This window comes from Marmota monax, unplaced genomic scaffold (genome assembly GCF_021218885.2).
Source record: "Marmota monax isolate L192 unplaced genomic scaffold, Marmota_monax_Labrador192_F-V1.1 WCK01_AAM20220418_F8-fsc00039, whole genome shotgun sequence".
Lineage (NCBI taxonomy): Eukaryota > Metazoa > Chordata > Mammalia > Rodentia > Sciuridae > Marmota > Marmota monax.
In genome coordinates this window covers 5,993,874-6,138,052 of record NW_026693602.1, presented here as the reverse complement: position 1 = coordinate 6,138,052, position 144,179 = coordinate 5,993,874, and the positions used below count along the sequence as shown (strand labels likewise).

Sequence of the window (144,179 nt, the reverse complement as noted above, 5' to 3'; positions counted from 1 at the left end):
CCGAGTCCCCTGTGTGAGTGAGTGTGTGCGTGCGTGTGTGCGTGTGTGTGCATATTTAGAAGAAAATGCACTTAAAAAGTCAAGGCCACTTACTGCTAAATTAGAGATGGGCATATGGATATAAAAATGCTCTAAATAAGATGGAGATTAATTACAAATTCAAATGCATTAATATTATGAGAATGCTCAATTAAATAACTAATTATGTTGAAAAATTAATTGCCTGCTTAAGTGGATGACCACACCCGACACAAGCCCTCCTCAGCCCACACAGGTGTTCCATGTCTCCTAGACTTCTCAGTTGATTTCAGACTAACAGCTGAAGTAGCCAGGAATAATTTTTAACGTTACATTATCTATTCATCCTACAAGCATAGAACAGTTGTGTGCCAACAACTATGTTAGTATTTAAGAACACAGTAAGGAAAGATGGTTCCTGACCTAAAGAATCCATTCTCTCTCTCTCTCTCTTTCTCTCTTTCTTTTCTCTCTCTCTTACATATTTATAGCTCATTCTAAACTCTGCACATTGATCTTGAAAACATTTGTTGAATGGTTTTACCTAGAGTTGCTCCGGGGATGGTGTGAAGAGGGGTTGTTGAAATTAAGGAAACAAATTTATTTGGCATAACTAAACATCACCAACTTTGGATGCCACCTGGCATCTTAGGAAATTTTCCCTAGGATTTGGGAAATGGAGGTTCAGGGTGGATCTTGGTTATTGTGAGGATAAATCCCAGCACCATGTTGGGGGCCTGAGACTGAAGGAAATACATTGTGAATGAATGAATTCAGGAAAGTCAGACCTAAAATGAGGAATGTCAGAATAACATGTGATGTCCCTGTGTAGTGGTTTCTGTACTGTAACGAATATTCCTTGTCTCTAAAGCTTCCCTGGCCCACACAACCGCCTCATTATTAACGATTATTCTGGAAAAAGGAGCAGTGTCCACACTTGTGGTCAAGGCCTGAGAACCAGGCAGCAAGGGCAGGAGTGATGACTCCCGCCCCAGAATGGAGCCTGGAGAGAAAGAGGCAGGCAGGCAGCCCCAGGAGGCTGCAGGCAGCCCCAGGCAGGAATCTCAGACTTTGGGGCTGCACACCACGCTCCTCCCAGTGCGAGGGCTCGGGTCTGGAGCAGTGGTGGTAGGACATAAAGGAGCCCTGGAGCCTACTTATTTAAATGACATCATAAGAAGCAATATAGCAATGACGGAAGGCTAAATATACTAGCTTTGTCTGGTAGGGTGTCTCCAGTCGTGGACATTTTCTCCCCTGCTAGAACTGGGGAAGGGAGGGAGGTGTCAGTGTTGGGGAAAAGACATTCTGATGGAATTTCTCTACAGCAAAACCCAGGCTTGGAAAATAAATGTTTTGGAGGAGGAGATTATATTTGCATTTTGGGTAAAGATAAAATAGATATTTCTAATGCCAATCCAATTTATTCTGTGTAGGATAGAGACCAGAAACTTCTAAACATGGAAGTACAATAAAATCACTAAAGGCAGATGTCTACGTTTATTAAAAACATCTGCTCAGGTTAAACCTCTGAAGACGCTGACATTCTTGGCTCAAGTGGAAGTCTGAAATCTATATTTTTATTGTACTTCCCACAACACATTAAACATCCAAGAGGAAAGTTTCTACTCCTATTGGTCTTTTTCACCTCAGGTCTGATGTGTTTACTGAATTAATTAGTAATGTGTTCACCAAGCAATATCTCTCTCTTGCCTTCACAAGTTAGAAATTAATCAATGAAAATGTTTTAATCTAATCTAATTCTCACTTTATTTTGCTTTAAATGAATCCTCATAATAGCAATATCATATAATATCATATATGCCTGACATATTCCTCATCCCTCCCAGTAAGGAAGAATTTCAGTAGCCAGTTGTTACATTGCTGGTCATTTGACGTTGTCCATAGTAGGAGTATGTACAATGTAGAGAGCCAGAGATACTACAAGTCTCCATGTTCTTCCACAGATGGAATTTATCTTCTTGACATATATATATAAATGTATAATAGTAGAATTCTGCGTTCTAGAAAGAGGTGATAATAACTCCTTTATTGAACAACACTTACTTTGGGGCTCCAAACATACCTCCATTTGAAGAAATTGTCTTAAAAACATGCTATGGTTTGCATGAGGTTGGAATGTGTCCCCAAAAGGTTCACGTGTGGGAAGCTTGGTTCCCAGTGGTGGTATTGAGGTGGGACCCCTGAGATGCTGGGCCCAAAGGAAGGGATTGTGTCACTAGGGGTATATTTTATTATAGCTGCACAAAACAGACAGATACACAAACTAAGCAACTCTATTATGAGACAGAACTAAATCATCTTTAAAAGCCATATTTTAGATCACGAAACAGCTTGACTTAATTTTGACCTAACCCCATCAACCCTATATCAGTTAAAAGTACTTGCTTGTCAATATTTCCAAAGGCAAATATAGTATTCCTGCCATAAACGGAACAACCTAAATCTAAAACTAAATTATAAATACCTCTCTCTGTCTTTCTCTCTCACTCTCTCATACACACACACACACACACACACACACACACACACTGAAGAGGACCATATTGCTCCAATTCAGATACAGTGGTTATTTTCCACAAGAGAACACTCATTGAGGTGTGTGAAACCCACGGGAAGACAGCCCAGTTCCCAGAGGCTGTAACCATCTGGAGACAGGTCCTTCTAGAAGCTGCAGGTACAGTTCTCTCCCCTCACTCTTGATGTCCGACAAGCGATGCCTCTGTGAGCCTCCAAATGGTGATAAAGGATAAAATGTTGGACTTTAAAGTTCTTTTAGTTTTTGTATGTGAACGTTTTCAAGTAAAAATTTAAACATTAGAAAAAACCCAAATGTTGTAAAGCATTGAAATTTGTCCAAATACGGAACTAAATGGGTCACAAATATCATGTTCTTATTTCATGCATGATTTTAATAAGGATTGGAGGATACATTCCTTAGAAGCATCCTAGAACTCAGGAAATTGTTTCTCACATTAAAATTCAGCTCCATCTCAGTTAACCTGGTTATGGCGTGGTAAGCTGTGTACTGTGCCGGGAGCCACAGCCACAATAAAACACCAATCGAGTGCTGCTGAGCTACATGCTCTACAGGAAAGAAAATGCCTTTATAAAGCCTGAGACTCTTGAACCCAATCTGACTAACATCTTTATTGCGAAGCAAAAGCAATAAAATGGAGGTCACCAGGAACTCAAATATTTCATTCACTTATTTTGTTAGGATAGAGGTATGTTGACAAAAATAAATAAAGGCCTTGAAGATTAAAGTAATTGTGGAGGACTTCCTTCTAGCTCACTCTCGTTTTAACTGTGCTTCTTTTAAAACAATGAGTATGTTCAATTTAACTTAATACTGAATGCTGAATATTCACATCAAAGTTCTGCTCTAATGTCTATTAGTTTTTTAAGTGTTTGGATTAGATTTTTCTCCCACCTCAGGGCCTTTGCATCTCTCATTTCCTCTTCTGAAATGTGTTCTCTCAGATGCCAGTTGACTTATTTCTTCACTTATCTCAGGCTTTTCTTAAAAATCACCCTATCAAGGAGTCCTTCCAATAGGAGAGCAAAGCACATCTGCTTCCTCCATCCAGCATTTTCTCTCTCATTATTTCTCCACAGCATTTTTCAAATAACCTAATACAGAGTATACATGCTTTTTATTTATCTGTCTATCTATTTATTATTTACTATTTGTTATCACAAGAGCTGGGTTATTACCTGTTTTATTCACTGCTAAATCCGGAGGGTCTAAAGAAATGCTCACATGTAGTGATAGCTTAATTAATAAATCTCAGCATCAGAAGGGCCTCAGATGTTCTCTGACAGTTTAGCATTAATTCAGGACAAAACTATAACCAGAATTAGTGCAAAAAAAACTTTGTGCCTAAATATGGTAAACGCTACCTCTGCACCAATTTGCAGTCCCACCAGCAATGTATGAGTATCACTTTTCCCCCACATTCTCACAAACTTTTATTGTTACTTGTAGTCTTGATAATTGCCATTCTGACTGGAGTGAGATATCTCAGTATAGTTTTAATTTGCCTTCTTCTAATTACTAGAGATGTTGAACATTTTTTCATATATTTTTTGACCATTTGTATTTCTTCTTCTGTGAAGTGTCTGTTCAGTTCCTTTGCCCATTTATTCATTGGGCTATTTATATACAATGGAATATTACTCAGCTATAAAGAAGAATGACATTATGGAATTTGCTGGCAAATGTATGGAACTGGAGACTATCATGCTAAGTGAAATAAGCCAGTCCTAAAAAAAAAAACCAAAGGCTAAATGATCTCTCTGATATGTGGATATTAACCCATAACAAGGGAGGGTAGGGAGGAGAAGTATAGAAGTTCATTGATGAGACAAAGAGGAATGAAGGGAAGGGAGGCAATATGTGAATAGGAAAGACAGTAGAATAAGTCAGACATAACTTCCTTATGCTCATATATGAATACACAACCAGGGAATTCCACATCATGTTCAACTTCAAGAATAGGATCAAAATTAGAGTAGGTTTCATTCCATTTATGTATAATATATCAAAATACACCCTATTGTCAGGTAAAAAGAACAAATAATAATAATAATAAAGAAATAGCAAAAAAAACAAGCTGTTTACAATTTTATTCCCTCTCTCATGCAAACTATAGGGGAAAAAAGCACTATAGTAGCAAACTTGACACAGGTGGGAAAATTAAATAGAAAAATGAACAAAATCTTACAAATATTAAATTTATCTTAACATTAGCCAAAAAAAATTACAAATGGAAATTGTGTACCAATGTATAGCTTGATTTTCAGTAATGTAAAAGGCAGATCATCTGATTTACTTACATAACCACAGTGATAATTGAGAATGTCTGTTTCTCAGAGAGTTAAACTGCCAAAGTAGAAAATAAGCATCTCTAGAAGAAAAGAAAACCCAGTAATGTTGGAGCACTCTATATGTTCCAAGAACAGTGCTTTCATGAGGCATATTCCACAACAATTCTGGAAGGGAGACACTGCTTTCCCATTTTTATAGATTAAAATAAAACACACACACACAAAAAAAAATGAATAGAGATACTACAATTTTTTGCGTCAGATTAATGTTGAAGTTATCATAAAACATTTGTGTTTCTTCTGACCCTATAGTTACATTAATTCATTTAATATTTATTAATTTATTGAGTTATCACACATGTAGGTATTGCTTACAATCTGATCAGTGAGTAAAACAGATCATGATCCTGATACAAATAAATAATTGAATAAATAAATATTTGGAGCAGGGACAAATGTTCCTTATAGAATTAGGAATAATTTATGTAAATAGCCCCCTCAAGGATGCAAAGATGAACACCATCCCTTGACTATAGCTGAGCTTACTGGCTTACTGATTTGCTTCCAAGAAGTAGAGTATGGGAAGGGGAAAGAGGAGGAAAAATGACCTTCCGGTGGAGAAATCTAACAACCCAAACTCAGCCAGGTGACCAAAGTCAACACCTTTAGTGACAGGTCATGAGCATGTGGGACTTGATAGGATATAAGTAAAATGCACTTCACTGTGATCCTCCTCCCAAAACACATGCAAGTCTAATCATGAGGGGAAAATCTTAGATAAATCCAAATTGAAGGGCAGTAAACCAAATACCTGACCAGTATTTCTCAAAACTGTCAAGGTCTTCACAACTTAGAAAGTCAGAGAAACAGTCACATAGGAGGATAAAAAGACATGACAACTAAATGAAATGTAGCATCCTAGGTGGGATCTTGGAACAGAAAAGGAACATTAGAAAATACAGAAATCTGGATCAAGTGCATAGTTAACAATGATGTGCTGATGTTGGCCCCTTAGTGGAGACAAATGCACCATAGTAATATAAAATGTTAGCTATAGGGGACCCTGGGAAGGGATGGGCACAGAGTTTCTGTATTATCTTGAAATTTTTCTGTAACTCCAAAACCATTCTAAAACATTTTTAAGAGAACACACACACACACACACACACACACACTTAACCTCTGGGGGGAAAAAATCCAAAATGAACATACTCCCATTCCTGACCAAGCAAATTTATTGCTCCCCACCAAATTATGCAAAATGGATGCCCCAGATATTCGAACTGGAATCACCATGAAGGATAGGGCTTTACGTCGGGTGAGGGGAGATGACTCCATCAGCTAGGCAGAAGAAAAACTAGAGAGTCTAATTACCTGGATGAAAGATTTTTGGCTTTTCTAATTTCAGGGATGGATAGGAGCTTCAAAATCTCAGCTGAGCTTTGGAGCAACAGGGAAGCTTTCCTTCTTACACATGAGAAAAGGCTCATTAAGAATTTCTGTTATTGAGGTGAAACCCAGGAGGGGTTACTTTGGAGACGGTGGGAGTAGACTCTAAAGTAGGGGCGCTCGGGAGTAGTAAACCGCAGGAAAGCAATTGCAAGAGACCCCTGGGGTGCAGAGGCAGAGGAGCTCATCGCTCAGTGAGATGTGATTGAGTGAACCCAGGTAGTGATTCCTGCTTGGGGGAGAAGAGGGCACCGAAGGCACTGTGATCTCCAAACTGCCATATGGGCAACATAGACCTCAGGTTTCTGGAGTTTGTTGTTGTTAATTAAATCTCTCTCTCAAGCCCACATTACAAATGTTTACTAGTTAGGATATACATTTTTCTCCTCTGGGACAAAAACGGTGAATTTTTATACTCTGATAATGTAAACTTGCAACCTATGTTGGTGAAATCTTGAATGTGAGGATTCAAGTATGATTCTCAGCTTGAGAGAAGCACAAAGAAGAAAATGAGGGCTGTAGGAAACAGCACTAGGAGTTGATTCAGTTTTTGCCTTGATTATTTTTTTGTCTCTTGCCATATCTATGCTGATCCAAAGAAGAAATAAATTTCTTTTCTTTTTGCTTTGAAAATGAGATCTGTCTGTTTGAAAAAGAACCAAAAGAGACACACACTTCAGGCAAAATAAAAATATATACCTTTCTTCTGGGCTCTGACCATTTACTGCTCTTACATATGACTGCTTTCCTCTGGTGAAATAATTTATTGCCTGTTGCTTCACTATATTGCAGGCTCACTTTTCTCTTTGGGTGACTCCATTAGTGGTAATGAACTATGTCATGGGTAATCACACCATCAAGACTCATCTACCCCAAAACTTGAAACCTCCCCAGCTCTTAGTCTTGCAAAGATAAAAACAGCAATGACCTGCAAAAATAGAGACCTGAGAACCTCTGGAGATATTAAGTTTAAGCTTAATAGTGAGTCATTAATAAATAAGATGCAGTATAATTATCGATATGAAGCACAATTTAATAATTAATACCTTGCAAACAAAAGAGAAATGAAATACCAAGTGGAATTAGACAGAGGTTATACTCAGTTCTCCTTGAGGATCTTGCCTTGAAGGGGAATTCACAAACTGTTTAAAATTATGAAAGAGCCATTTCCCCAAAGCTCAAGTGGTGAGCCATTTAGCAGATAGAAGTCTTAATACTCATCTCTCTGTGGTCTTACAAGCTTTACCCATGCTGGATTGTAAAAGTACAGCTCCCATTTAATTACAACTTTTTTACCTTTCAATGAAGTACCAAAAGGTTTGGGTGCATGGGATTAATAAAAAGGAATGTAGTTGAAATACAGCTTCTTTTATCTGTCATTCTTATTATCTGGGATTTTCCAGCTAGTATTCATTAGCAGTAACTTCCACTTTCTACTGACAAGCCCACTTTTCAATGAGCTATAGTTTATTGGGTATGATGAGGGAGTTAATATTTACTGAGCATTTACCAAGGTAGATGGATTATTGCACTGGTTATTTCACGGAATTCTCTTAACAAGCCTGTGCAATCAGGTTTATTAATCCAAGTTAATAGACCAGAAATTTCATCCTGAAAGAGGCTAAGTCACTCACTCAAGACCAGAAGTAGTGGATTAGAAATTTCATTCATGATCTTTTTGATACCTAAGTCTGTCATTGTTCCGTTCTGACTCCTAAATATGTCTGCTAATATGTATGAAGTCCTTCGTGTTGGTTTGCAAATGATTATATCAAAAGTTACTTTATATATTATGTATTCCCTGTAATATTTAGCAGTTAGTTTGTCAATCATTGGGAAACCAAAGGACAATAGCCCTTTCCAAGTCACTGTTTCAGAAGAGAACCCAGCCTGGGCCCAGCATTTCTGCTCAGTCAAATCTGTGAGGAAGGGAGAGAAGGAAGCTTTAACCATCACTCATGAACTCAGCCTTCCCTGAGTCCAACTCCACTGCACCAGCCGCTCAGCTCTGCACAGGGGTTGGAAAACAGAGCTGCCTTTTCTTTCCATCACTTTCCTAAATTGCTCATCACTACCATGAGCAATTCCAGTCTTCTTCATGAAATATGTTCACTTTAGGCTAGAATAAAACCAGAGAGGTATTGCAGGATGTGTTGGAAGCGTCCCAACTTTAATATGTGTATGTTTTAATCCCTGTCTTCTTCTAGAAGATCAACCACTGAACCAGGACCTGAGATTCTTTTTAGGAATGGAAAGTTCACTTAGTGATGGGCCCACCCCTTTACCATCTGTGTTTTCAGAGATCCCCATCTCATTATCTCCCACCAAGCATCTCCCTGTATGCTGTGAGTGAAATAGATGTTCCATGCTTTTAATTCAAATTCATGGGTTTATATCTGTATTTCAGATTCTATTAAAAAAATCATCAATTCCATTCACATCGTGCAAATTGTGCAGTCAAATTTTACTAAAAATACATTTTAATAATGCACTTAAAAGTATTTTGCAATAATTAAACATTCAAATCTCAAGGCTCAGGATTTGAATAGAACCTGCCTTGTGAAAAACTCTTAATAGTCTTGGAGACTAGAAACAAGATAGTTTGTGACACATATACTTCCCAAACACTAGAAAAGATTTTTACTGAAAAGTAGTATATCCTATGGTATATGTTTCTCAAGGGGCCAAATGCAATTTTTAAATGAATAAATAAATAATATTAGAGTAAAAACTCTATCTTAAGTTATATTATTTTATAAGTTTTAATACTTAAGTGAGTATTAGAAAAGGACACAATGTTTCTTATCATCAATGATTTCCCTTGGGTTGAGTTGATCAATAACAGGAAGCCTTAGATTTCAGAAATTCCCATGCTGCAAGGGTTGAACGGGCAGTTGGCATCATTTTCTATTACCACAAAGAAAATTAAAGAGAAAAAAATCACTATAGGAATATGAACTTGGCATGAAGTTGTCCAAAACAGAATTAAGCTGGGATTAAGCAGAATTAAACTGGGATCCCCTACAGATGTAGTCCCTCAAAAGAATAGCCACATAAGAGCTGATTTCTGGAAATGGCCTCCTTGCTCTGTGGTGTGTATTTGAATTCTAGCCATCTTTCAAAGTTCCGAAACCATTGATTCCTACTGTCCTTTTCTCCATTTCCTAAGTTCTGTTGAATGTAGGGTTATGCTACACGAGCATATCACAGAAGCTTACACTACATCATAAGATATTACAAGTAGTCCATGCAGTGCTCTCATCTCTTGCACAAGAAAATGAGCCTTTTGAATGCAGAAATTTCAACTTCCCATATTTCTCCACCACCAACAGCAATTGGTGTTGCACATATTACTCTCAATAAATGCTCAGAGGCTGACTGCTAGGTGAAAACTAAATGATTAGCTGGTTTCACATGCACATGATTTTGGTATGTTTCAGCATTATTGTTTTTTTGGAAGTGTTTTATTTTCTTCAACTTGTCTTCTAATTTTCCTGGTTCCAATATGCAAATGTCCTCCCTTTCTTCCTGATCACCCCAAATGCTGTATTACATGAAAATCCATCCTTTACTCCTGCCTTTCCCAGGAAGTCCCTTGGATACCCCTATGTGTAGCCATGTCTCCTTCAGCAGTTACAGTTTCAATGACACTCTCCTGTTCTTGCCTGTAATTGCCTTACACTATTCTTAAGTGTTTTCTATCATCCATCCTATTTCCCCAAGATAACAGGTTTCCTTCAGGGCAGGGAAAGTGCTTCCCACTTTCTTTGGATCCTGAACATCAACAAGCAAATTAAGTCTCAGAAAATATGGATTGATTTGATTTTGATTGATATTCTTTGCCACTTGTTGTGATCTCTTTGGTTCTCAATTAACTGATCTATCATAGGCTTTATTTTCCCCAAAGGGTGATTTTTATTTTTTTACTTTACAACCCAACCATATAAGGATTTTACTTAATAGCTCCACCTTCTTAATATATGTCAGCCATTTCTCTTGGATACTCACTGTACATCCCTGCAGATTCTGAGCATCTTGTCTAAGAAGCAGCCCTTTTACCAAACTGTGGCATCATATGCAGAACCATCATTTAGATGTGATCATATTTTCTCCCACTTTACAAATCTGAAGCTGTGTTATTGCCATCATATGGTTTTATTTATTTTAATTTACAGTGCACTTATAGAGAAAACCATACACAAATTTAACATCCTAAAATTATTAAAAATTGAGATTGTAACTAACTGGCTTGTTTTATTAAAGACAGCCCTAAAAAGATATTAGCCAAAATATTTAATATTCATGTTTAAAGCAAAGGGAGAAAAGAGAATGTGCTTGAATATTAGAGGATGTGTGTTTTATGGGGATGTTTTTATATTTACACCATCATCTGGCATAGAAACATTGACACTTGAAATTTCAAGATTTTCAAAAAGAAGTGGTGTGTGTGTATAACTGTCATGCACTTAACCTAGACAAATATTTAATTTTTTATTAAGATCTGAGGTTAGATACCTCTTTGCTTTTTTGGTCAAAATGAAACATTCTTTTCTTATCAATATCAGTGAATTATAAATTTAGAAGCTTCTCTCTATTATAACAGTACTTTGTAAAATATTATATGAATAACATATGCTTTCCTCAAAGTAATTGTACCTTTAAAAGAGAAAAACTGCGAAGTTATTTTTTAAAGCATGAAGAAGCAGCATAGAATTTTGAATAGAAGGTAATAATGAGAATAATAATATTGAGAATTAAAATCTATATTTCATAACTAACTATACAACATATGACTCCAGACTTCTTTGAGTGCCTTTTTTTAATTTAAATAATGGAGTCACTGAGATGCATTCAGCCTCTGCCCACCTTTCAGCTGCCTGCCCAGGTTCCTTCCTTTACAACAGTGGCCTCTCCCCTTCCATGTCAGTTCTCTTAAGCCTCATCCTCTACTCCTTATTTCTTTGTTTTCAATGATCAATTAATTTTTAGAAAATAGAAACCCAAGGATGTGCTTTATTTATTATTTTCTGACCAGGGATGCAAATGAAATGAAAAGACAAACACATTAGAATTTAATTGAACAGTTTACTGTTCACCTCTTCTGACCCTAAGCAGGGGGACACCTGGGCACAGTAACCTAGGGTCTGAATCCTGATGGTGTGTCTGTGACTCACATGAAGCTGCTTCTTACTGCGCTGCCTGGCTCTTCTTCACTGGCACCCTTACCATACCTCGTAGGCCTGTGGTGCTTCATGTTTCCATACACTGGAAAAGTAAGTGGTTTTTTTCCACAAAGCTTTATGGGTAATCTAACGCAAGAGTCTCATTTCCCTGTCTTAAGTATATAGGTTTGTTTCTGCTCCTTCCCTTTCTACTATTTTTCCATCATAACTCACGGGAGACATATCCTTCTTCAAAAGACTTTGCTGACCCTCCCAGACCAGACTAGATCCCCTGTTTCTCTGCCCCTCTGCTCCTGTGCATTCTTTTATGGTCCTCACTACTACTCTGTAATTACCTATAGATCTGTCTGTCTTTCAAACAATTCTGTCCTGCTGAATGAGACCTCCCTCCAAATGGGACCCACGTCTTTAGCCTCTTGTCTCTGCTAGATCTTACCATGGTACCCTATTATAAATTCAAATAAGTGCATGGCGGTATTCTTGAGCCTCTTTCTAGAGGGATCTCCTAGGCTTGCTAACCTAGTCCCAGATTTCCTCCCTTTTCCCCTTCCATCTTCATCTCCTATAACTTTGTCAGGTTGTCGGGCCACTCATAGGGTCCAGACATCCAGGACTCATCCTCTGTTACACAGGCTGTGCAGTTTCATAGGTCTGCGAGGGTCATTCCAATTGAAATACTTACTGTTTTGCATGCAGTGAAAAATCAAGGTCAGATTTAAATGATGCTACCTCTATGCTCCCTGAGCACTTTAGTCATCACACTATAAAACATGAACCACACCATATCATAGCTGATGATCGATCCATCTTTCCCACCACACTGAACTCTTTAATGAGGAGCCCTTTAGTTTGTCTTAGTACCTTCGGAAAGGTTCAGTGATTTGCTTAAGATCAAAAACTGAGAAAAACTCAGGTGTTCTGCCTCCATGGCCAGTATTTCAAAAACCTTTCTCTGAACTTACCTTTCTCTTTTCACAAAGCTCAGGAACTTTGTTATGTTGCCAATGTTAATGCCAATAGCAAACACACACACACACACACACACACACACGCACACACATTTTTCTTTATATCTTCTTGTGAAACATGTAACTCAAAAAACTCTGGAAACTGTGAGTGTAGATAGTTAATGTGGAGGCCCCTGTTGAGAAAAAAATCTCAATGAAAAGTCATGTAAACTTCTGTAATATTATCCACCACTATTATGCATTTCCTTTTGCTGACATGTCCTATACCTACATAGAGTTCTGGTGCATCAGATGAAGAATAATGAAGGTTGAAAAAATTGCTTTAATATCTCTACATGAAAAGAAAAAGCCTTTTGAAATATTCCTATATGAAAACTAATTTTGGAGGGACAACTGTCTGTTAAACTATAATGAAGCCCAACTGCAACCAGCCAATGTCTGGTCTATTTTCTGAGCTGTCTCTAGACTTCCTTCACATTTGCTGACAGCAGTTCAAATACTCCACAGAGGGCTCTGGAGGCAGGAGTGAGGGAGGGAGAGCTTACTTTAAGTAGGACAAGTCCACTTGAAGTATGCAGTCGGATCATAGGTCTTGGAATCTGAAGCTTTTTGAACTGTAATCCGAGATCAGACACTGATCCCTCCTGCAACCTAGGATAAATGACTCGACCTTTTTGCCTTGGTATCCAGATCCTCTAAATAGGGATAATAATCCTGACCTCAGAAGGCTAGTATATGAATTAAACATCTGCAAGGCCTGGTCTTAAAGTCAGGCAGAAGGAAGCATCTCCCTGCTTGCAGATTCAGTAGTTCTGTTAACTCAAGTTAACCAGAGTTGAAAGTCTGTGTGGTTATTTCTGCTCCTGGAGCAAATGATGGCTGACTCTAGTATCTGAATTGCTGGAAGGTGTTGATGTGACCTCCAAAGGAAGTCAAATTCATAAGTGAAAGAAACATGAGGCTGAAAAACAAAACCAAACAAGTCATTAAAAGTACTGGCTTCACCCCAAGCCACCACACCCCGTTATTTCTTCTTGTATCTGTGATGAGGTGCTTGAGTCTGGCTCTTCCAGAGCACTTTGGTTGACTTTCTGGAGCCTAGCACCCCATACTGAGTCTTATCAGTGTGTTTTGTGGTTTATTTCAAGAGTTTCCAGGTATATTTATTTGGAGAAAGATTCAATTTATAATCACCAACAGTTCGGGGATGAGAGTTTTGTGTATCTGGAAGTTCTTCCCAAAGTGCCATTTGGGGTTATACAGAACAATAAGACTCTGCTATATCAATACAGTTAAAATAGAATCAAGTCACTTTCAGAGTAAGGGAGGGAAATGTTCTAAAATATCACATGTAATTCCACATTCACTCAAGTGAAGGTTCATGTTCTCATAGAAAGAAAAGTGAGGAAATGCACTCTTGAAAGGGCTAACTCCAAAGCCAGTATAATGTATTTTTAACTTCATGCCACTCTTTCTTTTCTCAGGATTATCTCTCTACCACATCATTAGAGTCTGCTCCCCTCCATTAAAAACAAACACAACAAGGTGGGCATTTGTCCTTGAATTGGTTTGTCTATTGTTGTGCAACCAATTACCCCCAAAGGTAGTGACTTAAAACATTATTTCTTATTCCATGATTTCTATTGGTCAAAAATCTGAGCATGGCTTAACTGGGTCCTCTGAATTATGGTTTCTCACTATCATGAGACAGTCAAGGGCCAAGAGGAACTGTAATCATTTGAAGCTCAACCGAGGAAGGATTGGCTTCCAAGCATATGTGGAACACGGGTGTTGGAAGGATCCAATTTCTTCCCAGGCTGCTGGTGGAGAACCTCATTTCCTCACTAGCTATTGGCCAGAGGTCATGCTCAGTTCCATGCCACATGGGTATCTCCACTGGGAAGCTCATAACTTGGCAACGTGCTTCATCAAAACATGTAAACAAGAAGAGCTGAAGAGAGAGAATCAAGAAGCCTGGAGTCAATATTCTGTAACTTAAATCAGAAGTGGCATCCCATCCCTTTTGCCATCTTCTGTCCATTAGAAGTGTGTTGCTAGGTCCAGCTCACACTCAAAGGGTGGCAATTACACAAGGCTGTGAATACCAGAACGTGGGGATCATTGGAAGCCATCTGAGAAGGACACCTACCATAGTCTTCTTCATACTGCGTATTACATTTGATTTCCTTTCTAACATAATTTATATTCTAGAGTGTTTTTAGTATTAGCATAAGATTTCCTACTTAGCAAATAATTTCATGACATTGTTATAAGATACAAAATAGCTCTTGAAGTGTCACAGTGGATAGTAATAGCATAAGAGCCACTCAAAGTCACCCAGGGAACCATAGAGTGTGAGTAGCAGGAGACAGGCAAGGATGGCAGGGGTCTGCATAAAGGATAAGGAGGCATTATCCTGGGACAATAGCATCAACTCATTTCATAATTCATTCAGTGGCTTTCAAATAATTGCTCTCAAGTAATACAATTCTTGAAAATTGGAATTTGCGTTAGTTTGTGTGCATAAGTGAGACTTTACTAATGTGCCAAGTCACAGGATTTCAACTTGCATAGAAGATGACCATACTCTATGTCTTGAGTGATGATATGTGAATGTGTTGGTGAAGACAAGGCCTGTATTCCATATGTCTCTATATGAAATGTTGTTGAAATCTGATCTGTGAGTTCCTTTGGACCACAATGTTAACACATATGCTTGATACTTGTGTAAGTTACTTAGTTTTGCAAGACAAAAAAAATGTTGCTAAAAATAGTATCCTATTCTAGGCTAGTAATGTATGTATTTATGTAACATACATATCTGTGAATGTACAAAGAATGTATATAGCTTAGGGGGAAAATCATCACTACCTTCATGAAAACAATTCAAGTTACATTACCTAAAAAAGAGAGGGTCAACATCATGATTTATATTCCTTCTCTAGAGTAATCATTTAGCTGGAAAGATAATCCTGACCTAAGAAACTCATTCAACTCTCACTCTGATATTGTTGAATATATATTTAATAAGAAGTGCTACTTTTAATATGTTGACCAAAAGAGTCCCATTATAGTTGTGTCCAGATTCTTTTTTTTTAATAGTTTTTTTAGTTGTAGGTGGACACAATACCTTTTTATTTTTATTTTTGTGGTGCTGAGGATCGAACCTAGGACCTCATACATGCAAGACGAGTGCTCTAGTGCTGAGCCACAACCCCAGCCCCATGACCAGATTCTTTTGCTCACTAGAAGAGCCTTAAAAAAGTCCTCCCTTTATTCTAAAATATTTTGTACTTGGTGTTTAAAAACATATGGCTATTTAAATTGTCTTCAGTTTAGTGATCTGAGACAGATAGATTACAAAAGACGTATTTCCATTTCTGTGTCATCTGAGAGAGGATGGAGAAAAATAGGAAATTCACTTTTTCTTGTCCTCCAAACTTTGAATCGATGATGAATTATCTGCTGACTTTGTGGAGAAAGAGTACCTTCTGTGAGGTTGCAAAGCATCCTTTGTGATTTTGAAAAGCAGAAGCTCATTCTAGATCAATGGTTTCAGCTCCTCCTACAACACACTGTGACTTTTAATGTATTAATTGAGGAACAGAAACTAGAAAAGTTAAATAAAAAAACCCCAACCACTCCTCTCTTCTGTCTGCTTGTCAGACTGTATCTTTTCAGTTTTGACATCGAACTTCAAGTGGGGCTTTTTTTTTCCTGTGGTGCTGGGGATCAAACCCAGGGCCTTGTGCAAGTGAGGCAAGCACTCTACCAACTGAGCTACATCCCCCCTCAAGTGGGATTGTAGTACATTGGAATGCCTTGGTCCAGAATCCACAGGGACAAGAAAGTGCTGTAAAAGATAGTTGAAGAATGCATGGATGTTGGAATAGTTTGCTAGGGCTGCCATCACAAAGAGCCATCACAGATACAGTGACTTCAACAGCAGAACTTACTGTCTCTCAGTTCTGGAGGCTGGGTATCTAGACTCAAGGCAGGGTTGGTTCCTTCTGAGAACCCAGAGGAGGGGTGTGTTCCAGGCCTCTCTCCTAAGTGTGGAAATGGTGTTCTGCCCATATTTTCACATTACCCTCCCCCAATGCAAGTGTGTGTCCAAGTTTCCCATTTGATAAGGATACCAGTCATTTGGATTAAGTTCCATCCTGATGACCTGACTGTAAGTTGGTTACCAAATAAGGTGGCATTCTGAGGTACTAAAGTTAGGACTTCAACTCATGAATTTAGGGTAAAATGTTTCACTCCCTCACATCATTTCAACCTTAACCCATTCAGTCTGTTGGAACAGGGTAACCAAGACTGGTGTCTTATAAACAACAGAAGTTTATTTCTCACAACTGTAGAGTCCAGGAAGTCCAGGGATTCCAGGTAGGTCAGTGTCTGGTGACCGCCCTGTTTATAGATACTGTCTTTCTCTTGGTCTTCACATGGCAGAAGAGACAAGGTGTATCCCTGGTCCTATTAGAGGCACTAATCCCATCCACATAAGAAAGTACTAGAGGCTATGTGACAACTGTTTTTAAATCTCTGAAGAATCAGGGTGAAAAAGATAGATGAGATTTTTCTGAGATGATCTAAAGCCAAAGCTAAAATAAACATATGAAGTTAGGGAAACAAAAACTTCCATTAAATACAAGGAAATATAATCTTGAAGAACCTGTACAATGTCCTATAAGAAAGGCTGTGGATTTTGTAGTTATGAAGACAATAATATAAAATATCACCACTGGTAGTAACTGCTAGATGTAGACTTTTTTTTTTTTTGATGTTGTTGTTTTGTTTTTCTTATTTATTTATTTTACTTTCTCTCTTCCTTGGCTATTACTCTTTAGTAAAATGGAGGAAATAACATGTGGTTCCTGTGAGAGCAAAGTGAGATGACTTATATTTGACATCCAGAGCTGTGCTCCATACAGCTTAGAACCTCAGAAAAGTGGCGTTAGAGAAGATAATGCTAAGTGAAGTTAGCCAGTTCAAAAAAAAAAAATGCTGAATGTTTTCTCTGATATAAGGAGGCTGACTCATAGTGGGGTAGGGAGGGAGAGATGGGAGGAATAGACAAACTCTAGATAGGGAAGAGGGGTGCGAGGGGAAGGGAGGGGGCAGGGGATTATCAAGGGCGGTAGAATGCGATGGACATCATTATCTATCCAAAGTATATGTATGAAGACTTGAGATGGGTGTCAACATACTTCATATATAAACAGAGATATGAAAAATTGTGGTATATATGTGTAATAAGAATTGTAATGCAAAAAAACAAAGTGCATGTATAAAGGCATGAATTGGTGTGAACATACTCTCTATATAAAGATATGAAAAATTGTACTCTATATGTGTAATAAGAACTGTAATGCATTTCACTGTCATGTATTTAAAAAAATCAATAAAACTAGAAAAAAACCTTGGAAAAGGTTGTTATTAATTCTGTTGTTATGATTTGGGGTTTTCTAATTATTGTAAGGTGGTGAGATATTCATTTCACAGATATTACAGGAACTCTCACACTGGACATTGGATAGGGGATTTTTAGGGTAACTTGTAAGTTACTATTTTATGATTCCAGAGGTGGATTCAGTAACTCAGGTTTTCTGTCTTTTCCCCCTGAACAAAATTAGATTTGCTCTTGCTCACTTTGTACCACTCCTCAAACACTTAATTTCATAAGTTGTAGCAATGTTTTCCCTTGTCGTGTGTTAGATTAATGTTGAAAAATACCTGTGTAAACACCAACATCAATATTAATGTAATCAAAATGTCAAATATTGTCACAAAAAGCAGCGCTGGCTGTTCTACTCAAACAGCTCCTGGGCACTGAGTGCAGCCTCTATGTGTTAGCCATTGTGGGGTTATTGCAATGAGTACAAATTAATCTCTTCCTTAAACAAAGAAATACAAGAGAATACATCATCCATCCATTCATTAGTTCCCAAACCATAAAAATATCCTTCAGGTTCTCTGTATGGTTATGCCCTGGGAATCTGTAATACAGCTCAGAGGCTCAAAAAGCTTAGGAAAGATTTCAGTTGTTGGAATCACATGGAAAACAGAGTTCGGAGTCTGAGTATTTGACAAGTTAGAAGAGTTGAGAAACACTTTGAACTTCCCACTGAAACAGCAGACAGAGCAAAATACATGTTCCCCTGCATTCAGGAGGATTTCAGTTTCATGGTAAGAACAAACAGGTGTACATTCATTTAGTAAAACGCTGGTCCCATGCTAGGTAGAGTGCAGTTATTGAAGGAATAGGCAGGATGGGCCCTTCAGCAGAGGAAGCTTAGACCTTGAGGGTTAAGCAGGTAAAAAGGAGGGAGGAAGAAGGTTCTAGAAGAGAAAACTATGTGTGTCATACTCAGAGATGAGAAAATTTGTACATCAAAGGAGAAACACCAGAATTTACCTGGGGTTAGAAGGAACATAGTGTGGTGGAAACATTTCATGAGCCAGATGTCAGAAAACCTGCCCTGACCATTAAGTAGCAGTGCCCCCTAACACCTGCCCATGAATGCAGGATGCAATGTATACCATTAGACATGTCGGACAGCTTCCAAGTCCATACACTATTTAAGATCTTTCATGCAAAAAATAAATAAATTCAAAAAGACCACAGTGCACGCTTATGAGCTGTGGAAAGAAGGTTGTGAATTTCCAGAGGCTGCACTTCTAAAACCCAATCCCCCCCACCCCGCACCCCCTCATCTTTGCTGTGGTTCACGATGTCCAGCACTGTGAAAATGTGCAGAATTGAATTGAGAGGTACTTCTCTCTCAATAAAGAACTTAAGATGGAGTCATTCAATTGGGACTATTTTTTTCCAATGGAGGAGTGAATAGGGGCGGACTTGCCTTCTTCAGAGGAAAAACGAGTACTCTGTGGTGTCCTGGAGAACATCCCAGACTCAAGTGTGGGAATCTGACAGACACTCAAATCTCGCTGGCAGAACCCAGTCTCTGTCCCTCACATTGGTGTTTCCTGTGTTTTGGAGTCTGTGTCCTGCTCCCTCCTTCACCCCGAGGGAAGCCGTCCAAGCACACCAGTTGTTTCATGCCACCATATCTTAGTTGTCACCCTCCCCCTCTGTCCCATGCTTACCCTTCGCATGTAACACCCTGTTTCCAAGGTAACTGCTCTCACACACACAAGAGGCATCTTTTCAATTTCTCCCGTGCCTTACTTGTTTAGATCTGAACCCACTTTCCTCGGTATCCTTACTTTAACCCCCACATTTCTGCACTTACTTTGTAAAACATTTCTTCCTCCCCTGTTTACAATACGTGGTACAACCGGTGCTCAATGGATGTTGGCTAAATAAATGAATGATTTGAGTATATGAATGAATGAGTGCTTTCTGCATTTCTGCGGCTCAAGTGCTTGGTTTCAAATCCTTTCTCTTGCCACTTACCAGGTGGACGAATTTGGCAAAATAACTTCAAGTTGCTGTCTCCGTTTCTCAATTATAAAATGGAAATGATAATAATACTGTCTGCCTCATTGAGTTGTTATGATGTTTTCAATGAGTTAGTATTTTAAGGCTCTAGAAGAAGTTTCTGGAACATAGTGCTAACAGTGTAAAATGCATCAGCATCCTGGGGCAGAGGTGAAAACTGCCTGAGGTTGGTTAGGTCTGTGGAGACTGGGAGCAGAGACAGATTCACAAGCTGTGAGGAGAGAAAGCTGTTGGGCTTGATGACCAAGGGAGAAAAAGAAGTTGGGACCAAGTCTTGGGATTCTGTTACGAGTCACTGCAAGGGGAAGACAGGCCTCCTCCATGAGTTCATTACTTCTAAGCATTTGTTCACCTCAAAAAGCAAAGAGGGTCTGAACTTGAAGGATAAACACAATCAACTTCTCTGGGAAAGAGGGAGTCTGGTGTTTTAAAGACAACAACGATGTGCTCTAAATAGTAGAGAAACAGATTGGCCTTTATTCCGTTCCAGGATCCCATCCAAGACACCACATTACATTTCGTTGCCAAATCTCCTGAGAGTCCTCTTGGCTGTGATAGTTTCTCAGACTTTTCTTAGTTTTGATGACTGCATATAATTTGTATTGCCACAAACTTAAGGGCTAACACAATACAAATTTTTCTTCTAGTTTTGTGTAATGGTGCTGGCTCATATGAATGTGTCTCACTGATTAAAGAAAAATTAAGAGATATTCTCTATAAGGATGACGAAGTTGAAACTACTGTTCACCCCTGTCTAACTATGACATTTACCTATAGACCGACCTTTCCCCCAGCCTCTGATAACCACCATTCCAACCTCTACTTCTTGGAGATCAACTTTTTTAGATTCACATATGAGTGATATTTATTGCATGCACAGTAGGCTGACTATAATTATCTATAATGCTTTACGTATTTCCAAATAGCTAGAAGAGAGAATTTTGAATGTTCTCACCATAAAGAAATTATAAATGTTGCCAGGTATGGAGGTGCACACCTGAAATCCCAGCTACTCAAGAGGCTGAGGCAGGGCAATTCAGAAAGAACTTGTCTCAAAATAAAATAAAATAAAAAGGATGGGGGGTATAACTCAGTGGATAGCACTTGACTTGCATGTGTGAGGACCTGAGTTCTACCCCCAGTACTATAAACGAAAACGAAGGAGGAGGAGGAGGAACAGAGAAATATCCCAAACACCCTGATTTGACCATTGCACAATGCATACATATATCAAAACATCATCTTGTACCCTGTAAATATATACAATTATTGTCTGTCAATCAAAAATAAAAATAAAACAAGAAAAATTCAGAATAAAAATGCATGCTTAATATACATATAGATACTGGCAACCCTCACTTTTCATATTCATATATGTGTGTACGTATACATACGTGCGTATATTTCAATTATCATGGTTTAGTTAAATAACACTAGTACCTCAATAATCTGGCTCAAATTTCATTTGTATATTAACTGCAATTATGCTTCCTTGTACAAACTTACCAAGAGTAGGGCGAATGGTACTTCTTACCATATCACTAACAGTATGGGTAAGTATCTTTGTTATGCCTGGGACAACTGACATACTCCTTTCTAAGTCTGATGGGCTTCTAACACTTTATTCTCTGTGCTTTCAACACCTTGAAATATTTCCAAGAACTTTTAAAAAAAATTTTATGTGAATTTTTTTTAGCTAGCATCACTTCCTCTTGGATGTCTTCATCCTGTTCCTCACGACTACATTTTTATGTTCAGTTCTCTTTCAGTAAGTTCCCAGGGCTCACGTCTAGAGCCTCTCAAATGACAGCAGTGTCAGCATACCCATGGTCAGCTGTCTTCTTTCACATCTCATTTCATATCTGGCCATATTACTTTTCATTTCTCCACCGCACTTTCATCTGTTACACAATTCGCTCTTTCAATCATCAGTTTTGTAAACTGGCACGAGTTAATCACAGGGAGACATGGAGGCAACCCAATTTCATGCTTTGCTGTCCGTGAGTTAACTAAATAACAGATGTACAGTAACCACAGTGAGGTGATTGGTACATCTCTTATTTGCACAGTGATTTCTGAAGTGAGGTGTTAGCAGAGAAGTTTATTCCTCCTTATCTCAAGGTGTTATGTTCCCAGCACACACTATAGTTATTCCTGAGAATTGTGAGACCAGGCTGAGAACTGGGTTGTTCAAGGCCACCCAGAGCACTTTCCTCCACTTGTCCTTTCCCTCCCCCTTTCCATTCCCTTTCTCTTTACCCCTTCCCCCTTCCTGTTCCTCCATTTTCTTTCTTTTCTTTCCCCCATTTAAATCTATGAGTCTTTTTTGCAGAACCCCGTTCCATCCTGGTAGAGTCTGAATCTGTTGAGACCACAGAGATTGTCTTTTCTGAAAACCTTCCATCTTGAAATGGTGGTAGTGGATCCATAGATCAGTGACCTTCTGAGGATCTCCTTCCTCATCCTTCAGAGGTAGGATGTCTACAAGAAGACAAATATCTCCCTCCTGATAATATTAATCATCTTTCATGACAACTGGAAATGCATTTCTCTCAAATTCTCCTTCCACTATGAGGGAGAACAGGAAAAAATAACAAGGATGTTAAACGATAGGCACTTTGGGATAAGGCTGGCGAATCTAGGAAATACTGAAAATTAAGGATTGGGATGTTATGGAAACCCTTTACTTTTCTGGATGCTGTTTGACTTACCTGTCAACCACAAACTTTCCAGTAAATACGGCTGAAGAAGAGGACAGAGATCATCTGGGCCCAGGTTCTATAACAGATAGCCAACATGCTTCTGTTGAAAAAATCCACATTTAAGCAGATTCCTGGTCCCACTTTTTACCTACCATGTTAGAAGTAACAACAGGGATGGGATGGAGGGGAGGTGGCCCTGAGAATCGGCATCTTTAATAAGTTATCCAGGTGATTCTTCTGAAGTCTGAAGCTTGGGAATCACTACTGGCCACTCTTCTTTCAGTACAAAGAAGGTGAAAAAAAGGGTCTGGGGCTGTGGCTCACCAGTAGCACACTTTCCTGACATGTGTAAGGCACTGGGTTTGATTCTCAGCATCGCATATAAATAAACAAAGATCTGTCAACAACAAGGGTGGGGGAACAGCCTGCTCTCCAAAGTATTGTTTCACTCCTACAATCCTTCAAAACAGACAAAGGGTGATGAAGTGGGCATTTTATGTACCAAGTATTCGTTTTCATTCCCTTTCCTAAAAGAGGACCATGTGTCCTGTCTTTGGCCATGAGAATTTTGAAGAGTTTGACATCACACCAGGTCACATGCCTTATGACCAAAGCGACGTAAAATTGATGTGAGTGACATCTGGGCAGATGCTACAGGAGCCATCCTGTGCCTCTGCCAATGCTCTATCTTTCTGCCATAGACTTGGATAAAGCCTTTTCCTTTAGTCTGGATCCCCAGATGAAGAAACTATGTGATATAGACTAACATTTACATTGATAGGAGAGGAAACAAACTTTTATTGCAAACACTTAGATCCTGGATTTGTTTTGTTTTGTTTTGCTTTGTTTGTTTGTTGGGGTACTGGGGATTGAACTCAGAGGTACTCCCCCAGCCCTTTTTTGTATTGTATTTGGAGATAGGGTGTCAATGAATTGCTTAGCACCTTGCTTTTGCTGAAGCTAGTTTTGAACTCGTCATCCTCCTGCCTCAGCCTCCCAAGCCGCTGGGGCTGAATTTGTTTTTCAATGGAGCACAACATAAAGATTTTTAATCTGAGGAGATAATTTTTTAAAACTTCCTTTCCTAAAAAAAGAATAGTAGATACGAACATGCAAAAGTAAAAAGTGACTTTTGCTATCTCTAAGGTAATGCCACTGCACCTGCCAATCCCCAGTGATAGGATGACCCAGGTGTGTAGCCCTCCACCCTGCACTGTCTCACAGACAACAGGACAGCTCTGATTCACCTCAAAACAATGGAGACAGGAACTATCTGCCCTGCTTCCCTGCTATGGACACATACAGTTGATTATAAAATAGCACCAGGAAAATTGTCTTCAAATCTATCTGAGTTTTTCAAAGCTTCTCCTGTTTGGTTTTCAAAAATCACCTTCTCTTCTTTCATGACAACAGTACAAGACAAAGTGTCTGTTTTAATATTCAAGACCTGTTATTCCCAGACAGTATAGTGCTGTTCAGCAGTAAAGTCCTATTGACATATTAAAAAATTCCTCTAACTCTTCCCTTCTAATGTGTTTTGAATGTGTCCCCCTCCCCCCAAAAAATATGTGTCAGAAATTTAACCTCCAGTACAAGAGTATTGGGAGGTTTTTAGGTCAAGATGTCTCCACCCCACAAATGGAATAATGCTGATTTTGAAAGGGTTCCAGGCCGTGGGTCTGCTATGCTCATCTCTCTCACCCTCTCATGTTCTCTTTGCCCTTGCTAGATGCACTAGCCTTTTGATCTTGGACTTCCCAGCCTGCAGAACTGTGAGCTGATAAATTTCTGTTCCTTATAAATTACCCTGTCTGTGGTATGCTATTATAGCAGCACAAGACAAGACACATTCTCATCACATGTGAATCACAGACACCCTGATTGATACCTTTGTAGGTTCCCAATTTCATCTTCCCAAGAGCATAGATTACAAACACAAATCAGAATGGAAGAGCAAAGTGTGTGGCTAAATCATCTACACATTTCCTACTGAGTAAAAAAAAAAAAAAAACAATGGCAAGACTCTGAAATATATAGAGATACTATTGGGATCTGTTTTCTTGTACATGGAAAAGAACACCCAGAAACTGCCTTTCTTCAATTGGTAATCTTCTAAGTAAATAAAAATATTATGCAAATGTTAAAAGAATTGGTCTAAATGATACTGGAAGCATGTTTACTTAATATGCTAAAAGTATGTGCAGGTCTAGTCTATACCTGGGTGGCATGTAATTTTATTAAAGCAATTATCACACAGAATTTTATTAAAGCAATTATCACATGCCATTTTTGCTTCTTGATTAGTCTGACATCCCTAAATAGTACAAGAACAAATGTCTCTGTTTCAAAATAAAAAGCCAGTAATCCCTCTAAGGTGTGATTAGAACCATGTCGTTTGGCACACTGTGATTTAAAATGGTATCAATTTCTTCCCCATCACACTTCCAAAATATATGACCATAATAAGAATGCCATCTAGACTGGTTAGGACATTTGTTCATTAAAAAGCCAACTCTCAGCTACCTTTAAAGCCCAAAGATTTATCAAATATAATTTTTCAAGCATGCTTCAAGAAGCAACCTTAAGCCAAACACCTTAATTTCCAATATGTTGTTTCAAATGCAGAGAAAAGATGCTTCCATGTAAGAAAGAGCTGTCAATAAGCCAAAAAAAAAAAAAACTAAGGAGAATTGAATGTCCCTTTATATCATGACCCAAGCCAACTGAGTCAGAAGTCAAGATAGTTGAAGTCTCTCTTTCTCCCTGACTTAGGAACCTATGATGCTGGGGAACTATCTTTAACTCTTACAAGGATCCCAGTATCATCCAGGAGTTTCTGAGACTGTCCAGTCAGGACTGAGGAAAAGAGGATGTTCTAAATTCCATCAGTAATGTTTTGAACAACCAACAATAAAAAATTAAAAAAAAAAAAAGAGGAAAAAAAAATAAATTCCATCAAGATTTACCTATGGAGGGACCATCTCAGGCCAAGATAACCACTAGAAGCCTGACAAGTAGGTTTTTTTCCCTTCCTTCTCTAACTGCAAGAATTCAAGATATGTTAAAAGGTCTAGAAGTTTTTCACCTGGTCGAACACTTCCCAGAATACCTCAGAAGGCTCTGGCCTTGTTTCATAACCCCAGAGAATGTCCAGATTTCTGTAACTGACGTGAGAACTTGTACAGGCACACATGTGGGTACGTACATACACGTGCACACCCATACTAATTATGGGCTGGCCCACTCACACAGACTTATATCTGAACAAAGACTCAGATACACCCATTCTCCTCAAGGTTTAAGGGTACAAAATATCATGCTTTCTTTATCAACTGGAAATCACTGCCAGAGGCACCTCCATTCCACTAAATTTATCATCACGGTGATGGGACAGAGATGCCCTCCATCTCTCAGGGATTCTTTTACTTCTCATGCACCTTCTTATATCAATTTCTTCCCCATCACACTTCCAAAATATATGACCATAATAAGAATGCCATCTAGACTGGTTAGGGCATTTGTTCATTAAAAAGCCAACTCTCAGCTAAATGAAGAGCCAAAGATCATTAGAGGTGACAGAGCATGGAATTTTTGAAATGAGTGCCTCCCATAAGGCCTCAAATATCACCTTGGCCGTTTATGACTCTCTTGGTGTGTATTTTATACACCATTTATTTAAAACAGCTTTGAGAGAAGGTCATTCAGGTATTTGGATGTGGGTTAACATCTAAAATGAGCCATGGTTTATTATTCTTCTTATTGTCCACTTACTAAGGAGAGTAGAGTAGATGGCTGAAGTCTATGGCCTCATTTGAGAAAGTGCAAAAACAGCACTTTTCTTCTATTCTTATTAGAATGAATACCTTGATATTTAAGGCTCTAACCCTGCAGAAGTGAGTGGTGATTTTGTGCATATAGTACATCTCTCCTCATCCTTCCAACTCCTGACCATAATATTCTAACTCAGGCAGGGAAGAGCTTCGGTGAAAGGCCATTAGTGTCTGCAGCAATGTTCAGTGTAAATGAATTGGATCTATAAGACAATCTTATCAAGCTTGTTTTAGCATAAGTGGCAGCTTTATGTTGTAGCACGAGAGGAGGCAGTGAAGGATACTGAGATGCTCCATAAACCTGCAGGAATTTTACAAGCCAAGATAGATGTTGAGATAATGAGAACAGATTTACTTGTCAGAAGCTCTGATGACCAAATGAGAGTTTTCCATGATTTCCAAAAAGAACATTTTTAATATATTCATGACACCATAACACTCCACAGCAATTGATGATCCACAGAAATGTATGTAAATTCGTATCGAAAAGATCTACCTCTGCTTGTCAGGAACACCAGTGGGCAATATGAGAGTCACTTCGGCACGGTGGTATTTTTGAAAATTCACTTTTGCAAACTCATCTCCAGTTTGCTGTCATTATTCTGGAACTAATTGAAGGGCTCCACACAGGAAGACTAAAAGCAATTCATTTAAGACGCTGAGCAGGATTTTTATGAAAGTTCCCTGTGAGTGGGAACTAGGGGGAAATAGTAACCATAGGGCCAAAGATGAAGCTCTGTGGTTTAGAACATCTTTGAGAGAAACAGGAGAATTAAATGGTTAAGGCTCAGAACATAAAGAGGCTAATGGTGGAAGGCCCCCAGAGGACAGTTTAAAACTGTTAATGTTAGATGAATTTATTAACCTAGAAAAAGAATGAGTTGTGAATTTAACAGTGTGCTAATGTTACAGAAGTGTTAAGAGAATTCAGAAATGAGAGGACTGTGAGAGCCACCAGGGCCATCTGATTCCTTTCCATGATGCCCTCTGGGCAAAGCAAAGAACCCAGCATGATGTAGAACCCTGCATTAAAAGACCATGATGGAATTTCCTAAGCCAGGACCCAAGAAAGGGAACAGAACACCATAGTCCTTCCTGGTATACAAGAAAATGTAAGTTCAACAATCTGTTGCTTAGTGATAAACATATTATTGAGCATGGAGGAAAGACTCTATTTAATGAGAATTAGGAATCAGAAAGAATATGGGAGGTTCAAGCAGGATTAAGAAATAAAAATTGAAGCAGAAATGGGATTAGTTTATGCCAATGTATAAGCCAGTGATGGAACTCTATGGTGAACACCATTTTTGTTTGTTTGATAAGCAAATTTAGACTTTCAAAAGGGAAAGGGTTTCAAACACGAAGTCCTATTATTTCCCTCAAGACCAGTACCCACAGCTGCTCCAAATGGAGCAGCAAAGTGAAATTAACCAGTTCCCTTGGAAGGCTGCAGTGGTTCAGCTTCAGGGGCTTGTTAATTCTCCTTCTCCAGGGGCTCCAAGTGAGGCCTGAGAGCAGAGCAGGGAGGCAGAGTGAAGAGAAGAATTAACAAGCTTCCTAAAGCATTGTACCCCTGCTCCTTCCAAGGGAATTGGTTAATTTCACTTTGTAACTCCATTCAGATCAGCTCAAGTTTGAAAAAAGCTCCAATTAAACAGAGGCAGGAGGGAGACAAAGGCAATTGGGTACGAAAGGGAAGGAATGGGTAGAATTTAAATCAGTGACCTCAATCCAAAGCATGCCCCCCTCCCCCGCTAAATACTCAAGCATAAGTATTTGTTTTCTAAAAAATCTAGCCAAGACGTAAAAAAAAAAAGTTATTTTAAAAAATTTTATTCTTCCTTTGAATCTCAGGAGAGATTCTGAGATATCACTTCTTCTTTAGCTGACTCACAGGACTAACTGCTATTTATGCCCGATCCATGTTAAACCCACTCACCCTTTAGCTCTGGATGCCATGAAAGCCTGCACCCATTTCCAACATGAAATGACTTTATCCAATGTTTTAAAGTTAAAAAAGAGAAATGAGCACTTACGGGAGGCTTATAAGCACTGCCTTGAATTACAGAAAGGGGGAGAGAAATAAAGGAATGGAAGAAACTAATAGAAAAAATAAAGGATGATAAATAAAGGTCAGAAGGGAAAAGATTGTGAAAATCATAAGTGCATAAAAGTTAACTAAAGCATGAGGAACCATATTTAAATTGTACTGTGAAGGGCATAAGTCTATATATATATATATATATATATATATATATATATATATATATATACACACACACACATGTAAATTTGTCCATAAACCTAGGGACAAATTCCAGGTGGATTCCACACATAGCCTTAGGAAAATTTCTGAGCTTTTCAAAGAAAGAAATGTCAGCGTCCTTTCAGAAAATGAGTATAGAAATAAGATCCACTGTTGAAGACCATTGTACCAGAGGATATGTATGTAAGGTACCTGAAATAGCACATATTCAGCATCCAATAAATGGCAATTATTATTATTATTTTTATTAAAACTTAAAAATAGATAAAACCGGGGCTCAAAATAATTTAAGATATCATCTTATTAGTAGATTCCCCAATTAATTTTGCATTAATCTAACCTATATGGAGCTTTATAAAACTAGAGCTTTGAAGGCCCAACCTCAAATTTATTAACTCCAAATTTCTGTAACTATTGTCCAGAAATCTATTTCCAATCCACCAGATAATTTTGACTAATGATTCTTGGATGAGCTAGGCCACTTGCTGATATCTCACAGTACCATCAGATAACCAAGAACCCTAGGTGTCCTGTGTCTCTGTGAGATCTTGTCTCTCATTCCACTTTATCTCTATGGTCAATCACAGTGTTGTATTTGAAATTTGGTTATATTTGAAATTTGGTGTTGTATATAAAATCTGGTTATTGTTATTTTCAACATTATTATTACTGACCATTTGGTGTTCTGATTCTGTGCACTTAATGAATCCCACCATTTTGTCACAAACTCTGGGGCCTTCCTGGAAGATAACAGCCAGGCTCATATTGTACCCGTATGGTAGCGTGGAGAAAAACACCATTCTCTTCTCAAGTCTGCTAATCCACACCCAACCACAGGTAATCATTCCAATACTCATATCCTGGCACACTCCCAGTTTGCATGGGATCAAGGGAAGGTTTTGTGGTTTTCCTGCCAAGCTAAGATCATTGAGAAATCTTCTTCAAGTATCCATCCAGTCCTGGGACATTATTATGTCCTGCCTATGGCAATATAACTCCAGACTTTGTTCTTGATTCACACTGACCACCGTCAGAGGAGGAAGGTGGAAAAATGATGGTCTTCTTCCCTGTTTAACCCTCTTTTTGCTTCAATATCTCTTCCATCAGCTTGCTTCTGAGGAGCTCTTACCTCTCCTAATCAGGATCTAAGCAGAGGAGGTAGAATGAAAAAAAGATAAGAAAGTTTTACCTAGGTGTGGAGATGGCTGCATTGGTGTGTAAGCAGACCCCTGTCCTTGCAGGACCTTTGTGGGATCTTGGAAATCTGCATCAGAGGAAACCTTTAGCTAGCAATCCCCACGGCAGGAACTCCCTACCTGACTGCCTGGACTCTTCTCCAAGCCCTTGGTATTTGGCCATATACTTCCATTATCTTTCTGCCTAGTTTTCCTCGTCCTTTCAAGCAGCCTGTTAGAATAGGATCTAAAATGACCCTCCACAGCTCCCTCTCATACAGCTCACAATCTGTTTACGGTAAACAGCCCAAATTTGTACCATTCAGAGTGTAGCTCCATTCTGTAATAGTTTCCCAAAACTGTCCTAACAAAGTACCACAAACCTAGTGGCTTAAAAACAACTGAAATATATGGTTTGAACATTCTGGAGGCTTGAAGTCCAAGAATCCATGGGATGGCAGGGCCATGCTTCCTCTGAACCATGCAGGGTGAGTCACTCGGTGCCTCCTCCAGCTTTTGGTGGTTGCAGTAATCTTTGACATTCTTTGACCAGTGAATGCGTCATTCCATTCTGGGCCTCTGTCACCACATGTCCATTTTCTCCCATGTCTCTGTCCCTTAACTTCTGATAAGATATGAGTCTTATCGGATTAGGGTTCACCCTAATGCACTATAACCTCATCTTAACTTGAATTACACCCACAAAGACTCTTCCAAATAAGTTTATTCTTGACTGGAGGTTGGGACTTTACAAAAAAACATATATGTTTTGGAAATGGGCACAGGTCAGCCATAACACATGCCAATATATAACTTCTTTTGAGCACATAATGTAATTGCACATGTTCAAATAGACCATAGAGTCAAAAAGCTACTTTGTACCTTAAAAAAAATCTGCATGCATACATACATGTACTCCTCCCCAACCTCAGCCCCTCCAGTTACACACTCTTGACTTAAATGGATTCCCTAATGTATGCTTTATCTAATTTTTCATTTCACATTTCCTGCTTAATAGTTATGTGCAAGTCAGGTCAGCATCAGGGACTTCCTGTAAAACACACATGGTTGGAATTACGCAGTTCTTGGGGAAACCCCTGTGCCATTCTCCACTTCCTCAGTTCACAACACTCCAACCTCTGGCTCTTTGAGACTCTTTATTCTCCATAGAATCTTCTACCAACAGGCTCTGTTTAGTTCCATTTTATGGATGAAAGTTGTCAAACTAATTTCAGCTTCAACTTCATTATTCCAAACTTCATGTGGCTTTGAACAAACTTTCAAACCACATGCAGTTTTTGAGAAACAAAACTCCCAGCAACTGGAGGTTCAGTTGTGTACAACCAAACGAACAAGCATAGCACATTTGTCAAGTAAATACAGTCCTGCCTATCTGCATCCACCTTTTCTGAACACTGTTTTCTTCCTCTCTTGTCAGCTCTGACCTGCTATCAAGAAACCTTCTGTTCTCCAGTTTTCTGAAATTGACATGACAGCCAATGTGAACTGACCTGAGAAATTTATTTGAGAGAGAAAAAAAAAAACATATCTAATAAGTTGCACCTTAGGAATATTCACATGTCTAAGTAATATTACACAAAGAAACTCTCTTAAGGGGGAGTCAGTTCAAAAATCACTGAATTATAGAACTAGACAGGGCCTGCATCCACCTGTCTGGGGTCTTACTACACTGGACTAATTCAATTGTTAAACAGAGTTTGTGTGTGTGGTTCTGGGGACCCCAGACCTCACATATGCTGAGAACATGCTCTGCTACTAAGGTTCCTTCCCACCCACCTGACAAATATTTTGAAAGCCAATATGGACCTTCATTGTGTTGTATTCTAGTTTATACCAGTTTGTTCTGGGATAAACCATGTTAGTTGGACATTTGTCTAGCTTCCTTTAGGAGCAATCATCACTTATTACATGATAATATAGTACCTTATATAGAGTACTCAATTAAATATTTATGGAATTGAATTCAGTCCCATCAGCTTCTAATTTTACGGTTAAGGAAAAACAATATACTGGAATACAAGGGACTTTCCTAAAGTTGTTTCTGGTCAGTGGAAAACACCAAATGAATCACTAGCATTTAAGGCACCAGAGTAGTAAAATACATTCTGCCTAATTCTAACCTTTAAATCTTACCATATTGGCCCCTACCTAACCATTCCACCTACATGAAAGAATGGCCTTATTTTTAAAATATATCTGGCTCAAATTTTAACCTTTAGCACTAATTTATTGGAAAAATCACCAATTTACACATTCAATATGTGCTTTCTCATAAGTGTTCAGATAATTATTCTTGGTCCCGATGTATAATAGTTTTATGATAACCATGGAGTGTGGTAGAGCAGGAGTAGTGACTGAATCAGCCTCACTATATGCAGAGAGCATTTGCAAGACATCCTGTTTGAAAGAGGAATGGTGTAAACCTTGAAGGAAGTAGGAAGAGGGTGACTGGACTGGTAATGAATGAAAATGGTCACATGAAAAATGGCTAGAGAATTAGAAGATTTGGGGCCTTGAATAAAAAGGATATCAGAGAGCCCATAGGTGTTATTTTCAAATATTTGAAGGCATTGGATGTGGTAAATGAGTAAATTATCTCCATGTGTCTGCAGAGCCACAAATAAAACCAAAGTTGAAGCAAGAGGAAATCAATTACCATCAATTTAGGTATTATTTTGCCCTCTGACCAGTCACATAATTATAAGGTATTCCTCTTTTCCCATCCTTGGTGGCATCTAGGACAAGACTCTCTGCCCCATTTATTTAGAAGAATATCATATTTCAATAATAATAATAATAATAATATACTAGGGTTTTAATCTTGGGTACTGTACCACTGAGCCACATCCCCAGCCCATTTTTTTGTTTTGCTTTTTATTTTTTTATAGGGTCTCACTATATTTCCCAGGCTGGCCTCAAACTTGTAATTTTCCTGCTTCAGTCTCTCAAATTACTGGGATTACAGATTGTGCCAAATAATTTCAAAAGCCCCATCCAATAACATAAAAATGTTGAACCTTATCCTATTGAAATGTCTCCTTCCCCTGCATCTGGCTGCAATCTGAACCACCTGAGGGATTGTACCCCTCTGTCCTCCCTCCACCTCTGTGCTCCATTTGATGGCTCCAGGGACAAACCCAGTACAGAGGGAGGACTCAGCAGAAATGGCTCAGTCGTATGGGGTGGGTGGAGCCCTACCAAGGCTCTCCCAGGGATGGTTTCTCTCACTGATGTTTTGACAAACTTCCTGAGGATTTGCCAAATGTAGGTCAACTTGAGCAAGATCACATCTCCAGCTGGCTGCTTGTGACTACTCTGAGCTTCCTGTGGCCCACCTGGTGGGATCTTACTGCCCTTTATGCAGTCCTTTTGGACTGGACCCTTTCAAGCTGCCCTCTCTGCAGTTTCCCCCAATGAGATTCAGGTCTAGGCACTGGCAAGGACATGTATCTGTCTACAGTTGGAACAAGTGCAGCTCATTCCCAGAGTTTTTCTTCCCACTGCCACCAGCAAGGGCAGCTCCACCCACAGCCTGTCACCAGCAAACTGTTTAAGAGTAACTCAAGTGTCCTGTTTCCAAATGTCCAGAGCTTGACCAATACATATCAGGTACCATTTTTATTAATTAAACTTATCTTAACTGAAATATAATATATGTATATGTTATCTACATAAATGATACACAGTAATGGGGTACATGTGTTGTTACAATATATATATGCACATTGTATAATGTTTAAATCAGGTTAAACACATTTATCTCAAGCATTTATCTTTTCTTTATGGTAAAATTTTCAAAAATTTTCTAGCATTTTGAAATATACAGTACATTATTGTTATCAGTACTTACTCTGTTGTGCCAGGGCACACCAGAATCTCTTATACATTTCTAACGGTAACTTTGTACTCTTTGATCAGCCCATCTCCACCCCATCTTTCCCTGCCCTTCCAGTCTCTAGTCATTAACATTCAATCTTTCTATGAGATCAACTTTTTAAGACCCCCACCTGTACGTGAGAACGTGCAACACTCGTCTTTCTGTCCCTGGCTTATTTCACTTAACATGATGTTCTCTAGCTCCATCCATATTGTTACGCATGAAAGAATTTCATTCCTTTTTTATAGCTTGTATTATTCCATTGTATATATATATATACACACCACACTTTCTTCATCTGTTTATCAGTTGATGGATGCTTACGTTGTTTCCATTTTGGGCTATTGTTTTATTTGTTTGTTTGTTTATTTATTTATTTTGGTGATGCTGGGGATTGAACCAGGGCCTTGTGTACACTAGGCAAGTACGCGAGCAACTGACCTATACCAGTCCTGATTTTATTTCCTTTGGAGATATAAACCCAGTAGTGGAATTTTGAATCATATAGTATTTTTTTTAAGTTTTTTGAGAAGACTATGCTTTCTCCATAATGGCTATACTAATTTATATTCCTATTAAGAGTGTGAAAGTCTTCCATTTTCTCTACATTATCATCTGCACTTGTTATATTTAGTCTTTGATAATAGCCATTTTGCTGGGGTGAGGTGATAGCCCATTGTAGTTTTGATTTGCATTTCCCTGATGCTGAGTATTTCCATGATGCTGAGTATTTTTTCAAACACTTATTGGCCACTTGCATCTCTTCTTTAGAGAAATGTCTGCTTAGGTCCATCTTTAAATCAGGTGATTTGTGGAATTTTTTTCATTTGCATTTTTGCATTCCCTTTACGTTCTGTGCATTGATATCTTGTCAGATGTACATGTTGCAAATGTTTTCCCCAATTCTGTAGGTTGTCTCTTCATCCTAATTGTTTCTTTTGCTGTTCTTTTTAGCTTCCTATAACCCATTTGTCTAATTTTTTGTTTCCTGTGCTTTCAGGGTTTTATCCATAAAACCTTGCCTATCCAATATTCTAAAGCATTTTAACTGTTTTTTTCTAGTAGTTTCATAGATTCAGGTCTTACATTTAAATTGTTAATCTATTTTGAGTTGATTTTTGTGAGTGGTGAGAGATAGAGGCCTACATTCTTCCTTCTGCATGTGACTATTAAATTTTCTCAGCACTATTTATTGAAATTACTGTCCTTTTTCCAATGAATGTTCTTAAAACCTTTGTTAAAAATCAGTTGGCTGTCAATGTGTGAGTCTATATCTAGACTGTCTATTCTGTTCCATGTGTCGTGCTATTTTAATGACTATTGCTTTTTAGTATATATTGAAGTTCAGTAACGTCAGGGATTTTTATGGTTTCATACAAATTTTAGGATTTTTTTCTAGTTCTGTGAAAAATTTCATTGAAACTTTGATAGGGATTGCATTTTCTCTGTGGATCACTTTGGGTGATATGGGCATTTAAAAAATACTGTCACTTTCAATCCATGAGCACATGATGTCTTTCCATTTTTTAAAATCTCCTCTTCAATTAGTTCCATCAATGTTTTATAGTTTTCATTGTAGAGATCTTTCACCTCTTTGGTTAAATTGAGTTCTAGTTGTTTTTATTGTTGTAGTTATTGAAAATAGAATTGTTTTCTGGATTTCCATTTCACAAAATTTGCTCTTGACATAAAGAAATACTACTGATTTTTTGCATGTTCATTTTGTATCCTGTAACTTTGCTAAATTTATTAGTTCTGATAGTTTTTTGGTGAAACCTTTGGATTACATGTCAGGTTTTGTGAATAGTTTGAATTTTAAGTTTCTTCCAAAGGTTCATGTGGTGAAAGATTGTTCACCAGGGTGGTGCTGTTGGAGGTGGTATATCATTAAGAGGTAGGAGGCATTTAGGTTATTGGGGGTGTACCTTTGAAGGGAATGGTGAGATCTCTGTCTCTTCCTCTCTTTTTCACTTCTAGTCATGAGATGAGCAGTTTTATTCCAACATACATTCTTGACATGATGTGCCACCACCAGTCCCAAGCAACAGCTCCAACCAATTATCAACTGAAACTTCCATTGCTGTGAGTCAAAATAAACCTTTCCTCTATATGTTGTTTGTCTCAGGTATTTGTTATAGCAATGGAAAACTGACTAACATGAAGTTTTAGCCGGATCCTCCTTTGTACTTAGCGTAGGGAGGTAAAGATGGACTCTCACACTATGGCACACAGAAAATATTCCCCAAAGTTATATCTTCCCTGAAGTCACTCAACCTTGCTATGCCTGAAGTGAGCGATAGCTAGTTCAGGCAGACCCAGTTTAAGATCACCTCATTTGCAAGTCTAGCTCCTTCTTAATTTAGAATGTTTTGTTTTCCAACTCGTGGGCATCTGTAGACAACAGCAAAAAATTCCACTGAACATCCTGTAGCTTAAATAAAATGCTTCCATAATTTGGAACAGTTCAGAAAATGATGTAGCTGTCAGCCTCATAAACTTAAGAGTTCAGGCAGAGGCTAGATTTTGATTCTAGATTATCCGAATACAGGTAACATAGATTGGAAGGCTGTGATCTCTAAGGTCCTTTATTTCTTAAGACGCAATGATCCACAGGCTGTCTCTGTACTGGATGACCTGAAAGATTACCCTCATCTTCAAGGACAAACAGGGCGAAGAACATCAACAGAAAACAAGAATATGATGCAACTCAATAAACATCTCCACATATCCTAGTTGGCTATTATTTATTTGATCTCTTCTCATTTTGTTTGAATTGGCATATCTTGATAGTACCAAGCTTGTTATTTCAACTCCAACATAAAAACCCTGCAGGGATAAAATGAGAATTCTGAGTTCAGATACATCAAGTATTCAGATAATCAAAAAAAAAAAAAAAAAGCTTAGAAAATAAAATAGCAATAACATTGGAACAGTTAAGCCATGTGAAAATACTCAATATCATTCTATTTAAAATAATTACTAATAATTACAATAAAAGCAATTAACATAATTCCATTCTCTCCTCCCTTTTCCTTTAGGCATTTTCATTTTAATTGCACTTGTATATTTTCTTTCTCAGGCCAGATATCATCCAATATAGTCGGGGTTCTCCATTCCCCCTCAATTTGCTTTAGTTTGAATTTTTCTTGGAAACTAAAAAAAGTATGTTTTAAATTCTAGGTTAGTGTTTCCCAAATCCTCTTGCTCCAAGTTCATCAGCACATACTTTTTGCTCTTTTGAGAAAATCTAGATGCAGAACCCATTTGGTTTCTGAGTGGTCCCAAGGAACTCATAACCACACCATAAGTGAGCAAGGTAGATTTTCTAACATTTGCCTACACAAGATGGAGAAGCCAGCCAGCGTCTGGCACCCCTCCACAAACCACCTGAGTAGATCTTCTTGCCTCTAGCCACGTTTCAGCTAAACCTCCTTGGAAGTTTTCTTTCCTCTTTTGACGTTTTTCTTCCTCGCTGTATACCTTCACTCTAGGGCCTTGGCTACTATTTCCCAGATTTTCCTCAGAAATTTCTCTTTATTTCTTCAGTATGTGGGGTAAATCAGATTTTCTTTTGGATGTCCTCTCAGTACCATTAGTTGACGTTACATGGATGATTTGAGGTATTATTTTCCTCAGTAGCCACAGTAGTCACACTCAATCTGGGGCCACAAATATGGGACAAAGCGGGTGTGGAAAGTGAGCTGGACGGTGCTACCCTGTTCCTGTGAAGTTCATGAGTCCACAAGCCCCAAGACATGGTCAGCAGGATTCTGTTCCTTTCCAGGGTCCACATTTTTCATGGCTCTCAAGACTGCATTCCAAAGACTTTTTATCTCCAACTCCACATCTACAGACTTGTTGAGATGGGAATAAGGACCACAATGATCCAGATGATTATACCTTAAATTTATAGGGCACTTGTCTAAGGAACTCAGACTTCAGCTGAGGATCCAAGACTTCCCATCACCTCCCCTCCCTAAATATCATAATCCCCAAAGTAGTGATTATGCCTACACATGAAGATATGTCAAGAGCTTAAATACTTTTTAAAGAGTTAGCCCTGGGTACAGTATTCTGGCACGCCCCACCCATACCCCAGTCCAGGGGTGATGAAATCAGAAGCATCAGTGAGTTTTGGCACCTATGGTTATTGTAAGGTAGTTTACTCTCTGCCTGAATAAAGCACCAAGACACGCATCAGGGATTGTCAGGGAAGGTGTGCATCAACTGTCAGCCCCTGATAGTCACAGACCACAGATTCTTCTAAGACATGCTCCCCACTTCCCACCTAGGACCAACTGCCTTCTTTACTCCACCTGTTCTGTCATCTCTGCAGGAAAAGGATAAGAGAGAGAGAGGCCTGCAGCTTACCTGAGGTTAATGATTACCCTGTGGCTTTTCTCTGCCGTGTACACATGCTAATGTTTTTTATTATCACCTGGAAACTTTTACAGGGAAAGAAAGGAGTGCACCACAAGCACAGGTTACCCATAGCCTTCCTCACTGTGGAGTGTGTGTGTGTGTGTATGTGTGTGTTTAGTCAACAGCATATTATAAAAGGAAGAACCTAAGGCCAAGAAATGACTCCAATCAAAACGACCTCTTCCAAAGTGTGTTGTTGAACTGTGAAAGGAATGCTCCTGTATGATTTCCAAGTGACGTTCGTGAGGGCAATCTGCATACTGCATGGGACAGGTATTACCGCCCCATTGATTTAAATTAATGTTTTGCACCATCAGCACACCCAAAACACACATAGAGAACCTTCATTTACATGCCTTAAATACTGCCTTTACTAGGAAAGTGCATGTCTTCATGTGGTTAAGAGACTATAATTTTGGCCCAGCAAAGCTGCTTTTTGGTTGATAAAATGAAAGCCTTTGGAGATTAATAGGTTCTGTGTGCCCTCATTCATTTTTCACAGGTACAACCATGCTGATTCCTGCACCATAGCAATTTAAGCCTCACCTGAGAGGTAGGAATCATGGTGCAGTCTTCCCCAGATGGCCCCTGTTTGTCCAGTCTCCCACAATCCTCTAGTTCCTAAGTCAATACCTTCTCCTCCATAGACTTCTGAGAGTTAAAGCTAAACTTCACAGCAAATATGAAGCTATTTGAAGGGGTCAAACATCTTGCCCAGTAAAGATTACTACAGTAGAGCTCACTGAAATGACCTTTGGGGTCTTTGGAATATTTCTTCCCTAGACAAGTGTGGTACACACAAAAAGTTATATTTCCCCCAAAACATATTTGTCTCAAGGTTTAAACCCATCCACAAGAAAAACATAGCTCCCTTCCATGGTGTCCCCACCTGGGTCCCTATCAAGGCTATGCTAATCTCTCTTATAAGTGGCTCAATTTTTTACTACATTTGGGGCTTACTGCTGTGTGGCTTTTAGGTTGGGATTCTTTTTTTAAAGCTTTGTCTAAAGGCTATCCATTTGATCAGTGAGTAACATCCTGAACACATCTTTTATCATTTCCCAGTCAGACCCTGGCTGCAGGTGGAATCCTGCAGCTATTTTGTTTAACATTAAAAATGATTTCATTTTGCTGTCAAAAGCTGGTCTTGCTGATCATGTTGCTCCTCAGAAGCCTAGAGAACTAGGGCTTTACCTATGTTTCAGTAGTGAGAGATGGCAGACAATCCTAATTAAGAAAGAAACACAGACAGGGAGAAAGACTACAACATAGAACAAGAAGAACAGCAACTCTACTGTGGTCGCTATTTCCATAATCCAAAGGAGGCCGGGAAATTGTCAAGGCAGCAGGAGCTGCTTTCAAGAGCAGTCTCCACTCCAAGACAAAAGCAGAGAAGCCGCTGAACCTGCTCAGATCCCACTCCTTCCTTCGGATCAGTGAGGATTTCAATTTAATCCAGTGTTGCAAACCCACCAGCTCAGTCGAAAACATTGCAAATTCTGAAGGGCAATTCATTGAACTATTGCATTCACTATTTGGATTCAGAGAGTCTGAAGCTGTTTGCCCCAGGCATTATTTCTTCTTCTCCTGATTTCAGATCATCAGTTCAGATCTCCTGCTTGAGGACTTAGAGTTGATATAGGTCATGTCGACATCCGCAGTACCATAACTTGCTATAGATGACACTCCGTCTGTTGACTCTGGTATCTAATCCTGCTACTGAACAATTGAACCTATATTATTTATAGTCCTGAATAATGGCGGTGACCATCACCCAGAGTAGCAGAACATGAAGACTAACTCTGAATGCAGCACAGGGGAAATCCAACATTCTCAACCCAATCAGAACCTGTTTGTGCATATGGCTCCCATAATAGCTTCTTTGTGTTCTACATACAAGCATTAGAAAAAAGGAAAGGAATCTATCTCTAGAATTAGAAAAGGCCTGGCTTTGGCTTCAGACTCTGATGCCTGATTCTGCCGATTCACGTGCAGAGAAGAAGTGCCTGCTAGGTACTTCCTGATGTTCCCATCTTGAATACTTCCAACTGACGGAGCCAGCTTAATGACCCACAGATAGAAACAACTGTGGAAAAATTCTGGCTCAGGGAACATTAAAGACCACATATCTCTTATTCAGCCCTGCAAATTTACTGAAATATTCTTCAAAATTCAGAGGATAAAAGACCATTTTAGTCCAACAAACTTACCCAAAACAGAGTCAACGATCCTGCAAATGAAGAGAGAGATAAATGTGGGTTCTTTTATGGTCAGAAAGGGATGAAGAAATCACTTCACTTGAGTGATTACTTTCTCTCAGACATTCTATATGTACCTCATTTATTTCTCACTACAGCAGAGATTATTATTATTTTTAAAATTTTGATGTATATTTTATTTTTTATTTCATTGGGTTTTTTTTAGTCATACATTACAGTAGAATTCATTTTGATATAATTATACAAGTATGAAATATATGAAAAAAATGTTCAACATCTCTAGCAATTAGAGAAATGCAAATTAAAGCTACACTGAGGCTTCATCTCACTCTAGCCAGAATGGCAATTATCGAGAATACAAGTAACAATAAATATTGGCAAGGATGTGAAGGAAAAGGTACACTCATACATTGCTGGAGGGACTGCAGATTTGTGCAACCACTCTGGAAATCATATTATCATTAACTTCATCTTTTTGAAAAATCAATTGAGACTAAAACAATGGTAATAACATCTACAATGATTGTTTGGGAAAACAATATGTCAGTTTCTGTACTAAGTGCTTTAAATGAATTATCTCATAGAAAACTACCCATAAAGAAATCAGGGTATGTGGAGTTGGAGTAATTTGCCCAAGATCACACAGCTGTGGTCAAGATTAAAACCCCAGTCACCTTTACTAGGCCACAACCACTACGGGAGCCAGATAGGATATACTTTACCTGTAATCAATCCTAGCACTTAGTTGCTGGTTATGTGAAATGCAGTAGGCCTCTCTCAATTACCACTAACTGACTGAAAGCTTATCGTGTTCACTAGAAAATGAAGGCATCCCTTAGACATAGAATCCAGATCAGTGTCTGGAGTCTCATCAATGTGTACTTGGAGGGACTATTACAGCTATTAGTGTCTAAAGCAGTTTAACTTATATGAAGCTTTGTGCAGGCTACTTCCCTGAATTGCTTACCAAGAAATCTCATGGTGATAAAAACATTATTTTGAGTACCCATAAATACATTATTAACTATTTTCTCCATAATTTAAATTGTATTTGTTTAAAACTATAATCAATTACTGTATTTATTGAAAGTTGCTTTCAATTTTGGAAATGGAGTCCCTTTGAAGATTTTGTCAGACAAGGTCACATGTTTTGTGTGTGTGTGTGTTTTGCTGTTTATTACCATCCCAGCAAATTTGTGATTTATCTTAACACCTACACAATGATAAAATGAAAGTCCTATGAAGAAGTTTGGAAATATCCTCATATTGTCTGAGGACACCTATAGGGTTTTCAAACTGATTTGGCTAAACATGTATCTAAGGTAAGTTTTGAAGTTTCTGGGGTTTTCTACTTATCGACTGTGGAAGGGGCCCAGAACTAGATGAATTTGCCCATATCCGTGTGCAACTCTCTGTTTGCCAACATCCCCTGCCCTAGGTGGCCCTAAGATTGAGATCAGACAGCAGGAGTAATACACACCTCTTTCAAGCCAAGCCCCATAAAACATCCCAAGCCCTTTTCCAAGCCCATTCTCCCCAATCTGTGTACCAAGAAGTAAAAGGCTCAGAAATGGTGAAGTCACATAATGGAAAGATACCAGATCCCTCAGTGGCCACTTGGAGCAAAGCCACTCCATAAGGAGCCTCTATAAGTATTTATGGGAGATAATCTTGGTTGGGTTAAACCACACAGAGAATTGTTTTCATAGCAGCCAGCCTTATTTTATAGTGACATTGGATCTAGAAAACTAAGATATTACTATCTACCTCATCAAGTCTCTATGGAAATAAGATAATGAACATATGTACATAGCAACTATTCCTCTTAATTTACACAAATTTGAGTCTTTAGCCCCTAAATGGTTTCTTTCACCTGTTAGCTAAAGAATGTAGAAAGTTAAATATGTGTTTCATGATGTATGCCTGTATAAATGAACACACATGCTTTTATTAATGTGTGCCATGTAAACACACACCTATGGAATGGGGCCAGTCTCTAGGATGGCCACTTGCTGGTTAGATGTGAAAAGAAAGGCAATAAATCATGGATTTTAGGGCAATCATTTTATGCTCCTGCCAGATTCCCCACCAGCATTCTCCTCCCTAGAGCAATGGAACACAAGGTTCAGTCATGTAGAATTACAGAATGGCAATCCCACGGTGTGAACTCAATGTAGCTCTTTATCTTGAAATCCTAGAGCTTCAGAATTCAAGCTTGTGTCCCAACAGGATGGCCTCTTCACATTATCATTAAGCAAGCAGGAGACTGTCCCAAGATAGACAGCTATTGTGACTGATTTCTGGGACTTTCAAAAGCTCCCCCAAACTAAACTGAACTATAACCAAAGAACTTTTTCTAACAATGCTGGTTTCTGCATCAGACAATAATAAATGAAGATCATAATTTTAGAAAATATCCCAGAACTTTTTCACAAGAAATTGGAGGGAACATTAGGATGACTAGCATGTTTGAAATCAGTTATACCTACAGAAAAATATAACAGTTCAAGGCCAACACATTAAATGCTCAAGGTGTACAACCAGATATCTGGTCAGATTGGTTCAAGAGAGAGATATAAATTCACAGCCAAGATCTGTCCTAGCACTAAACTTCTTTATAGATACAAAGGAACTGGGCTAGGATCCCAGGTCTGGGTAGAATTTAAATTCCTGATGCTACCACTGCTCATCTCTCTGATACAAATATCTTTCTGTGATCCTGTTGTCCAGATTAGGCTTATTCAAGACTCCATCATCTTCTATTTTATTATTTTGCCTTTTTCGTTGCTTGACTAGTTAATTTGGCTCTTCTGAGGTCTAAAAATCTAACTTCTAAGGAGTGCACACAAGTTGAGAATCTATCAGTGACTCTGTGCTCTTGATACACCGCATTCTGAAACTATAGTTTCTCCCATCTGATAGGTACTACCTGAGGAATTAAAGAACTGGAAGCAGGTATCCTGGGTCAACACCAGATCACTGTGTGAGACGAAGAAATGCTGGAGACCACATAGGAAAACAGCACAGGTTCTCATGACAATAATGAGAGCCTATCCCGAAAGACCCTAAAGCTGAAGAAGCAAGATCAGAAAGCAAATACTCCCAAGCTTGAGTATGGAGCTGTGGGCTCTGGCAACAAATTCTGCCAAGTAAGAACTTCTTTAATAGGATTTGAATTTGTCCTCCTCGAGTTGCAGGACCTCTTTCTCCAATGGATGTTCAACACTTTTTTCAATTGGTAAAATGGCTATAGGTCAGAGATCCTGGATGAAGCTTTGTCTCTGGGGGGAAAAAACTTCCAACAAATATAAGACATTTTACAGCAGTTTAGCCCAGCCCAGCCCAGTCTGGGAAAATCCAATCTAGCTCCCAGCCTGGCAATGGGAGGTCTTTGGGCCCCATCCTCTGTTACTTTCAGGCGGCTGCCATGGACCCCTCCATTGCTATTGGTAGCTCCGGTTCTACCAAGAGCTACTATGGCTTCTACCTGTTGGAGACCACACAGCCACATTCTTCTCATTATTCCCAGTAACAGAGCAATCTGTAGTATTATCATTTTGCCACAAATTTTCTAAGACTTAACTTATCTTAAGGCAATCTGGGGAGCTGGGCATTGGATAGACACAAAATATGTGAGCAATATAGGTTACCCTACCACAAAAACCTTACTTTCAATTTTTTCCACCTCTCTCTACAAACAAGAGGGGGGGGAGAGAGAGAGAGAGAGAGAGAACGTTTTTCTCATTGCAACATTCACTCAATGCCACCAACTACCCTGTTTCCATATGTAATAAATACTAATGGTTGGGTTGAATGTAGAAATGCATTACATATAACAACAGGTTACAATTATACAAAGTAAATAGTTCCATTGCATTTCTTAAAAATTTATTCTATTTTAAAAATTCATCATTGTAATATATATACTAATATTTTGGCAAAATTACTTGGCTGTATCAGGAATACAGTGTGCTAGGGATACATAACAAAATGCCTCAGATCAGGTGCATCTAGAAGTGTATCCTCTCATGGTGGTTAAATTCAGAAAGCTGAGATCTGGTAGAGGCAAGGTTTTTCCTTCTGAGGCCTCTCTCCTTGGTTTGCAGATGTCCTGACACAGATTTCTCTGTGTGTAGATGTATATTCCTCGTGTCTCTCTGTATGCCCAAATATTTATTTTTATTATGAGGACACTAGTCATGTTGAATTGGAGTCTATCTAAAGGCCTCATTTTAACTTTATCTTTTTAAGGCCTCTTCTTCGTACATAGTACAGTCTTAGGAACTTGAGGTTAGGGCTCGAATTTTGAAGGTACACAATTCAACCCATAATACCAAGTCATGAATTACATTATACAAGAGAATATAACAGCATAATTATGGACCTTAGGGGTCATTGTATTGAGAATTGATCACTCCTAGACTGATCCAGGAGTGAATGCATCCAGTGCATTTTAACCTAGTAAGAATCTTTGCCATTAACTCATTTAAAAATATACTGGTCTTCTTCATACCAGGTACTGTTGGTGCTATACATAAACATATTAGCAATGGTCCCTGTCTTTAAGAAGCTCAGGATCCAGTGAACACCCAGGGTTAGAATATAAAGCATATTAGAAACCACAATGAGTTGTGAAATAAGTCATCAACTGTGTTAGAATTCTCCAGAAAAACAGAATAAGTAGGATATGTGTACATACATGTGTTGGAGTCTACAGGTCCAAGATCCAGGAAGAGCTGATGTTGAAGTTTGAGTCTAAATGCAAGATAAAGCTAATCTCCTGGCTTGGAAGGCAGCCAGACAGGTGGAATTCTTTTTCATTTGGGAAAGGCTCAGGATTTTGGCTCTATTCAATCTTCAATTGATTAGATAGAACCTACCTATATTAGGAAGATGAATGTGCTTTACTAAATCTATCAATTTAAATGTTAATTCCAACCCAAAACACTGTAAAAAAAATGTTTGACTAAATAACTGGGCACCTTTGACCCAATCAAGTTAACACATAAAATTAACCATCACAGCAAGTATAAGAATATTTATCAGAGACTCTTCCACCTCTCACCCATGTGAAGAGTACAAAAGAGTTGAGGAGAGAATATATACAAAAGAGTTTTAGAGAGAATTTGTGGGGACTCTGGAGGCTCATGGGTTATTCTTCTATGAGAAATACCTGCCCCAAAGGAAAGGATTTGTTCACCCCTCACCTCAACCAGGATGCAAGGGCTTCAGTGGAGAGGTTGAGAGGTGTCCTGCTGCTGGAGAAATGCAGTGAATTGGAGCTTGACTTTCCACTTGAAAAAATCCAAGAGCAGAGTGGGCTCCCTCCTATGCAGGAAGGAGAGGCAGCAAATGTCAGTGGCCTGCCTCCCAAATTTGGTAGACACAAAGCACTCAAGAGTGCTTGCCATGATTACATGTGGGCCACATGAGGACCATTTTATTATTGTTTGTCACCCACAGGAACAAACAGATCTCAGCACTGACATGCTTAAAATACTACAGCATTCCTAGAGTCAGAGATTCTATCACCGGCATCAAGGGAAATGCAGATGAGAACCCTCAGTGCTGAGAGTTCTAAGAGGACTTATAGTTTCACCCTCCAAGAAGAAGAAAGCCTTTAACTTCAGTCAGGCCATGAGAATATGAAATAAACTTCTGAATGTAATAGTCAAAGAAGGTATTTCCAGCCCACATGCCTCTTTCTCCATTGTAGACGAGCAGATTAGAAAACACAGAAATGAAGGTGAGAGATGAAGAGCTGGTGCAGAATGAAAAGGCTGACCACATACACTTCACCAAATTGCAATCTACCAGTCGGATTTAGCTACAAAAAAATGGGAAAGGCCATTGGAATACTCTAGAATGCATATGGAAGTTGGAAATTTTGTCTGTAACATGGAACTAGTCTAATCCCAGAGATGTATAAGACAAAATAACAGATGGATTTTGATAAATATGTTTTGTGTAAGGCTGAGGAAGAGACAGTGCTGAATACTATGCACAGGTTTCTATTTGGGTTAATATTTCTAACTATATGCAATGAATCTATGACTCTGTATAACCTAAGATTAATTAGAGAAGTCAATGGACTGCCAGAGTTTTCTTCTAAATTTTATCTAGGTCTATGGAACTAAGTGATAAGGTCTATGGGGAACAAAATGATTATTCTGTATGCCATGGTTGTGGTTATTTGGTTATTTTTAGAAGGCAGGTCAATGAGAGGGAAAGGATATGATAACTAAAGTAGCATTTTTACACTTGGAGCAAGTGATTGGAAATCTGTATACTTCAAAATGCCTGTAAAAAAAGTTTCTGATTCTTTTAACAGATGAGGAGTCCTGTTATAAAACATGGGTAACCATTAAATGATTATCAAAGGTATTGAATAGCATGAATAGATTTGAGTTTAGAAAGCCCACCAGGACTCTGGGTAGAATGACAATAATTAAAAGTACAAACACCAATAAATGCTGATAAAGATGTAGGGAAAAGGTACATTCTTGTGTTGTTGGTGGGACTGCAGGTTAGCAAAACCACTTTGGAAAAGAGTATGGAGATTCCTCAGAAGACTAGGAATGGAACCACCATATAACCTGGCTGTCCCACTCCTTGGCATTTGTCTAAAGGAACTGAAATCAGCATGCTCTAGTGAAACAGGCACATCAATGTTTATAGCAACACAATTTATAATAGCCAAATTATGGAACCAGCCCAGGTGGCCATCAGTAGACGAATGGATAAAGGAAATGTGGTATATATACACAAAGGAGTTTTCCTCAACCATGAAAAACAAAATGGCATTTGCTGGAAAATGGATGGAAGTGGAGAACATCATACTCAGTAAACAAGCCAGACTCAGAAAGTCAAAAGTCAAATATTCTCTCTCAAATGAGGAAGTTTGAGAGGAAGAAGGAAATTTTAAAATGTGAGTGGGTGTGAATGCCATGAACATACAAGGGATATCAGTGGAGTAGAGGAGGGGGATTGAGAGTAGAAGAAGGAGGGATGAGAAAAGGGAGCGACTATAGAATGAAATTGACCAAATTATTCTGTGAACATATATGAATATTTCACAGTGAATTCTACCCTTATGTATACCTATAGAGAATCAATTTAAAAACAGTACATAAAAAGAAGGAGGAACAGTAGAGAAGGGTAACAGCAGGAGGGATGAGGGGAGGGAAAGAAAAAACACCGGGGATTGTAATGGGCCAAATCATATTCCATGCATGTGTGAATATGTGAAAATGAGCTCCACTATGATGTCTTACTACAGTAAACTAATACAAACATTAATAAAAGAAATCTCTCCCAAATATTTCTATGCGAATAGAGATGAACTGATTCAAAGACTATAAAATTAAACAGGTGTTGGGAGATGAATGCACTTGTCCTGGTGAAAGGTGATGGAACCTGGACTAAGATGAAGTCAAGGTTGCAACAAAAGGAAACTTTTAGGAGACACAGAACAGATGAAATCAACCAAACCTCATTACAAAATCAGCTATCAGTGTTGGGCAAGCGAGGTTTTGAGGATGATGCTCAGGTTTCTGAATAATCTTCTCCAGCACATGATGCTAGAAACCCCAGAGCTGAGAGCTGAGGCTTGGACGAAGGTGTCCCTATGGTTGTCAAGAGCGAGCCAGGCCCTACTCAGCTGGGCATGCATTCTGCTATTTCCTGTTCCTGTTTCAGATCACCCCTCTGTGGCCGGTGGCATCAAGTCCCCCCAAGACGGCCATGCTGTAATCCTGGAAACTGAATGCTAGGTCATGTGGGAAATGGAATTAAGGTTGCAGGTGGAATTAAGTAGCTCACCCGTTGACCTGCAAACAGGGATAATGTCTTGGATTATCCTGAGAGGCCTGATGTCATCACAAGGTCTTTAAATGTGAAACAGGGAGTCAGAAGAGTCAGCATCAGAGTGATGCAATGTGACAGAGACTTGAATCGTCACTGCTGACTTCCAAGGTGGAAGGGAGCCAGGCACAAGGAAGTCAGGCAGCGCTAAAAGCTGGAAAAGATAAAACAAACAAACAAAAAACCCTTGCAGCCTGACAGTTCCTTGCTTTTATCCTAGTGAGACCCATTTCATACTTCTAACTTCCAGAATGGTAAGAAGTTAAATTTGTGCTGTTTTAAGCCACTAAATCTGTGAGAATGTGTTATAGCAGACAGTGGGTGTGGAACACACTTGCCATTTATCCTCTCTTAGCAAATCCCTGGTCCCAGATTCATCTACAACCCTAATTTGTTTACATCTCACCAGCACCTCATGGTTGTCTCCACTTGTTATCTGCAGTTTATTTAGATAGTATTTACAATATGCCTGCTGCTGGGTGACTACCACTATAGTGAGTTAAACCACCAGGTATATTCCCCAGGAACAGTTAGGCCCATGAAATTATCTCAGTACAAACATGAACAAAAAGAATTTTCTCTCTCTCTCTCTCTCTCTCTCTCTCTCTCTCTCTCTCTCTTTCTCTCTTTCTCCTGCTTATCTAATCATCATTCAACTAAAACATTTCTCAAGCAATAAATAATTTAGTTATAAAATTTAGGCAGCTTTCTGTCACAAGATATAATATTTATTTTGCTGTGGAATTAATTAATGTTTAGGAAATGCCATGTAAATGTTAGCTCTGATTCTTTTCTTATTTATAGTAAGCACATAACCTTAAATTTAATTTCATGCAATAGAAAATGCCATGAAATATAAGTGGTAAGGATGGATGAACATTATATGCCCTCTGACTTTTTGTCAGTAACCTACATATAATATTCAGAGCTTGGGATGATGAAGACAATATCTCTCAGGCCAAACTTGGCCCACCATTCGTGAAACATAGATGTAAATGACTTTGGTTGGCAGGCTTAAAAATGAAATGAAGCCACTACAACTTTCCTATAATTTTTAAATGGGAGTAAGAATAAGACAGCAAGAGGCAAGACTGTCCAAACTGTGTCTTTAGGGCAATGAGAATATTCTATGTATTTATTTAGGTCCAAAACATATTTCCAAATAGAGATAAAACAATGCTTATTTTTAAGGTCACAAATATTCTTAACATTGGCTTCCTAGGTTTATACTGTGGATCTCTCTCTTGGAAGATTGGGTCACAACTGAAAGAGTGCTTTAGAATCACTGTGCCACTGCAGGATGCTCTTAGAGGTTAAGGGGAAAGAACAATGGTGTTTCCAAGACCACACCATGTTCCTGGTGGGAGCAGGAATCATGTGAACAGGAGGTTCTTAGATAAAGTGGCCACCATCCATCCACCCAAACCAACACAGCCTCTGATCTCTGGGTTGTCCTTAGTTTTAACATTACCACCTACAGGGACAAAAATGTTAAAGTGGGTCAGAAAGAAATGCATGGGTCATATAAGTAAAGGAAATTTAGACTTCTCTCCATGCACAAAACAAGGCAGAAAGAGACTCTACCACAGAACCCAAGAACTTTCACTCCAATCTGTGCCTTGGAATAAAAGGCACAAAGAAACTGATGTATGAAAATGACACTAGAAACAGCAGTTTGATTAAGGTTGAGATAGCATGGTTATAAACTGCAGACAAAATCACAAATATTTTAAACATTTGAAAATTGGGGTTTTTTTTAAAGAGTTAAGCCATATGCCATAAATCTCAAAACACAGGGTAATTGCAGTCTGTGTGGCAAGTCTGTTTGTACAGCAAACCTATATGTGAGCCTCTCAGGAGGACTGAGGTGTCATCTGCCACAGCTGTGTAACTGAAGATCTGATGCACAGAACTATACAAGTTATTTGCAACTCACAGAGCTCAGGAGGTTTTTCTTTCAGAATGAAACCGTAGAGTTCTGGGTTATAATTGTATTTCTACCACACAAATGTTTATGTTGTGAAAGAAGCAGGTCCTAAAACAGACAGTCCAAATGTATGGAATTTCACCTTTTCTCAATAATGCAATTTTTAATCAGTTACTAAGTACCAGAAGTAAAATGCACCTGAGCCCAGGCACTCAGCGAATCCTGGGTGGCAACGTTCATTCCCATGTGTTTTGCACAAAGTGAAGGTCCTGAAATACATCCTCATCCTTTTTCTCATTATCTGCCCCCTCTTAAATATTGAGGCAGAAGCATTTCATGAATATCTTCGTGCCTATGTGAGCATGGTTGTTCCATGCACACAGAATCAGGTATTGCTCCACGCAGACTCTGGTGCAATACTAGACACTTGGGAACTCCTGTGACCTGTGCCCCATGGAAGCATACTCCCTTTTCCTCTGCACTAACTTGAGAAGAGTTGGTTGGTTTGTCCCTGAGGTTTTCTGGGTGAATTTCCACAAAGTGTCATCAAGAGGGTCTGATCGCTGGTTCTTGCCTTGATGAATAAAAGGTGCAGTTCAAATAACTGACTGTGGGCCACCCAGGTGTGCCTCTGAGGTAAGCTTGGCACAACTTCAGTCCATAGATAGGACCCAAATCCTTCTCTGGCCTATGAGAAAATAGAGAGGAAGCCAAATGACCACCAAGGACTACAAAGAAGTTCTATAAGAAGTTCTAGCTTTCTGTTCATTTTATTTATTATTTTTTAGTTATTATTAATAGTATTGTTGTTGTTGTTTGCAGTTGTGGGGATGAACTCAGGAGAGCTCACCCACTGAGTAATTCCCAACCCTTTTTGTTTCAAGACAGTGTCTTGCTAAGTTGCTTAGGCTGCCCTCCAGCTTGTGATACTCCTGCCTCAGCCTCCAGTGGAGCTGTGATAACAGGTGTGTGCCACCACACCCAGTTTCTGCTGGTCATTTTAAAGACACCATATCATCTGCAGGACTCAGAACAAAGAGAACCCTATGTTTCTCACGAACAGACCTTGAGTTGCTTTTAGAGTCAGAAGCTGGGAATGCAGTTCTTCATGAAGTCCTCACTTGAAGGATTTATCTAGAAGGGCAGCCTTTCTAAGAACTTGGCTTGGAAGGAATGCCATGAGGAAGTGAGAGAAGAGAGCTGATAAGAAAGCCCCACATCAGCCAAAATTAGGGTCAGAAAGATGGCAGTGTCAAAGGCAAGAAGACTGCTCTTGGTTCCTTTTGTATCCCACTATTTAAATTTTCCTCCATTTATGAATTTAAATTTTCCTCATAATTTATTTAATTTTGCCACAATTATTCTCTAACTCTGCATACAACATAATAAATAAATAATAAAACACTATTATGACTATATTAGAGTCAGTTCATACAAAGCCATCCTTTGTTGAGCTGTTTTGGCAGATAGTGAACTGTTTAAGCAGGGACATATTCATTTTTGTATGTCTAGAATTAAGTGTGTATTTGGCAGTGAATGCAGAGAAGAGTTTATTCATTTGAGTTGGTTTTACTGGGGACAGAACCCAAGGTCTCACACATGCTAGGCAGTGCTCTATCACTGTATATCCCTAGCCCTTAATTTGAGGTTTTTTTTTTTAAAAAAAGTCCCACAAATATCTAGCATCTATATCTTCCTTAGCATGGGTATGTCCTAGTCCTTAGAAACTTTGAATAATGAAGTATAAAATAAATATTTATCATAAGGAAAGACGTGTTAGGATTCAGACAGATTAAAGAATGTGAAAATTCCCATTAGCCTGAGACAGCTTGCCATAGTGTGGGGACAACATGGATCCAGGAAAATTTCATTACTTTCATTCAAGGATATGTTCAGAGAGGATATTGTGCACAAATTTTAAGCGATTGACAGCTTATGGAATAATGGTGGTTTGACCCTCAACGGAAAGGAAAGCCGAATTAATGCTGAAAGGAAGTGTCTGACCAACACAGGGAAAGTAGCTGCAGTATTAAGTTCTGCATAGTTGCAGTTGCGCCCCAGATCCCACTTCTTCAGCTCCACCCCACAAATCCAGAAGCAGAGCAAATGTGTAAAAGATTCAGTGAAGTCCTCATTTGAAGGATGCGGTTCTCAGAGCCATGGTTTTCTTGTTCTTCCTTTCCTTCAGACCTAGGAAAAGTAAAGAATAACAAGGCTGTAAGATCCCACCTTGCCTGCAGGGGTGCCCAGTTTCTCCTCTCCTGGCACACAGAGGCAGCTTCAGATGTCCATCACTCCATAGCCAGCTAGGTGGAGCTGGCGCACATGTGGGAGGAGATGGACGAGGAGAAGAGGGACCACCATCCTCCAGCCTCACCCAGGCCACAGACTGCCATGGCTCAAGAGTCCACAGTGAAACCATCCTGACCCAAAGCTCAAGAATCACCATTTGCAGAACATTTTCCAGCATTAGCAGAAAATGTGATTTTTTTTTTTTAAGGAGACGACTGGCTACAGGACTGGGGTCTACCATTAGGCTCTGAAAATCCTCTCTCCCTGAGGTATGCAGCTCTCTCTTCTTTTTGTAGTCATGGCACCTCCTATGCTATCAGTCAAGGCAAAAACTAGACAGATGAGCAAACAGGCTTCTTATAGACCTGAGCCTCCATGAAACCTTGCAACTGTTCAGATGAGGTCCTTGCAGCCTAGAGCAAGGGAGCATCCTGAAGCTCAAGGACAAGAGGAGGGATGAGGCAGCATAGAAATAAGGCAGTTCTCACCACTTCATAGACAACTTGCACCTGTGGACACTTGATTTCTTCCCAAATTTCCATGATGTCAGACAACCAAGCAGAGCTTGGGATTACCTTCCTTTAACACACATGGTAGTATAAAGCACACTCAGTGATCAAAGAGGAAACTGCCCCCCAAAAACCTCGTATGCAGTGAAGCCCTGCAATATTTTCAGGTCTTGATTATGAATTTAAGTAGGACAGTAGGTCAGTGTTCACTGAGGTTCTATGGTAGGTTAGTGGTCAGGCCATGGCTTTGGAGTCATGCTGCTGGCTTGGAATCCTGGCTCAGCTATTCTATAGTTAAGTGACTTGATGGCAATTATTGAACCTCTCAGGGAATCAGTTGTCTCACCTGCAAAGTGGGGATGGTGATAGTGTACCTAGCTCACAAATATTTAATAAAAGAGATGTGTACACAACAAGGGCTTCCTAAGCCTCAGTTATGCCTAAACTGGCATTTCAACATTTTATGAAAAGGAAATGTTGGGAAAATAGTGAATGGATTCTATGGTCTTGTTAGAGGATGAGAAAGTACTTGGAAATAATTTTTAAAAAGAAGGAAACAAAAATCCTTGGAAGCCAAAGAGGGAATAAGACCTAGGGCTGTTTAGTAACAGATTATACTCAAGAAGAGGAAAGTCCCTATACTATGCAGTGAAGTAAAATGTGTTTTTCATGAACATTTAAAATTTTCTATGATTGAATCAGCCAACCATTAAGTTTTAAATTAAGAAAAGCCCTATAGAGAAGATAGACAGCCATCTAGGACACAAAAATAGAGATTAAAAAAAAAACTTTAATTTGATTTTCACATAATCTCTTTATAAGATTAATACAAATGTCTACAAAGCAGAATAGCCTATGTAAACCAAAAGTTTTTTTACAAAAAATTGAGCTTAGATGAGATATCCCTAATAAATCCAAGCAAGTGGTTCATATATTGTTACTTTCATATGTAGCACATCTAAATAGCTATTTCAAAAGAAAAAGCAAAAAATGTAGGCTTACTTTTTAAATTCACAATAACAGAGCAATATTGTTAATAGTTCCATTTGGGATTTATTTACATATTCATTATATGAATGTTATAAAAAGGTTAATTTCCCCTTCACTACATTAAGATTTATACAGAGTAGTATAGAATTGTAGAGGCATTTTAAATAATTGACCACCACCCTTACTTTTTCATTTTTGGAGGAGAGGGGAGAAAATGGGGATGGAACTCAGGGGCACTTGACCACTGAGCCACATCCCCAGCCCTATTTTGTATTTATATTTAGAGACAAGGTCTCACTGAGTTGCTTAGAGCCTCGCTTTTGCTGAAGTTGGCTTTGAACTCACGATCCTCCTGCCTCAACCTCCTGAGCTGCTGGGATCACAGGTGTGTGCCACCACACCTGGCTTAATTTTCAATTTTTAAAACTGAAGCCTATAGAAGAGAATCAACTTGCCCAAAATTATAACTAAAATAATTCACAGGATTATGTCACATGGGAATGTGTCCTAATTCAGAGGGGACCACACAACATTGCATATGCAGTGGATCAGATTCCTTGAACCACTAGAACAAATTACCACAACCTGAGTGGCTTAAAACAAGAGAGATGTATTCTTTAGGGGTCCTGAAAGCCATTAAGTCCAGAACCAGGGTGTAGGCAGTGCAGCGTTCCCTCCAAGGATGCAGGAATGCGTCTGTTTCTTGCATCTTCCAGCTGCTGCTGGCTCTTGGCCTTCCTTCGTCTTTTATTAAAGTCTTTGAGTTCCTTCTTTACATCACCCTCTCTCATGGGTCCAACTTCAAACTTCCTCGTTTAGAACTCACTTAGGACAATCCAGGATAAACTCTTTCCTCAAGATACTTTAGTTCATCACTTTTTTTGCCATACAAGGCAATAACCCCCCAACCCACCCCCATATAAACCAATAATCACAGTTTCTGGTGACTCAGAGGTAGCCATATCTGAGGGTGGGAGGAAGAGGGGCTGGAGGAGCCACATTCAGCCCACTGAAGCCCAGGAGTACTAATGAGCCTACAATCACTGCCCTTTACTCTTTGACCTATAACTCGCCCTTGTTAATTAACTGAGAGGTGATTCTAGAACTATGGAATTCCATTAACTCAGCAAACCATTTTTATCTAGATCTCAGGCTTCCATTCCCCTGGGCAGGTGAGTTCCGGTTAAACATGACAGGTTGGATGTATCCCATTACCTCTGCTCATTCCTCAAATTCCACTAAAAAAGCAGTTAAGGAATACAACAGGGAAAGATCTGTATGTTCAAACATTATGGTAGAAGAGACAAAGACAGAGAGATATGTAAGGCAGAGTTTGCAAGATGGAAAGCCTGTGGACAAGCAGTGACAGACTTCATGTCACAGGAGGAGACAATGCTAAGCTGGCCAAGGGAGAGGTCAGTAAGACACATGTGGATTCCTACTGGAGACTTCCAGGGAATCTGGGGGATCAGAAGCATTGTCATCTTCAAGGCCAGAGAGAGAGATAAAGGTTCAGTAACCCTTTTCTTGCAACTCCAAAAGATAGTATTTAGGAGTTGAAATGTAAAGGGGTTTTGTTGTTGTTGTTGTTGTTGTTTTAAAAAAACTCCTTTGGCAGCAAAATTTGCTATTGCCCAAACTAATTCACTATCAATTTATGACCTAAAATATGTAAAGCTAATTTTAGTCTTTATTCATGCCCTCTTAGTGAGAATGAGAATATCCATGTTCCACTGCAAAAGATTCAATGTGTTTGATTAAGGAGGCTGCTGCAGATTCCTCTAGGTAATATATCTATTTTTGCACCTTATTACTTTCTAAAATTTTAAAAAGAATTTGAATTATCAAACACATCTGGCCAGAAGGGGTTTTGATAAGAGATTCTGGAACTGTGCAATGAACAATTTCTAGTCCCAAATTCCTCCCGTATCTTTCTCTATTCCTACAGGAAGTGAAGTTTATTCTCTGGGAAAACCGAATCTGAAAAGTCCGAGTCTCTGTGAGATCTTGCACATGAAGGCTAAATATGGCTCTATCCTAAAATGGGAAGATTAAGTTGAAACATACTGTTAGAGTCTGTAAACAAGTCAGGATGGCGCCTGGCATTTTGCCAGAGAAATGTTAGAGTCTGTAAACAAGTCTGGATGGTGCCCGGCAAAATGCCAGAGGGAGTGGTTTGTGAAGTAACGCCAGCGAGCCATTAAGTGTGGAGATTCCTGATTGGTTGACTGCTGTATCTAGTTTATGTTAATTAGGTAAGCTGTGTGGAATGTATAAATACCGCTCCTGTCCTGCAATAAACGGCTCCCACTCCTGCTGTATCAATCTACACAAGTTCTTCGTCACCCCCCGGTTAGTTTGCTGCAGCCGGACTGCGGCAACATACAAAGAGTGAAGAATTCCAATTCCCCTGCATGCTCACAGAAAAGAACACCTGGGTTTGTATTGATCAACTTTCCATTAGGTGACAAAATACCCGAGACAATAAACTTAAAAGGCAGAAAGGTTTATTTTGGATTGCAGTCTGTCTGAAAGCCTTCCGTTCTGGTCACTTGGGTTTGTGGAAACATAGGACATTAGGTGGCAGAGGAAGCCTGTTCACCATCTGGCAGCAGGAAGTGAAAAAAAAAAGAGAGAGAGAGAAGGGGTTCAGAGTCCCAATACCCTCTTCAAGGACATTCTCCCAATGATATAACTTCCTCCACTAGGTTTCTCTTCAGTTCCACTGCCTCCCAATAGCACCATGGGCTGGGGACCAACCCTTGAACATCGTGAGCCTTTGGGGGACATTCAAAATTCAAACTAAAGCAGTACTCCTGGGGAGAATATCAGAGATTGGAAGATTTTTCCCCTGAGTGGCTTAAAATAAAAGACCTCTACATTTGACATTTGGGGGTTCCTCTGAAAACAGTGGGAACTCCATTCCATCTGTTCACCCTACAGAGATGTCTCACCCAGGGGTACAGGACTTTAAATTAGACTGAATGGCAGTTAAGGATCACTAGACCTTTGAGAACATGAAAGGCTAAATAAAACCAATGGGAAAACCAACTCAGTTATAAAGTTTCCCCAAAGCTATAATTAATATTCTTAGAAAGGTAACAGATTATATCTATAAAATGAGACTAGGAGTTTTACCTTTTAAAAAATTTGCTATTGCCCAAACTAATTCACTATCAATTTATGACCTAAAATATGTAAAGCTATTTCAGAAAATAAACAGTGTAAGCAGATGAAGGGTATAAAATATTTTGTATTCTGTGGAAGTGCTGGAAATTCAAACGGGGAAGAAACTATTGCCAGAAAAGAGAACAGAAAGAGAAGTACACGGAAAATGAAGAAGAAGTGTACACAGAGGTTACTGAACATCATGGAATTTTAAGAAGATCCTGAAATCTCCCAGGGATAACAGACATGTTGAGAATAAGGGATCATAAATCAAAAAGGCACTGACACTAGAAGATAACTGACCAGTCTTCAAAGTTCTGAGGAAAATTAACATCTAACTAGACTTGTACATCTAACGTGTTAATTTCAACAACAGCATTTATCACCTTCCAGATAGCACAGTAAGTGACTTGGAGGAGTTATTTCCAGAAACCTGAAGAAACATGGAATCAAAGAAACAGGTGAGTCTAGATTTTGAAAGGAAGTTGGAATTTCACAGACAATATGTCTCCTACGTGATGTTTTGTTGGAAGCAATGATGATATAGTGACTGAGAAGACGGACGTAAAACCAATCCTCAAAGCACTTAAATTCTACGTACATCCTGCTAAAACCTTCTTTTTCTACATCTTTGTTCTCATGCTTTTGGCTTCTCAGTCTTCTTCTTGTCTTCAAGTAGGTTATAAATGAGCCCTGGTTATTTTTAGAACAGAATTTAAAATGCTGCATTCTTCACAAGGTGCCCAAGTGAAAGTTCATTTTTTCATATCCAAAATGTCCTTTGAACTTCAGCCACATGGCTTTAAAAACTTACTGCTTTCTCAGTAAATTACAGCAACTCACAAACATGTTGCCTTCCCAATTAGAATCTGAATTCCTTAAGGGACCTTGACAGCAGATTCAATCTCATATTCCCTATGTAACCCCTGCACATAGTAGACGCTCAATAATTAGCTGAGAATCTAAGGATACTCTCACCTGCAAACATTGAAACAACCATATGAATAGTGGTTTATATCCTAGGAGACTCGTTTTTTATTTTGATTTTTGTTGAATGTTTTATTGTTGGTATAACTTCAGTTTACAGGAAAAAAAAACATAAATAAGGAGCCCCCATGTACCTCGCATCTAACTTTTCCTATCACTAATGTAGCCATTACTATGGTACATCTGCCAGGGGATTAAAGAACTTATATTGATACATTATAAACAACTAAAGTCCATAGCTCTTTTAGATGTTCTTAGTTTTTATAATCTTCTATTTTCTGTTCCAGGATCTCATCCCAGATACTTCATTAATTTAGTGGTTAAGACTCCTTTGGGCTGTGATGGTTTCTTAGATTATTTTTCTTTTTGAAACAGTATTAGTTTTCTTTTGCTACAGTAAAATATTGTTGCAAAAAATCGTGGCTTAAAATAACATAAATTTATGACCTTCCAATTCTTTGGGTCATAAGTCAGCTCAGGACTAAATGGCATTGAACCAAGGGAGCAGGACTTTTTTGCTTGTTTGTTTCCCTTCTTCTTTCTGCTGGCTCTAGAGAACAATCTGCCTTTGTCACTTCAAGCTTCTGTGGGCCACCCACATTCCTATCACAATGACCCTTGATACTTTTGAGTAGCATTGCTTAGGTATTTTGTAGAATATTCTGCAACAGAGCTCTATCTTGTATTTTTCTTATGATTAGACTGGAGTTATGAGTTTGGGGAGGAAGGCCACAGGGGTAAAGTCACACTCTCATTCCACCTCAAGTGTGCATGATACACCGACATGACTTTCCACTCACTGTGAGCTCCATTACCTGTGTGAGGTAGTGTCTGCTAGAAGTGGTGGAGAGAATCTTCAGTTCCACCCTCTCAAATATTGGCAATGTCTCTGGAACCTGTGGATACGTCAGGTTACATGACAGAGGAAATTTAAGATTGCAGATGGAATTAAATTTTCATGTTCAGGAGGAAGGTTACCCTTAAATTACCAGTGTGGGCCCAAGATGATCAAAGGCAGAGGAAAGTGTCTTAAGAAAGACAAGGGCGCAGTTCTCATGTGGTGTGATGTGAGAACTGGGCTGTTGCTGATAGCTTGGAAGGTGGAGGAGGGGCCACCAGCCAAGGAGTGTGGATGGCTTCCAGAAGCTGGAAGAGGCAAGTCTACACTCTCCCCTTCAGCTTCCAAAAGGGCATGAAGCCCTGTCCATGTCCTTCCAACACTTTGATTTTAGCCCAATGTTAGAGTACTAACCCCAAAATTGTAAGATAGTTGTTTTACAGTTTTACAGAAGTATGTTGGTGACCATTTGTTGCAGCATCTGTAGAAAACAAATACCTCGGGGCTTTCTACTATAAAATTACTTTTTTCAACTTCTTTTTCTACTCTTCAAAAGGAAACCACTACGCACAATCCATATTTAAGGACCAGGAGTTCCGTTCCACTTCCTTGGGGGTATCTACACAAACTATCTAGAATTCTTCTACAAGGGAAATTTGTCTATACTTCTCCATTTATTTATTCATTGAATGATTTATTTGTATGAACATGGATTCACAGTTATTTATTTTATATTTAGGATTATAACCCAATGCTACTTCATTTATTTTGTTGCTCTTATTTTCCAATGTCAGCCATTCACAAATCTTTCATTTGGCTCCATTGTCCCTTTGACATGTCTTTATCATGGGGGGGGGGAGTTGTTTTGAGCATTTCCTCATTTTCTGGCACTATAATATAACTCATATTTTTCAAGTCTGCAGTTAAGTACAGCAGGTTCAGTAGCTCGACGGTATCCATGGGACACAACTCTTTCTTTCTGCTCTGCCATCTACAAAGTGCCAACAATGCATGCATATGTGACTGTATATCAGCTGCAGAGCTTTAAGCATCACAGAAACATTCCACAGTGTTCTTAAGAAGGGAGAGGGCTGGAGCAAAACGGCTTTATTCTTTGGTGCCTCTTTTTTATAAAGGCAGTAAATCATCTGAAAAGCTTCCATTAATATCCATATTTACCCCCTTGGCTAAAACTGAATCATATGACCAGCCCTGTACCAAATACTAGCAAAAAAATCTTCATGTTTGGTTTTGACTGATCTTATCTGCCAGGGCTGGGCACAATGCCTGTCCACCCCCACCACCATCAAAAAAATAAAATAAAATAAAATAAAATAAAGACCAACAGGAGTTTATTTGCAAGGATGAGGAAAGGAGTAGTTTGCTCTTCAATGAGTACTTAACACAGCATATTAATAACAGATAGTTGGGTTTTGTTTTGCCTTATTTTTAACATGAAATGAGTTTGAAAGACATATGCAGAGACATGGGCTAATTTATCATTACATTTGGAAATGAATTTCTTATGCTCCTGAAATAGGCAGGCAGCTGAAAAGACAAAAACATAATTTTCATACTGACACAAAACGTAATTGTTTTCAACGTGAAAATACCTAAATGGAAAGTTATATATTTCAGGGGATTGCTATACATATTCCAACAAAGATTCTCAAAACTCACATTTGTAAGGTGAACTTTGTTTTGGATCTGTCAATTTAGCTAGACTACAACCCCCAGTCATTCAATCGAGCACTATTCTAAATGTTCCTTTCAAGCGAACCTTGCAAATGTAATTAAAGCCCCTAATCAGTGGACTTGAAGTGAACTAAATTATTCTGTATAATCTGAAAGGGCTTGTTCAATCAGCTGGAAAAAAATTTAAAAGCAAGTCTGAATTTCCACCAGGTGAGAATCTCCTCTTTGGACGGCAGCTCCTGCCCATGCCCAGGTGCTGGAACTCGCCCATGAGCTTCCCCTCCTTATTGCCTGTCCGGTGGAGTCCAGAAGTCTGAAATCCCACAGTTAGGTAAGCCAATTCTTTGTAATAAATCTGTCTTCCTCCATCTCTCCCTCCAACACCGTTCTAGCTACCTTGCTTTCTATCATCTACCTCTCTCTCTCTCTCTCTCTCTCTCTCTCTCTCTCTCTCTGTCATCTATCTGCCCATCCCACTGGTCCTGCTTCTCTGGAATGGATCATCTTCTGGCTTAGGATCATAATAATATTTTTCTTCACCCTGATATTTCCATGATGTCTTTTCTCTTAAATTGTATTAACTCTTGACAGATAAAGAGTAAATGAGTTTCAGTGCCCGATGCACTCTACATGAGCCACTTTCTCCAAAAGGAAATTTCTTCTGAGCTTGGCTACATTAGGAGGGAAAACTTGAGGAAGGATTGAGATGGAGGGAGAGTGGGGCAGAGTGCAGAAGGTGGGGCCACGGAATCACAAGATGAAAAATAACTCAAGTTGACATTTTGACAAAATAAATACATCTCAAACATCTGCTGGTCTTGGGGTGTTTTGAATACTCCATGAGCCTGTTGACACATGCTAGAAGTAAAGAAGAATCTAAAGCTGACTCCGATGCTTGCCTTTCAACAGGGGCCAAGTAATAGTGCTTTCATTTCTTCAAAAAATAAACTTCTTTAATTTCCTTAGTTAGGATCGTCCATCCTTTGTTTTCTAGGACATTTCTTCAGTCTTGATTGTTTGCCTGAAAAAATAATTAATGAACCACAGAAAGTATTCTTTCCTGTGAATCCATGTCAGCCAATATCTACCTCCTTCTCTCTTTATTTTGTGTCTTCTTACATTCTCTCTCTCTCTCTCTCTCTCTCTCTCTCTCTCTATATATATATATATATATATATATATATATATATATATATATATACACACACACACACACACACATATACATAATACATATGTGTGTGTGTGTGTGTATTTGTGGTGCTGGGATTGAACCGTGGGTTTTGTGCATGCGTTCGAGGCAAACACTCTACCAACTGAGCTATACCCCCAGCCCTCATTCAGTATGATTTGCATATTAACTTCATTGGTTTTCCATCTCCCATACTGGAACATAAGCTCTAGCAGGCTAGGATTTTTGCCTGTGTTCTGGTATGTAGTAAATGCCTGATACACAGCAGATGCTACTGAACAGCAAGCTTCACTCTTACTGAATCTGTCATAATAACATAATAAGAGTACTTAACTCATTAGTTTACTACGAGTGGGAAATGATAGTGCTGGAATATCCCCAGTCAATCAGAACTTGAACTTTCCATGAGAATTCCAATGTTTGCTTCCTTCCAAAAAGAGTTTATGGAGATGGAATAATAAGGGGCAGAAATAAAGCATTCATCAGCTTTACTCGTTTTCAGAATTTACTATTCTGTTGTCTATAATTACTTCATTCTCCAGCTATGACACTATCTTGGGTGCTAGGTTGTTGGTTAGTCTGTTCTAACCTAGCGCAGCACTAATTAGGGATTTAGGAATAACATTCTGCTACCTGTCACTTAAGTCTGCCAGACAGCCAACAAATAGGATAACTGTTGCCTGGCGTTATGCTGAAAGTGGTGAAGTATCAAAGATCAATGAGGCATTTTCAGTAACTAATAACAATATCAAGAAAGTGTTCTTCAGACTTAACCTGAATAGCTTAGATTATATTTGGCAGTCAGTCCATTCCTCTCATTCTTTCTTTACTGGAAAGGAAGAAAAGACAAGTATTCCTTCTGCAATAAAACACTGAATAGAGCTTGCAAATAAATGCATTTGAATATTCAGACCAAAGAACAAAGATTTTCAAAGCTTCATTCTCTAACACTTTGCAGTTGAGAATGAATGATCCCATGTTAAATAAAAGATACTCGTGTATAAACTCCACAGAGACACTCTCAGGAATGTTAACATGGGTTGTCTCTGGGTCACAAGGGTTGTTTGTTGTGGTTAATATCTCCATTTTTTTTTTCTGTTGTGAGGATGCATTATTCATATACCAATAAGAAGAAATAAAAGCATCTTTTTTCTTTGAAATGGCATTTTAGATCTTAAGGGTAATAGAAATTTTGCAACTGTCTGCAAAGTCTTATTACCATTAACTAAGTAGAATGGAAGAAAAGATAAAAAGCAACAGGAGTTTAAAACATAAAAATAGGTACACACAGGGTCATAGACGAAATACATAGTCAAAACATCAGTGAGTAAACTCTTCAGTTAACTCAAAGCATTTATAAGAAACTTCTCATGGCCCTTCTGATATTTTCTCATAAACACTAGGAAATCAACCCATTTGGGGACTACGGGCTATTGGCAGGGGACAAAACACAAAGCACATTTCTTACTAATAATATTTTACTTTAAAACACTGTTGATCTTAAGTTACCTCCACAATTGCAAATTGGGGGCTTTTCAAATAATTTATAGGGAAAAACTGTGAAGTTTATCTTTGAAATGAAATGAAATAATACCTGCACTTCCTACTTTGGGGAAATTTTATGTTAAATCACCCCGACAGGCAGAGATGACAAAACATTGAGCAATATTTAAAGATTTCATTTCTCTTCCTGATAACGACAAGGTTCATTTTGCGCCCTCAGAGGGGAAATCAAATCTGATTTACCGTCAGCTGCCTCCGTGCCACAATCCACATTTCACATTCCTTGAACACACTCAGCATGGCAATGACATTAGGGTCCTTTCTCAATGGGGCTGATCACCTGCCACATGCCTGACAAATCCTCACATGCATCCATTTAAAGCTACCTGTTTATCATGATAAAGCAGAATGCACAGCTTGTGGTCAACTGTCAGAATCTCATTGGCAGAAGGAAGCTGGATTGACACCACCTTTCTTTGAAAAGGGCAAACAGAATCAGCCAAAGGGACAGTCCACAGCCATTCTTCTCACCTTCCTTCCTCCTCGATTTGCTTCACCCACACAGCAGAATGTCTCGCTGCCTTCCTTGGCCCTGTCTAGAAAAGCTCAAGTAAGATTTTTTAAGAAAGCCCTGGGGAATGCCTGAAAAGCAACCCTGAGCAGCCTGACTCTCATAATCCACAAATTACTATTCTGATCCCGAGTCCCAAGCACACGGGCAGTAAGCTGAGGGGAAGCGTCGGTGAACAGGTTGTGAATTTCAACGTCCAACAGAGAAAGAATTAAAATGTTTAATCATCTACCAATCTCACAGGTGTAGCAAAGCAAATGCTAGCTGCCCAGATGGAATTATTGTGGGGAGCAAAGAGAAAGTGCATCCTTTTGAATGCATGCCTGGGTTATATTCCGTTGTTTTCAGTTTTGCCTCAAGCTGGATCCAAGTTAGTCAAAACTGTGGCGCGGGGTATAACTCCCAGGGGCATGTCCCCACGCCTGTGCCTGTCATCACTACAGACCATTCCTTGGAGGCAACTGCCACATTCCCAATGATAAGATTTGGAAGTGGAATGGGGAAGGCAAGACATAATCTGCTGTGTTGTTGAAGAGATACTAAAGGATATAACATTTATTCATAATAACTCCATTCATCAACATTCTCCTCTTGGATAACAGAGGGCAGGAAGTCAGAAAAAATGTTTGTAGGGGGAGGGCCCAGGTGAGTGACACAGGGAGATTGCATTCGTCACTGAGAGGAAGCAAAGCAAAACAGCATGATAAATGCTCATTTTAATACAAGGTTTAATTAATTGTCTGTATTTTCCTTTCCAAAGCCTGAAAATGTTTGCAAGAGTCATATTCAACTTGCTTTGTCTGGACTCAAAAGCATTTCTTCTGTTAAGAATCCCGTATTTCCTCTCATGGCATGGATTCTTAAGCCATCCCGTGCAGACCTACCTAAGTTACCCATTTGTATCTGAAGCAGTTAATTTTTGCTGTTGGGCCACCTTTTAATTTTAAAACTTTGGAAGGTCAATGACCTTCCATCTCAGAATTGCTAGGAAATGTACAACTAGGATTCTCTGCTCATATTACCAATCCCTGTTCCGCAAAGAAAAAGTAACACTGATGTTTCTGCATTCAGGCAAAAGAAATTCACAGCATGTGGCTGAGGGTTTTTCTTATGTTTATTAGTCATTCATTCGTATTCTATTTAGTGATTATTACTTTGCCTACTCATCTGTTGCATTTTTTGCCTTGTTCTTATTTATAATCTATATTTACTATGTCAAAAATTAAAACAATTCTTTGCCAGTAAAAAAAGGAAAAGAAGAAGAAAAAAAGAAGAAGAAAAGAAAGAAAGAAATTCTTGGCAAAGCTTAGTGTACAAGTTAGGGACTGCCAGTTTTCCGTTGGCTGAAAGTATAAATAGCAGACTTTTTTTTTAATGGGATCATTTACATTTTTTGAATATGCAAATGAGCTTCCAACAGATTTGAGAAGTTGACAATAGATTCTCTTAAGCCCCTGGACACTTGGTTTCTGGGTTCTCCAGCCTCTGGGTTTTCCTTCAGCCGCTCAAGTTACCAGACATGGGCTCCTGTAATGCCTCTTCCTCCAGTACTGAATTTTTCTGCACTGAGGCTCCACTCTTATAGATGGAAACACCATGCACATGTGGCTAACATGTTCATTTGCACAAAAGATATTTATTATTCATGATCCCCCTGTCCTTCTCACTCCCATCATCCTTTGGCAGGTAGCTTCCAAGATAGATCTTTATTTGGCTGAAATAACTGAATGGAGGCCCTAGGAGTGACCATGGGTAATTTGTTGTGGAAGATGGGGTGGGGACAAGGTCAGGTGGAGATAGGCTTGTGGAAGGAGAGGTGGGAACTGAGGCAGCTCCCACTGAGAAGAGCCTTGGTGAAAGGGTAAAACACTGAAAAGGCACAAGGTGAGACATTTGGGTATGTGACTTCCAACCTTGCTTGCCCTCACAAACCCTTGTGGAGTCACACTGTGCACAGTGTTTCTGAAGCCACATTTGTGTACAGGAAATTTTTATGTTTTCTTGGTCTGTGTGTTTGGGGCATGCAAAGACATGCTCAGCCGATCCCCACTATGGAAACTAGAACAGAGGTGGCCAGCCTCACTTCCCTGTCCCCTGGGGCTCTCTGTGCAATCCACAGCACCTTCCTCTCACATCCACCGCAGGCAACTGGACCGTCAACCTCACTTGCTTCTCTTCTGCCATTTCCCTTTCAGGAAATGACAGAGCCATCCCCCCACTTGTCCTTGAAGGACAACTCTACTAGAAAACTGCCACCACGTTTGACCTCCATGTCTGTCTCAACTCTGTCCTCTTTTCTCCATCATAGTTTTGGCTCAAATACCATCATCTCTCTCTCTAGAAGAATTATTAATGCTTCCTAACTGGTCTCCTGTTTCCACTCTTCCTGCTTTCCAATCCGAGTGATCTTTGAAACATATCACATCATAAAAGCAGAGCCTCTCGCTATTCTTAAAATCCAAAGTCCTTATTTTTACTGACAAGAACTTTCATGATATGACCGACATTTCCACCCAATCTTACAATCCTTCTTTTCTTTCTTGCCAGATTCAAGGCTCCTGATCCCCGTGTCATTTCTCTGAAGACCTAAGTGATTTCCTGCTTCTAAATATGTGGTTTTCTTTGCTTGAGAGCCCCATCCCCATTAGAAACCCACCTGTCCTTACCTCACTAACTCCTTTCTTCTGCTCACACTTCCCCAGTCAGCCGGGATGTCACTTCCTCAGAGAACCTTTTGCTCCTCTCCCATGCCCTCACCCTCCCAGACTTATCAGTTCCCCCTGTTATGCACCCTCCTAGCGCAATACACAGCTGCTCCAGGGCATTTATTTCATCCATAATAAATAACCTCTTCTAAAATCATTAATGTCCACCTCCACTACCTGACCCATGATGCTGATGTTGTAGCCTTGTGTTGGTGACTGCTGATCTTTTAATATCACATAGGCACTCATATCCAGGCTCAGGATTTCTGCGATAGATTCTTTTAAGGCTAAAATATTAAAAATTGAAAGATCTCTGTATAAATTATAATTCTATTTGCTATTTCTATTTCTCTATTGATGCTAGAAGAAGATGCTACCTGAGACACTCAGTAACTATAGGAAAGTAAGATTGAGATGTGGTGAGACTAAAATAAAAATACTGGGAACTGCAAGGCAGGGGCGTTCTTCTTCCAAGGATGCGTCAGTCACTAACAAGGACACGATCTCCCACGACCCAGGCAGCCGTGCACTTCCTGAGGTAAAGGAGCAGTGTCCATTCCACTCGAGTCTCACCCTCATTGCTGAGGGAGCTCAGGAAGGAGTCCATTAGTGCCACCTGGGCGACAGATTTATGGTTTCATCATCATGCCCACTAATAAATGAACTGGCGATATGAATCAAATTCACTAGAATCTCTGTTCATCTTGAATACATTGTAAAAAATCAAAGTCAAAATGATGTGCTCCGTACTATTTCAGATGTAATAAAGCCTAAAGCCCTCTCTGCCAAATGAGAATTATGTGCACTGAGCTATTGTATCTAACCCAAAATATTTGGGGGCCTAATAGCCCATGGCGCACAGCTCATCAAAAGGGACCAGGAGAAAAGACAAGCTTTACATCAGCAGGTGACTCCATTGCTACACCCCCCGCCCCTTTCCACCTCCAAGAGAATCAGCATAGGCACTTGGACCTGCAGTGGTGTCTCCAGTGTCTTTCCCTAAGAAACCACTTCAGCCCTCTCCTCCATTTACCAGCCAGTGTGTACGATTTTTGATTCCCTCATTTGATAGGAATTTCATGTGTATTCAGTAGATGTCCACAGCATGTATTGCTTCAGGTTCTGTGGAAAATTGAAATATAAAAAGAAAGAAAACCGCAGCTCTAAAACTAGTTAATATTTTCACATTCATAACTTTCATATATGCAGGTAAACCAATCCAGGGGACTACTCATTTTAAAAGTGGAGACTCTTTAGCTCATAGATCAAAATGATGGGTTTTAAGTGAATTTCGGAATAAAAGGGAGGTCACTGTGGGATGAGTTAAGTCTAAGAAATATTCTTGGAAGAACACAGAAGGTGAAGGGTTGAGCTGTACTGGTACCTACAGCTTGTTTAAGGGGGACCATTAAGAAAGATTTTAAATCTGAATACATTAATAGGGATAAAGGAGGACTAAACCCTTAATGAGAAAAAAATAATAAAAGTGCTGTTATAAGGAAATTATAGGTTAAAAATTGGATGGGCAAACAGTGGCAAGAAAGTTGTGACTATAAGTCCAAGATGCTGAAGGCCTACCTAGTTGATAGAGAATGAGAATAAATGGAACAATAATTGGGAATGTTGGTGAGAAATGAGAATCTATACATTTCAGTGGCAAGAGAGTTGTTAGAGATTTTAGGAAGGGTGGGAAACTTGGACATTTTTATATTTAGAGTTGTTTAGTTAAAATTGGAGTGGGACATCCATCTGAGAACTGGGTAGGTTTTGTTTTCAGTATTTGGCAATAAGGATGGTGATTCCAATGGACCTGCCAAAATTTGGGATTGAGAGGCCCTTGGTGTCCATGGGGTTCAAGTCCCTTGCAGAGTTCAGGATTCCTTCCTAGATACTTCCACCCAGGTATGAGTACTTTCTGTTTCAGGTCACTACAAGAAATCGTCCCTTATGCAGTATTAGTATTTACTCTCCTGTAACTTGTACCTAAATTCCATTTTGACCTGCTGAAACAGCTCTGAATAAGAATATGTGCTCTTCACATACATGAGAGTCATTGCCTTCTACTCAAGTTGTAGCCTTTTGAGAACACATTCCTCCCTTCAGGTGCAGCTCATTCTCACAACATACAAACAAACTCCTCATTTATTAATAGACATTAGAAAGGCATCACGAGGATCTCCCAGCTACAAGATTTACTGATGCTATTTCCATCTTATGGTTGGTTTATGGTCTTCTCTTGCTAGAAAAGGACAGACAACTTCCTATTTCCTGAGAGGAAAAAAAAAAACCATAAAAACCACATTCTAAAACAAAGCATCTTAAGTTCAGTGAAAACCCAACTCCAGCAAGTCTGAGGAATTTGTGGTGGAGCTTCTAACTTGAATGAAAAAAATAAACAAATTTAAAGAATCAAATTCAATGTTTCAAAGGATTGTGATTTTCTACTTCCGTTCATGCTATAAATTTAGCAGGCTCTAGTGATTTTTAAAAATTTGTCATTATTTTCTGATATTTATAACACTTCATCTGCTTCTAAACCTTGAAGTGAATTCGTGAAAAAGAAAAATCCATTTAGGTATCTATTACCTCTGAATGGGGACTGAGTTTGAAACCTCCACACACTAACAAATATTTGCCTATGCAAATGATTTTTGCACTGGTATTCTGGCCGAGATAATAAATTGTTATTATTCATGCTCATAATAATATATACATTGTAAGTTTCTCAGAAGAATTGAAACGAATTCTTCCTTATTCTACAGCAACTCATATTTATAAAAGTCACAAAATAGTACCTTTGTTGTTCCAAGTGAGAAAATGTTAGAAAGATACACACAGGCCCATCAAAGCCAAAGTTGGTGTCCAATGTGCCAGGAGTCAGAGGATACTCATGAATTAACACTCCTCTGATGTTTAATCTTTCTAATTCAGTACCAGTTACTTTTATAAAACCAAAAGCAAGAAGAATAAAAAAAATACTACATGCACCTACTGTGTGACCAATGTTATATGATATGGAAGACGCAGTCTAACCCCAAATCTAATTGAGAAGGTCAGATTTCAAAATAAAAAAAAAATAACTTGGAGACTCTTGTTAAAGAGAGTATATCTTGACTTGCTTAGGGAAAGCAGTAGCTAAATTACAAGATAAGAAATAAAAAGAGCTCTGTTTTATTTCCTACTCTGCGACCAACCTGATGCTAGTTACTTATCCTACCTGTAAAATGCAATAAAACTGCACACGACAGGCCTATCCCAGAAGGATAAGTGAGGATTCATCTCCTGTAGGTGTCTGGAGTTTCACAAGTGTTGTTGCGATATACAAATTGCAGCTCTTCATTTTGCTTTGATAACACATTCATGGTCCTTGCACACTGGAGGCTACCTTCAGCTGTCCTGATAGTAGATCAACCTCTACTCAACATTCCTTCTCCAGCATCTCCTGAGGATTAGCGAAGACCAAGCTAAAAATATTGCTCAATGATTGCACTTTAAATCATACACGGTTGAGACTTACAAGGTCTCAATTTACTTTAGTAATACAAAATTAACCTTGTAGGTGCAAAATTACAGTATTATTTTATAATTATAGCTATATTCACTATATTTATGGGGTATTTCAAAATACCTGACCTTCCCAATGTAGGTTAACTAATTATTTTGTATCTGGCAAGGAGTAACTTCATTAAACCTGTATCTCAGTAGAAGTGTGGCTAACACTTCTTCATCTGACCAGGTTCTATTACCATTGTGCCTGACACATTAATTAAATTTCACGTCCAAGCATGAACTTAGAATTTTAAAAAAGCTTAGCCCACTGCACCCATGTGACTATTAGTTGTTTATAGTATCAGACTCTCAGTGTAAAAGGCCTATAAATTAATTTATATTTATTGTCTGTGTATATTTTGTTTTTTTTTCTCTCTACTAGACCACAAGCTCTTTGGGGGGCAGGAAATTTTGTTTTTTAAAAAATTCATGTTTGTAATCAGAGTTTCTAGAAAGATACTTTGCACATGGGAAGCAGATAATAAATATGTGTTGCATACTGGAAATGCATTTGGACTGAAATGAAAGATACAGATTTTTCAATGTATTGTGTTGAGTGAGTAGAACACTATCTGAGTGTAGATCAGAGTTTAGTTGGTCATATTCTCATTTATTCAGGTTTTAAACCATTACTAGTCTAAAATGAAAGATAAATGAAGTTATGTTATCTTTTTTTTCCCCTATGGTCATTTCTTAAAGAGGCAAACATAGTGCAGGCTACTAAACAATATTATATACAATGTCATACAACATGAATCAAGAAATTCACTTTCCTTAAACAGAATCAAGTTGAGAAGTCTTTTTTTTGGGGGGGGGAGGGGTAACTGGGGATTGAACTCAGGGGCACTCAACCACTGAGCCACAAAACCCAGCCTTATTTTGTATTTTATTTAGAAACAGGGACTCACTGAGTTGCTTAGTGCTTTTCTATTGCTGAGGTTGGCTTTGAACTAGGGATCCTCCTATCTCAGCCTCCTAAGCTTCTGGGATTACAGGTGTGTACCACCACACCCAGCGAAAGTAATTTTTAATTACAGCAAATTGGAAAAAAAAATAGAAATCTTTTCTTTTCTTTCTTTTTTTTGTGGTACTGGAAACAGAACCCAGGACCTCACATATGTTAGGCAAGCACTTTACTGCTGATGAGAAAATCATCTCTTCTTGTTTTCTAATTTCAAATATGTATTTTGATAAGAAATACTTAAGAAATACTTCAATATTCAAATGTACATAAACCATTTAAGTAAATAAAAATCAAAACTTGAAATTTATTTTGTAAGCACAAAACCCAGGAAATTCTCACTGATTATCACACTATACATCCTTAAATTTTTCTCAACCTGAAGCTTTATGTTTTCTGCATCTTTTTTTCTGTGTAAAAAAAAAAATGAAAGAACAAATTACTTGCTACTTCCTTTGACTGAGAAGAACTGATACAAAATTATCTATTTTTAACATAAAAATTGGAGTTTAAAAATTTTTGTATGAATCATAGAAATCCTTCTGCAAGAACTCAGGAGTTACATATTAAGACACAGCTATGAAATTAAGTGAGCTATTCTGAAAGAACTCTCTTTTTACCATATATGTTCCGTATGCCTTCATAACATTGGTACACAATTGGATATGATTGCTCAAGTAAGCTTTAAAGTTCATTTAAAACTTGTTTTTTCGATTTCCAGTAAGAATATAAAAATATTACATAGTAGTAGAAATGCAAGTGAAATAAGGAAGCTTACTGTTGAAAAGCCTAAAGTAAATTTGTAGACACTAAACATAGACCCAAACCATGACTAAGAATAATTATAAATGACAAGTAAAAATAATTATAAAGTACAAGTCAATGAGCACAAGCCATCCTCTGTTGAACTCTACTCATCAAAAGTGCCTTTTAGAACAAAAGCACTAAAAGTTAATGATGGAAGTGATTTCACAGCTTAGCAATACCCATAGGTAGGTTTAAGAGGTTGCCATAGATCAGGATCTACTCATTTCAACTGAATAAGCAATGGCACTGGCTGCAACGTCCATATTAAGACCATTGGTAAATAAGATCAGGAAAGTGACTAATGACCAAAATGTAAGAGCTGTCCTATGACAACTAGAATACTTATCCAACATAGACTTATATATTAAATCCATGTGTCAGTTTTCCATTACTGTGACAAAATACCTGAGATAATCAATTTAGAAAGAGAAAAGGCTTCTTTTGGCTCATGGATTCAGAGGTTTCAGTCCATGGATGCTCAGTCCTTTTGCTTTAGGTCTGTGGTAGAACACATGGTAGAGGAGGACTCTCACCTATAAGTAAAAGGAAAGCAAAAGAAGCAGAAGAAGAGGTCAGGGTCCCAATTTCTCCTCAGAAGGCTCACTCTGATAACCTAACATGCTCCCACTAGTTCTTACCTCTTAAAAGTTCTACCACCTCCCAATAATCCCATAAGCTAGAGACCAAGCCTCCTAACACACAGGTCTTTGGGGAGGGTACTTATCCAAACCATGGCGACCCTCTCTTGATTTTTCCCTATATATAAATTCACTTTATTTTTAAGTAGATATAAAGCAACACGATATTAAACATCAATAAGTAAATTAATAAATACTAACCCTACTTGAAAGTTCAGAAATTAATACAATTGATTTTCTACTTTTCCTGTCACTAGATAAAAACAGCTTTTTAGAATTATTCATTTCACAGTGAATATCAGAGTGGATTTGCATTGCTATTGTGATCAGAAAATTTAATCAAACAGTAGGAAAAAAAATAAGGAAAACCAAGCAACAGATTTGTTTTCTTTCGGATGCTAAATTGCATGTGAAGAAAGAACTGTGTTTTCTCTTTTTCTATTCCAAATCAGGTTTAGCATTAACTTTATTTATTGATTTTACTTTATGACATTTCAGTCTTTGATGAAGCACCCTTTGGGGGGTTAGATCCTGAAAAACAACAATATAAAAACTACAACTTGGAACCAAAGTTAAATATAAAAGCAAAGAAATTCAAGAGAGCAAGCATTAACTAAAGACACTAAATAGATAAGATTTAGCAATTACCATAACATCTAAAATGCCATTGTGCATTTCTTCTAGAAAGAACTTAAAGGAAAGCTCTCTGTTTCAATTATAAAGTCATTCCATATTTTTTCTTAATGGTGTTTGTATGGTGTCTATTGAGTAAATGTGGCCAGAAATAAGAAAACTTTAAGCCATATTTGTCTGATTGGCTCCATCAGGAAGTAGATACAGACTACGAGGGTGGTTCCCAAGCCTTAGCTGCAGCTGCCCCTGAATCACCTGGAAGACTTAGATTAATAGGTAGACCCCCTCAGTGGTTTGTAATAGGTCTGTGGTATGGAGGGCTACCCAGATTTCATTTTCTAACAAAAAAATTACCCAGGTAATTCTGGTATTTCTGGTCCTAGTACCCACTTTATAAATTGAGAGGAAAGGAGACTGTTAAGAATTGAAATGCATTAATATGTAGGCTCCTCAGAATCCAGTTGGACTGAGAATTCCAATCCAGGAGTTTAACGGCCAATGAAAATATCATCTACAGGGTGTCACTATTTTCAAGTCCTTCTAGAAACTACCTCAGAAATACCAACTATATGTAATGGTTCATGTACGTAAGAACCAACTCTATACCTTGGTCCAAGGCCAAGAGGAATGTTGGAAAGTTGGTGTATATTACACGCCCTCCTGCTCCACTCTTAGACTTACTAAGTACCTCTTTCACCATGTGGGTATACACACAGAGCACACCCAGCCAGTCCATCAGTAAAGCTACAGGGCAGGAATAACAGTACTAACATCACATACCATGGGTATAAATATTTAAAAGTTACAAATACCATTTTAAAAAACCACTAAATAAAATGTCTTGTCCACTTAGCTTGACAAATATATTTTCATAACAACTTGGTAGGTGCAATTCTAATTTAGAAAATGCAGACTTAGAGTTTTGTGCCTGAAAATTGAGAACTAACCCCTAACCTTCAAGATATTCTTCTTCCCTTTCCAATCCCAGCTGTAATTTACACTGTGAGGGGCTGGGAAATTTGACTACATACCATAGAGAGCAGCTACCATCCCCTGGCCATCTCTTGGACCCACTGTTGGATACTATGGCAAGGTCTTAGGAGAGTGGTGCCATGGGAGATGCTTTCCAGACCCTGGGGAACAGGGTCAGGGCCTGGTGAACAAGGAGCTCTTAGACCACTGTTCCCCGAATAGAGTCTAGAAGAGGGGTACAGGTCTAGATGGGAAAGTGTCCTAGCCCCTGTGGAATCCCTACCCCAGGGGGTGAACAAGGCCAGAAGAACATCAAAGAGCAACCTCTAAAACACAGGAGGGGAAACTGTGAAGAAGGAACTACTGTTTTCCTCACCAGAGTCCTAGGATCCTCATATATTATATATTTTTTCACCAAAACTTCAAATACCGTGTTCATCCTAAATCACAAGCAACTGAAGACAGAATAAGGCTCTTAAACACATCTTTTTACTTGTATGAAAATTTCTATTATAAACAGTCTAATGGTATAATAGGAGGACAGGAAAAGTGTGTCAATAGGAAATAGATGTTATTCCCTGATGCTACGAAGCCTCTGCACACACACATGCTGTAAGATAAAATTTAATTGGCATATTTAAAGAACATAGGTGAACTTGAAAATAGGTGGCAAAGGTGGTAGTGGTAGAGATTGGTCCACAATCAAATAACTTTAATTCACATTGAGTTAATTTATTTCCCACAAATGTATATTTTAATCATCTAGGAATAAATCTAGAGTATATACTGTTTCTTAAAGTTATTAGAACAAAGAATACTGTTTCAGAGAGCATCTAACTGAATTGGTGCTTCTCAGAACATGTGTTGGAAACGGCGGATTAGATGATGTGTTAGTTATCTATTGCTTTGTTACAAATTTCCCTGAATTGTGACTTAAAAGATAATGCATATTTATCATCTCTTAGAGTTTCCACAGGTCAGGAATCTGGGAGAGGCTAAGCTTGGAGATTCTGGCTCAGAGTCTCTGATGCAATTGCGGTCTGTCAGCCAGGATCAAGTCAAGTGAAGGCTTGACCAGGACTGGAGGATTACAGGCAGGGTAGCTTACCCCCGCCACTGGAAATGGTGCCAGTTATTGATATAGGCCTTTCTCCTCAGAGGAGCCTCTTCCTAAGAGGCTGGAAGGTCCCCATCCCATGGCATCTCGTGTTTCCTAAAGGGAGAGTCCAAGGCAAAAGCCACTGTGTTTTCCATAACCTTACCTCAGAAGAGACACATTCTCACTTCCACCATATTCTATGGATCACAAAGTCAACCCTAGTTCAACACAGAAGGAGACTGTGTAGGGCCATGACTGCCCAGAAGAAAGGACCATTGAGGGAGTGCTGACTACCACAGATGACTCCTATGGACTCCTCAAGTTCTAAGAATGCATAATTGGTCGAAATTTAGACTTGTTACCAATGATACTGAAAAGCATTCAGTTGAAAATGAACTGTTACGGATGTATAAAATTGATCACTGTAGTAAAAAGAATATTGGCTCCTCAAAGATGCCTGTCTCCTAATCCCTGGAATCTATGAATACATCCCCTAGTGTGGGAAAAAGGGATTTTGTAGATGTGATTAAGTTAAGGACCTTGAAATGGGAAGAGTATCCTGGACTGAGTTGGCCCAATATAATCCCAATAAAATTGCAGGGTCCATCAAATTGAACACATTTTTTGGCTGTGGTCAGAGAGGTGATGATGGGAGAGAAAAAAACAAAGAGAAGGCAGTGGGAGAAAGACTTGGCCCCCAATTTTTCTGGTTTGGAAGATGGAGGAGGAAGGAGATCAAAGAATGTGGCGAGTGTCTAGAAGCTGCAAAAAAGAGAGAACCATCCCTCCTCCCTTGTCTCCTGGAGCTAGCCTTCAGCTGCCTTGATTCTAGCTCAGGGAAGCTCATGTTGGGCTTCTGGTCTACACAACTATAAGAACACACAAACTTGCATTGTTCAAAGCCACTAAGTCTGAGGTAATTTGTTATAAACCAGACGGAAACTATACCATCACCATAGAAACTTACTTTTTTTTTTAACATTTTGTTTTATTCGGGTTTTGAGTCACTGTAACCAAAAGATCTGACAACAGCCACGCAGAAAAGGAAGAGTTTATTTTACTGGGACTCGCAGTTCCAGAGGTCTCAGTTCATAGATGGCCAATCCACAGTTCTGGGTCCAAGGTGAGAGAGAACATTATGGCAGAAACGTGCGGCAAAGGAAAACAGTTCAGGGCATGGCAACCAGGAAGCCCAGAGAGAGCTCCGCTCAGCAGGGATTATAAAAATAAACCCCAAAGGCACATCTCGGCACCCATTTCCTCCATCCACACCTTACCTGGCCACAGTTAGCACCCAGTTAATCCATTTCAGAGGATTAATCCATTGATTAGGTTATGACTCTCATAATCTATTTCACCTCTGAAAATTCTTGCATTGTCTCATACTTGATCTTTTGGGAGACACCACATATCTACTCCATAAAAACTTTATTATATTAAAATCTTGAATTAGTTAGTTATTCAGCACATAGAATATTATCTAATGGAATTTTCAGTTATCATTAGCATTGTATTTTGTTTCCTTACATTAACATTCAAGTTTGCCTTGAGACCAAACTGACAAAAATCAACATCTCCTGAGTCAGAATATGTATTGTAGTGAAATTATTTTGAAGAACATATTTTTCCTCGCAGGAGACAACACAGAATTATATTTTAAACAACAATTCTCCTGGGAACTGCTAAAGATAGATGAGATTTAGGAATTGCACGGATAGGTTTCAAGGGGAATAGAAGGTTGAAAATGCATACATTAAAAATTTTGTATAATAATTTGAGTGCATAAAATATTTTAAACTATTTTATATCACTATTAGTTTTAAATCATGATAGAAATGATATTACTTATCATTTGTAATGTGTTTGAATACATAATAGTAGTACACTACTAAGGCCTGAATTCCATCAATAAGTTTAACATCTAGTCACTAACCTCAGGATGAGCACAACCTAAATGAAAATATAAGACAACATATGAAACATTAAATTACTGTTAGGTTTCAAAATAGAAGAGATGACAGACTAGCAAGTGATTCATTTCCAAATAAATTATTAAAAATTATATAGGACTTCAAAAGAAGGAACAATAATCAGCAGGTGAGACAACAAAAACATCATAATGAAGATGCTATTCTATGTGGACTTTGAAAATTGCAAGACATTGTATGATATAAGGAGGAAAGTAATTCTAAACAGCTAACTTAGAGATAGGAAAATACTTCAATCATTATATGAATCATTCTATATTATGGTTGTTTATTACCTTCTTAGGAACTCTTTAAGGACAAGACTATGTCCCACATTTGTACCTCAGAATTTATGAACATAACCAGCACATAATAAAAAAAATCAACATCTTCTTGTACATATACATAGGGAGTACAAAGTGATATTTTAACACAGAAATACATAGTGAAATGATTAGCTAAGCAAATTAACATGCCCATAATTTCCCACAGTTACTTCTTTGTGTGTGTGTGTGTGTGTGTGTGTTAGAGCACCCAAATCTACTCTATTAGAATTTTTTCAATGTACCATACAGTATTATTGATCATTCTCCTGCAGTACATTAAACCTCTAAATTTATTCATCCTATATAACTGCAGGTTTGTGCCCTTTGACCCACAGTTTCCCATTTCCTTCCCTCCCCACTACTGGTAACCACCATTCCAGTGTTTCTATGTATTTGACTCTTTTAGATTCAACATATAAGTGAGGCCACATAGTATTTTTCTTTCTGGATTTCACTTATTTCACTTAGCATAATGTTCTCCAGGTTCATCTATACTGTCACAAAGAATGGGATCTTTCTTGAGGTTGCAATTTTTCCTCGTAAGTGTGGGTGGGGGAGGCAGGCTGTACCTTGATCCTTTTTTTTGCCAATGGGCATCTTGGCTGCTGTGAACAACACTGCAATAAATATGGTGGCATGGCTCTCCCTATGCAATGTTGAGAACATTTCCTTTGGGTACGTACCAAGCAGTGACATTGCTGGATCATTTAGTAATTCTATTCAACAAATATTTAGAAGGTGAAAAAGACCATTTTTGGAACAGTGAATTATAGTGAAAAAATTATTTCCATGAAATACATTTAAAGGAACTTTGTAAGCTGAATTTGGGTTTAAAGAGAGATTTAGGTGCCTATTAGAAGGTCGTGTTGACTTTCTATGAAGAAGATAGTAAAAACATGAACCAAGGACTAGCAATGAGAAAGGAAGGGACATGTGACGTAGCAATAATAAAGAAATTACAAAACCTGGTGAATCATTAGATCTGAGTCAAAGAAAGAGCCAAGGTGAAGTTTTGAGGCTTGAACCCGAGTGACTGTGGTAATGATGCTGCAGTGAACAAGAATGAGGAAATGAGCACAGGACACCTTATGAGGATGCTGGGCTGGTTTCCAGCATGCCCAGTGAAGTGCAAACACACAAAACAGAAATGCACGGGGACTGTGCTTCCGAAACTCAGGAAGGGAGATTCATTCAAGGGAGAGCTATTGAGCATAAATCATGAGAGAGGATGAGGTTACCAGTTAAGCACTGGAAAAGAAGAGAATAAAAACAGAAGCTTCCACATTTAATGAAATAAAGGAAAGAAGAGACACTGGTAAAGGAGAGAGAATAAGCAGAGATGCCCAAAGGAGGCATGGGCAAGCTGGACATGTCTACACTGGGACCACAGGCTTCAAAGACAGAAGAGGGTCTTCTGATTTTGCAAGTGTTTTTGGTTTTGTGTTAGGTGTCTGTTGTGATCTTCTTTGACAGGAAGATGAAAAAGAGCAATGAATATTGTGTATCTCAAGAATCTTTCTGACTTCTAAAATTTATTAAGTCAGAAGTTGATATCGTGAAACTGAAATAATGGATCTTTCCACGAGAAATACTGAAGAGCCCACCAGACTCTTCAGGAATATGCGCTGGGTGTGTTTCCAGAGCAGCCCAAATCATTGCAGGTTCATGGAGCAGCTAATGGCCAAGCTGCCCACCTGCCTAAGCTCAAGTGTGTGTGTCCTAGACAGCAGGTTGCCCATGCCTTGAATCCAGCAAGACTAAGAATAGGTGGAACCCAGAAAAATCAATTTTATCTGGGTGTGCACAGAGATCTGCAATCCAGGTGGTTCCAAGGCTCCTTTAATAGGAAATTCAAATAAGCATGTTATTTTCCCCCATTCTTTGGGGGCATCTAATAACTGAACCACAAGGGAGGAGAGTAGCCATTCTACCATCCAAATAATTGAGAGGGTGACATTTGCTCATGATATGCAGCATGATAGAACAGAAATGGTTTCTTCTACAATAAGCACTACCTTTACCAAATTTACAATAAGGATTTCTGGTAGGATGAAAACATGTTAAATTAGCAAAACTTTGGGTGCAAAAAGGCGTCTCTTATATGCCAGTAGCTAAAGCACGCTATCTCCACTCACGCTGACACTTTGTCAACACACTCTGCTAATTATTCAGGATAACATTTTTCATAATTGGCAAGGCCATGCCCCCTGCGTGGACTTTCTCAGTGAATGTTGGAAATTGCTAAATACAATTTATGTAATTTATTTTTGTCAATGACCTTATTAGAGCTTCTACTGCCAAACAGTATTTGTGGGTGGATGTGCGAATGAAAATGCAGTCTTGACTTTTTCAAAAAAGAAGTTATATAACTTTACACTTCATAAATTTAACAACCAAAATGTTATCTGTAATAAGTGTTTCGAGGAAGCACTGTTTTACCACTGACTGGTTTGATGGGAGTTGATTAGATAATGGTGTTTCATCTCTGTGTTGTTACTGATATTGGCCCCATTCCAGTTGGCTGCTAAGGTGTCTAAACACTCACAAACAAAAATTACCCATAAAACTTGTGACAGGGTTCTCTGGGTTCATGGATACAGATCACTGCACATCTGGATGGGTTGTTTTGGCTCAGTTTATAATGTCATATTCCTTGTAAACATGATACACCTGTCTCTCCATTTAACAGACAGTTTTGGAAACTAAAGCATTTATTTTCTCCTGGAAATCTACAGTGTCATATTATTTACCAATATTGAACCCAAGAGTCACTTAATCATTCCAGAATTTCCATTAGTTTACCTTCACATACAATAGCCCTTTATTTAAGTAAATTAGAAGGAAAAAAATCTGCTTTATTTTGGCATAATGGAGAAGTTAAAGGGACACAATGAAAACATCAAATAGCTTGTGATTTCCATTCTCTTTCAGAGAATAAAGATTGGGACTTGCAACTATTTTCATGTTTTACATGTTGGAATTACTTTTCCTGTGGATGTTTCAAAGGATCAATCACCAAACTTTTTGTGAGCATTAACCATGTACAAGGCACTGCAGAACAGACTTACAGGTTACGAAAAAGTGTATCACTGTTGTTACACTATTCCACAGGAGCTTACAACCCACTTAGGAGGATAGGATGGATACGCATGAAAAGATACTGAAATGGACAATAAATAGGTGTCAATCATGCACAGGGTGGGAATAAAGCAGGTGATGAATGGCAGGTGCCAGTGTCCGTAGCAAACAAGGATGAGGCTGCCCTTTGATTTAAGACCCGATCTGCTGCCTGCAGAGTCAATCACGGTTGGTACTCTGACTCTCATCTCAAAATCATTGACTTCAAATGAGCCACATTATTAGTGTAGGTCTCGGGATTTATTTCCAGGCAATGCCATGAAATATATATCAGATTTTCTGCTCCTCATCCCCTGCATTCTGCTGCTAAGCCTCAAATACAAACTCTCATCCCCAAGGTGTATACACATTGCACCCTCAGCTTTATGTTTACTGAATATGCCAGCCAAAATCATTACACTGGGAAGGAAACTTAGGGGCCAAAATTCAAATGCTCTGAGGACATTTGCAAGTGGAAATTTAATAGTCTTTAGAACAAAAGCCCTGGAGTTCTATCTTCATAATTGTGGTGCTAAAGAAGTAGTTTAAGATAGCAATGTGAAAGGCAGTTTCTGAAGAAGAAGACACACTCGTGAATTTTCTTGTGACCACAGTACTTAACTGTCCTAAGAAAATGTTGGTAGATTAAATAAATGACCATAGATCTTCTCATAATTCATCGATTCCATTCTATCTACCTTTAAGTGCCTACTATATACCAGGTTCTGTGATAGATGCTGGGAAAACGAAGATGAACCAGCTCGGCATTCAAGAAATTTTCCCTTTGGTGGGGAAGAGACAAGAAAATACACTACAAAAAAAAGTGTATATGTGCTCCTACAGGAGCATGGAATATAAAGGAAGGAAGGAAACCAAGACAGGGGGGATCTCTAAGTTGAGTTTTCAGAAGTTAAAAAGATGGGCAAAGACAGACCTGGAGAAGAAGACAATACCTGTGTTGTAGGTTCATGGGGCCCAAATAGCACCCATTTTCTCCCCCCCAAAATCAATTGAAAGTAATTCACACATGACAGCAGAGGGGAGCTGGTATGGAGAGAACATTTATATCCCCCCGGGTGGGTATGTTAAAATCCCACACCCAGCAATGGTGTTGCTGATGGAGCCATTGGGAAGTGATCAGAAGGTACAGGTGGAGCCATCATGAATGGGATGTCCTTGTGAAAGAGACCTTTAGATTTCCATGGTCTCTTTTTACCATGTGATGATACAGGAAAAAAAGTGACATTCTGTAACCTGGAAGAAGCCCTCACAAACGCCTGGTCATGCTGACCCCTTGACCTCAGATTTCCAGCTGTAGAACTGTGAGAAATCAACGTCTATTGGGTCTGAGCTACCTGGACTGCCGTGGGTTGTTCCAGCAGCTCTGATGAAAACCTCTGTCACCAGAGAAGGCTGCAGTGGAGGACACAGGTCACCCCTGTGGGTGAGAGTTGTCCAGACTCGGGCAGTCACAGATGATGCTGGACCAGCAGGACACAGAGCAGGTGGGGAGGCCAAGAGCAGGCTAGCTCCTAAAAAAAAAGGAGGTCTCTTGGCTGTTTCTCCTTCCAAATCCTTCAGTTAGATAGGTCACACTCCACCTTCTCTGGGGTGAAGGCTGTGAGGACATGAACAGAGGAGTAAAGTCAGGCTTGTCATCCTGGTAGGATTCTCTTCACCTTCATAAGACAGCAGGAATGGGAAAGAGACATTACTCCATTTCACTGTGAGGATGCAGAGACAGGAGAGAAAGGCAAGGCACAGGAACAGGAGAGAAAGGCATGGCACAGGAAGGGCAAACAAATTGATGCAACGAAAACAGATGACCTGGAACCACATCTTAGGGGGAGGCTGATGGGGGCCACCTCACAAAGGGGTATATGATGGACCAAATGCACGTATCTCTCAACGTTCATGTTGAAGCCCGAGGCGATAGTACTAGGTATAACAGACTCACAAGGAAGGGTCTTTGGGAGTTAAATGGGATTACAAGAGCTCAGGAGGTGGAAGCCCTCATGAATGGGGTTAGTGCCCTTGCAAGAGTCCCAAGAAAGCTTTCCTACTCTCTCCACCATGTGAAATCACAAGTCTGGAACCCAGAAGTGTACCCTGACCACAGCCCAACTACGCTGGCACCCTGATCTCCAACTTCCAGCTCCCAGAACTGCGAGGAATCAGTGGCTGTTTTTCATAAGCTACCCAGGCCAAGGTGCTTAGTTATAGCAGCCCAGACCAAGGCTGCTGAAAAAAAGAAACCAGAAGCTCTATATTTTAAGCATTAGTGTCCACCCTGTCCCCGACAAGGAGAACCCACTCCTTACATCAAATCTAGTCACAGTTCAAATATTTTGAGGCCAGTAACCAATGGTGATGGTGACAATCTGTGAGGGACATACAAGTAACAGCAGGGGGATGAAGAGCTCAGTGATGGACACAGTGTGAGCACTACTGACCGGAGGCCACAAACCGTCCCCTCTGCCTGTTTGCTCATTTTCACATCTTCTCAGCCACAGTGCTACTCTGAAGGTTCTGAAGCAATGAACAAAGAAAATGATCACCTGTCCATCTTCAAACAAGCATTCACAAGAACCTATATGGACACAATTTTAAAAGAAATTCATTTAAACTTCATTATTAACCTTGTAAAAGATAATTCTTCCAAGACAATTCCTTCCAATACCCTACAACACTATGATTTCATTCTGACTAGCAGAAGCAACTCTGAAAGAATTAAGTGGTGCTAAAACATTTATTTCTGATGAACTCCACTATGAAGTTTAGGACTCTCAAATATTCTGTCTGAATCTCTCTATGAAAGACAATCTGGCCTGAACCAAAAACATGTATGTGTACATGTGTGTGTGTGTGTGTGTGTGTGCACAATAGACTGAGGTACTTTAAAGTCTTTTCAAGACAACAGAAGAATATGAATATAAATACAAATATAAACACACACACACATAAACCTTATGAAAAACAAAATCAGTCCAGCCATGGTGTTGTGTTGTTTCTCCATCCATTGAATAAAAATTGCATCCGCCTGCAGCTGTCTTCCCTAATGGTGTTCAAGAGTCCCGAACAAAAAACATCAAGTCAGGGTGCCTTTATTTGCATAGTGTCACCTCACCTTAAACTCAGACCTCTCCCTTGCTTCTCTCCACTCTGGCTGGGAAGGCCTTTGATTCCTGCTGCTGGAGTTCCTGTTTGCTCTCCGAATTGTTTGATCACTCAGGGCAGAGCAGAACAGCATGTCGCTGTTGCCTTTTTGGCAGAGGCTTGATATTCAACAGTAGGTGGCTTCTCACCAGTTTGGCTCTTGCTTTAGGACAATGAGTGACAAGATGTTAGTTCACACAGCACGACTTATGTAACTTACAAAAGAAAGAGATCAGACTGGAGGTTTGTTTGGCAAATCAGCAAGATTTTCAAAACAAGAATAAAAGTCTTCTTTCCCTGTATCCCAAGATAAAGAGGACTTGGCCAAGCTACTAAAGGGCAACTCAGTCAAGAAAATGAGTCTATGTGGAGAATGTCACTTTTAGATGAAAACCATTCAAAATTGCCAGAATGGGTTCCCTGAAGATGTCCTTTGTGGGGAGAGGAGAGGTGGAAAACAGAAAATATTATTTATGAGAGTGTTCACTTATTTAAATAGTTGTTGGTCAGCTTTTTGTTGCTATGGCAAAGTACCTGAGAAAATCAGTGTAAAGCAGGAGAGATTTATTTTTGGCTCATGGTCCATGGTCTTTAGTTCATGGTCGATGGGCTCTATTGCTTTTAGGCCAATGGCAAGGCAAAAACATCATGGTGGAAGGGTGTGGCAGAGAGAGGAGAAAGGGCCAAGGACAAGATATCATCCCCAAGGGAATGCCCCCCACCCCAGCACCTTTTCAGCTAGGTCTCACCTCCTACATCTTCTACCACCCCTCTATAGTCCATCCAGCTATGAATCCCTTAACAGATTAATCCAGTTCATGAGATCAGAGCCCTCGTGAACTCGTCATTTTCCAAAACACCACCTCTGAACATCACTGCACTTGGGACCAAGACTTTTACACCAAGAGCTGTTGGGAGCATTTCAGATCTAAAGCATACAACAGCAGTGTCCATGTTAATATAAGAAATCTACACCTAGCAAGAAAATGTCTACCCCAGAGTTTTAAGACACCCAAAATTATATAGCATAATTTTGCTAGATCCTGATAAATTCCTGTAAATGCTTGTCTCCTGTTTAGTGGTGTTCTCAGCTGTACAGAAAGATAGTTGCTCAAAAGCAAACATCCTTTAACATGAAAGCTTTGAAATTGCTGTTTTTTTGAATTTGGGAACTGGTGTTTTGAGACCTCAATTATGATTTATCATCATAGCTGCAAAAAAATCTTCCTGAGAAGTAATACAATAATTGCTGAAACTCGGTATCTAGATTTCTCAACAAACCATGACAATTTGTTCACATTTGACTCTTCCTCTTTGCTGCCTAGGAATAATAGTCACATTGCAAACAAAATTTCCAAGATTGTTCAATGTTTCCATGTATTTCTTTTCTGTATAAATTTTAGAAAGCAGAAACGAACAAAAATATAGTCATTGCTTGCCTCCAGAGTTGCGAATGCTGATGCCAGTATACTTTCCTATAATTAACTGTGAAGGAAATAATTTTCCTCCAAATTCAAGCAGGCAGTTAGTTTTTATTTCAGATAATTTAATGTCCATCCCCTCTACCCACCAGTCACATATATATTCCTTGCTAAGATCACCTCTCAATGCAATAATAGACCTGCAAGATCCATTTACCACTACCTCTGGAGAAGTTAAATTTCCTCATATGTGTTTGAAAATGAAGTAAAACAAAATAATTTCTACAACAATGATACAGTCTCCTTTTATAGAAATACAGCTAAAATAGAAGTCAAATACATTGACAAATCAACCAAACATGTTTCAATAAGCTAAAATCAAATGTACATCTTAAATATTGCATGGTCCTCCTTATTTTTTAAATCTGAAAAAGTATTACAAGTGTTGTTAGTAGCAAGTAAAGCAGAGAGGTGGGTCATGTCACAGAGCGGTGACAGAGGTAGTGACAAAAGAAATGAGTTCAAGCCATCTCATCCACTAACCACTTCATCTCTCCAACCTGACCTCTCTGAGTCTCTGGACAATAGCTGCTCTGTCCATTACTGCACTGGATGGTAGTGAGGTTCAGCTCAAATTGCATATATAAAGGTGCTTGAAAACTATAATGCATCTAGATAACGGTTAGATAAAGATTGTTGTTACCATGCAAATGTAAGGTGTTATGACTTTGTTAAGATGAGGTGAAAGCTGATAATCTTATCTTTCTGTTTCCACTTTATTCCTTATAGAGAAGGATTTTTTTTCTTCTTTCCTTCTATTTCTTTTTTTTTTTTTTTTTTGGTACCAGGAAACCAGGGACACTTAACTCCTGAGCCATGTCTTTTAGTCCTTTTTAAATTTTTTATTTTTAGACAGGATCTCACTCAGTTTCTGAGGCCATCACTAAGTTGCCGAGGCTGGCCTTGAACTTTCAATCCTCCTGCTTCAGTCACCAGGGTCTCTGGGATTACAGGCATTGTACCACCTGGCTAGAGAAGAATACTTTGTAAAAATCAAGCAGAGATTACAGAATCTCTATGAATGAAAGCAGCAAAGTATACAACTTAGTTCTTGAATCTTAACTTCCATCCTGCAACCTAGTTAAATCATATAATTGTGTGTGTGTGTGTGTGTGTGTGTGTGTGAGAGAGAGAGAGAGAGAGAGAGAGAGAGAGAGAGAGAGAGAGAGAGAGAATAATTGGAGACTGAACCCAGGGGCACTTTACCATTGAGCTATGTCTCAGCCCCTTTTACTTTTTTTAAATTTTGAGACAGGGCCTCTCTAAGTTGCTGAGGCTAACCTTGAACTTGCAATCCTCCTGACTCAGCCTCAGAGTCTCTGGGATTACAGTTGTACGCCATTGTGCCTGGCATGTCATATAATCTAATACTTTTAGATATGAAGGGACATTAGTCAACTTGTAGTCCCAAATCATCATTTTGTAGGCAAAACGACTGAAGTGCAGTTATGAGATGGCATGACAAGTTTGTGCCCAGAAGGTCCCCACAAGCATAAGAAGTCAGCAGACAGTGAGGAGCAGGGGTTCCTCCTTAGCTTCTGGCCACCTTTGCCGCTGATGGTAGTTTCACAAAAGAGGAATTAGTATGGGGGTCACTGATGGCTAACGGTGCGGTAAATATCATTTCCCTGAAAGTTAAAAACAACAGATTTGGTCACCTGTATGATTTGTGTTTGGAAAACGTCCGTGTTGACTGAACAAACACACTCAGGCACCGCACATCTGTGCTCCATGGTGTGGCCGAACTTTCATCCCACTAAGCCTGTTCTTTGAGAGAGACGGGCCTCCTGCTGGACTCAGCATGAGAACAACAGGGCAGGACACCAATTAGTGGAGGCATTTGCACCGATTCGACAGGACCACTGGGCAGGGAAGTGCCGCGGAGCCCAAGCGGTACTGGAAGAATGTCCTTTGGCAGTAAATAATTAAACTGAGAGTAAAAACGTTTGCCTTCATAGATGGAGATTTGATTTATGTTCAAGAAAATCTCCTGCCTTGGGAAAATCTGATCAGTTCCCAGTCCCACGAGATCTTGACAAAGCCACAAGGAATTGAACTGTTCTATTGCTGTGAACTAAATTCACCTTTTTGACCTTCAGCAGGACAGGCATGGGAACAGAGGTCATGACTCTGAGTTGGCCCAGCACTGGGTAGAAGCTGTCAAGAACCCAATCCCTACTTCCTCAAAATAGACACCCTCTTTAATTATGGGCCTCTCTGGACCTCTAGTGCCATACTTTGAGAGCTCTTAAGTTTTGACTTAACTGTAATTGTTACATATTGTCTTTTCTACGTTTTTATACCATGAATCATTTTTAGAGTGAAAAATAAAGAAAAATAACCAGCCATGTGTTGGCTGCACTTTTTATAGCACATGTTTTGCTTTTAATCCTTATTTACAGATCTAATTCCCTCTTGGTCAATTTCCATTCAGACGGATCCACTAGAAAACACTAAGAAAAGATCACAAACCGAATCTCCTATGAAAATATCCTCAGAAATTTTCAACAGCTCTAAGAGGTTTGGCCTCAGACCCAAACATTAACATGATCGCTCAATTTTAATGAGGTCAAACAAGCCGCTGGGCATCTGGCAGGTGCTCAAGGTCTTGGCCTGAGTGGGGAGGACCACCTTGTTCTTACGGAGAGTGTAAGAGGTAGTGACAGGTGATAATGTAATGCACAAGGCTGCTGCCCTTGGTCACTTCATCTTTTCACCCCACTGCATTCCCAGTGGCAAAGACATTCTAGCCATATGTCTGCAGATTTACCAATATCTGAGGACCTAAAATTTTTTACAGAGAAAATTTTTAAAAAAATTTTAATAAAGCCCTAACATATGTCACCTTGGGTTCATCAATCTAAGAAAATGAGAAAGAAAACAATCCTGTGAAAGTGCTAGGCAGAGAGATGGAAATTCCTAGCTGCACCGTTAATGTGATGTTTCAAAACACATGTGCATTCTTCATGGTCGAATCAGGTTAAACATAGCTCTCTCCTCCAATGTTTATCATTTGTGGTGAAAACAAACTCCTTCCTTTCAACTCATAGGAATGTACAGAACCATATCAATATCCATAGTCACCCTACTATGCAAAGAGAACACCAGGGCTACTCTTCCTATCCAACTTGGTACCCACTAATTGACTTATGCCATGCACTCAACAACCTAAAACCAGGATCACAAATCTTTGAAAGGTACTTCATGTGTCACCATGAGAGTACATACAGGAGGCCAGGTCACTGTACCCCAGAGGGGCAGAGTCCAAGAGAATATGCTGCAATGTGAGAAATGTTCAGCAATCACACTGTCCAATATGGTAGCCATTTGCCTTGAGTAGCCACTGAGTTCCTGAAATGTGCCTAGGGTGACTGGGGAACTGGGTTGTTACTTTTATTTAATTCTAACTAATTTAAATTAAAATTGCCACATATAGCTAGTGGCTCTCTCATTTGACAGGACAGCTGAATAGAGTATAAACAAATCTTGTGGGCTGTTAATCAATCAGATTCACTGAAAGCGGGCATCTTAAAGAAGAAAGCCTTCTCCTCTGGTGTTTTCCATTACCACCATCATATTGGTGATCTAACATCACCTGAGGATTTCTGAAAATGAGGAATAAAAAGGGTAGAAAATCTTACGAATTAAGTCAGCACTTTTCAGGTGATAGAACATTGATAAGATGGCCACTTACACACGCACCCTGGGTGCAGAGATGGTACCATGTAGTATATTGCTTGACCCTATTCAAATCTCAGGCAAACCAGTCCACCAGCAGCTATAAGTAACAATAGTTACTCAGCTTGGAGAAAGCAGTATAAATTTGTCTTAATCAGAGTCTGTAAGTCAATTGAGGGGTTCTTTTAAGAGTTAACTGTTTTTACCTTCCAGGCAGATAGTCCAAGAATGTTTAAGGACATTAAGGGAAATATAGATGAGATGCAAAGAGCTTCCTCCAGACTTCACTATTGAGCAACAAAATGGGTTTCCAAAATGACACAAAATCATTAATGGGAGACACTGTCATACATGCCATCTGGTTTAGCCTATTGATGTCATCCACTCTGCTATTTCCAGAATTGTGTGTCATATTTCACTAAAATATGTTTAACTCATTAAAGTCTTGCTATATCTTTTCCAGACTTTCAATTCCCACATGGTCTAGTGTGTATGCAAAATTACTTCCATAAGGTTAATAGGACTTTATATATATTGTTAATAAGGTGGTTATTTAGTTGTAAAAGGAACCAATGTGATTGGCACTGTATTGAAGTACACAAGTTCTTAACCTAGGGCATAGTCCAAAACTTAGCCAAATGAAGGGTAAAGAGAGAATTATGCTTCAGTTATTCAAAATCTTTACTGGTAGACTATCTCAAGGGGAAAAAAAGATTTTAGAAGCACTATGGAGTAGAATGAAATCATATAATCATAATTTCAACTTTTAAAAATTAGGGAAAATGGCAAGAAGAAAATATTGACATATTGGGCAAGAATTTAGAGAGAGTAATAAGCTTGGTATGTGTTCATTAGCAGTAGATAATAAGTTTAGCGGATTAATTATTAACTATTGTGTAAAATGAAATGCTGCTACAGGCTGTATTTATGAAGTGTGGTTTTGACAAGTAATAATTATGTGAACACATCATTCCTTTGCAGAGTTCCTTTTTAAACTTTCAGTTTCTACTATTTGCCCCTCCAAATGTTAACACCACAGATGCAAGCATCCGGGGGTCTTCATGCTTGCTTTCCAACCACAGCAGACACTTAACACTGCGCTCTGAGGAACCAGCAGAGACTCTGACACAAGCTCTTCCCTGTGCCACGGTCCACTGCCACCCCAGGCCATAAGCAAAATGGGAGATATAAAGTGAGATGTGATGCAGGATGGTCAGAAAGAGAGCTTTGGGTAGTGAACAAAGAGAAGGTAGATCTGAGGGACCACAGGTGTTGGAAGAATTAAACATCCGAGACAAAGAAAGAGCTACACGGGTCAGAACTCCAGGAGGCCTGCTCTTCTGCCTCCAGGCCTTGATCTGGCTAAAACTGTGTGCAGAAGTGAAAGCAAGGGCTTGTGACAGGTGACTCTCTCAGGCTACTTTCTATAAGAGATCATCTGAACTCCTTCCACCAGCATGACAGAGACTACATGGAGGTCTGTGCTGAAAATCAGATCACCAGCGTCCAACTGCTAAGGCTGCGGCTATTAGCTCTGCCTGAGTCTGTTAGAGAGAGATATATATATCTGCCCAAGTGCAAACTTCATGCCACTGGTAGTCTTGTGACCTTGGGTAAGTGAATTACACTGTTCAGGACTCAGTTCCCTCAACTATGAAGACGGTCGCAGTAATACTGATCCCATTGCATTGTGAGAACTTAAGGGGACTGTGATCAGGGAGTCTTTAAACCAATGGCTGATTTGTTAGGAACACTCAAGAAATGTTACTCATTATTATTATTTGTAGCTTTCCTACTTGGTTGAAATAGTTTAACTGTATTTCCCATAACAAACAAAATTACTGATATTTAACTTAACAGATAGACATGGTGGCTTTAGTGGTTGGTAAATCTCATTAAATAGGTTCCTAATGGCCAACGGGTATTTAATGAGCACATTAGTGGTCTTGTTGCCTTTAAATTAAATCCTGATTTCAGCCATTTAATCTCTGTTTATAACTTATACTTTCATCCTTTAAAAAAGCATATCAGGCCCTTTTAAAAAGACTAATGATGTCCATTGCCTCATTTTCTTCTCTTTTTTATTATCTGCCTAATTCTTAGAAGCATTTGAGCAAAGACACTTGGTGCTGTTTAATCCTTAGAGGCAACAGCACTGGGTCATATGTTGCTGTGAAATTATTTTCTGTCTAACCACAAGTGCAATACACTGGCAAAACTTCCTCTTTCACATTTCGACCATCTGATGGACAGAATCCCAAGAGCAAATACTTATTTTCTCTCCGTTTGGCCACGGGGCTTCTGCCTTTGTGTTCTTTCTTACTCCTTGTCTGTGCCCCTTGCAAATGGCTTCGATCCCATTCTCCCTGTTCCCATCTACTCACAATACCATTTCCTCATTGTGTTGATGTCCTTTCTTTCATCCCATACTTTCTATCAGTACAAACTCTTTCTTTAGATTGATTAACCAACCTCAATTAAGGTCCTTTGTCCTCGTCTCCAATTGATCATCACACATTCATCAGGCACTGGATAAAATTCACAATGTGCCACCAGGTGGTAAGGGATCACTGACCACTAGAAGATATATTTACTAATCATATAGCAAAGATCAAGCTGACCCCTGCTTGAGATCTTGCAGGAAAATGCAGAAAACTCACAAAAGACCGGAGAAAAGTCATCTGTAAACATCTGTCAAGTTGTCAGCTGAGAACACCTGCCAGGATGTAGCTCACCACACAGGGCTCTGAGAACAGCCTTGGCTGCTTTCCTTACCTCCTCCCCTCCCCACCTCCAACCCTTGAAGAGCCTGAAGACTCTCTTGGTGAGCTAGAGAAGAAGGACTAAAAGGTTAGGCAATAAATCTCATCCCTCCCACTTCAACTTCAGGCTCCCTAATCACAGCAGATCCAAGCTGCCAGAGAGGAAGAAATATCAACTTTAAACACAAGGTCAAAGTTTTTGCTAATGTACGCTTTTGACAATTAAATGAGTACACCAAGGCTCCATTTGAAAGGATGGACATGTTAGCTGCTAAGTGAGGCTAACTTAAGACCAGTTTCCAAAGTTGTTCTTTTTTTTTTTTTTTTTTTTTTTTTTTGTATCAGCTAAAATTTTCTGGAGAAACTAAGAACTGGCCAAGATCGCTGAGTTGTTGCAACTCATTCTTTTAATCGACTCAGAGTAAACTTGGTTCATGACAATATTGAACTGAACATGCCCAGAAGTGTTTGTGTTCACCATCTTTTCTTTTCAAAAATGTGCTCTATGACCTTAAACTGAATGGGCTCCAATATGTGCCTGCCTCTACATGTGCTTCCTATTATAGATACATGAGGCTTCTCAATAAAATCCCTATGATTTCTTTGTCCAATGAGGGCATCGCTTTGCAAATAACCCTGGTGCTAGCCTAACTTGCTTCAAGTAATAAATCTTTCTGGCTTCTCTCATCATCTGGTTGTCATCCTTGGCTTTATATTCACCAAGAACCTGTTGCATTCAGCAGTTCAAAGAGACAAAATTTAAGCTGCTTTATAACTAGGTTCCTCAAGTCATCTTTCTTCAATGGGTCGGTTGCTTTTCGAAGAGAAATTGGTGCTATCAGGGGACAAGATGGGTCCCTACGAATGAAGATGTCATGCCCAAGCCAAATTCAAAGAGAGTCCTTGAAACCATGGAAATCATCCCGGGCAGGAAACATTTCACTTGTCATCTCTGAGCAGTAGCAGTCACCATACGTTTCATCTGCCCTTGGGGATATAACAAAGGACCAAACTATAATTCCATTCCTTACCCTGAAGCTGCTGAAAAGGAATCATCTAAAATGCCTCTCTCTGTCTTCCCCAGAAGGTGCTGTGGAGACTGTCATGAAGAATCAGAATGATCTCTTTATGTAATGGTGCACACTTTAATGGGAACACTCTTCTGCATGATAATTTGACCATCCATTAAAGACACAACTTGTGACACACAACCTACCCAGAGAGAGGTTCTAAATCAACAAGAAATAACAAAAGGGTAAAAAGCACATCCCCAGAGACACCGGAAGAAATGTGCATGTTTTGCATTTATTAAAATGCAGGTGTGAGCAAAAGGCATAAAGTGACAAAATTAAGCCAGAAGTTACATTTTGTAGAATAATTTATAAGATGATAATTTTGCTTTCTTTGGGAAAACTAGAGGGGACAGTAATTGCATGAGACTGTTCACTGTTGATTTAAAAACCTTCTAGTACAATACTTGGCGTTTACTTTTTAATGAATGAATGAAAACCAAAAGGAGGATACAATATCATTCAAGAAAAGGTTTTTGCCTGAGACTCTTGAAATAATATTGAAACTGCTCAATTACACGTAAATCCCCTCAAATTGCCCTAGAAGGCACCTTCTCTTAATCAGACTTAGAGGCAAGACCACCTGTTTAGCTCACTGAAACAGGCGATCTCCTTTTTTAATTTGCCCAGTATATGCATGAGTAGGTAGGTGTTTTAATCAGCTTTTTCACTGCTGTGACTAAAGAATCTGACCAGTACAACTGTAGGGGAGAAAAAAATTATTTGAGGGCTCACGGTTTCAGAGGTGTCAATCCATAGACAGCAGACTCCATTCCTCAGGACTAAAGGTGAGGCAGAACATCATGGTGTAAGAGGTGGCAAAGGGAAGCAGCTCACATCATGGTGATCAAGAAGCAGAGAGAGACTCTACTCGCCATATACAAAATATATACCTCATAGCCACACCCCCAATTAACCACTTCTTCTAAACCCCTCCCACCTGCCTCTAGTTAGCACTCAGTTAATCTCACTAGGGATTAATTCACTGATCGGGTTAAGACTCTCACAATCCAATCATTTCTCCTCTGAAACTTCTTGCATTGCCTCACATGTGAGCTTTTGGGGGACACCTCGTATCCAAACCATAACAGTAGTTATTTGCTTTGTTTTATTTTAAATGAGCCACCTCTTAATTGCATTTCTCCTCAGGCCTGAGGAATCACAGCCCTAAGGTAGTACTCTACAAGAAATAGGGCCATCCCAGGGGGCAGGGGCCTCAGTGGGAGCTAAAACTCTTGTTCCACTTTTCTCAAATTGCAAGAAGTTTGCTTTGCCACAGCTTTTTGCATCTTTCAAAAGCTCAGCTAATACTAATCGGATGCCATTCTTAAATTACCAGGAGGACCAACAAGGCAGTGAACACGAAATTGGAGAAGACAAATACTCTAACACAGTGATGTGTGTTTTATTCCTTTTGCAATGTTTCAATGAGAAAATTTCAACTATGTAAGGACAAGGGAAATAAACTAGAAAGCCAGAGAGTATTATTCTAAGAGAAGGACCAAGTGTTTCTGTATACCCTTTTTACCCTAATATGCAGATATAGAGAGAGCTAAAAAGAACAAAGAATAATTTAAAGAAGAAAGAGGCATGTAAGATTGACTCACAAAGCCCTCTGTTAAACTCCAAACCCAACCCCTGAAGCACATCACGATTTTCATAAGCCATGGGGTAACTTATTTAGTTTCTCTTTATAATGAACTACTAAAGAACCTCTTCTGAATTCTTGCTTCCTTTACGCCACCAAAGAAACAGCTGAAAGTTTATATCCAAGTTTTATAACTTTTAATGTCCAAATTTATTCTCCAGATTCCTTATGTTTGGCTTCACTAAAATAAGAAAAAAAAAGTGACATTTTATTTCCTTCATTCCAATTCCAATTCCTTCATTCCATTCCAAAAGCTCACATGTGAGACAATGCAATAGTTTCTTCACTACTATTCCTGGAGACTTTGCTTTAGCCATTTGAGGCAGGAGTAAATTTTCTATCTGCAATTTGATAATTCTTGACTTCTTTAGCAGTAGTTGGCATTTTGTAGAAGTCCCTGCATAAAAACAAAATTTTTTTCTTAATTTTTTAAATTTTATCATCCATGTTTTGGAAACAATAGAGGCACATTGTAAGATATATTAAAAGCATAATTTCAAAACACAGAAAAAATTTTCCAGATTTCATACACAAAATAACAATAGCTAAAACATTAGCATGGCATTATTTAGTCTTTTTAGAATAACTTTTTTGGAGATTGGTTAGTTTGCTGTTGTTCTTTAATATAGGAAAATTCATATTACATATGCATTTGGTTCCCTACTTTTTCACTTAACATCATATGATTAGCATTCATGTGAAAAAATTATTTGGAGCATGAAGTTTAATGCTAGTTTTAGTTTATTATTTGGTTATAATGCCCAAGTTCACAATAATGGAATCGCTTTGTATTGGCCTCTAATAAATGCTAGTTAGTTTGCTGAGGATGTTTGGACCTACTCACAATTAATTTGCTTGTTTTTAAAACATTAGAAATGCTTTTGAAGTGGAGCAAAAACCAATTGAGATATTTATCTATTTTTCTCGTTAACCTGTTAAATTATGAGATATTACCTTCTGTTTCCTCTTTTTATTGCAAAATGTGGGAAATGTGGCCAGAAATATGTCTCCTTTTAGAATGATCTGATTGTCTTTTGGGGAGCTCATTGCTTATAATGCACTCCTAAAGGTGTACGAATGTTTCATGCTTTCCACTTGACAGTACAGAAAAAAAGTGTAAAGATTATTTTCTATAAACATGGAAGGAAAGTTGTAAATCAGCTTTATTTCTATCGTTTGTCTACAGAATCAAACCTGAAACAAGTGAATTCTTGTAGTGTTGGGCCTGGATAGCACGTTGCTATTTCTCTTTCATTAGCAATCACTTACTAAAAAACATTGGTAAACCAAGGTGACCAACCACCTCAGTTTGTGCTAGAATGAGGAGTTTTCCAGGATATGGGACTTTCAGCACCAAAACGAGGACAGTCCCAGGCAAACTAGGAGGTTGATCACCCAAGTCAATTTCCCTTAGTGAAGTCTGTCCTATCTCAAATTTTCAAAAGTTAAATCCAGCCAGGTAAATCAGTTCTTGTTGAAGAGGTTCACAGTTGTAATCCACTTGCTGTGGATAAGGGACACTGTCACAACAGAATCAAAGAAGGGATCATGATCATCTTGAATGGTGTACGTTTAGCTTATTCATCTTGTCTGTGATGTTTTAAAAACATTCATGGTGGGTGCATTTTCCAATTATAATATTTCATGAGAGGTTACCTGGCCCCTCAGCCCTCTTCTCTGTGCCCTGTCTTGCCACTCACTTCTGGTTCACTATACTCCTGTCACTCTGGCTTCTCTCTGTTCCTTGAGCATTTCACTTCACAGCACCCTCTGCCTGTGTACTTACTTTTTCCCCAAGTATCCACCTGGTTTATGCTCTCATTTAAGTCTTGGTACAAATCACAACTTCATTAGAGGTTGAGAAAACCATTTAAACAAAATAGCACTCTCTCCTTTAATCTCCATCCCTTTCCCATTACCCCTCATCTGCAATTTTGATTCCTGGGGTTTCAGTTACCTGAGGTCAATCACAGTCCAAAAATATTAATTGGAAATTTCCAGAAATTAAGCAATTCATATGTCTTAAATTATACAACACTTCAAGTAGCATGATAAAATCTTACTGCTTGTACGTACCCACTGCATCCTTCCAGGATGTGAATCATTTCTCTGTCCAGCACATTCATGCTGAATACAATACCCACCAATTAGTCATTTAGTAGCCACATAGGTTATCAGATCATTGTCATGGTAGCACAATGCTTATGTCCATGTAATCCTGATTTCACTCAATATTGTTCTATTTTTTGTTCTACTAATAATTGTTCTATTTTATTGTTAGTTATTGTGGTTAGTCTCTTACTATTCCTAATTTGTAAATTAAACATTATCATAGGTATATATGTACAGGAAAAAAAATATGGTATTTGAAGCTTGGTATCATTCATAGTTTCATAAATTCACTGGGAATCTTGGAGGATATCCCCTACAGATAAGGGGGACCACTGTATTTCTCTTTGTCACAGTTACGATCACCTAACATGTATTTATGTATTTGTTTTGCATCAGTTTTCTCCATGGTGAATTGTGAGCTCTGAGAGTCAGGCAAGGCACTTAGTAGCTATTTGTGCAATGAATGGATGAGCCAAATGGGGTAGTGGACAACATCTCGGACTGGAGTCAGAATGCCTAAAATCAAAACAGCTTTGCCTAGAATAACTGTGTGACATTGAGCAGGTTACCTAACTGAACTTCTCTGGACCTCAGTTTCCACATAAATAAAATGGGGTAACAGTAGCTCCTATCTCTGAAGATTGGTATAAAGGGCAGACAAGGCAGTACAGGCAAGCCATCTGATGCAGTAGTCACTGTGTGTACCTGGTCATAAGTGTTGACCTGTGTTGCTATTGTTTTGCTCCTTCATTTATATGTATTCAAATATTGCTTTAAATAGAGGCATCAAGCCTGGGGGGTTCATCTTAATATAAATACGTAAATAATCAGGATCACAAAATGGCAGATGCTATATATCACTATTTAATTTTTCAGACTTTATATGCTAAAGTGTTTTGGAAAGTCATATGATCTCAACCTTCCCTCCTCTTTTGCAGAAGTTTTCATTCCATAACCTTGACACTGATGTCAAGCAGACCAGGCTACTGCTTAACACTTTTCAGCTGAGAAATAATTGATCATTTAGGCACATCCAGCCAGTTACCTGGGAATGGCTGGCCTTGGGTTTTACTGAGTACATGTGTATCATGAACAACATTTGGAGTGGGAATTGTTCCTTTCATTTACAGAACCAGTTTCTCTGACTAGGATCATTTTCTGGGCCATAAAGCACACAAATTTGGTTTAGTAGGGGACATCAATGGGAGCCTTTGTCATGGATTCCACCAGCAGGGTATTCTTACAACATGCCATCTAAATTTTTCTGAAATTTTACAGAGTTGAGCAGATGGTTCAGCTCTGATATTGGTCAGAATGGCCTCACAAAGCTTTTTATTTCATTTGCAAAATTTTAATCTTTAAACAATGAATCATGGAGGTGGTTGAGGGGAGAGGCATAGAATAGCCTTTTTAAAAAAATTGTTCAATGACATCTTCCCATGTGCCCTAAGTGGTTAGATATAGATTCTTGTTCTCTTGTCTTCCAACTACTGACTTCAAGATGTTGGGGGGAAAGGGTAGAAGCATGCAGATTCAAAATTCTGGAAATTATAACTTTTGTTACTTACTGAAGGAAGGAATAAGTGAGACCACCAGCCAGAAGCTAGAGGAGTCCAAGAGCTGAGTGTTCCCACATCAATTGCATGGCTCTCTTTGATACAAGGGCAAACCATCACCACACCCCCACTAGGAACTGCTTTGTGGTCCACAGGGGAGGAAAGGCCCATGACATTCAAATGATCCGGGTACTCCCCGGTTAACAAACTTCAAAATGTTTTTTGAAAAGAAACTAATAACGTATATTAAAAAGAGGTCACAGTTCTGTTTGAAGATGTATAAAGGAGTCATGATCTTTGTTCATGGAAGTAAAACATTAAGGAAATTTTTGTTAGTGGAGATCTTAACTGAACAAGTGCTATGAAGTTCTTCTGATTATAGAGGCTGCTTCCAATTCAAAAATGAAATAAATGCTCAGATACGCAAATGATAAAAATATCCTTTGGTATCAAATAATATCTAAAAGCAAACTCTTCAAAATGTCCCAAAACTGTTTGTTTAAGAACATTCTGGGCAAACTTCAAAGTAGAGCCTACAGGCAAATATTTATCCAGATTATTTGAAAAGGGAGTTTTTCATTGATTTCCATGGTCCAGTTTTATTTCATTGATTTCTATCATCCAACTTTATTCTTTTAATGATTTCAGACTCTTACCACAAAGGAGTATTAAGTAAGGTGCCAATAACAATAATAGAGTTGAAAATTTCACATCTACCAACTCTACAACCAACTATAGCGAGCTACCTTTAGTTAAATAGACACGTGACCTATATTTCCCCAGGTACATTAACTGCCATAGCATACTTGACTAATTAAACAGTAGCAACTACCCCCTGGCTGAGCACAGAGTGAAGTAGCTGGAAATTCAAGTTAGGAACACTTCTTTAGGAAACTGATCAGGATCTTTCCCTGGACTTCAACCATGTGATGGTAACCACCATGTTTTCCTGACTTATTTCCTCTGTTGTTTCATCGAGTAGCTCTCTGCCTGGAGTCTTGCATTCTGGTGGCAGCTATTGCTTCTCCTGATGGGCCTCAGCCTGTCTGGACCCAGAGACTCTGGCCTGCAGTGATCCATTCTGTCCTGAGGACAGAGCTGCTCTGGTCAAACTCTGTTACTAGGCAACCATACGGTGTGACCATGGATGCTGGCTTCATGTGGATGTGTCCTCCCTGGCTCACATTCTGTAAAAGCCTCCTCTCCCTGGGATTCTGAGACAGGTCTTTGGAGAGTGGGCCAGAAGTCAGAGTGATTAACAGGCTTATATAAAATTATTAATGATCCTTCACCATTATGGTGCCACTCCACATCCCAATCTCTGTCACAGGAGAACCCCGAATCAAAAGAATTTATTCAAAACTGGGACAAGTCTGTCACAGGGGAAAAAAAGAAGACAGAAAATGGCAATATTAAAACCTAGTGTAGCTTGCTCTTTTGACAAGACACCAGACTCAGGCAGAGCATGAAAAAGCCCATTGTCAACTATTCTCCACCTGAAACTCTTAAGAGGAGGCTGGTGCTCATTCTACGGCAGCCTGTGGTGGTTGAGAGGTCCCTGTCTGAGCATAGAGGCAGCTGAAGCAGGCAGAGGAAAGAAGAATAGATGACCTTGACACTTCAAATGATGAAAGTCTAATTTGGGACAGACCTTGGATTTTACATACCTGACTTTCTACCCCTTGCATTAATTTTCCTTAGATATCTGTGAATCAAAGCTCTTCCAAATATTCATTACTTACTCATAAAACTCATTCGATTTCTTAAACTATAACATTGCATCTTCAAATACTCAGATTTAGAACACTGTTCCTCCTACATTTCACATGCTTTTCTTGTTTTCCTTGCCACATTTTTGTGAGACATAAAATAGTCTACATAGCCATTAGGATTTATATATCATGGGGACCTGTAGAATTAGAAAGCACAGGTTTCATGTTTAATTATTGTTTCTCTATCTTTGTCCACTAGCATTATTAATGCTACCAGCTGAACAAATTGGGTATCATGATAGCTATGGCAGAGCTAGGACCCAGCAGTCTTCCTTGAGAGTAGGGAGTTTAGGAGCCAAATAGAAGCAAAATGGGAACCAACAAGATAATATCTCTGAAAGAATGTAGATATTAACATAAACTTTTCATTCTGGTGTGCATGGACATTAAACTTATCAGATCATCAGAGGTATAGCAAATGAAGAGTGAGTCCAATTCTGTCTGACTGAGCCTCCTAACAATGCTTGAAGCTCCCATTTGAACAGCAGCTCACATGACCTCTAGTCACTACAGGTTAATTAGGTTTTTGATGTCTAGAGTCATTCCTGCAGAAAGTGATGTTGGAATCTTAAACACATGCCAATATTTGAAACCTAAAACATAGGGATGCTTTATGACTATTCAGAAGATCCCAAATAATAACTAGGAGAATTCCCAATAATTGGTCGCTGAAAATTCAGACATATGGGTTAGGGATTCCCCCAAGGATTTCAGGTGCATTTAGGAGATTAAAAGCAGCCACATAAGTCCTCAGTCCGACCCATATGATATCCCATCAATATTTATCAGGCTTTTCCAGATTGAGACAGAAGATTGGGAGCTGAGAGGTCCACCCAAATTCTATCACTAATGAGCTTTGTAGCTTTGAAAGTGTCATTTAGTGTTTCCTTCCTTCTGTTGAAAAACAGGCAAAATAATCTGTGGTCCCATTCAAAGAATTCCTCTGCTCAGTTAACAGGGTCATGGCCATTTACAGGAAAGTTTTATTCTAGAGTCCATGGGAAGCCAAAACATAAAACTTCATAACTTCAAGCTATTTTTCTATTTTAAGCATCATTATGTTTGAGGGAAAATAGTCCCAAATGTTTTTAAACTAATTCTTCTTAGCAACTTCCCAACACTTCCCAAATTTATTCAAATTAGGTAGAAAATTGAGACATTCTACAGCAGATATACATTTAGTTTTAAAATGCCTTTATAGTTTACATATCATTGAATTTCCAAATAATAAAATTAGCAATAGTGCAAAAAAAAAGTAAATTGAATTTAAATTGTGAAGCTACAGGGATAGAAGTTTTTAATCACTAGATGTTCTGTGGCATAACCGAATCAAGTTGTTTATGATAATTTTATTACCTCGGCCCTCTTTTTAACAGAGTTATTATATTTTCTCATGATATATGATATTACACTTTCGAAGCCCTTTCAGTAATTGGAGCTCCACAAACCTGGCTTCTAAGGCTCATTAATATGAAAAATTATCTGAAAAGTTAGGTATGTATAGTCATTTCATTTTGGTTTGTAACTTCCCACTCAGAAAGATATCTTCTGCTTCTCGGATGGTATCTTTGATTAGATATCACCTCTTTTTGCCAACAATATCTTCACGAATTTCATTTTCATTAAACCTATTTGTAACAGGATGGATTTAATATTTAAAACTAAAAATGTAAATGTGTCCATTTTACCCAAATTGCAAAATTTGTTCCAGAAACCCGACAACAGGGGTTCTAACCTTGAGTGCTTTTTAGAATCCCCCAGGGATGTTAGGGAGGCAAAGCACGCCCGTGGGTCCTAGCCATAGAATTAATATTCTAAAACCCTAGAGATAGGGAGCAGGTACTTGTATGTTTTGAAAGAGCCCTAAGGGACTTGCAATCGGCCCTGAACTGCTGGTCTGGAGTAACTTCTTATCTCATTGAACTTTTTTAGGCTCTGTTCATTTTCCTGTTGGCACTCCCAAACCCACACCTGCTCCATCACAAGGTCCCATTCTTATCCTGTCTCTAACAATTTCCAAAATGCTCTTGAAATGGTAGTTGTTTTATTTTCTCTCTTTATAACAATTCTATGGAGTTGGCAGTGCATGTATTATCCTATTTTACAGAAGAGAGAGCCTCGATTTGCCCAAGGGAGCACAAATAATGAGTGATAAAGCAAGAATAAGAACTTGAATGTGCATATGCCAAGTCTAGAGAGCTTCCCACAGCACCACACTACCCATCACGTGTGGAAACCCAACGTCTGCCTTCACCACTCTGCTCTGCACCCAGAATTGTCTCTCAAGCCTAATGAAAGTGCCAAAGAAAACAGAAAAGAGAGATGACTCATATATACAGCTGAGGTCCACTGACCCCCTATATTTAGCATGTGATAATTCCTTAAGGGGTTTTGGCAAGACCTCCAATGTTCTGTTATAGAAATTTTATCTCACCAGAGATAGGTCATTTGAATAAACAATTAATTCACCAGTTTTTAGCCAATTGTCAATTAGTTGAAAAATACCAGCCAGAATTATGTTCTAACCTGTTTTTGTCTGTTACTTTACCTCTTGTTCCCTAACTCCTCTTCCCTAATTAAAAATACTCCCAATACTCTGACCATTTCTTCTATCTGGGCTCCACATCTAGAAAGAAAAACAAAATCTTCCCTTCCTGGTAACATATTTTAAATGTGTATAATTAAAACTTAACATCAAAGAGAAGAATATTGCAAATGTTTTCAAGGCAAGGTACTTTGCCTTCATGATCTGCTAACAAAATTATGTGAATGTGATCAGTGCTTGTGATTTTCATAACTCAGTCTAAAACTCCTCAACAGTAGAGTTATATTCATTTGCTTGAATAGTCTGAATACTTGGTTTGATTTTCATTTCTCTTTATTTCTGTATAATAGTAATCCATGATTAATATCTTAACAGTACAACTAACTAAAGAGATTGCTAGATTTATAAACAAAATATACTTTTTAAATTTATTTTTTGTTGGTTCTTTTTAGTTGTATGTGACAGTAGAATCCATTTTTTAAAAAATTATACAGGGATGGAGCCAGGTGCGGTGGCACACGCCTGTAATCCCAGCAGCTCTGGAGTCTGAGGCAAGAGGATCTTAGCGTTCAAAGCCAATCTCAGCAAAAGTGAGGTGCTAAGCAACTCAGTGAGACCCTGTTTCTAATAAAATACAAAACAGAGGTGGCGATGTGACTCAGTGGTCAAGTGTCCCTGAGTTCATTCCCCAGTACCCCTCCCCCCAAAAATTATACAAGCATGAAATATATCTTATTCTAATTAGGACACCATTCTTATGGGTGTCCACAATGGTGGGATTCACTTAGGTATTTTCACTTACTTACGTAAGAAAACTATATCCAATTCATTCCCATTGTCTTATTTTTAATTAAGAACAATATATGTAGTAAAGAAGTCTTGTAGATCAATTCTGACTTATCAGCCAGTAGAAAGCTATTTTTTAAAAAATGAACATTCCTGGTGAATCCAAACATGCAGAAAGAGAACAAGAATTTCCCAGCAACCATTACAAGAGGTAGATTGGAAAGCAGGAGCTGTGTGTCCAGTTCCAGTGCTTCTCTGTTCTGCCTCAATTTCTTCATCAATGATGAGTATAACAGAAGTTCCCACATCATGGAGGACCATGAGTTTTCAGGGAGTTCATGTGGTGGTGCATGGCACACACAGCAAGGGTCGCCTACCTAAGGGTTAGCCAGCACTGTCATTGTCAGAGCATTTTTATCTCTTCCCTCCTGATTCTTGCTCTCTCCAAGATTGTGTTGCAACCAAAATTTTCATCGCCACATTTAAAACCATTATCAGTATATATACTTCCATTGAGGTGAGGCCGTGGGGACAATACTGGGGCTCACAGAGGCAATCTGTGAGAGCCGGAAACAGATGATGAAATGGAGGGATGAGGCAATCCCATGTAGCCACACTGGATTCATTGGAACAGACGGCACAGAGCACTGAGGAGCCTGAGATGTCCACGAGGATTTTAGAGAACTTTTCACCTTCTTATCCTAAGCACACTGGTGTACACCTACAGACACTCATACACTACACCACACCACAGCATACACACACCAGGAAACACACACACACACCATCACCACCGTAGCACCACTGCCATCACCCACATACTGCCAAACACTCTACTGACCACAACAGGGAATAAGCCACAGCCTGGACACACCAGCCCATGGCAGAATTTTAGCCACATCTCTATGACTTTGGGTTTTAGAATACCTTGACCCTAATAAGGCCTTGTAACCAAAAGGCCCTGGACAGAAACTCTGGACCTTTGAGAGAGTTGATGGTGTCATTATAAAGAAAAAATTGGCAGTAACCATTATTTTTGAGCAGTGTCTTAAGGGCTCTACAGACACTATTGAATTTCATGTTCACAGTTAACCCTTTGGAGGCTACTTAGCAAATGAAGGAAGTTTTGAAAACTCAAGGATTTCAAAACCTTGAGATTTCAAAACCTTGACAATACATAGTCATATTTTTCCCACTTAAAATATTTTGTTTTAGATAGTGAGTCAGTGCAGAAAAGTGAAATAACAGATCTCAAACACTATTTAAGCTATTTAGAATTAACCAACTAGATAGTAGGAACAGAATTTCCCACCTTAGCAGAGAAAAACCTGGTACCTGGTACAAAAATGTATCACTCAATCACATCCCATAATACTCCTTTCTTTCCAAGCAGAATGAAATTATATCATTTGTAGCTCATACCCTCTGTTATTACTTAAAATGAACAAAATAGATTTTTGCATTTTTAGGGATTTAAAACCTGGTGATAGAATTATAGTCTTTATGCCTTTTGACAATGACCCTGATGCTACGTAAATGCCAATAGTGAATGAAAACTAATTACAGTTCTTTTGGGCTAAAAAGCAGCAGCCGAATACCACTAATTATGCGATGAAGCTAACAATACTAGTAAAAACATTGGCAATAAATGAATTCACTGGGAAGACAAAGAATAAATGCAGCAAATCAGCCATTACAGAGAAAATATGGCCAATGCTGAAATCTTCCTTATTATACAATGGGCATTTTTAAATGCTTTAATTACCACACAATGATTACTTTTAGCTCACCACCAAGGCAATTTTCATAGCTGACACATATACCCAAATGGCCCAATGCATCTTCCACACATATTGATGATAGAGAGTTTAGTATTAGTGGAGCCATGCCGAGGCTCAGATGGCAAACAATGAGAGTTAATATTCGCTTATGCCAATAACCATAGACCAGTTTATCTGATCACAGTTATCCAAATGATGAGAAGGGGCAAAAAAAAATAGTCTTGCTTGGATTTAGGGGAAATAATTGCAAGTCAAGTCTGTTAACTTGGCCAAACTATTCTTCCACACAGACTTCTACTCCAGTCAAGTGAGATGTTATATAAAATCCTAAGGATTCAACTGGGGCCATATGCCAATTTCATCCTTAATGTAGTCTAATGCAGGGAGACTTGGTGGAGAGAGAATACTGATAATTCAAATATAAATCTGTTATAGCTGGGTATCGATTTTATTAGTGCCGTAGACACCCCATCATCGTCTTCAGTGTTTGCCCCAGAGTAAGCATGAAATGAGAAAAAAGATTCTGCTCTGAGCCCACTTGGATTCAGCGTTTTGTCTTTCTTATGGAATGAGCATCTCACTTATTATGGATTATTTATGGTATTTTCAAGAGTAATTTGGTAAATTTAACTCCATACAATTTTTGCTTTACATGTTTTCTTTAGAATCTGTTGAAAGGAAACTATTAAAACTAAAGGTGAGTTGCTCTATGATAATATCTATTTTTATGTAAAGAAGCTGGAGATTTTATTATAGTGTTAATAGTTTGAGTGTGGATAAGTAGTAAGTTCTATAGAAAGAAAATTGCATATGTTGTATGATATTTTGGAAAAAGAGTAGCTACAGTGAAAAGAATGGGACTTAACTCTCCTAGGCTCATGTATGAATACACGTCCAGTGTAACACCACATCACATACAGCTTCAGAATGGGATCCTCATTACAATGAATTAGACTCCATGAATGTAGGATATGTCCAAATACACTCTACTATCATGTATATCTAAAAATAACAAATAAAAACAATCTTTTAAAAAAGAATAAAAAGAGTAGCTAGAAATATGGAAACTAATATTAGCATAAGAGCCAGCAAACTAAATTCTAGGCCAGACTCTAAAATCAATTAGATGTGACCTTGAAAAAACACTAAGTTTATTTGTTTGTAAAGTGAGGAAGTGGAGAAGAAATGAGAAACAGGAAAAGTGAAGTCTAAAGAATGTAACACTTTTTTTGTGTCCCTGTTTCTCCTTAGACCAAAACATGAGTAATAAAAAAAGCCCCTTCCATTCTGACTGGAGTAAAATGGTATCTTGGAATAGTTTTGATTTGCATTTCTCTAATTGTTAGAGATAATGAACATTTTTTTAATGTATTTGTTGACTGACTGTATATCCTCTTCTGAGAAGTGTCTGTTCAGGTCCTTGGCCCATTTGTTGATTGGGTTATTTATTTTTTTGGTGCTTAGCTTTTTGAGTCCTTTATATACCCTAGAGATTAGTGCGCTATCTGATATGTGAGGGGTAGAAATTTACTCCCGGAATGTAGGCTCTCTATTCACCTCACAGATTTTTTTTAATATTTATTTTTTAATTGTAGGTGGACACAATATCTTTATTTCAGTTTTATGTGGTGCTGAGGATTGAACCCAGGGCCTCACGTGTGCTAGGCAAGCACTCTACCACTGAGCTACAACCCCAGCACCACAGATTGTTTCTTTTGCTGAGAAGAAACTTTTTAGTTTGATTCCATCCCATTTATTGATTCTTGGTTTTAATTCTTGGGCTATAGGAATCTTATTAAGGAAGTTGGGGCCTAATCCCACATGATGAAGATTAGGGCCTACTTTTTCTTCTATTAGATGCAGAGTCTCTAGTTTAATTCTTAGGTCCTTGAGCCACTTTGAGTTGAGTTTTACTCCAATCAGAATGGCAGCTATTATGAAGACAAACAACAATAAGTGTTGGCAAGGATGTGGGGGAAAAGGTACATTCATACACTGCTGGTAGGTGTATGAATTGATGCACCCAATATGGAAAGCAGTATGGAGATTCCTTGGAAATCTGGGAGTGGAACCACCATTTGACCCAGCTATCCTTCTCCCCAGTCTACACCCAAAGGACTTAAAAACAGCATACTACAGGGACACAGCCACATCAATGGTTATATCAGCACAATTCACAATAGCTAAACTGTGGAGCCAATCTAGATGCCCTTCAGTAGATGAAGGTGGTATGTATACACAATGGAATTTTACTCAGCAATAAAAGAGAATAAAATCATGGCGTTTGCAGGTAAATGGATGACATTGGAGAAGATAATGCTAAGTAAAATTAGCTAATCCCAAAAAAATAAATGCCAAATGTTTTCTCTGATATAAGGAGGCTGATTCATAGTGGGGTAGGGAGGGGGAGCTTGGAAGGAATAGATGAATTCTTGATAGGGAAGAGGGGTGGGCAGGGGATTAGCAAGGATGATGGAATGTGATGGACATCATCATCCAAAGTACATGTATGAAGACACGAATTGGTGTCAACATACTTTTTATACAACCAGAGATATGAAAAATTGTGCTGTATACGTGTAATAAGAATTGTTATGCATTCCAGTGTCATTTATTTAAAAAAAAAAAAAAAAAAAAAACTCCTTCCAAGTGTAGTGCAGGTCCATTGAAGTTTCTTTGTGGACTAGCCCCAAGCAGGGGTGAGTCCACAGACTGGAAAGATTCAAATTTTCCTGGGCCTCATGCAGAGAGAGGCAGAATTCAGAAAAGAGCACAAAATCATGCAAACAAATTTAGGTACAAAAATTAGTTTGTTGCCAGGAGTAGTGGTATACACTTGTAATCTCAGCTGTTTGGGAGGCTGAGACAGGAGGGTGGCAACTTCAAGGCCAGCCTCAGGTATTTAGTAGGTCCTCAGTAACTTAGCAAGAACCTTTCTCAAAATCAAAAATAGAAAGGGACAGGAATGTAGCACAGTGGTTTAATTTCTAGTATCCCCCTAAACAAAAAAAAAAAGAGAGAGAGAAAAGAAAAGAAAGAGATGAGTATGAAGTTTGAATGATACAAGCTATAACAATAATGATAAATTTTAAAACTTCTTAAGAATAAAATAAAGACTAATTTAAAAGGAAAGTTGTTAGGAGTCTTGTGAAACAAGAAATAAATTCATGGAACTAGTACTACCATATGCTCCACAATACTACCACTGGGTATATATATCTAAAAAAAAAAAAAAAAGAAATGAATCTATCAAAGAGACATCTGCCCTCCTACCACTAGGCACCACCACCAAGAGATGGAGACAACCTAAGTGTCCATCAGCTGACGGATAAACTAAAAACAATGTGGGATGCAAACACAGCAGAACAGTATCCCACCATAAAATAGAGCAGAATCCTGTCATTTGCAAAAGTACAGAGGAACTGGAGATCACGAAGCGAAATTAGCAGGCACAGAAAGAGCAGTGCTTCATGCTCTCACTCATGTGGAATCTAAAAGGTAGATTTCCCAGGAAAGGAGAGTGGAATGGTGGCTCCCAGAGGCTGCAGAGAGGGGGAGGGAGGTTGGGGAGAGGCTGAACTCTGGTCCCAGGTTACAGTGAGATAGGAATGAGAAGCTCTGGTTTGTGACTGCAAGGTAGGGTGACTATGGGTGATGAGAATGGAAGGCACATTTCAAAGAGCTAGAAGAAAGGATTTTGAAAGTTTTCCCTAGAATGAATTTACCAATGTTGGAGGAGATAGTTACGCTTCACTTCATTGAAACATTGCATACTGCTTACCGGTAAGGAAACATCACGTGGTACCTTATTAATATCTAAGATCTTTATGTTTTTATTAAACGTTAAACGGAGGGGGAAAAAAAGTAGTCTTTTCTTTGTTGGTGGGATTCCTAAGTGACAAGGTCTCACTGGTTATGGAATGGATTTTAAGGTCCCTAGAGCTGGTCTCTCTTCTGTTTTGTGTTGTGAGTGATCTAGTGGAGTTTTACAAGGTCAAATGTCCCTTTCAGGCTGAGTCACATGGGTGGCACTTCCACATGGTCATGCTTTGGAAATCTTTCCTATAACGTCACGAATATCATAAAACCATTATAAAAGTATTAATTAGAGAATTATGTGTCATACTGTATGTTTTTTAGCCACATATCTCTGGCTGCCTTTCATATGACAATTATTTTGTAACACATATTCTAAAATCAGTATTTTCTCAATTTTATTTTATATTTAAAAACAAATGATATGAATCTGTTGTAAAACCATATAAATATACTAAGTATACTGAATTGTACACTTAAAAATGGTTGAGTTGAGGGCTGGGGATGTGGTTCAGTGGTGGAGCACTTGCCTAGCATGTGTGAGGCACTGGGTTCAATTCTTAGCACCAATATAAATAAATAAAGTCCACTGACAACTAAAAAAAATATTTTTAAAAAAAATGGTTGAGATGAGAAATTTCATGTGTTTCATCGCCATTAAAAATTATTAAAATATTTTTTAAAATATTGGTAATCTGATAATTTAGAAAAGTTTTCCTCAGCTTCACAATTCAGTATCAATCAGGTACATTTTTAAGATGTTTGTCAAATTGGGAAAACTGATATATAGATTAAGATACTTCAATTTTGCAGTAATATGAATAATTTGAAATCTTATAAATGTTGGCTATAACTAGTTTGTTACTGATAGCCTCACTAGTAGTGCATAAATAGTAATTTATCTTCATCTATAGCAATATATATGTCAAAAGACCAAGAAATTTAAATCTTTTTCCAATGTCTTCATATGCTTTATTTCTCTTCATTAATTGGGTTATTGAGAATCTAAGAACTGTTCATTATCTCTCCACAAATATATTTCTTTCAGTAAATCATTTACTACTTTTCTTATGATTTTTAATGGTACACTATAATTTTTCAGTATTCCACTTTTATTAGGGATATCATTTAGCTCTTTTGATAAGGATATCAAAAGAAGGATTTTTGAAACACTATAAAACATTTTTTTTCTAAAATGCTGTTCCAATTGAGCATTTGAGCCTTATTAATTATTTTGAATAAAGTTTTGACAACCTGCTTATAATTGGGGTTTCTTTTTCGAGTGTCCTTGATGTCGTTAAAACAACATTTCAAGGCCTGAACCACCTTCAAGTTCAAACCACCCAAAGGTTTCCAAAGATAACTCGAGTTTCCATGTGTGTTTAAAACCTCTATCCAAGAGCTGAACAAGAAAATAAAAAAGGGTAAAACTGTGTTCCGGGAAGGTGTCTGTAACCTGGAGGACTGTGGAGGTGGCCCCCAGACGATGGGGAGTGAGTGGGTGGCTTTGGCTCAGGTTTTGCCACCTCCCATTAAGCAAAGTTAGTAGTGGCCATTTGGGAGACAGGACAAAGGGGGATCTTTGCCACGGGCCATCCTGGGAAGGTGACTGTGAGGCAGATGTAGTCTTGCAGAAAGGGAACTGTGAGGAGGAAAGAGACAATTAGCTATACTTCTTTAATAATAAAAGAAATTTTCCTTAAAAGCTCCCAGGTTCCTGCCATATGATGACAAGGGTCCTACTGCAGTCCTGCCATAGCCATCCCCAAAGCCTCACCAAAGTCTTCTCAGCCAACCTCTTTGCTGAGTATGACTTATTTGCTGAGGTACCTAGAAACCAAATAGCTGGAAATCTACAAATTCCAAACTAATTGTATTCCTGACTCAACTCCTCTTTGCCCAAAACAAAGAAGGGCTTCATCCACTTAAACACCACCCAAGAAGAAGAGAATTTTCACAGAGATGGAGTCAGAATGGGAGGTCGAGGCATCACTTATGGACAAATGGGCTCACTTTTGCAAAATATTTTAAAATATAGGACCATAGAGACCTATTCATCAGGGTCCCCTTAGGTGCCTAGAATGGGACCAAGACAGGGGTGGTCCTGGAGCTCACACCTTACTGCCTTCAGTAGGTCCTCAGGCCTCAGACTCCGAGCTGGTGGAGAAGAGCAGCCACATCTTTTTCCTCTCTGCATGCACAGCTCCTTGCACAATGCCTGCTGCACGTGGGTGCACAGAGAGATTTCATGGTTGAAAGGAGCAACGGTGAACATGCAAGGCGAGACTGGCTAGAGGAGGTGCTCAGCTCCTAGATCAACAGCCAGGACGACACAAAGGGCCATGGAAAAGCACAGAGAGAAAAACACTTTTAGGATTACTGTGAGAGACATTTCCAGTTGAATTTTTTTCCTACCCTTTTTCCGATTTCACCTTCCTAAATTTGGGCTATTGGCCATTAGTTGAGCCCTGTGGGAGGCTGCACCCTACCTTACACAGAAACACAAAGGCCAACTAACTGCTTGCTTTCCCTGATTCGAAGAGGCTATGAGCATGCCCTCCCTTTGCCTGAAGATGCAGCCGCTAGGGATGTGCATCTGGGGTTACTTACTGATGAGAATGTACTCAGAGAGTGGAAACAGCACCTAGTGTCCAACAGCAGAGGGTCCGCCCATGGCGATCTGTTCAAGCCACGGGGTGGTGGTGGCAATGGGGCCAGAATTCATTGTCTAGCAGCACTTCTCAAGGTGCAGAGTTGGAAAGAAACTTATTTTAGCTTCTTTACCTTTGTCGCCATGACAACACACTCTGCTGATTCTGCCTTTGTCCCTTGTGCAGACACACTCTCTTATTGTTCTCCTGACCATTTCTTCTGTGTCACCACTGAAGACTCTGACATTTCACCTTCCTGGGATCCCTGGCTTTTGTTTTTTATTTATCTATTAATTAATTTATTTATTCATTTATTGGTGCTGGAGATTGAACCCAGGACCTTACTCATGCTAAGCACAAACTCTATCACTGTGTGTTATACCCACACAGATCTTCAAGATTCTCAGAAGTGGTAGGCTCTCTCCTCTTCTCACTTCGTAATCGCCCACTGACAAGCTCCTCCTCCCTCTCCCTACTCAAGTCCAGGGACCCTCAGCTCTAGCCCAGATCACCATAGTATCATCCTTGCTGGCCTCTACATCCACCCACACACCTCGCTACCTCCCACCCTACCTCTCTAATCAATCTCAATATTGAAACCAGACTATACTTTGGAAATGGCAATCAGATTGCTCCTCTGTGGAAGCCCCTCCTTGAATTCTGAGTGTTTATAAGATAAATACCCAAATCCTTATCACGACCTATACAGCTCTTTGTGAACTTGTTCTTGCCTACCCCTCAAAATTCGTAAGATATGATGCCTTGTCTTTTGATGAAACTGACCTTCCCTCCATTCAGCTATTTCTTATTCATAATTCAAATCTCAATTCAAGTATGATATGCTTGTGAGAGTCCTATTAACCCAAACCAAATCTGATCCCCATGTTAAATGTTCCCAGAGAAACAAATACTATTCTTTCATAAGTATTCTCATTTGGAATTATACATTTATATGTGTGAACGTGGGGTTTGATGTTTAAAAGCAACTTAATGTTTGCATCCTTCAAAATTCACACATTGAAATTCTACTTCCCAATGGCATCAGGAGGTGGGCCCTTGGGAAGTGATTGGATCATGTAAGGAGAGCTCTCATTAGTGAAATTATTGCACTTATAAAAGAGACCCTGGGGAGACCTCTGGCCCTTCTGCCATGTAATGTAACAGGGAGCAAATGGCAGTCCATGAGGAAGCCAGCCCTGACCAGATACCCATGCTGCCAGCACCTTGATCTCGGGCCCCAGCCTCCACAACTCTGAGAAACAAAGTTTGTTTCTGTAGGTGCTGGGCCCCAAAATGGCTGTAGTTAGGCTCCCCGCTGAGGATACTTCCGGTGGGCTATGTTATGTTTTTAGTGTGTAGTCAGGGCTGGGAACTGTCTATGTTATGGATGGTCAAGCCAGAAACACTGTGATTCAGCATATAGACTCAGGTGGTACACATTAACTCTAAGCATGCGCCACCCCCATCCCCTTACGTAGCCTATAGGCAGTGTGCCTTCTTTGTTTGGCCTGCATATAAAAAGGGCCTTTGGAAATGAGAAGATAGGGGCTAAAAACTGTACTGGATGGAGGCTGAAGTTGAAATTGGGGGCTAGCTAATGGCCGTGGTCACAACTGAATAAAGCATATCCTCTATCCTACCTGCATTTTGTATGTTCTTCCACCTACAGAACCCTGACTCTGTCTTCTGGGTCAGAGCACCCATATGACATTAAGTAGGTCACCCAGTCTATGTTGTTTTGTTATAGCAGCCACAATGAACAAAGACCATGCATAAATCCCCAGTTAAATGATAAGCAGCATGAAAAAGGGCCGCTGCTTTTGTTGTTGCTATTGTTTTCCATTTTGTTCTCAATGAGCTGCTTAGTATTGAATCACAGAAGTTCTCAATAAACTTGTTGATTCTACAGGCAAAAAAAAGTTCAATACTTAAATAATTTAGTGCTAATCTGTCAATAACACTCAGCTATCACCCCCTCCTCATGCTCAGGACTCGGGAGCAGTCATTGACTCTTCTCTTCCTTCATTCACCATTTAACCATTTAATGTCATCATTCTCCCTTGGAAATTTTCTACTCCATATGTCTTCCTGCTATTGCAAACATCACGCTTTCAAACAAAAATTTTTATAATTGCAGCTCTGCAGACATGAAGCCCTTCCTCTCATCATGCATCCCACATACCGCTGCAAAATAAAGTATCCAGTATATGATAAGCTTACAGTGATAAATACTGGAGGCTATCAGAGTTCTTGAACATATTGAAAGTCAGCTTAACCTAATCATCATAGTTCATCAAAGTCAGCAATCAATGGGATTATTTCATTTCCCAAATGTTTCCAATATAAAAGACCAACTTTTTGCTAGGAAGATCTAATCACTTCCCAATTAGCATAACTTATGACTCCCATCTTTTATTCTTTTCTCAAATTACTCTCATTTCCCAGAATGTCCTCATCTTGTTTTGACTGTAAAAAGTGCAACACCCATCTACCAGTGAATCCACACTTAGCCTAATTCATTAGTAACATTGAAATGACAGAAAATTGTAAATGAAGATGATTACAATGTTTACTACCTCCCACCAGGATGGCAGAGGCAGGATCAAGGTATATTCAATGCACTGAAAAATATCATAAAATCCTCTTTCTATTGCTGCTTCCAATATTCTGCATAATACACTCCCTGCTTCCATTTTTAAACCCAAAACATTTTCCAAATTCAGCTCATAAATCTTTTACGTCTTCCCCTGGTTCTCTCTATCTCATGTTTGTCTGCCTTTCCCCCAACAGAGACTCCTATGAAGTCATTCATTTTATTATAAATGTCTTTGACTCTCCTACTTATATGTATCAACACAGTTTGCTGTGTGAATATGGAGTGTATGGAGTGAGGTACAGGGGCCTTGAATATTCATGAATGAATAATTTTTGTCATTATCTAAAATGTTATGCATATATAAAAACTCTTAAGAATTATATCTTCTATAAGAACTTCTCTGATGATTTCATCATATAGGTTGTATGCTTACACAATTAAGTTCTGTATCATACTATTCTACCCTTCAAATCACACTCAAAGATCATGTTTTAGAGCTAAAAGAATTTGAGAACTAACTAGTTTAACTCCCCCCAACAACCGACCCTTTTTGCAGATGAGAAAATAAAACCTGTCATTTCTGAACCATGCTAAAGCTGTCCCAGTAAATTAAGATATCTGGAGGACACACTGCACAAATAAGTAAACACCTATTTAATATCTGAATTAAGTAAATAAGAGAGACAGGGTCAATAAAAGGACAAAAAGAAACATTTAAATATGTTGTTTTAAAATACTCCATTTATAATATAATTTTATTAAGAAAGGGAATTGGATGTGCCAGTTCAGGGTAATAGTTTTATCTAAGAGGGGAGGAAGAAAGGAAAGGAGCTGAAAGGTCTTCAGAGATGATGTCATTCTTACCAAAAGTGTTGGGTCCAGGGGTGCCCTGTCCTGGGGTTCTTGGAACCCTCCACATGGTTTCCTAATGAAAATTCTTTATCAAATACAATATTCATATAAAAATGCAAAAATAGTGTGTACGACTTGATGGATTATCACTAAGTAAACCTATCATAAACCCAACACCCTAATCAGAAAACAGATTTACCGAATTTAATGCTTCCTTGTTGTTGTCACCCTCAAAAAGTAAACACTAACAGGCTTCTGATACCATAGATTAGTTTCAGCTTTTGTTGAACTTCCTATATGGAATCATGCATTGGGTCCACTTCCGTGTCTGGTTTCTTTTGCACAACAATGTGTCTGTGAGATTCGATCATGTGGCTGCTTGTTGTTTGTTTAATTCTCATTTCTGAATATTTCGTAACAATACCATAATTCATTCATTCATTCTGTTGTTGATGTCCATATGGCTCCTGTCCAGTGTTTGTCTCTGATAAATAGTGCTACTATGGTTATTCTTGCTCATGCATAAATACATATTCCTGACAGGAAGACTCTTCACCATGGAACTGCTTGTTCATAGAGTAAATATATGTTCAACTTTAGTAGATTCTGGGAAACTCTTTTCTGAATTGGTTGTACTGATTTCTCTTCCTACTGCCAGGGAAAGCGTTCTAATTGCTTGGCAATATCTAAAACCTACTATTGCCAGTCTCCTCATTTTATCCGTTCAGGTGCATGTTCTCAATAAATTTTATAAATATTTTGCACCCATTCAAAATTTAATAAAAGCCATTTTTAAAATGCATGACATTTTAAAAGTAAAGGTTACTATCAATTAAGAATTTGCTTTTAATTGACCTTTTTGTATCATGGAAATCTAACCTTTTCTTCCCTGGTATCGAAATGTGTAAGGAATTAATGGATTGATAGGTAGAGACATTAGTGTAAATGCAAATAATTGTAGTCATTACAGAGGCAGATTATCATACTAGGTAAGAGATGAGGCTCTAAACATACAGAATCTGAGTTCTCCACTTATTAGCTGTGTGATCTTGAGTAAGTTACTTAAAGGTGTTTGCTTTGATCCCCATATATAAAATGCCAATAACAATATTACATTTCATAAATTGTTATGAGGATTAAATGAGCTAATATATATAAAATATTGAGACTGTTAAAGAATTCAGAAAGCACTGAATAAATGTTAATTGTTCTTATTACTATACCTAAGACAATGTGACATCATTTACAGACGCATTTTTACATAACCATTACCTAAACTTGTGTGAATTAGGTGGAATTCACCCTTTTCCTTCTCCCCAGTACAGTTTCTCGTGTAGGAAGAAAAATCTCATCTTCAAAAAGGAAAAAGAAAGAAAAAAAATAATAGGGAAATAGAAACACAATTATTTCAAACTTATACTTAGATTTGTCTAGCTTCATAGAAAAGTTAAAAAAAAAAAAACTATAGAACACATTAGAGTCAACTTTTCCAAGCTTGTAAATTTCAAATAAAAAAATGAAGTCTGCCTTGTGTAAGGTCAGATGTCTAATTAATAGTTAATATAAAGCCCACTAGACCTCCAATGTAGAACTCAGATATTTCTTCACTAATCCCATCCATAGCAAGAATTAAGATTTTTCAATCAAGAAAGTCCATAGATTAGGGTCAGAAGTATGAAATACTTCTGTAATTCTTTGGAAAGTAGGTAAAATCGTAATATTCATTGAAAGTATGCTCACGTTCTATCAGCAAAACCCAAACTTATCTATTTCAAGATATACAATAATTGATAAAATGATGTATATAGTTCAGAAAGACAAGTTTATATCATTTCATTGAATTAATAAAATGCTAGGAAGGAATCAGTCATATTGCTTAATACAAAAATACCATCAGAATTGAAAGTCTTCCTATTTTGGAAAGGACAAACTCAGTTCTGAGATATAACACTATTTTATTTTCTACTTATTTTACTTACTTATCCACTTTCAATTATTTATATTTACTTTTAGTAGAATCTCAAGTAAAACAGATTAAACATAAAGATCATTGGGGGCTGGGGGGTGGGGCTCAGAGGTAGAGCGCTCGCCTAGCACATGCGAGGTGCTGGTTCAATCCTCAGTACCACATAAAAAAATAAATGAATAAATAAAATAAAGGTATTGTGTCCGACTATAACTAAAATTTTTTTTAAAAAAACATAAATATCATTGATTTTTTTAATTCCATTGAACTTAATGGAAGATAGTACATTGTGAAAGTCTTTGTTTTTCTGAAATGTGTCTGTTTTAAGGAGTGAAATTATATTTGCAAATATGGACGCTAAATATTATCAAAGGTCAAAGATATCACTATAGTTCAAAGAGCATTTTTATATCAATTAGACTATGAGTCAATTAATAAACATGTATTTTATTTAGATAATTTTGTCTCTGTTCTTGAAACATTATCGTAAACAAATGCCTGACAAAGCCACCTCCAGTAACATTCACAAGATTACAAGTTTCAGGGCCGTATCCCTAGCATCTCTGTCCTGTTTAAATAATCTCCATCTTTCATCTCCAAAGCTATCACCATCTTGTTCAATTTACCCATCTATGAAATTTACTGAGGTAGAACACGATTCCCTCCAAGGCTCAAATGAGACGAAAACAAACTGCCTATTTTCATCCCAGATATTAGCAAAGGTTCTAGTTTTTAAAGTAATCCTGAGACAAGGGTGGGGTACATGGAAATATTTAATTTACTGAAGGAATGACCAGAAAAACCACAAAGTAGTGATACCTCTCATATGTAGTCTTTTTGCCTCTAACATTTTATGGTAAATATGTCCAAACTTACACAAAAATTAAAAGAATCGTACCTTACTTACCACCTCAGCTCTACAATGTTTCTTAGAATCACTTTATCGTCTACCTGTTCATTTATCCATTCATGAATGCAGCATAATTTTTATGCATTCGAGTGTGGGTTGTAGATATCACTACCCATCACACAAAAACTCTTTGATACAATTTTTATCTTGTAAATTTAAAAAATCATGGTCTGTAAAGTGCACAAATCTGAACTGTACCATTTGAAAAGTCATAAGAAATGCCACATGACCTGAACTACTGTCTGTCACCCCAGCAAGTTCCCTCTTGCCAGTTCTCAATCTCTACCCTTTATGCACAAAGGCAATCACAGACTTCCTCATCAGATGGTAGCTTTGCCTAACACAGGACTCTATGTGAGTGGGATCAGGCCACAGGTCTTCTTATGTAAGGCTTCTTTCATTCAACATGTCAGAAGAACATTCCTTTACATTGCTGAGTAGCGTTCCACCATATTTGTGTAACACGGTTTGTTGATGGCTAACTTAAGTTTATCTCTGAAAGCCTGTATGCCCTAATAGCCCTAAACTAGCCTTTTCACATTCTCATACAGGCCTTTTGGGGATATAAGCTTTAATTTCCTCTGAGTAAATTCCCAGGAGTATTCCTGGGTCATGAGTAAATATGTTTTAAATTTTATTTAAAGAAAACGCCTAGAAAATTTTCAGGTACTGTTATCATTTTACACTGGCACCAACGAACTTTGAGTGTTCAAATTGGTCCACAACCTTACCAGCATGATGCTGCCACACTGCTTTTAAAATTTTAACTAGAGTATAGCTTCTTTAAATATGGTACATCATATCACATTATCCTGGACAGGTTCGTGAGATAAATAATTAGGTTGAAGTGGTTGAAGTGAATTTAGGTTGAAGTGGAATAATTATGCTAGAACTGTGCTAACAACATGTAGTAGCTTTGTTAAGTGTCAAAATGACTGTTAGTGGGTCATTGAAGCATGGACTACTAAAATCTTCTGAATCTAACTGTGGTTCCTCTCTCCACAGCAAATTCTTAGAGGCTGGTATCTTAGTATTCCTTATATGTTTAATACGTTTGTTGAACTGATTTCCGCAGTTATATAGGAATTATGCCAAAATTAAAGGTAGGTGCAAAGTTCAATGATAAGAAGGAACCATGCCTGTCCACCATCCTCCTGAGTGCCTGGCAAAGGATGCCATACCTGAGGCACAGGTTGAACTCAGTGTGTATTTTCTGATGAATTAATGATATACCTGGCAGATGATCCTAATCATTCCTTCTCTAGCTCTTCTTTATCCGAAAAAAAAAAAAAATGGTGATTACCTTCCAGGGTTCCTTTGAAATTTAAGATAATATTTATAAAAGTACTTTTACACAATGTTGGATACATAGTAAGTACATACTCTCCAAGTATATTTTTGCACTACTTCTCCGAAATGAAATTATTCTTATGAGATCTAAATTGCCTTTTCTTCTTGTCGCTGCTTTCCTTTTCTTTACTTGTGAAATCTGATCTAATCTCATAGATACTTACCGTAAATTCCAGCGTTCTACTGTAGATTCTAGCTTTCTATGAGGACTGTTGCACATACACCGTGAACATCTTCAAATTCAGTGTGCCCCCGTTCCCCGTGGAACCATCATATATCCAAACAGTTGCCAGTTTCTTTGTGGGTCCTTCTTTTCCTTGTGATATTTGCTTGTCAAATACAGTAAGTTCTCCTTGTATGACAAATTTCTATTTTATTTCTCTCCCCTTCTCCATTCCAAATTTCAGTACTCAGATTAAGATCACTCCTTCACATGAATTCTATTATTGAAATAAATGGCTTCCCACTGAAGTTCCTCATCTTTACTGTCTTTCCATACACTTTGCCACAATTAATCTCCCTAAAGTATAACTACATTCTTTTTACTCAGGCCTCGAAAAATTCTCGTGAGTCTCCATTGCTTGTCGAGAAAATTCAGATCATTTCATCCAGTATTCGATTCTCTTACCAATAGCCCCACCCAACCCTTGTAATCCCTGAATTTCATCATTTTCTTAAACCCTTGTTGAAAAATCAGCACCAGCTATTACCCATGGATGACCTATCACTTCATAACTACCCAGACTGGCCCTGGTAAGGGAATGTATCTTCTTTCTTCTCTAGTCCAAATTCTGTCTCTCATCCAAGATCAAGACGCATGACACAGGAAGAGGAAGATGGCGGCGAGGGGAGTGCATTGCTCCCGTGTGCTGCTTCACTGTGTGGGAGTATGACAAGTCAGGACGGCTAAAGGATATCTTGTTAGGAATTTCCAGCAATAGTGGGGTGCTCCGGAACCTGGAGGAAGGATTTCCATCGCACGAGGATCGGCTACGGGGACTCAAACGCGAGAGGTTTGTCGCACGGAGGGTAACACTGCTTATTCAGCAAATCGCCCCGCGGCTAGAGTCTGCAGCGCGCGCTGGGATAGAGACGCAGGGTTACAGCGCTGCAGTTTCTGCCAGCCGCGCAAGCACCGTACTCAGGGCTGAATTCTGGGTTCGAGACGGGGGAAGGAAGCGGTCCATCTCGGTTCTCCACACCGGTCAGACCACAGAGGAGGCCAGCAGCCACCATGTTGGTAAACTGACGTCACCTTCCCTGTTTTCGACTGACCGCAGCTCATTCAGCCATAGAACAGGTAATTTCAGGCTGCAATTCGCCTGCGGCTTGCAGACAGATTGCTAGGGTTCAGCGCCTGGGTGCTTCTTAGAACCTGATCTTATCGGAGCGAACACCGAGCGCGGGGCGGCCGAGTTCCGGCTCCCGGAACCGTCCCGGAACCGCCCTGGCCCAGGGCTGCGGAGCCTGCGGAGGCTGCTTCTTGGACCCTGCTCCTATCAGAGCATACACCAAGCACTAAGCAGCCGAATTCCGGCTCCCGGAACTGAGCCCGCGGGGACTGCTTCTTGGAGCTTACACTTATAAGAGCTTACACCGAGCACGGAGCGGCCGAGTTCCGGCTCCCGGAACTTCCCTGGACCGGGGCTAGGAGCCCGCGGAAACTGCGTCTCGGTCCGGGTCCTGCTGAGGGCCGGTCAGGACTCACCCGTTGCTATGGTTGCCCGGCAAGGGGAACGAAATGCTGCCATTCGCATAGGATACCAACATGGCAGAGATCTGATGTCAGCAGAAAGCGGCGGAGGAGAGAACTTCATCAATACCAGCGGTGACATAAGCAGTTGGTCTCCTGGTAGGGGGGGTGAGGCACAGTCACCCGAGTCTCCTCAATTTGTCCTCGAGCCAGAGGGGAGGAGCCGGGCCGCCACCAGCGCCCGGAGCAGGCCCAGCGGCTCGCCAGCGTGGTGACCGCGTGACCCCAATTGGAGAGGGGGCGGAGCGGAGCCGCCACCCGCACCCGCAAGGTGGGCAGACCCGCGACCCAGTGGTACATGGGCGTGGTAGGAGGGGCAGGGCAGAGCCGCCCTTCGCGCTTGCAAGGTAAACAGACCTGTGACAGCCTGGCGGGTCAGGCCCAGTGGCCTGCCAGTGTGGTACACACGTCACCCCAACTGGAGTAGGGGCAGAGCAGATCCTTCTCCCACGCCCGGATCAGGCCCTGCCGGTGTGGTGGTCACGTGACCCCAATTGGAGTGGGGGCGGAGCGGAACAGCCACCCGTGCCCGCAGGGTGAGCAGACCAGTGATCAACCTGCAGATCAGGCCCAGGGGTCCGCAGGCGTGGTAGGAGGGGCAGAGCAGATCCGCCGCCCGCGCCTCCAAGGTAGGCAGACCTACAACAGACCGGCGGATCAGGCCCAGGAGCCTGCCGGCGTGCTACAAACACCACCCTAATTGGAGTAGTGACAGAGCAGAGTCGCCGCCCGTGCCAGGAACAGGCCCAGCATCCTGCAGGCGGGGTAGTCACGACACCCCAATTGGAGTAGGGGCAGAGCAGAGCCTCCACCCGTGCCCGAAAGGTGGGCAGATCTGCGACCGACCAGCGGGACAGGCCCAGTGGCCTGCCGGTACGACAGACACGTCACCCCATTTGGAGTAGGGGCAGAGTAGAGCCGCCGCCCGCGCCTGCAGGGTAGGCAAAACTGCAACCGACCGGCGGATCAGGCCCGGGTGGCCTGCCGGCGTGGTATACTCGTCACCCCAATTGGAGTAGGGGCAGAACAGAGCCGCCACCAGCTCCCAGAACAGGCCCAGTGACCTGCCGGCGTGGTAGCCACGACACCCCAATTGGAATAAGGAGAGAGCAGAGCCGCCGCCCGCACCTGCAGGAAAGATACGCAAGCAGTATGAAAAGACAAGGAAAGAAAGGACCACAAGCAATGCAGGTCAACGCAACTTTAGAAGAGGTAACAGCTGCAGCAGATGGAATGTCAGATAAAGAATTCAGGATATACATGCTTCAGATGATCTGGAGTATCAAGGAAGACATTAAACAGCAAAATCAGACAATGAAAGATCACTTCGACAACGAATTACGCAAACAAATCCAGGAAGCAAAGGATCAACTATACAGGGAGATAGAGGTTATAAAAAGCAAGCAATCAGAAATCCTAGAAATGCAGGAAGCAATAAACCAACTTAAAAACTCAATGGAGAATACTACCAGCAGAGTAGAACACTTAGAAGATAGAACATCAGACAATGAAGACAAAGTATTTCAACTGGAAAAGAACATAGACAGCTCAGCAAGACTGTTAAGAAACCATGAGCAGAACATCCAAGAAATATGGGATAACATTAAGAGACCAAACTTAAGAGTCATTGGGATACAGGAAGGTACAGAGCTCCAAACCAAAGGAATGAGCAGTCTATTCAATGAAATAATACAAGAAAACTTCCTAGACTTGAAGAATGAGACAGAATCCCAAATCCTAGAAGCCTACAGGACGCCGAATGTGCAAAATCATAAGAGATCCACACCTAGACACATTATAATGAAGATGCCCAACATACAGAATAAGGAGAGAATTTTAAAAGCTACAAGAGAAAGGAAGCAGATTACATTTAGGGGTAAGCCGATCAGGATAACAGCTGATCTTTCAACACAGACTCTGAAAGCTAGAAGATCCTGGAATAACATATTTCAAACACTGAAAGAAAATGGGTTCCAACCAAGAATTGTGTATCCAGCGAAATTAAGCTTCAGGATGGAGGATGAAATTAAAACCTTCCACGATAAACAAAAGTTTAAAGAATTCGCAGCTAGAAAACCATCTCTTCAAAACATCCTCACCAAAGCATTACAGGAAGAGGAAATGGAAAATAACAATGAAAACCAACAGTGGGAGGTAGGACAGTAAAGGGGGGGGGGAAATAATCAAAGAGGAAAACAAACCATGTTTAGTAACAGAAATAAACAAATATGGCTGGAAGAACAACCCATATCTCAATAATAACCCTAAATGTTAATGGCTTAAACTCACCAATTAAGAGACACAGGCTAGTAGAATGGATCACAAAACAAGACCCAACAATATGCTGCCTACAGGAGACGCATTTGATAGGAAAAGACATACATAGGCTGAAGGTGAAAGGTTGGGAAAAATCATATCACTCATATGGACTTCGGAAACAAGCAGGCGTGTCCATACTCATATCAAATAAAATAGATTTCAAGCCAAAGTTAATCAAAAGAGATAAAGAGGGACACTACATACTGCTTAAGGGAACCAAACACCAACAAGACATAACAATCATAAATATTTATGCCCCAAACAATGGTGCGGCTATGTTCGTCAAACAAACTCTTCTCAAGTTCAAGAGTCTAATAGACCACCACACCATAATCATGGGAGCCTTCAACACACCTCTCTCGCCACTGGACAGATCTTCCAAACAAAAGTTGAATAAGGAAACTATAGAACTCAATAACACTATTAATAACCTAGACCTAATTGACATATATAGAGTATATCACACAACATCAAGCAGTTACACTTTTTTCTCAGCAGCACATGGATCCTTCTCAAAAATAGATTATATATTATGTCACAGGGCAACTCTTAGACAATATAAAGGAGTAGAGATAATACCATGCATCTTATCTGATCATAATGGAATGAAACTGAAAATCAATGATAAAAGAAGGAAGGAAAAAGCATACATCACTTGGAGAATGAACAATAGGTTACTGAATGATCAATGGGTTATAGAAGACATCAAGAAGGAAATTAAAAAATTCTTAGAGATAAATGAAAACACAGACACAACATATCGGAATCTATGGGACACATTGAAAGCAGTTCTAAGAGGAAAATTCATTGCTTGGAGTTCATTCCTTAAAAAAAGAAAAAACCAACAAATAAATGATCTCATACTTCATCTCAAAATCCTTGAAAAAGAAGAGCAAAACAACAGCAAAAGAAGTAGAAGGCAAGAAATAATTAAAATCAGAGCTGAAATTAATGAAATCGAAACAAAAGAAACAATTGAAAAAATTGACAAAACTGAAAGTTGGTTCTTTGAAAAAATAAACAAAATCGACAGACCCTTAGCGATGCTAGCGAAGAGAAGAAGAGAGAGAACTCAAATTACTAGCATACGGGATGAAAAAGGCAATATCACAACAGACACTTCAGAAATACAGAAGATAATCAAAAACTATTTTGAATCCTTATACTCCAATAAATTAGAAGATAGTGAAGGCATAGATAAATTTCTTAAGTCATATGATCTGCCCAGATTGAGTCAGGAGGATATAGAAAACCTAAACAGACCAATATCAATTGAGGAAATAGAAGAAACCATAAAAAGACTACCAACTAAGAAAAGCCCAGGTCCCGATGGGTATACAGCAGAATTTTACAAAACCTTTAAAGAAGAACTAATACCAATACTTTTCAAGCTACTTGAAATAGAAAAGGAGGGAGAACTTCCAAATTCATTCTATGAGGCCAACATCACCCTGATACCTAAACCAGACAAAGACACTTCAAAGAAAGAAAACTACAGACCAATATCTCTAATGAACCTAGATGCAAAAATCCTCAATAAAATTCTAGCGAATCAGATACAAAAACATATCAAAAAAATTGTACACCATGATCAAGTAGGATTCATCCCTGGGATGCAAGGCTGGTTCAATATACGGAAATCAATAAATGTTATTCACCACATAAATAGACTTAAAAATAAGAACCATATGATCATCTCGATAGATGCGGAAAAAGCATTCGACAAAGTACAGCATCCCTTTATGTTCAAAACTCTAGAAAAACTAGGGATAACAGGAACATACCTCAATATTGTAAAAGCAATCTATGCTAAGCCTCAGGCTAGCATCATTCTGAATGGAGAAAAATTGAAGGCATTCCCTCTAAAGTCTGGAACAAAACAGGGATGCCCTCTCTCTCCACTTCTCTTCAACATAGTTCTCGAAACACTGGCCAGAGCAATTAGACAGATGAAAGAAATTAAAGGCATAAAAATAGGAAAAGAAGAATTAAATTACCACTATTTTCAGATGATATGATTCTATACCTAGCAGACCCAAAAGGCTCTACAAAGAAACTATTAGAGCTAATAAATGAATTCAGCAAAGTGGCAGGATATAAAATCAACACACATAAATCAAAGGCATTCCTGTATATCAGCAACAAATCCTCTGAAATGGAAATGAGGACAACCACTCCATTCAAAATATCTTCAAAAAAAATAAAATACTTGGGAATCAACCTAACAAAAGAGGTGAAAGACTTATACAATGAAAACTACAGAACCCTAAAGAGAGAAATAGAAGAAGATCTTAGAAGATGGAAAAATATACCCTGTTCATGGATAGGCAGAACAAACATCATCAAAATGGCGATATTACCAAAAGTTCTCTATAGGTTTAATGCAATGCCAATCAAAATCCCAACGGCATTTCTTGTAGAAATAGAGAAAGCAATCATGAAATTCATATGGAAAAATAAAAGACCCAGAATAGCAAAAACAATGCTAAGCAGGAAGTGTGAATCAGGCGGTATAGCGATACCAGACTTCAAACTATACTACAGAGCAATAGTAACAAAAACAGCATGGTACTGGTACCAAAACAGGCGGGTGGACCAATGGTACAGAATAGAGGACACAGAAACCAATCCACAAAACTACAACTATCTTATATTTGATAAAGGGGCTAAAAGCATGCAATGGAGGAAGGATAGCATCTTCAACAAATGGTGCTGGGAAAACTGGAAATCCATATGCAACAAAATGAAACTGAATCCCTTTCTCTCGCCATGCACAAAAGTGAATTCAAAATGGATCAAGGAGCTTGATATCAAATCAGAGACACGCCTTCAGATAGAAGAAAAAGTTGGCTACGATCTACATTCGGTGGGGTCGGGCTCCAAATTCCTCAATAGGACACCCATAGCACAAAAGTTAATAACTAGAATCAACAAATGGGACTTACTCAAACTAAAAAGTTTTTTCTCAGCAAAAGAAACAATAAGAGAGGTAAATAGGGAGCCTACACCCTGGGAACAAATCTTTACTCCTCACACTTCAGATAGAGCCCTAATATCCAGAGTATACAAAGAACTCAAAAAATTAGACAATAAGAGAACAAACAACCCAATCAACAAATGGGCCAAGGACCTGAACAGACACTTCTCAGAGGAGGACATACAGTCAATCAATAAGTACATGAAAAAATGCTCAACATCTCTAGCTGTCAGAGAAATGCAAATCAAAACCACCCTAAGATACCATCTCACTCCAGTAAGATTGGCAGCCATTAGGAAGTCAAACAACAACAAGTGCTGGCGAGGATGTGGGGAAAAGGGTACACTTGTACATTGCTGGTGGGACTGCAGATTGGTGCAGCCAATTTGGAAAGCAGTATGGAGATTTCTTGGAAAGCTGGGAATGGAGCCACCATTTGACCCAGCTATTCCCCTTCTTGGTCTATTCCCTAAAGACCTAAAAAGAGCATGCTACAGGGACACTGCTACATCGATGTTCATAGCAGCACAATTCACAATAGCAAGACTGTGGAACCAACCTAGATGCCCTTCAATAGACGAATGGATAAAAAAAATGTGGCATTTATACATAATGGAGTATTACTCTGCATTAAAAAATGACAAAATCATAGAATTTACAGGGAAATGGATGGCATTAGAGCAGATTATGCTAAGTGAAGCTAGCCAATCCCTAAAAAACAAATGCCAAATGTCTTCTTTGATATAAGGAGAGTAACTAAGAACAGAGTAGGGACGAAGAGCAGGAGAAGAAGATTAACATTTAACAGGGATGAGAGGTGGGAGGGAAAGGGAGAGAGAAGGGAAATTGCATGGTAATGGAAGGAGACCCTCAGGGTTATACAGTGGAGGAGGTAGAGAGAGAGGAGGGGATGGGAGGGGAGAGGTGGGGAGGGGGGAGGGTGGAGGATGGGAAAGGCAGCGGAGCACAACAGACACTAGTATGGCAATTTGTAAATCAATGGATGTGTAACTGATGTGATTCTGCAATCTGTGTATGGGGTGAAGGTGGGAGTTCATAACCCACTTGAATCAAAGTGTGGAATATGATATGTCAAGAAATTTGTAATGTTTTGAACAATCCACAATAAAAAATTTAAAAAAAAAAGATGCATGACACAAACCTTTCCATGTCCCACTAACTAAACAATCTCATATTCTCTGAATATTGCTAAGTTTATATTTATATAATTCCACCTCTCCTTTCCTATGTGAGGTGCCAGATTTTTATGCCATTTGATTAAATGGTGAGGTTACCAGCACACTGGATCTATGTATGTTTTAGAGTTAGGCAAGCAGAAGTTCAAGCCTCAGCCCAACTCTTTATGACTAAGTGAACTTAGGCAAGGAAGTTAACCTCAGGCATATTGTCTGCAAAAGCAGGTATAAAAGTAACCACATATTTATGACTAGTAACGATTAATTGTGCACATAAATTACCTATCACACAGTTGACAGGTATTTTTTCAAGCTTCATAAGTGCCAACAAATTTCACAATCCCACTTAGTGCTCATAGCAATTTTGCATAATAGATTTAATGTCACTTAGCATTTGAAAAAACTGAGGTTCAAGTCTTTTGTGTAGTGACAGAGAGACCATAGACTCTTTATTCGTGTTTATATCCCTTATAACACCATGCCATGTATATAACAGTGCTCAGTTAAAAGCTGGGAATGAATGAATACAATTATTCAGAAACAAAGAAAGTTACTGAATTCTAATGGGAAAAAAGATTAAGAAAAAAATTAGGTACACGAATAAGCCAATTATAATTAACCTATTATGCTGTATTCCTTTATGATATGAAGAAGGCCATCAGGATGCCTATTTAAAAGTGATTCTAAATTTGAAATGGTCTTTTAAAAAAAAGGAAATAGGAAACTACTATTCTGCTATAGAAAAAGCTCACTTAATATGTCTTAGGTAAATAATCCAAAACATCTGGAGGGCAGTACTGACAAAAAGACCTGACATACAATCATGGGTAACTGCTACAATCATATGGGCTTGCACTACAACACAGAAACAGAAGAATGAAAAAAAAAAAAACTAATGTAATATTGCTGTAAGCTCAGAGGAATCATGATACTGAACAGAATTTCACCTCCAAAGCTCTGGTCAGTTCTGGATATGATGGTATGTAATAGTTGTAAAACACTGGAGGCATTTCTGAGGAAAGCAATAAAAATGAGCCCAAGAGGAGTCAGATAGGGGCTGAATCTACGCCTTGCCTCTGTGTGCAAATGGACTGTAAAATTCAGTCCCAACCATTTATTTCCATTAACACAGCAGCAAAGAACAGATCAGCTTGGAGAATCAAACCATTTTGCAAACGTCTACATTTGTGTGTGCAAACTTACTAAAGCTCTGAAAAATCAGTTTAAAAGCTAGAAGAGATGGGCCATTTTCCAGTTTTCTCTAGATATAACTCAAGTAAACTTATATATATTTTGTTTTCAATGAAAGTTTTACCTGCATAAAGAGTACACCAATCCGTAAAAAATTAATATTAACAAGGAAAAAAGAGTACATTGCTAAAGAAGGATCACAGTGTCTAATGGTATAAGAGATTTAGTTCTCCCACTACCTACCTGGATTCAATTCCAGCTCCACAAAGTACTTAGCTATGTTGTCTTTGGGAAAATTATTAAGCTTAATTGGACCTCAGTTCATTCATACAGGTTAATAAAGATTATTCAGTCTTTATTATCTATTCAAACTAATATACCTCATGTACTTAAGAGTGTCCAGTACAAAATTAGCATTCAATGTGTAAGTTTTTACACATTTTCAAAGTAGGCTTAAACCAAATGCTAGAACCCACGTACAATATGACTGCATGACTGATGTGATTCTACAACAGACACCATAAGAAACATGAGAAATCATACCCCATCTATGTATATTAAAGTGCATAAATGCATTCTACTGTTATGTATAACTAATTAAAACAAATTTAAAATTTCTAAAATTAAAAAAACTAAAGTATGGTGAAGAGTAGAGGAATTTATAAAAAAAATATGGTCAGAAATTCATAATCATTCTGGTTTGAGGTTAAAATTGTGAGACTGATTTGACATTTAACCAATGACATGAACTCCTTGCTCTTGTTGACTATGCCTGAGTTTCTTTAGATCTAACAATATTCCTTTTCTTATGTCAAATGATTTTTGTGATCATCCAGTCATATGAAACAAGTAACCTGTAAAAGATTATTTTATTATTATCATCAGCACATGTCAGAATATACAGTGGTTAACAAATGTTCAGCAAATGTTGATGTTACATGAATTGCATAACAAACAAATCATTCTCAGGTACTTATTGATTTTAAATGAGGAAGAAAGAAGAATTCACATAGCTAAAATAAAGCAATGCTTATAAGTGTCACTATTGATCAATTTGTTTTATTTTAATTTTGTAGATAGTTACCTCTAATTTTTACTTTTCCATATATGTAATCAAGTGCTTGTATATAAAAAATAGTCAGATATTTTTGTCATTTAGAAAAGCCTAGATCCTCCTCACCATGAAAACTGAAAAGAAAAACAATATGTAAAGTTACTGAATTTAAATGACACCCAGTCTATTATATGTCAAGCTATCGGATCATAAGTTTCAGCCCGTTCAGAAGTGAGACACCTGGATAACATCCAAAATGTATTTAAGTCAACAAACCCAATTCACTCTCCCACAGATATTGTCTAGAGCTGATTGCTGGGAACAAAACAGGCTAATTTTAAAATAAGCCTCTCTACTATGAAACATTACGAAGCAAGAACACATTTTGAAGCACAGAAATACTATTTCATATAAAGCCATATTTTGCTTCTACAGAAAATAGCAAATACATAAAATTTATTATTCCAAGAATAGACTGAAAATATGAACAAAAGAGAGGACTTACGTAAGTACCCATCAGTGAGTTCTTCAGGCAGCCATGAGAGCAAGGAACAGGAACGTGCTGGGGGAGTGAGGTTCCTGATGCCACCTGCATGGAGATCCAATACTCTGGCTGGCAATTGGGCGACGTGATGATCTGGCAATCAGCCCCCATTTTAAATTCATAAAATAGGTTTGAATATATTTTCCAAACATGAGTTTCTAGGTGTCTCTTTCCATGGGAACTATTTCAATTTTCAAATATCCTTCCAAGTTTTGAATCTGTATCTACTCCTTCTCTTTATAATGAAAAGCATGTATTATGTTTCCAACATCCAGCTCAAATACTAAGATTTACAAGATCATTTAATGATCCAGTTGATTTACTTTATTTCTATACGGTAGCACCAAAAAGATACTTTATAGAACACAGTTATTTTCTGTATGGCATTAAACATAGGAGTTTATTAAATTTTAACACCAATAATAATAACACTAGAAATTTTTGTTAAGTGCCTGCTGTATGCTAACAAATGTGGTATAACATTTTATAATTGCCTGACATTTTTGTATTAGTCTATCTGACCCTCATAACAGTTCTATAAAATAAAACAGATGTCATTTTCCCCATTAAATTTGAAAAATCTCCAAAGCCAACACCATAATACTTAGTACTAAAATGGTAACAGAATTCATAGTAAGGTCAAGAATAAGAGAAGAATGCTTTTTTTGTCATCCTTGTATAGCATTATCCAGAAATTTCTACCTAAGTATAAACTCTGCATTTTCATAGCATGTGACATTTATTGCTCACATATAAAACTCATCAAATTACTTTAAAAACTTTAACAACAACAAACTAGAACCATCGCTGTTAGATTTAGATTTGGCTGCAAAAAAAAAAAAAGCAAGCTACAAACAATTGCTTAAACATGCAGAGTTTGTTCTTTCACGTAGACAGCATGGAGGTAGATGGCAATTCCCCAAAATCATCAGGGAACCAGCCTCTCCCAATTTTCTTCTCTGCCATGCTCAAGGAATAGCATTGCTCCCCAGGTGGCTTCTTGGATCTAGCAATCTCTGCATTCCAGGCAGCCAAGTCCAAGAACCACTGTGTAGAAGCCACATGACATTTCCATTCCTTTCTCATTCACCACAATTTACTCACAGGGCCACACTGAATGGCAAAGAGGCTGAGAAATGTCTTTATTCAAGATGATCCTGTGTCCAGCTGAGAGCAAAACAGGCTAATTTTAAAATAAGCCTCTCTACTATGAAACAAAGTCAAATGTTACGCTAAGGAAGAAGGACAGGATGCTCTAACTAAAGTCACTGCCTCTGTGACTCTGCCCCTGGATAGAGCCAATCCCACCCTCTGCTTACTGCTCACATTCAGGAAACTCACACCATTATTCATACTTTCTCCCATGTAGAGCTCTTCTCTGATACCTATACCCTTCTGATTGGCCTCCTACTTCATTGACCTCTCCTTCGTAGCCCATCTTCTGGTTGCTTGTTCTTCATCCAACTTCTGATCACCATGCACCAAGCATTTATTCTTTCTAGATGATCTCATCTAGTCCCAAAGATTTAATATTATCTCTATGCTAATGATTCCAAAAATTAATGACTCCAAAAGTTAGTCTCCACACATATCTCTTTCCTGAAACCATTCTTCGCTTGTCCAACTGCCTGCTTGGTTATCCAACAACAACTTCAAAGTTAATAAATCCCAAACACAGTTTTTCATTTACAACCTGATGAAAGTCTGTTTCTTTTCCTCCTTTTCCTGGTTCAGACAAAAATCTGGGAAGTTTCCCCAGATTCCTAACTGTCCCATCCCCGCCATCTACTCTGCTATTAACTCCTGTCAACTTGATACTGAGACCTCCTTTCAGCATGCCTTAGGATGAATTGAAAACCAAAGGGGCCCCTGTGCATCCAAAGGAATCATAAGAAAGAACTTCCACATCTGCACCAGGGGGTTGAACTAAACAGCCTGGAACATCTCCAACTAGGATGATGTGGCATAAGCACCCCTTTTTACGAGTGTCTCTCTATAAATGTGTATCATTATAAAGATAGAAAGAAAAACATGTGAGTCACAACTAAGGTTTCATATATTTGTCTCTACACCTGAGACATGTCTTCACATAATCACGTCAATCGATCATCATGGGCCTGGATGGAAAGAAGGGGAACCTAGGAAGCACTGGATGTTCTTCTCTCAGGCTTCCTCTTGTTCTTTGTGTATATGTTTCCCTACTTCTTCATGGCAAGGAATATTATGCAAAGATGTGAGTCATAGAGAGAAGATGGCCGCTGCTCACGGGGGTTGCTGAAGTGCTGAGCGTGGTGCTCAGAGCAGCGGCTTTAATAGAGATTTCGCACAGCGTGTAAGAGCTCCTTTCACCGTTAATTTGTAGCGGACCACTTTGCCAAGCAGCAGGAAGAGCAAAGAGATCGAAAAAGAGACGCTTGACTCCCGGACGCTTTGCCGCCCAGAGCCGCGGGCGCTTTGCTCCCATCTGCTTCCTCTTTCGCTTCGCTCCGGGCAGAGAAGGTGAATGTGCAATCAGCAGTGGATTGTAAGTACCCGAGGCAAAGAAAGCTCAGTGCGCCCCGCCTTTTCTTCTTCTTTTTTTTTTTTTTGAATATTTTTTGCACAGGGAGAGTTTGTGGATTGGGATTGTTGGCTGGGCTGCGGTTTCTGTGCCGAAAATCCACTCCGCGGGAGCCGCCATTTGCTCTCTGCTAGAATGTCTTGATGGCTATGTCTACATTATCCGGCAGCCGCACCTAGAGGTTGGAGCTGGGCTGTGTGCCGAGCCCTGTCCTCCAAAGGCTGGATCGCAGCCTTGAGCGCCTGGGTCGCCTGTTCGCCGCTGCACCCTCGGGCAGAGCCTGTTCTGGGGTCGTTCTGCATCCCCCTGCGAGGGGACCCGTGCTCCAGAGGAGGGAGCCGAGAGCCGCGGCGGCAGCCGCTTAGGCCCCGGGGGCTGGGCACCGGTCGGCAGCGCAGCTACGGTCGCTGACAAGCGCGGCGCCCCTGAGCGTGGCCCCGGGGAAGAGACAACGGCGGCGGGGTTTAATTTCTAGAAATCTGGACTGGAAACAGAAGCAGCAGTTTGTATAATCCCAAGAACTTGCTTATGCCAGGAAGCTATAAGGGCAACATGAATATCATTGAGGAGATCTAACATGGCAGCGGGCGGGGAGAGATCAAGTCTCTGACCTCTTCAACTGTGTGGGCATAGGGAGCTGTAAATTGTATAAATGCTGTTTACTCAGGATCACTAGGCAAAGCTGAGCTGACGTGGATCTGGGGTGTACAGTCTGGGCCCCTCAGAACACACACACCGAGCCCAGATCGGCTGCATCCAAGCTCCGGTTCGCCTGCTTCTCGTGACTCAGCACTAACAATCCCGCTGAAATAACTGGTTGGCCCTTAGGAACTTTCAGAGGTAAAAACCAACCGAGCCTTCATAGGCAGTGGCCACAGGATTGAAACGGGGATTGAGAGAGACAGTCAGGACCCACCCGTTGCATTGGTCACCCGGCAAAGGGTGATACCACCTTGGCAGAGAACTGACGTCACGGGCGGAGGAGATAACTGCATTGAAACCAGCGCAACAGGGCTCCCAGGAGCAGCAGACATGGCGTGTAGCCAGTATTGTGGTGAGCGTCACAGGTGAGCGTGGCCTGGCTTGAGGAAACACAAGAGAAGGCCCTAGGCACTCAGGATTGGAGACACGCCCAGTCTGTGAGGAAGAGCTGCTACACAGTGATTGGTTCCCACCTAGTGAGAGGAGAAGCTTGACCCAGTGGGCACAGCTCCACCTACTGGAAGAGAAATTAATCGAACTCTAGGACTGCATTTATTATTATTATTATTATCATTTTTTTCTTTTTCTTTTTTTTTCTTTTCTTTTTCTTTTTTTTCTTTCATTTTCAATTTTTTTATTGTTGTTCTTTAACTTTTTTTAATGTTTCTAATTTTTTAATTTTTATTATTATTATAATTTTTTTAATTTTAATTTTCATTATTTTTATTATCATTATTATTTTTGTAAAAAAAATTTTTTTCTTTTCTTTCTTTCTTTATTTTCTAACTTTTTTGTGTGTGTTTTGTTTTTTGTTTCTTTTGTCTTTTCATTTCTTTTCAATTTTCTTATTGCCCCTTCCTTGAATTCTACCTGCCTACTCTCATTCTCTTTAGTGACTTCTTCCCTTCCCTTCTAATATCTTTCCTCTCAAGCATCAAATAAATCTATAAGAGTAAACAGTAACTCAGCAGTCAAACAGAACAAGAAGTAACATGAGCAGCATAAAAAAGCAAGGAAGAAAAAGGGTACAAACAATGAAGGACAGCCTAAATATTCAGGAGGACCTAGAGTCAGCAGAAAAATGGTCATATAAAGAACTCAAGGAATACCTTAGACAGATGGAATGGAACCTTAAAGAGGATACGAGACAGCAAATCCAAACAGTGAAAGAACACTTTGAAAATGAATTATATAAACAGATAAAAGAAGAAGTTAAGCATCTTTATCAGGAGATAGAGATTATAAAAAAAAATCAAACAATAATTCTAGAAATGAAGGAAACGATAAACCAAATTAAAAACTCAATTGAGAGTATCACTAACAGAGTGGAGCAAGTAGAAGCCAGAACGTCAGATAATGAAGACAAAATATATCATCTTGAAAAGAGCCTAGCCAACTCAGAAAGGCTGGTTAAAAATCACGAGAGAAACATCCAAGAGATATGGGATAACATAAAAAAACCAAACCTACGAGTCATCGGGATAGAAGAAGGTACAGAGATTCAAACCAAGGGAATGAGTAACCTGCTGAATGAAATAATTACAGAAAACTTTCCAGAAATAAAAAAGGAAACGGATATACAAATTTTAGATGCATACAGGACACCGAGCACACAAAATCACAGTAGACCAACGCCAAGACACATTGTTATGAAGATATCCAATATACAGAACAAAGAGAAAATATTAAAAGCTACAAGAGAAAGGAGGCAGATTACATTCAGGGGTAAACCAATAAGGTTAACAAAGGATTTTTCATCACAGACGCTGAAAGCGAGAAGATCCTGGAACAACGTATTTCAAACACTGAAAGACAATGGATGCCAACCAAGAATTCTGTATCCAGCAAAATTAAGCTTCAGGTACGACAATGAAATAAAAATCTTTCATGATAAACAAAAGCTAAAAGAATTTGCAGCCAGAAAACCAGCATTGCAAAGCATCTTGAGCAAAACAATACACGAGGAAGAAATGAAAAACAATAACCAAAACCATCAGTGGGAAGTGCCTCTATAAAAACAGAGAGCGGGGGGAAAGCTAACCATGGAGAAACAAACTAAATTAAATAAAAAAAAAGAAGATAAATAATCAAACATGGCTGGAAGTACAAACCATATATCAATAGTAACTCTGAACGTTAATGGCTTAAACTCCCCAATAAAGCGACATAGGCTGGTAACATGGATTAAAAAAACAAATCCAACAATATGCTGCCTCCAGGAGACACATCTGATTGCAAAAGACATACACAGGCTGAAGGTGAAAGGTTGGGAAAAAATATACCACGCACACTGTCCTCGTAAGCAAGCAGGGGTGGCCATCCTCATATCGAATAAAATCGACTTCAAGACTGAGTTAATCAAAAGGGATAAGGAAGGACATTATATACTGTTAAAAGGAACCATTCACCAACAAGACATAACAATTATCAATATTTATGCACCAAATAATGGTGCTGCGACGTTCATAAAACAAATTCTCCTCAAGTTCAAGAATCAAATAGACCACAACACAATAATTATGGGTGACTTCAACACACCTCTCTCACCATTTGACAGATCCTCCAAACAAAAGTTGAATAAAGAAACTATAGAACTCAACATCACAATCAACAACCTAGACTTAACTGACATATATAGAATATATCAACCATCATCAAGTGGATATACATTTTTCTCAGCAGCACATGGATCCTTCTCAAAAATAGACCATATATTATGCCATAGGGCAACCCTCAGTAAATATACAGGGGTGGAGATAATCCCATGCATTTTATCTGATCATAATGGAATGAAACTGGAAATCAATGATAAAAGAAGGAAGGAAAAATCCTACATCACATGGAAAATGAACAATATGTTACTGAATGATCAATGGGTTACAGAAGACATAAAGGAGGAAATCAAAAAATTCTTAGAGATAAATGAAAATACAAACACAACATATCGGAATCTATGGGACACAATGAAAGCAGTTTTAAGAGGGAAATTCATTGCCTGGAGGTCATTCCTCAAAAAAAGGAAAAACCAACAAATAAATGAGCTCACACTTCATCTCAAAGCCCTAGAAAAGGAAGAGCAAAACAACAGCAAATGTAGCAGAAGGCAAGAAATAATTAAAATCAGAGCGGAAATCAACGAAATTGAAACAAAAGAAACTATTGAAAAAATTAACAAAACTAAAAGTTGGTTCTTTGAAAAAATAAATAAGATCGACAGACCCTTAGCCATGCTAATGAAGAGAAGAAGAGAGAGAACTCAAATTACTAACATACGGGATGAAAAAGACAATATCACAACAGACGCTACAGAAATACAGAAGACAATTAGAAATTATTTTGAAAACCTATATTCCAATAAAATAGAAGATAGTGAAGACATCGATAAATTCCTTAAGTCATATGATTTGCCCAGACTGAGTCAGGAGGATACTCACAACTTAAACAGACCAATATCAATAGATGAAATAGAAGAAGCAATCAAAAAACTTCCAACCAAGAAAAGCCCAGTACCGGATGGGTGTACAGTGGAGTTTTACAAAACCTTTAAGGAAGAATTAATACCAATACTTTTCAAGCTATTTCAGGAAATAGAAAAAGAGGGAGCTCTGCCAAATTCATTCTATGAGGCCAACATCACCCTGATTCCGAAACCAGACAAAGACACCTCAAAGAAAGAAAACTACAGACCAATATCTCTGATGAACCTAGATGCAAAAATCCTCAATAAATTTCTGGCGAATCGGATACAAAGGCACATCAAAAAATTGTGCACCATGATCAAGTAGGATTCATCCCTGGGATGCAAGGATGGTTCAATATACGGAAATCAATAAATGTTATTCACCACATCAATAGACTTAAAGATAAGAACCATATGATCATCTCAATAGACGCAGAAAAAGCATTCGACAAAGTACAGCATCCCTTTATGTTCAAAACATTAGAAAAACTAGGAATAACAGGAACTTACCTCGACATAGTAAAAGCTATCTATGCTAAGCCTCAGGCTAGCATCATTCTCAATGGAGAAAAATTGAAGGCATTCCCCCTAAAATCTGGAACAAGACAGGGATGCCCTCTATCACCACTTCTATTCAATATAGTTCTCGAAACACTGGTCACAGCAATTAGACAGACAAAAGAAACTAAAGGCTTAAAAATAGGAAAGGAAGAAATTAAATTATCACTATTTGCTGATGACATGATTCTATACCTAGAAGACCCAAAAGGGTCTACAAAGAAATTACTAGAGCTAATAAATGAATTCAGCAAAGTGGCAGGATATAAAATCAACATGCATAAATCAAAGGCATTTCTGTATATCAGCGACAAAACTTCTGAAACGGAAATGAGGAAAAACACTCCATTCACAATATCCTCAAAAAAAATAAAATACTTGGGAATCAGCCTAACAAAAGAGGTGAAGGATTTATACAATGAAAACTACAAAACCCTAAAAAGAGAAGTAGAAGAAGATCTTAGAAGATGGAAAAATATACCCTGTTCTTGGATAGGCAGAACTAACATCATCAAAATGGCGATATTACCAAAAGTTCTCTATAGGTTTAATGCAATGCCAATCAAAATCCCAATGGCATTTCTTGTAGAAATAGATAAAGCAATCATGAAATTCATATGGAAAAATAAAAGACCCAGAATAGCAAAAGCAATTCTAAGCAGGAAGTGTGAATCAGGTGGTATAGCGATACCGGATTTAAAACTATATTACAGAGCAATAGTAACAAAAACAGCATGGTACTGGTACCAAAACAGGCAGGTGGACCAATGGTACAGAATAGAGAACACAGAGACTAATCCACAAAGCTACAACTATCTTATATTTGATAAAGGAGCTAAAAGCATGCAATGGAGGAAGGATAGCATCTTCAACAAATGGTGCTGGGAAAACTGGAAATCGATATGCAACAAAATGAAACTGAATCCCCTCCTCTCGCCATGCACAAAAGTTAACTCAAAGTGGATCAAGGAGCTAGATATCAAATCAGAGACTCTACGTCTGATAGAAGAAAAAGTTGGCTCCGATCTACATATTGTGGGGTCGGGCTCCAAATTCCTTAATAGGACACCCATAGCACAAAAGTTAATAACAAGAATCAACAAATGGGACTTACTTAAACTGAAAAGTTTTTTTCTCAGCAAGAGAAACAATAAGAGAGGTAAATAGGGAGCCTACATCATGGGAACAAATTTTTACTCTTCACACTTCAGATAGAGCCCTAATATCCAAAGTATACAAAGAACTCAAAAAATTAAACAATAAGAAAACAAATAACCCAATCAACAAATGGGCCAAAGACCTGAACAGACACTTCTCAGAGGAGGACATACAATCAATCAACAAGTACATGAAAAAATGCTCACCATCACTAGCAGTCAGAGAAATGCAAATCAAAACCACCCTAAGATACCATCTCACTCCAGTAAGATTGGCAGCCATTATGAAGTCAAACAACAACAAGTGCTGGAGAGGATGTGGGGAAAAGGGTACTCTTGTACATTGCTGGTGGGACTGCAAATTGGTGCGGCCAATTTGGAAAGCAGTATGGAGATTTCTTGGAAAGCTGGGAATGGAACCACCATTTGACCCAGCTATTGCCCTTCTCGGACTATTCCCTGAAGACCTTAAAAGAGCGTACTACAGGGATACTGCTACATCGATGTTCATAGCAGCACAATTCACAATCGCTAGACTGTGGAACCAACTCAGATGCCCTTCAATAGATGAATGGATAAAAAAAATGTGGCATTTATACACAATGGAGTATTATACAGCACTAAAAAATGACAAAATCATGGAATTTGCAGGGAAATGGATGGCACTAGAGCAGATTATGCTTAGTGAAGCTAGCCAATCCCTAAAAAACAAATACCAAATGTCTTCTTTGATATAATGAAAGCAACTAAGAACAAAGCAGGGAGGAAGAGCAGAAAGAAAAGATTAACATTAAACAGATACATGAGGTGGGAGGGAAAGGGAGAGAAAAGGGAAATTGCATGGTAATGGAGGGAGATCCTCATTGTTATACAAAATTACATATAAGAGGTTGTGAGGGGAATGGGAAAATAAACAAGGAGAGAAATGAATTACAGTAGATGGGGTAGAGAGAGAAGATGGGAGGGGAGGGGAGGGGAGATAGTAGAGGATAGTAAAGGTAGCAGAATACAACAGTTACTAATAGGGCATTATGTAAAAATGTGGATGTGTAACCGACGTGATTCTGCAATCTGTATTTGGGGTAAAATTGGGAGTTCAAAACCCACTTGAATCAAATGTATGAAATATGATATGTCAAGAGCTTTGTAATGTTTTGAACAACCAATTAAAAAAAAAGATGTGAGTCATATAAACTAGGATTACAGAAGCTACTTGGTTCTTCTTCTTTTTCTTTTATTTTTAAAAATTTTTTAAATTTTAATTTGTTATATATGACAACAGGATGCACTACAATTCATATTACACATATAAAGCACAATTTTTCATATCTCTGGTTGTACACAAGGTAGAGTCACATCCTTTGTGACTCTATGAGGGTCTATCTGACCCTCATAACAGTTCTATAAAATAAAACAGATGTCATTTTCCCCATTAAATTTGAAAAATCTCCAAAGCCAACACCATAATACTTAGTACTAAAATGGTAACAGAATTCATAGTAAGGTCAAGAATAAGAGAAGAATGCTATTTTTGTCATCCTTGTATAGCATTATCCAGAAATTTCTACCTAACTAAGTATAAACTCTGGTTGTACACAAGGTACACAGACATACACAGACATTGCATTCCACCGTCTTTCCTACCCCTATGTCCCCTCCCTTTCTCTCCCTCCCCCTTTCCCCTTTGCCCTATCTAGAGTTCATTTAATCCTCCCATCCCCATCCCCCCAACAGCATATTATGAATTAGCATCCTTAAATCAGAGAAATCATTTGACATTTGGTTTTTTGGGATTGGCTAACTTCACTTAGCATTATATTCTCCAGCTCCATCCATTTACCTGCAAATGCCATGATTTTATTCTCTTTTAATGCTGAGTAATATTCCATTGTGTATATATACCACATTTTCTTTATCCATTCATCTGACCAGTTCTTCTTTTTCTATAAATAAATATCCTCAAAGCCAACCCTGGAGATTTAAAGGAAAGAATCCTCAGTACAGGTATAATCTTCAATACCTGGCGCTCTGTGAGCCTCCTTCCTGTCATTATCGCAAAAATGTGTCTGCTATAGGTATTCCCTCCAAGAATTCACTGGGCCATGTCACCTGTGGTACCCAACACAGGCCCTTCATGCTTTTGATCCTGCCATATCATTTGCAAAATCAGCGGTTCAGGACTGGGCATGCTGTAAATGTCCTTCTACTCTGACAAATGTGAGAAATCACTGGAGGCTACATTTCAGCCATCTAGGTTGCAGTCAACTTTGCCACTGATAAAGCCGGACTCTGAGCAAGTCAGAACAAGGCTCTCCAAGCCTGATGAAATTGCTAAAGCTGAAATTTACCCCATCCAGATACTGACACAGACTCTACTCTCCTTCATCTACAAATTTAAAGATAAAACACCAAGGAAAGTAGTATTCAAATAATGATCAATAGATCAATATACTTGCATGATTTCAAGTTGTATGTGTAAATTTCATCCCAAGCCTGGAGAAGAGTTGCCTAGAGCTTATAGCAAAAAAAAAAAAAAAAAAGGATATTATAACCCAAAATTTTTACCTAGATGTATTGTCAACTTTTTAAAAATAAATTGCATCTTTCTTTCTAAAAGGATACAAGTCACTTAAAGATTTCATATCAAAAAATTGACACACATTAAATACACATTGAACACCCAGACCTCCGACAGCAGGTACTGTCTACTTCACTATCCTTCGACATGGGCTTGGTCTTGTTACTTACATGAGCCAATAGGATGTTAGCAATGCTATGCAAATAGGATTGTGCAAATCACTTTGTACTCTTGTTCTCATCTTTGGTCATGAGAAGAACATGCCTCAGGAAGTTGCTGGTCTATAAAGGATGAAGACAAATAGAAGCCAACTCTTAGTCTGAATCCAACTTCAACAGTTGTGCAAAGATCAGCTTCTCATCAACTGATTTCATGTCCTATTATGAATTAGCATCCTTAAATCAGAGAAATCATCTCATGGATGAGAACTAAAATATCTTGTTTCGGCCGCTGAGATTTTTAAGGTTGCTTGTTACATGGCATTCTTATAGCAATATTTGGCTAATATACTTTCCTACTGCGCATATTAAGACAAGGCACTTCGCTTGAAAGAAATGGTGCATTTTGTCTGGGAGCATAGCTTGGTGTTAGAGGGTTTGCCTAGCATGTACCAGGTCCTGGGTTCCCCCCTAATACTGAAGGGGACAGGAGAGGAGAGGATAAGATAGGAATAAAAGAAAGAAATAGAAGGAAAGAAAGAAAAGGAGCGAGAAAAAGGAAGAAATCATTCTTTTCAATTCTGAGAGCAGTAACAAAAAAGAAGCAGAACACTTAAAATGTAGATATCAAGAAGAATAAGTTGGACTCAACAGCACTGAAAATGTATTTCAGTATCAAACCCCTCTTCAGTAATGGTTATTATTACACCTATTTTGTAGATTAAAAAATAGGTTCAATAATTAATCAGACAGTGGTTAAAAAACAGAATTTCTGTTTAGGATTCCTGGTTCTAAGTCCTGTGTGCCTCCAAGAAATCTCTTCTCAAATATTACAATGAGAAAATATGCAATGTAGTCTCTACACTTTAGGGAATACTATGCTAAGGAATTAAATAAAGATATGCTCTAAAGAAGGCATCTCCAGGATCATGTCAAGTCACTAAGTCATCGATTGATCAGCTTTTTCCTCTATGGAAATATCTAGAAGTTGAGTGAAAGGCATTTATGCAGTATTTTCTAATAAAATCTTATAGACTAGATGAAATAGAAGTTCTTCAGTGAGAAGGAGGTGAAATCTCCACGTCAGAACACCCACCTTGAAGACACAAACTTATTCTTACTTTCCAAGATAAAAATTGGAGTTTTCTCATGGACGATACTTATTTGTTTTTAAAAACTCTCTTTATTTAGGACATATGGTCTGCAGCTGACTCAGGAATGAATATCCCTCCTGCCATTGGATGTATATTATTATGCAAAACTCTCCTGATCTCCGCATCCCCAGAGCCATGTAGAGTTGTCTCTTTCATTCTCCCATCTCCAGGGACTACAGAGACATTTAGTGAATTACTTTTTCTCCAGCATAAACACTTGGCAGGGACAACTGCACTCCCAGAGGCTCTCCTATTTTTCATCTGTGTAATGACCTTACTCATCAGAGAGCTGGAGGGTTTCGGAGTTTGGCCCCAGCTGGATATTATGGGGGAGAATGTTGAAAGCCTTCTTGCCAGGAGAGTCCAGATAGGACTGCCAAGGAAAGCTTTCAATTCATGAAATGATTCCTTGTCCCCTTCCTGTCCAGTTACAGATGGATCTAGATTTAAAGTAATAAAATTATTAGTATCTACCTTCAATACCAGTGAAAGGAAGTTTAATCTGGGCAACACTGTGATCCCGCTACCCAGGCCACAGTTGATTGTTTTGTAGACGTCTGTAGGGGAGGATGACTACAGACTTGGGATTTATAAGTTATTAAAAATACTTAGATGAGTACACAGTGACGAAAACGTTGGGTACAGTCAGACTACTGCAGAAGATAAGCATCTGGAATAATTTTAAGCATGGCTGATTTGAGATTCTCCAAGTAGTTATCAGATTTCTGTTGAGAAGGCTGTATACCCTTTAGACATCTTGTTGCTTCATATTGGATTAAATTCATTTTCAGTAAAGTAAGAGAAAAATATACAGATGAATCCAATGAACACAAAGTAGTTCAGAAATAGCCTACCGATACAGAATTCAGCTATGCTATCACCTCACCCAGCTAAAATATTCACCCAAACTGGAACTAAGCAGAGAAGACCCCTTTTGTGGGAAATTAAGACTGGTGTGGCAGAATCTACCCTCCTCTCTGACCCCATTTATTCTTATTTGTAAACATTTGTAATAATTCTGATTTTACTACATCCAGAATTGATCAAATAAGATGTTTATAATCAAATTTGAAATGCCTTATGTAATTCAAACTAAAAAACTTAAAATTCAGTGTTATATTTTCTTTAGCCTTATAAGAGTACATTCATATGGGGCTGGGGTTGTGGCTCAAGTGGTAGAACACTCGCCTAGCATGCGTGAGGCACTGGGTTCGATCCTCAGCACCACATAAAAAAAATTAAATGAAGGTATCGTGTCCACCTACAACTAATATATATATATATATATATATATATATATATATACATATATATATATATGTAAAATTACATTAATACAGGATTATATTTTCATACACAGAATATGGAAATTTTCATTGCAAGAGCAACATATCTATGAACTGACTCATTCAAAATATTCTCCCAAGCTTCACCTCATCTAGAAGAGGAATGATGGTGACTGCCCCAGACTTGTGTGGACCACAGAAGGCCAGGGGACAGGGCTCACTTTATGCTCAGTACATTGAACTCATCTAGGCGTTTACAGTTTATGCTAGGGCAATGAAGAAATTTAGA

General features: G+C 38.9%; 1 long non-coding RNA gene across 1 annotated transcript; it reads right to left on the bottom strand.

Annotated features, from left to right (window-relative positions):
* Positions 1–32,967: 32,967 nt before the first annotated feature.
* LOC131424743 (uncharacterized) lies at positions 32,968–84,188 on the bottom strand. The gene is made up of 3 exons (XR_009228229.1): positions 83,883–84,188; positions 72,409–72,536; positions 32,968–36,631 (listed from the first exon to the last, which is right to left on the bottom strand). It is a non-coding gene; the product is annotated as an uncharacterized LOC131424743 (long non-coding RNA).
* Between the last annotated feature and the right edge of the window lie 59,991 nt (positions 84,189–144,179).